Source organism: Passer montanus, unplaced genomic scaffold (assembly GCF_014805655.1).
Source record: "Passer montanus isolate IOZ18808 unplaced genomic scaffold, ASM1480565v1 scaffold33, whole genome shotgun sequence".
NCBI lineage: Eukaryota > Metazoa > Chordata > Aves > Passeriformes > Passeridae > Passer > Passer montanus.
This window is the reverse complement of record NW_024368041.1, coordinates 9201007-9345185: the sequence shown is the minus strand read 5'-3', so window position 1 is coordinate 9345185 and position 144179 is coordinate 9201007. Positions and strand designations below refer to the sequence as shown.

At 42.8% G+C, this 144179-nt stretch overlaps 2 protein-coding genes across 5 annotated transcripts; one reads left to right on the top strand and one right to left on the bottom strand.

Annotated features, from left to right (window-relative positions):
- The first annotated feature begins 50108 nt into the window (after window positions 1-50108).
- On the top strand, window positions 50109-90205 carry NDRG1 (N-myc downstream regulated 1). Of its 2 annotated transcripts, XM_039715417.1 has the most exons (17): window positions 50161-50176; window positions 54801-54906; window positions 64078-64156; window positions 66952-66987; window positions 74114-74219; window positions 75627-75747; window positions 77989-78051; window positions 79619-79679; window positions 80153-80239; window positions 81404-81460; window positions 82397-82500; window positions 82924-82980; window positions 83748-83799; window positions 84569-84616; window positions 86145-86180; window positions 87548-87599; window positions 88356-90205. In XM_039715417.1, the coding sequence occupies exons 2-17, from the start codon at window positions 54863-54865 to the stop codon at window positions 88619-88621; spliced, it is 1269 nt and encodes a 422-aa protein (XP_039571351.1). In that variant the 5' UTR covers window positions 50161-50176; window positions 54801-54862; the 3' UTR covers window positions 88622-90205. The 2 variants fall into 2 exon arrangements, with proteins under 2 accessions (XP_039571352.1, XP_039571351.1); XM_039715418.1 differs by lacking the exon at window positions 54801-54906 and having other exon boundaries at window positions 50109-50176.
- A 9394-nt stretch (window positions 90206-99599) lies between these two features.
- CCN4 (cellular communication network factor 4) lies at window positions 99600-133630 on the bottom strand. Of its 3 annotated transcripts, none has more exons than XM_039715527.1 (5): window positions 133556-133630; window positions 106863-107142; window positions 102948-103205; window positions 100806-100999; window positions 99600-99974 (listed from the first exon to the last, which is right to left on the bottom strand). In XM_039715527.1, exons 2-5 carry the CDS (start codon window positions 107116-107118, stop codon window positions 99675-99677), a joined length of 1008 nt encoding a protein of 335 aa, XP_039571461.1. In that variant the 5' UTR covers window positions 107119-107142; window positions 133556-133630; the 3' UTR covers window positions 99600-99674. The 3 variants fall into 3 exon arrangements, with proteins under 3 accessions (XP_039571461.1, XP_039571460.1, XP_039571458.1); XM_039715526.1 differs by lacking the exon at window positions 133556-133630 and adding an exon at window positions 133346-133500; XM_039715524.1 differs by lacking the exon at window positions 133556-133630 and adding an exon at window positions 133068-133171 and having other exon boundaries at window positions 99604-99974.
- Between the last annotated feature and the right edge of the window lie 10549 nt (window positions 133631-144179).

Sequence of the window (144179 nt, the reverse complement as noted above, 5' to 3'; positions counted from 1 at the left end):
TCTATTTGGAGCTGTAGATATTCTACTCCAGCTTCTCCAAACCTGTTTTTTTTTTCTCATGTAGCAGAACCAGGAGAACACATGAGCACCTTTCTCATGTGCTTCATATGTTCCTGCTATGCAGATGGTTCACCTCTCATGGGACTGCCCTATCCTGAACCACAGACCCATATAAAAGAGGATCAGCTCTCAGGTTGCTGGAAGAAAATCATCTGCATGATCAAGGCTGGTTTCCAAACCTTTATCTTACAGCTAATACTTTTGGCCTTGAAAGGTCACTGGGAATGGCTCTGACATGGCCTGGAGGGCTGGGGCAGGAACTTCCCACCCGCTCTCCTGAAGGAGTGCAACCACTTCTCACTGTTATCTGGAATGAGCATTGCCCAGCCCTTAGCACTGCACATTATCTGACAATATTGGGCAAATCTTGCTTAATTCAAACACTCAGTTTGAGATTTTGAGAGTGGGAGCCCCCCATCAGCACCGAGGTCATTACTGAAGCTATTTAAACACTCCCCACTGCCCTCCCTCCTCCTCCTCCCTCTGCCCACTTCTCCACACTCCAAACCAAACACTTTCCCCTTTCTGTGCTATATTAAGATAATATGCAGAAAATCCAGTAGCCACTTCTCACTGTTATCTGGAATGAGCATTGCCCAGCCCTTAGCACTGCACATTATCTGACAATATTGGGCAAATCTTGCTTAATTCAAACACTCAGTTTGAGATTTTGAGAGTGGGAGCCCCCCATCAGCACCGAGGTCATTACTGAAGCTATTTAAACACTCCCCACTGCCCTCCCTCCTCCTCCTCCCTCTGCCCACTTCTCCACACTCCAAACCAAACACTTTCCCCTTTCTGTGCTATATTAAGATAATATGCAGAAAATCCAGTACATTATCCTCAGGATTAAGCAGCATCAGCAGAGTGTATTCACACGTTGCTGCTGTGCTTATATCAGGGGCACATTTATTCTCAGCAGGCACTGAATGTTCCCAGCTATTCCCTGTGCAGGGAAGGTGGGTAGCATACCAAAGCCATGCATTTAGAGGCTGTGGAACAGTTTAACTACAGATATATTAAGGAATTTGCCTCAGGAATGTAAACAGATCCAGAAGGTTTTGTGTGCCAAGGCAATTAATTTTAAGAGTTCCCTTGCATGCACACACATGAGTATGCACACGTACCTGCTACACCCTTCTGCCTGTACCATACATAAATATGCAACAAAAGCAACATTTCTGAGGCACTAATAATAGTAAATGCTCTTGCAACAGAGATAGTAACCTCATACTTTTTTGGGGTAAAGTTAGAGGTCATTCACTGGTCACACAAGGAGTTGTCCATTCATGATACAACAGTAAAGGATGACTTGGGCTTAGTTGCAGTGCATGGAGGGTGTACATAAAATACATTTTTGAGGAGGTGAATGTGGTTAAATAAATTTACTGGAACAAAGAACAGCTTGACCTCAGGAAAGAAAAATCAAATTTAATCTTGTCAGGCATTTACTGGAGCCTTGGGTCACCTTAATCCTTCATTACAAATTGTTTACTCCCTGTGTTTTTATGCAGCTCTCAGACACCCAAATGAAATTTTTTTACATGCCCTGGTCAGTCAATTCTAGATTTAACCACTGTCATATTCTCCTTTTAGGCATGAAGTGCTTCACTCAAAACACTGCACCTAAAATTTTTCATGTCCCTTTGGCATAAAGGTACCAAGACATTACACAGGACTTCAGCTTGGATGCTCAATAACACTCTGTCACCACCAAATTAATCAGGGTACTGATCAGCTCCTGCACATGGCCTTGGCTGCCCTGTCCCAGAAATCAGGGACCTGCTCCTCGCTTTGACTCAGTTTTGAAACTCTGTTGGCTGCTAGCTCAGTCCCTGAGGGTCCTGTTCTCTTTTTTGTGCTGCTAAGATCATCCTGGAAAGACCAGGCCCCTCTCAAAACAAAGGTGTGGGCATTTCTATTTAAAAGTGAACTAATCACTCTCCACATCTCTCTGGAGAGTTGTAGTGAGATAGGGGTCAGTTTCTTCTCACAGGTAACAAGTGACATTTTCTGACACAAATTATTCCATCATTTTATGCACCTAAACACAAATTTTCTTCAGTCTAAGCATTTGGGATATAAGAGTCCTTCAAACATATTTAGGTGAAGGAATTAAAATTTCAGAATATTTTCTATAAGGTTTCTCTGTTGAAATAAAGGGTCAAAATATTTACAGTTCATGTCCATGATTAATTTTAATATGAACATTTGGATTCTTACCATGCTTGAATTTTCCTGGGTTTTTTTGTTTGCTTGTTTATTTGTCTAGAGCTTTTTTTTGGCCTGTGGACTTGAGAATTCAGTGTTTAATATACTTTAAATGAAACAAAATAAATATTAAAACAAAATGTACTTAAGCAACTAAACTTATTGTCAAAAAAATCTGCTAACAATTGTTTGGAGATTGTTCCCAAAACATTACACATCACAAATTATCAAACTGCCATTCTTTCTTGTTCAAATTTGTTCACCTCATTAAAAGTGTTAAGAAAATTCTTCTTTACAACTTCAGACAAGATTTAGAATTTAGTCTAATATAGGCTATAGGTCTTAGTCTGATTTTATCCAAGTAAAAGCTTACTTTATTTTCTCTTTTTTAATTTATATTGAGTTTGTAGATACAGTTGGGTGATTTTTTAATACAGGCAGCATCTAATAAAACTTTCATCTGAAGCATCCATGCAAATGCCATAGAGTAGGAGTGGGAGGAGAAGGGAATTCTGTGCTCTCTGCAAAAGGGAGGGACATAAAAGTACTTCTGAAGGGTTCTGAGCAGCCTGATACTACTGAACATGACCATGGTAGGAGGTTTCCTTAACAGATCCTTCCATGAGGAGCTGCACCAAGCCCTGGCAGCCTCACACACAGGATCTGTGTGACACTGTCCCCACAGGGCTCAGGAGGACACCTGGGGTGGGAGCTGATGCTCCAGCTCCAGCACCTCCAGGGCATCCAGGTGGGACCCACATCCCCTGCTCAGGACACAGAACTCCCCACTGATTCCTGAGTGCAGGGAACTACACCTACAACTGAAACAAGCTGGGGGTTTTTGAGAGTGAGGTTAAGCTTTATGTAGGACACAAAAAATCCACACACCTCCCTGATGCACGACAAAAACCAGTCCAGCTGCTGGCAGCCTCATTCAAAACCCTCAGATTGTTTTTTCTGGCAGTAGCAACACAGGCACAAACAAATATTGGTGTAATCACTGGGGCTTTTCTTTATTTTTTCTGTTTTATTAAAGAGATGCCTCATTGCTTTACAAGATACTTGGAACTTATGAATAATAGAATCCTGATTTTTAATTAGTTCTGAGGTCATGCCTCGCAGTCCCAGCCACAACCCCATGATCTGGCTTTCCCAGTAGAGACAAAAATGCTGAAGGATGGCACCCTTTGGCTGGCACAGTGCAGTTCTTCCCTGGGACATGCAGAGTGGGATGTGGTGGGCTCCACTCAGTTCTCACCATGTGGGACTTTTGAAGCAAGAGCAGGGAAAGAAAAAGAAAGGAAACCCACAAACCTCTAATAAGCTCTCACAAGCTAGGTGTGAGGTCTCACTGTGATATCTGCTCTCATAAAAGGGGCTCAGATTATCTCTTCCTGTTGTTCTTAGAAGCAGCTTCAAGGATGGGATTGTCCAATTTTGTCCACCTAAACTTGTGATAGGTAATGCAACGTGATCTTGTACTCTCCCTCTGTAACCAGTGGAGAAAATAAACACATGGGAGGACAATCCAGCCCCTCTTAGACACTTCCTTTGAGGATGGGAGGGATGATCTTGCATATGTGCTTCTGCATTGCCTGCAAATCATTGCTGTGCCTTTTAGTAGAGAAGAATTCCACTTTTAAATCACACTGGGGACAAAAAAAGGAGACAATGTGCGGCTACTCTGGCCTTTCCCAACTCTGCATTAAAACTCAGCTGTCTCAGCAGTAAATGGGAAAAACATCTGACTCTCTGTCAATTGTCAACATCACAACTCGCCCACGGCCTAAGCCTTTGTCTGAAATGTTGCTATGTCTATTTGGAACTGTTTTTCATGGAACAGACTCACCTGACCAGAGGGCTGCCACATCACTTCACTCCTGACACTGTTTTAAAGGGAGGATTTATGGCAACCTACAGTAAAAGCCTGTCTTCATCACTGTGCAGTCAAAATTTAGGGTGGCTACTGGTATTTTTTAAAGATTAAAGATCTTTTCCATGTATGGGTGATAAGCATGAGGGGAAGAACAGCCCAAGAGCGAAGAAAAGCATCAAAATAATTTTGTTGCAGCTGAAGTAATGAAGACGTTCTGGCACTTTGAGCTTTTCGTGGATATTACATTTAAATGCTGTCCCATATAAACTGCTCAGAAGCAGATCTGTGCCATTTGAAATCCAAACTTCATCTAGACTTACACTGTGGGCAGCTCCTTGCTTTTCTCAGTGGTGCACAGGAGACACTCAGAAATCAGTTTCATTGAGACCTGCCTGATCAGTGTCCTTGGTGTCTCCACGGTTCATTCTCTTTCTTCACTGCTTTCCTAAAAGGAAAAAAAATAAAAGCAAAAAAAATTCCCCAGACCACCATTAAAAAAAAAAAAAAGGCAGCATGAATCATCACCTCGAAGTTTCTTTCTCCTTTGGCTTGCTTTGACTGGATGCCAACCTGAAATTAATCATTTCCAAGCTGCCTTTGCTCTTTAATCAGAAGCCTGCTGATTACTGTGATCTAGTCTTTGTCCCTGTTTTCTTCAGAGAGGATTTTAATTAGTAGTCTACAGTATATTCCCTTGTACAAGTGCTCCAATTATGTTTAATCATTACCACTGTACACACAATAATTAATTAATGTTAAACCAGAGAGAGCTGGGCATTGTGATTCATTGGTTTGGTAATCTTTGGCCCGTTACTTGGCTGCTTTATCTTCTGTAGCCTGTGGAGCAAATCCCTTGGGAATCTGGTTCAGTGTGTCAGGACTCTCAGATTCTGTCCCAGTGTTACCAACATGTAGTTTAATATCCATGATCTCCATTTCCCAGCACTCCAAGTCTGTTGTGAAGGTCTTTAGTGGTTGCTGAAACCAAATGAGCTCATCTGGGGCAGAAGGTGACATGGTGTGACAATGTCATCATTCCACAAAGGAGAAAGTCAGGGACATCACAGGCTGTGAAAGCACCTATCCTGCTAAGAAAAGCTTTGCCTTGCCAGGGCACAGCAAAACACAGCAAACACCCTCAAGTACAGGCCGGTGACACCGCCTCATCTCAGCTCTGACAAAGGCTGTTTTATTTGTGGGGTGTCCTTGTGGCAGGAAGGAATGAAGAATCTGACTTCATGTTCTCAGAAGGCTAATTTATTATTTTATTATACTATATTATATTAAAGAATACTAAACTATGCTACTAAAGAATACAGAAAGGATACTTACAGAAGGCTAAAAAAAAAAAATGAAAACTTGTGACTCTTTCCAGAGTCCCGACACAGCTTGGCACTGGTTGGCCATTGAGACAAAACAACTCACAGAAGAAACCAATGAAACATTCACCTGTTGGATAAACAATCTCCAAACACATTCCACAGCAGCAAAACACAGGAGAAGCAATGAGATAATGATTGTTTTCCTTTTTCTCTGAGGCTTCTCAGCTTCCCAGGAGAAAAATCCTGGGCAAAGGGATTTTTCAGAAAATGTGAATGCCACAAAAGGCCACTTCTTTCCCTGCAAGTGCTGCTCCTGGACTTAAAATGAACCTGACACTTGACAAGAGGCAAAGCAATGCACTTTGGCTATCCTTGTCTGCTTCAGAAGCCTCCACATCCAAAACCACCGTTTTAGCACAAAAGGTGAATTTCTTTCTGTCAGCAAACTACTCAGTGTGCGGAAACTCATGATGTAAAAGATGAAGTTTTTCAATCTCATGTCCAAAATTCTTTTGTTACCCTGTTTTGAGAAATAGTGTATCAGAGGACAATTTTGTAGTTTGATAGTGGAAAGAGTTTCAAAGCCCTCAAAGTACACTCTCTCCCTGAAATCTGATATGGTGCAACACTACTGCACTGTGAACACTCAGCATGTAATGGGAAGGTAGAACAAAATAATGGGCTTTAGACACTTCCCAAAGAAAAATATAATGTGCAATCAGGTTTCTCTCTTTTTTTTCTTTCATTAAACAGAAAATTTAAACCACATTTTTCCAGCAAAAATAATTTCAAACTTGAAGGGATGACTGAGATAAAAATAAGCATCTCAGATTCCCTGTGGCCTGGCTAAAACAATACTCTGTCCTTAATCTTCATTATAGACAGTGTGAGGAGCAAAATCCAAAAGAAATAGAATTATGTATTGATGGTTCATGGAATAAATAGAGTTGAGTGAGCACTTCCAGGCCTTTTCTTCTGCACAGGTTTTGGTGTTGTGGCCAGTGTTGGGCTGCTGTGGTCCTTCCCCTAGCTATGCTCTCATGACTGAGCTCAATTCAAATATTTATATCTTTAAAAAATGTAAACGTAAAGAGCTTATCATGTCCTGTTCACACATCATTTAGTGGCTGCTTGAGCCTTGAAATTTTTGCTTCTGGTACAGAGAGAAATTGCCTGGAGTTGGCTACTGCTTGGGGCTATTCTTGTTTATTTTCATGGAGACACAAATATGTGATCCTCCAAACAGAAACAAAAACCAGTCCAATCCCTTGCTGAGGCACTCTCTCACCCAACAGCCTCTGTGCAGGAGGAAGCCCACATTTGAGAGCCCTGAGCAACACCTCAGCCTGGGGGTGATCCTGGATCCACAGCCCACAGCAAAATGCCACTGGAAACTCCCAGCACCAATTTACAGAATTCAGTATGTTATCTGAGAGCTACACCCAGCCTCCAAACCCCTGACTTCTGGCCAGTGAAGGGTTCAAGTCCAGGATCAAACATCTAAGCTGGGACCAGACCAGTCAAGGCTTGCATCCAAGCACATCAGGAAGCATCACCACACTCCCCACACTTCCAGCTTAGGGCAGATCTGAAATACAAAGAATTATTGGCATCACTGCATTGATCAGGGTGGGAAAGAATCATAATGTGAACTAAAGAAGCAATATCACAAAACTCTCCACGGAGAGGCGAGATACACACAGAAAAGGAGCCTATTTATACATATTTTTACAGCTGATGCAATCTGAGAGGAAATTTGATAAAATGTTTTTGTCAACATGAGCTGAGTCATCACTGGCTAAATGAACTGAGTCCATGTATATTGTCAAGTCCTCCTGCCTTTCTCCTGGGATTACCAAGGATCTCAAAAGCATGAGCCTTAGAGTTGCAGCTGTATGTCTTCATGGTCACATGTGGCTTTTTAGGTTGAAAATGGTTATTATTTAGTGCAATTTTGTTGTAAGAAAATATTATTGTACTCCCCTAGCTCAGTGATCGAAACTATAGCCATCAGACAATAAACCTGCCATTGACACTTATATTTTTGCCCATGGTCTGTAAACCTCTTTGCCTTGTCTGAAATCTGAGGTGAACATTTGTGTCCTTTGTATTATTATTATTAGTTCTGCATAGACAACATATTCAATACTCATTTATGTCCCCTTCAGACACTGAAGGTTGTAGGAGGGTGGGTAATTGTCTGGGAGCTGTACAGACTCCACCTGCCAGCAGCAGCCAGCCCTGTCCACTCATCTCTGGTTTAGAGATTGATGGGATCCACCACCTCCACTGCATCCATCATGTAAGTCCATACATCTGGGCAAGCCTGAGCAGCTCTGTTAATTGTGTCACATTGCTCTTTATGCATTTCTTCACTCAAATGAAGGGTGGGTAATTGTCTGGGAACTGTACAGACTCCACCAGCAGCAGCCAGCCCTGTCCACTCATCTCTGGTTTAGAGATTGATGGGATCCACCACCTCCACTGCATCCATCATGTAAGTCCATACATCTGGGCAAGCCTGAGCAGCTCTGTTAATTGTGTCACACTGCTCTTTATGCATTTCTTCACTCAAATGAATTTTGTTAGCTCAGACCTTGATATACTGCTTTCAGCAGCCCTGCTGTAATCGTCTGTGAAAGAGCTTAAGTGGACTGCCAGGTCCAATCTTCAGATATCCTCAGGCTGATCATAAATGCACTCTTGTAGGACAGACACAACATAATCCTTACAAGCAGATCCAGGCCCCAAATTTATCTGTATTTTCTATTATATTTCATTTAATAATGCCATGAAAATTGCTGTCCAGAATCCCTGAATTGAAAATTAAGCATTTTGCAATATAAGAAGAAGAAAAAAAAAACCAAAAAAACACTGACAATTTTTAATCAAAGACATGTGAAGAGGGAGGGGGAAAAAAGGAAGGTTTTATGGGAGCTTTCAACTGGAAAAAATGCAGTTAGCTTTACTAATAATAAAAACTGGACACACATGTGATCCCTTTTCAGGAACTACCACTGAGAAAAGAATGGAATAAGACAGCAGGAGCAAACCCAGAGCTCCCCTCCCTCAGAGGGCAGATTTCTGTGTGGTGGCAGGTTTGAAATGTCCCAACAGGGCTTGCCATCCCAGCACCACTTGCCTCCTCCTAGGACACAAACAGTCAGATTTTGACACAGACACAAACAGTGTCACTCTCAGTGACACCTTGGCAAGAAGAGCTTGGTGTAGAACTAGAGAGGCTGAATTGTCCTGCTTGCTTGCAACCTGTTCAGCAGCCTCCTGCCAGCCCTGCTTGAGCTGTTCATTGTGGGGGGATTTTGCCCCTCTGCTCTGCTCTGCTCAGACCCCCCCTGCAGTGCTTCTTCCAGCACTGGGTCCCAGCACAAGAAGAACACTGACTTGTTGGAGTAAATCCAGAGGAGAAAATCAGGAAGATTATAGGGATGGAGCACCTCTCCTATATAGAAAGGCTGGGAGAATTTGGACTTATTCAGCATGGAAAAGAGAAGGCTTTGGGGTGACCTGATTGTGGCCTTGCAGTTCCTGAAGGGAACCTACAAGAAAGGTGGAGAGGGACTTTGTGCAATGGCCTGGAGTGACAGAAAAAGGGGAATTTATTCAATCTGGAAAGGAGCATATTTAGATTAGATATTAGGAAGAAATTCTTTCCTGTGAGAGTGGTGAGGCACTGGTACAGGTTACCCACAGAAGCTGTGGATGCCCCATCCCTGGAAGTGCTCATGGCCAGACTGGATGAGACTCTGAGCAACCTGATCCAGTGGAAGGCATCCCTGCAGATGGCAGCAGGGTTGAAACTGGATGATCTTCAAGGTCCTGTCCAACCCAAACCATTCTGTGATTCTGTGTTAGAGTATGGAATGCTGCAAGGGAGAAGCCCATAACCCTGGCCCAGGATATGAGGTTTGATCATTTTGGTAGAGGATGAGAAAGATATAAGGACCACCAACATACAAGTGCATTTATGGCACAAAGTATCTGCTGACTGAACTCCACGTCCTACTTTTACAATGTGTATTTTGTGGGGACAGGCATTTTCTAACAGAACACCACTAGCTTCTGGACTGGGAGTTACTGTGGTTCTTGAGGAGCCTTTAGCAGGATCTTTTCCCCTCTTGTGGAGAAATTGTGGTAAAAATATGCATTAGTAAGGGAGGCCTAGAGGCACGTTGCCTGTAAATGGAAGCATTTTTTCCAGACTTAGCAGAATCTGCTTTTCTGCTGTGTACATGCATTTATATACACTCAGGAAATGTGATCATAATATACATTCAAGATAAGAAACGAAGCCAGTGATATCCAAATGATTAGCTCTGACTGGTTAATAAGTGCCTACAGTGGCAAACATCAAAGTCCAATGGAAAGGACTGGTATATTTGAAAAACATTGAGGCTATCGTTAGGTACAGGCTGAGAACAATAAGGTGCTGAAAACAACTGTCACACTTTCTGCTTCAGCTTCCCAAGTAAAATTAGTCAGCTCATGTGCTGGGTGATCAGACCCAGGAAATACACAGGTATTTCCATCAAACTCCTTTTGGAACAGTGATGGGTCAATCTGGGACCACTTCTCTTTTTTCAAGTGGACATTTTGTCTCTAAAGCCTTAATTTCAATAACTGGGAATGCTGCTAAATTTCAGAGCACTGGGCTGCAATTTTCCATGTTGTTTCCGTGCTTTAAATTAGTCTGAACCTCAAGGTTTTAATCTTAAGATTTTTGGTTTGCTTTTCTTGTGAGTTCAGGTTTGCTTTGAGTTTCTTGTAGAAGTATTCAGCCACAATTATATGGAAGGAAGGAAGGAAGGAAGGAAGGACAGGTTCTGGGTAAGGATAGGGCTGTGGGACCAGTTTTGTCTCAAGGTCTCTGTTGTTTACATGCTGCTGTTTCACTTTAGTGGCTGTCTCGCTGTCTCGTGTAAAGGCCTTGTTTGCTGTCATTTCCCCAGGCTATTTACCATAACTGGCCTTTATTGGGACCAGATTCCATTAAACTGGACTGTGTGTGAACATCTTAGAGCATTTCAGAACTAGAAGAATTTTAAATCTCTGCCAACCTGAATGCAGAACTCTCTGTTGCCAATAAATCATGAATTTCAAATGATGGTGGTCTGGTTTACAAACACAAGCCCTCAGTCTCTGGAAGTGTGCAGATTCCCTTTTCTACCACCAAACAAACCCTAATTCCCTCAAAATTTTGGGACAGGATCTCCTATGAAGCCGAGTGCAGGAAATCCCAAGTTCAGGTCTCTCAGAATCTCACCTCTTCCTGTAGAAGATTATTTGTGGACCTGAACTTCAGATGAGTGAGATGTCAGCCAGCAAATTCACTAAACTTTTTTTGGCTGGACCACTTCCCAGCTGCCTGCAAGAAACTTGTTATTATATTGTCCCAAACTCAGCCTCAAGAGTCTGGAGTGGAAGTGATTAGACGTGAGCCGTGGTTTGGGAGACATTCTCGGTGCCTGCCAAGGGGCGTGCAGACAATCACGTAGAGCAGAAATGCACACACACTCACCCAGGGCTGCTCCTGCTGAGGAGATGAAACTCCTACTGCAGCAGTCCCTGACTCAGAGCAGCGTTTGCATATCCTTGATCAGGAGAAAAATAAAATTTAAAAAAAAAAAAAAGAGGACCAGGAGCTGAAGAAGTGTGGGATGATTAGCGAACAGCCAAGAGGAAAAGCATATTCACAAGTGGGTGAGGCTTTCCTCACCTGGGACGTGCTGCTTTGCACCTGGGAATGTCTGCCCGGGCACAGCCCCCTCTCCTCCCCATGTGCAGTGTTCCCTGCAGGCTGGTATGGGCAAGGAGGGGCGCTGGGATCTGGCTTCACCTTGTCTGGGCGAGCCTTCTGCAACCTGCATTTCGGCAGGAGGGAATTATGCACATAATGGCAGTTATCTACATGCATATTTTTACACCATTAAACTCAAAGATGGATGTTTAATTTCCCTTTACCCTGGTTCCCAGGAGTTAGGCATTATAAGGCTGTTGACTTTCAAGATTTTCTGTCAAAGGAATAATTGATGAAACCCCATGAGGTTTGAAACAAAATACTGTATTATTTTCACACACCCACATGCACACAAAACAATTTTACTAATTGAAATTAAGACTATTTCCCTTAATTAACAGATCCTGTAAAAAAAGTGTGGCTACTTAAAGTGCAAACTGGGCCAGGGTGAAAACAACCTATTTTGGAGGCACCAATAAATGTTGCAGTGCTTTTAAAGGCAGCTCATTTGTTTAACAATAAGAGCAGGATAAAAGCGAGCACCACACTCTCAGTTTGGTGGAAATTCTTCTCCCTTGCTGTGGTGATAGGCACACATGTCCAGCTACAGAAACATGTAACTGAGGATGCTTATGTTGGAAGAATTCACAAGGTGCAGTGAAGCATGTTCTATTTCTGTTGCTAAACAAAGGGACAGAATCCCACTTTCAGCTGGAAATCCCATCAGCAGCGATGCCTTTGGAAGGAAGGGACAGAATCCCACTTTCAGCTGGAAATCCCATCAGCAGCGATGCCTTTGAAGGAAGGGTGGGCCCTGCTCCAGCAGGGGTGGGAAGGGATGGGCAGCCGCCCCAGGGAGGATTGAACTCCAGCAGGCTTTTGAGGAAGGAAAGGCAAAATGCTGTGCAGAGGGCATCTGAAAGGCTCCTTTGCACCACTGGTGAATTAATGCCATATCTGGGTTGGGGTTGTCCCCCAGCACACCCCACCAGGGAGGGGTTTGCATTCCCAGCATGAAGCACCTGCAGCCTGGCCAAGCTGCAGTGGTGTCTGGGGGGAGCAGGGATTGATGGGGAGATGGAAAGGCTGAAGGACTCCTGTGGAAGATCCAGAGAGGTCCATTTGCCTCTGTGTGTCCTTTGGCTGGGATAGTGGGGCTGCTTGCTGGAGCCTTCCTACCAGGGAAGGCTGGTGAAGTGTCTTGAGCCCATGGCCACTGTCAGAAGCCCCACAGGTCCAACAAAAGAGGCTCCAGAGTTGCTGCAGTTCTCTGTGCTGCTGCATCGTTCATTCCTGCAGAGTAAGCAGCAGCTGGTACATGCTGGCAAGATTTTTTGGGTCAGGGTGGGTTATCAGGGCTGTAATAAAGGGATAATGTGAGGGTTTCTGTGAATCCACCTCACCTTTTTAGATCTCCAGAGATACTAGGATATCACAGCCTTTACCAAAGCACTCCTCTGATAGAAATCAGCATCACAGAGCTGATCTGATGTGAAGTTCATAGGGTCAGGCAGCAGTCTAAGCACCCTTGGAAAAAAAGATATATAGAGCAAAAATGATTGTTTAAGGTATCCTATGGAATTTGACATGGCAGTAACTGAAAACTGGCATCTCTATGGCCTCAGAGTCTTCCGGTGAGATACTGAAACTTTTTGATTATGGTCTTTTTTTTGCAGCTGGTTTTCTCACTATCATGTTACACATTCATGGTAGAGCAGACAACAGAGGTTTTATTATTCCCATGTTCTTCTTTGTGTTGTAGGCCCTGGACATACATTCTTTTGTCTCCTAATGTAAGTAGGTTAGTTAGCTTTATTTCCTAATGTTAATACAATCTTCGCTTAAGGGAATGTTGCAACTGGATGTTGATTTCTTATAAAAGAAATAGGACAGGTCATTTCAATTCTTCATTAACTTCACCTTCCCTACTGCTTTAGCAGAGCTGGAGGATGGAAAACCTGCTCTTGTTTGCTTCACTGGCACTTCCTTCCTCCCTTCCTCCCTTCCTCCCTTCTTCTCTTCCTCCCTTCCTCTCTCCATTTTCTGGTTTCAGGTCCAGCAGAAAGGCAGAATCAGTCCTTTGTCCAAATCTGGCACACTGTCTCCAGGAAGATTTTATTTGAGAAGATAATGCAGGGCTGGGCTCAGGGATGCTCCTTCCCATTTCCAGTCTCCTGCTCCCTGCAGGGCACCTGAAGCAGGGGGTGGCTCAGCTATGACAGGGTGTGTGTCATGACATGATCTGTGACTCTCAGAGCCACCCATCACTGAGTGTTTCGAAGAAGAGGGTGTGAGGCATGACAGACAGACACTTCAGCAATTTTTTACAGAGCCTACAATGAATCTTCCTCTTACTATTCACTATGTCAAGTGTTATTCTATTGCACTCTATAGCGTGCTCTAGAATGCACTTCTCTACTAGCCTTGAAAAAGAAACTCATTAATTCTTTGTGAGTCCTTAGAGCGATACCTTATCACATAAATAACAATTTTAGCCATTTTATAATCTTCCTGTTAAAATGTGGCTCAGTATTGAAGGTTTTTGTTTTTGGCTTGTGTATCTATTTTCTTGGTTTTGTCATTTAAAAATTATTGCTCACTCAGGAAGAGACGTTGTGACTTTTGTTCTCCTGAACCAGGAGAAACAGTCAGACCCTAATTTGGCTCTCTCAGCAGTGAAAGGATGGGGGAGGAAAGATGGAGAGTATTTTTCATTTTACTTTGGCCACATACTGCAAGAGTTTGCAGTACCTGTTTACAGGCAGAACTGGCCAGTTTGCTGGCACAAATGAGTCACATGAGCCAGAGCAGACTCCATTCACAGCTGTTAACCAGTGCTTTACTCTGACAAAGGCAAGGAGGTACAGGGAATGGAAAGTCCTACTGGGATAAACCTGAGGACAAGCAAAAGTATGACAAAACTCAGTGAGAATTGTCTATAACTCACCAAGTAGCCCAACACACAATGCAAAGGCTTGGGCTGGAGCAACAGCAGGTTGGAAGGGGCACTTGCTCCAACTTCTCTTAAATGGAGGCAAATAAACTCCTGTGTAACTATGGGCTTGCTGTTGGTACCCCAGCAGGGATGGTGCAGGTGCAGTCTGACAGTGTAGGAGGGCAGTGCGCTAGCCAGAGCCCACTGAGAAATCAACTAATTCACTAGTCAACCCAATTAAAAGGAGATTAAATAAGTCCAAAGGCTCAGCAAAAGATACTTGAAAACTAGTTTTCCTAGTCAGTTTTTGGTTCTTTGCACCGTGTAGGGCATGACTACCTGTGGAAGTCATTTTGTTTAAAGCATTAGTGGACAGAACATTCAGGGAAGTTTAATTTATAAGATTCTTTAAAAGCATTCTTTAATGACAGAAGTTGGAATGAAGAGAGTGAAAGAGAACTTGGTCTGGGTTACAAACAGATTTTAATGGAAGAAGAACCAATTTTGGTCCATGTCAGCACACAGAGATGTGGGTTTGTGCAAGCATCTTTCTCAAACACCCCTCCATGGGCAGCCCTGTTTTGCTGTTCTGGCACAGATGTCTGTTGTTGAACAGATGTTGTCTTGTAAGCTCCCCTAAGCAGTTCCATTTTCCAATCAGAATTGTAACTGGAATTATGTACAGAAGATAATTGCAGCATTTATAAAAGGGGAGTCCAAAAAACTGGCCTTGCAGCTCAGCGAATTGAGGTCACCCATCAAGCTGCTGCCCTCCCCTCCTGCTTGTTTCAAAAATCCAGATGATTTTATTAGAGTCAGCTGCTGAATAGAGACTGTTGGCATTACAGTCCAGGAAAGGCAGCTAGGATACTCTTGTCACTAACTTATTTCTTGGCCAGAGAACAAACCAATGCTTGCTGTATCGTCAAACAGGTAACGGTCTCTTGTGTAATTAGATCAAATTATTATAACAGTGATTATAATAATTTGTAGCTATTCGTCCCTTAAAGCAGCTCCTTCATCATGTTTTTCACTGTCTGCTCTGTGACTGTCTTGTTGAAATCATGAGCATTTTGGGCAGGGTCTGTCTGTGTCATATGCAGGGCTGGTCGCCCTCCTCGTGCCTCAGGAGCAAGGTTTTGGTAATTCATTGTATCACTGAAATCAGCTGATAGTGACAGGAGGCACCAGTGTAGCATCTGGATCAGTATAAAACAACTGCAAGGAATCACAGTATTATTTTCCCTTCCCTTAATTTAAAGACCTGTGAAAACATGTAAATCCACTAGGACTGGGTTGTTTGTGCAGTTGGCTAATGAAATATTGCCAATTAGTTCAGGCCTCAGCTTGTGAGATGCAGTGACCCTGCTATTCAGCAGGTGTAAATCAGTACAAAATAGTGTTGAAAATCTGACCCACAGATTAGAGAGTTATATGAAGCCAAGGAATGATTTTTGGATATAGCACTGCCTGAATAAAAAAAAAAAATTAAAAAATGTTGGATTAAATCCAGAAAAAAAAGAAAGCATCAACCATGTTAAATAAATATCTCTGTGGCAGAAAGAACAGAACTTTTTAAATAGACAACATATATCTGTGAGCCAAAGAACTCTTAAGAGGCTCTCCAGAGTACTTTTCTTCAAACAACTTAAAAGTTTCTCCATATCTCCTTTTTTTCTTCCATATTCTAATAACAATGATATGATTTTCTAATACCAATCTCAGAGCATGGCAGATAGATGAAATATTCTACTGCAGACAATCTTGTGGTTAGACAAAGTTCCACTGTTTTTGTAAGAGCTTCAGCTTGCTACATAGACTTGATTGCAAAATGTCTGTAGATGCAGAAGTGTGTACACAAAGTCTGATGTTAAGATCTAAATGGGCACTGCAGACCCTTGGATAATGGACCATGAAACTAAAATGTGCATGTTGAGGCTTTGCTTCCGTCTCAGCTACTCACAGACCCTGCAGTGGCAGAAGTTATGTGCACTGGAAGTTCACTGCAATGATCAGCTCAGACTCCACCAATGCAGAGTGACAGCATTGCTTCTTGTTCAAGAAACAGATTTTGTTACTGCACTCTGCACAGTACAAAGCACACATGGATGTATTTATCTGTACTAAATTACACACATACACACCCTGAACAGGCATGTATATACTTATAAATGAAAGGAACAAATATTAATATTTTGAAAAATGAGGTTTTCATTGTCTCCATAAGTTTTCAATTTCTCTCAACAATAATTTCAACATAAATAATTTTCACAATTTTGACCTCATAAACACTCAGGCTAATGGGGTTAAACCAGGTTATTGTTCTTGCCCACTTAATACAAGCTCTTAAAGGACAATGCTGGTTAAGGGATAAGTAGTATTCCATAATACTGGAAGCCACTGGGATGATGGATGAGTTGTGAAAACCCAACATTCCCAGCATGAGCAGGTGGGCTGGCAGGTGAATAAAGCCCTGTCACACAGTTCTTTGTGTGCACTCTTTGCAGTGTTTAAATTGATGCTATGCACCTCCCATTGTGTGGCAGGTATCAGGGACAAACATTCTTAAACATTCTGTGAAATCCTCTAAGATCTACCAGCCACATGAGGGATATTGTTCTCCTAGATTCAGAATGAGCTGGGAGCTGGAATTTCACCCCTGGCTGTGGCCATCACTATGAACAGCAGGTGGTTGAAGCAGTCAGAGTCAAAAATACGAGGTAACAGAAATCACAGCAAAACCAGTCATAACAGAAGGCTGTGATTGTGATGTGCAGGAATTTTAGAACCTCTGGGTATTTCAGTTTTATGTTGATCCCAGCAGTTTCAGAGCTGTAAGATTTCCCCTTGGCCAGCACAGTAGTTGTCTCCCAGATTGACAGAGGAGCCAAAGCAAGAACCATCAACCATCTCCTCCTCCACAGAACCTCCTATGTCCCTGCCCCAGAGTCTGTGCTGGGGCAGCCTGGCTGCCCTTGGCAGGGCTGGTTCCCTTCCCCTGCAGTGTCCTGGGGAACAAATTGACTTTAGGGGATGGAGAAGGGAGGTCAAACCTCCTGCTTGAAACATAAAAAAAACCATCCCTGCCTGTGCAGATGGATTAACCAAGCCATCTTCTAGAGCTGAGGACCAACTTCCATCCCCGAATCAGCAAGGCTGTTGAGGTGGCCATCATTGAACCTGCCCTGTGCTTCACTGCCATTCCCTCCCCACGAGGATGCTTTAGGGGTAAAGGTGAAAACCCCTCGAGGTAGTCATGGTTCTGCCAGATGGCTCTGTAAGATGTGAAGCTCAACAGCCGGTGACAAGCAAGAAATTAAAGAGGAATAAGTCCCTGGCTGGCCATCCATGGTCAAAAGAAAACTCTGCCCTCATGACAGCTTAAAAATATGTCAAAGCTTCTAAAGAGGCCTGGGGGTTATGGCCCAATGGCCAGGAGATTTGTTGCCCTCCCCAGGAAGTCACAATAAACCAGCCTCCCCACCAGAGCAGCCAAGGAGCCTGAGAAGGCAGAGGAAGCACTTCTATGTTTACTTTCTGGATTTTGAGTGCACATCTCTCAGGAGAGGTTGGATTCTTCACAAAAATGCTTGAAACTCCCTAGGAAGGGATTGCTCTGTTTTGTTTTGAACTTAAAGGCCTCCAGTTGACTTGGGACACTGCCACCAACCACGTAAGAAAAGCCTGAGGCCTTCTTATTCAGGGTGGGGTAAAATCTTACTGTGGGTGTACAAAAGGCCTTCAGAGGCACAGCTTTCCCTGGGACACAACCTTCTTGCCGCAATATATTTTGTGGTTAAATATAAACTGTGTGGCTTGGTGTTTTAATGACAAAATTCTACTGAGGTTTCTCTTTTCCCTCCCATCCCCCTGTGACTTTTACTCCAGGTTTTCCCTGGAAATAATTTTTTTATGGCTCTTGCGTGCCTGCTATCACTTTTTCCCCCAATGATTTTTTTAAACAAAAAATGCATAAACAATCCAAGAAGCAAATGGAAAAGTGGTTTCTCTGCTCAGGGATAGGAACCTTCCTTACTGCTTTGAATATCTTGCTCTTTCTTAACCCTCTCTGTTGCTCCTCAAGTCTTTCATTTTAGGCAGTACATCCTCACTCGCAGGGAAGGCAGAGCCTGTTTTACTCACATTCTTTGTTTCTCTTGGTCCCAGCTCTTCCCATGAGCCTGCCCTCCCCACCAGGGACAGTAGAGTCCCCTTGGGCTAGAGGAGCAGGGATGCTCATGGGTCCTTCTGCACACTCTCACACTGGGTTATTGGGCAAAGCATGGACTTGCTCATGTCCAGCTTGGTGCTGCTGCAGGAGCAGTGGGCTGTGATGATTTGGGTGCCTGCTGCCTGCTGCAGACACCCTCAGAGCTGCAGTCCACAGGTTGGAAGGTAATGTCATGGAAGTTCTGGGCTCCTAAGTATCAAAGTTACCTAGTGGTTATTTTGTGGATATCTCCTTGGGTTTAACACCCAATTACTGTCTAAGTTCTCTCTTGGGGACCTAAGTGCTGCTTTGGAATGTTGCTGATAGATTGTTTTTGCCTCAGTTTCTTTAAGCATATAATGGAGGTTACAATATTTTCTGGCCTTACAAGTTTATTGTGATTATGGATATGTTTAAGGGACTCAGTTTAAAATGAGGTGAAATGAATTTTCTACATGTCTGTAACAAATAACCTGAACACTGGTTATTTTAGTGATTTACAAAAAGATGCTTCTGATCAAAACCCTACATCCTGAGCACGACCTGTATGAGTCTGTGGATACATTTTGTAGGAAGTGCAGTAAAACCAAACAGGTACAGTGTTGTGACTGCTAAAACTGTAGTCTAACTACCAGTTTCTAAAGACATCTTCATTAAAGATCAAATCTGTGACTATGTGAAAGATTGCAATATGCTGTGGTGAAAATTTTTCCTTCTCTACAGAAGGAATACCATTGACCCAGAAATACAAAATAAACACATAGTCTATTATTGACTGTAAGTCTCAAAACTTCCAAAGCCATAGCATGAGCTGCCCTTAAATTTGACTAGCACTACAAATTAAAACATGGAGGTAGGCAGAGCCTTCCTTTTTTTGCCTAGTGAGGTGAAAATGGGAAACTGCCTGCAAGATGCACCACAGCAATTCAGCTTGAGAACAGGGCTGGGAGCTTGACCTCTGCGGGTCACAGTGTACAAACTGTGCCCATGTCCTATTTAATTGATGTTCTGCTTACCACTCTGTTAAGCACCAGATTTGGAAAGTCTCCAGCTGGTGTGGATGAAAGAATGGCATCTATTTTCCCCCGTTCATTCCTCCACTGCTGTGCAGAAGAAGGTAGGATTTTCATCTCTGTTGGGATTTTAATCATCACTCTTCAAAATGAGTAGAGATCATTTATTATTTAGTTTCTGCCTGTTAGGACTGAACTGTGAATGAGCAAAGTGGTGGTGCAAAGTGGCTCCGCTTGTGGCCCTGGAGTCAGAAACGAACTTGTTTCTCATTCAGTGGCACTAATCCATTGTAGACATGCAAGTGACACATTTTTAAATAAGATGTCAGTGAAAGGATTTGGTTTGCTTCATGTTAGGCACATCCTCCTTTAAATGATAAATGTCTTTCCTCCCCTGCCCCATCCCATCCCCAGTGTGCCCTAGAGGGATTAGTATTATATTCTTGAACTACAATAAAATGGGGCTAGTGAGCCAAAATCGTTGTCATTATCAGTGTTTTAGTTTTAGATAACAAAGACAGTGCTTGTAAACAGCACATGTCAAGAAATTTATTGACCAGAGGTGATCCACCTACAGAACCAGGCTGCTCATGGACAGGGAAGGAAATGTGAATGGATGGAAAAGCTAAGTTTGTTTAATATGCTGGTGTGCAGATGTTATCTCTGTTTACAGACACACAAACTGAAACTCATAAGGACTGAATTGCTTGCCAAGACAATACAGAAAAAGGCAGCAGCAGGTCTGGAGAAAGACTTTGGATCTGCTGTCTCCAAATCATCAGCTCTACCAAGCAACAATTACTCCCTTTAATTAATAATTCTCTTTTAAGAGTTTGGAAACAGCTGAGCAACAAGCACAACACAATAAAACATGTCTTTTTGGCATCTTTTTGGCCATGAAGGATGTGATTTAATATTCCTTCTTTCTGGCATTGAGAAATCCTATATAGGGCAAAGAGCAGCTGTGTCTGGCCTTCATGAGTGATTAAAGGTGAACAATTGATTTACTATTTTTGCTGCAGATCTTGTTGGCAATCATGCAAAATGTGAATTGCCTAATTGTTTTTCTCCTAGTAAATGTAGTGCCTTTAGCATGATAAATATTTTTACTCAAATATTTATCTCTCTGATGACCTGTTCTTTTGCCTTGGCTCTGTTGTGCTAAACCATCATCTCTCTTTTCAACCTTATCTTCCACAGGGAAAATTTCAGACTCTCTTTTCACTCATAAGAAAGAAATGGGGGCAGCGGAGGGGGGAATCCCTTGATTGTTTTTGATATACAGAGATCTTCACATCACTGAAAAAACCCAGCATCTGGAGTATGTCATTAAGTCCTTTCTGCTATTTAAAACTGTCTCTTGGTATTTGACTTTAGTGTTGTGTTTGGACCTTCCCAGGATGAGTTGTCAGTTGTTTGTGTCCATCTGAGTCTGGCTGCTTCTCAGGGTGTACCAGGTGTAGCAGGGATGCTTTGCAGACATCCAGAGTGCAAATGCAGAAGCACCTCCCCAGCAGGAGTAAGAGAGGATTAGGGTTAGAGACATCTTAACTGGGGTCTTTAAACCCATCCAACTCTTGGGATTATTTTACTCTGTAAATAATAAGAAAAGGATGCTCAGGGGAACCTCCTCACTCTCTACAACTCCCTGAAAGGAGGTTGTAGCCAGGTGAGAGTCAGTTTCTTCTCCCAGATAACAAGTGATAGGAGAAGAGGAAATGGCTTCAAGTTGTACCAGGCAAGCTTTAGACAGGGTATTAGGAAAAAAATCTTCACTGAAAGGGTTGTCAAGCATTGGAACATGCTGACCAGGGAAGCAGCAGAGTCACCATCCCTGGAGATGATGAAGATGTTCAAAAGACATGTAGATGTAACACCTATGGACATGGTTTAGCAATGGACTTGGCAATGCTGGATTAATGGTTGAACTCAATGATCTTGCAGGTCTTTTCCAGTCTAAAAAATTCTATTATTTTAGAAAGCTTAATATGGCTTCAAGCAGCCTCAGTGCTGTTTACTTTGCTGAGGAAGAGGCTCTGCTTGCAGTCTCACAGACAGTGTGATGGTCAGGTGTTTGTGAGGCCTCCATGTGGATTGAGGTTCATTGTGCCCATGCTTACCCTGAAGTTGCTCTCCATGAGAACAAATAGTTCATATCTCACAAACTCCTGCATTCATGTCTAATTTATTCATGGCTGTCTTACACAAACATTGAACAAACTGCACGTGCCCACCAGACCACATGACTTTGTCCTTTTGTCTTCATAGCAGTGTCACTGCTGTGTAAATATTTTGAGCATTTATTTGCTCTAAGTGTTATTTGTGTGCTACATCCACATCCGTACTGAAATCACTGTCCATGAGTCCACTTTCTCTCAGCCCTTCCAAAGTCCAAATATTAACCCTCTTTCTGCCAGGAGACAAAACATGTCCATGTGTTGCCCACCAGTGTGAACTACCAGATTCCCAAACATGTGAAGTACCTCTAGTGGCACACTCCAAGTACACATCCTCCTACAATGCCAATGGACAAAGTCCAAAGGATTCCTTCTTTTTCACTATCCTCCTGCCCATGTGCTCAAAGCTCTAGCTCCAGTTAAGTTCATTGACCTTGCCAAAGCCTTTCCTGCATCTCCACTCTTGTTTAGCTCATGCTTACCTTCTTTTTCTCCCTGTCCCACCCTTTACCTCCTGACACCTGAGTCATACAATCATTGAATCACAGAATCTTTAAGGTTGGGAAAAACCTGAACAATCATTGACTCCAGCCATTAACCAGCACCGCTATGATCACCTTTACACCACATCCCCAAGTGCCACATCTACACATCTTTTTAAATATCTTCAGGGGTGGGGTTCGATTATCATCATAAATCACTCCAGGACAGATGGTGAGTCAACCCCTTCCCTGGACAGCCTGTTTCAAGGCTTGACAACCCCTTAAGCAAAGAAATTGTTCTTAATATTCAATCTAAACCTCCTCTGGTGCAAATTGAGGCCACTTCCTCTTGTCTTATTACTGGCTACTTGGGAGAAGAAGCCAACTCCCACCTCAGCACAATCTCCTTTCAGGGAGTTGTAGCAACTGGTAAGGTCCACCCACCCGAGCCTCCTTTTGTCCAGAATGAAAACCCCCAGCTCCCTGCAGTGCTCCTCATAAGACTTACTCTCCAGATCCTTCCCCAGCCCTGTTTCCCTTCTCTGGAAACACTCCAATGCCTCAATATCTTTTTTGTAGTGAGGAGCCCAAAACTGAGCACAGGATTTGAGGTGTGACCTCATCAGTGTCAAGTACAGGGGGTTGATCACTGCCATGTTCTGATACCTGGTCCTGGTCCTGTTTCTGATACAAAGCACTGCTTTAGGGCCCTTCTGGGAAGCTCCTTCTTGTAGGACACTGATCAGGACCATGTAATGTCAGCACTGCTTTCAGGTTGCCACCAAATCCCCCCTGTTTCCTTCTTTACCAGGCCTTCTTTGCCTAACTGAACTTTTTCACTTAGGTTTCATCCTTGGCAACTGCAGACAGCATTTCGTGCTATTAACCAGCAGTGGCAAAGAGGGTGAAGGTCCTCTCACTGGAGTAAATCAAATAACTAAATCTGGCATGCTGCTGTCCAAGTGGAAAAAACCAGGCCTGTGCACAAAATATTGCAGAGCATGGAAGTTCAGTGTCCTGTGCCACTGTGAAAGCCATGACCTGTGCACCTCATGTGATAGCAGTGCTAACTGAGCTCTGAAAAGAGAGAATTTTTCTAGCAGCCTCTTAAAGGATGTGGGTGGCAAAACAGCAACAGTAATCAGCAATGCTAATTGCAGTCACACATCAGTTCTCATTGGTGTTTTCCAACTTTTCACATAAAAGACATTGTTCCACTAGAAAGTGGAGGTCAAGCTAGCTAATAATTCACAGCATGTTTACTTTCTCCCAGGATTGTTTAGGATGAATTGTATCTTGTGCTTTAAAGCTGTTTCAAGCAAAAAGCCTAGAGAAAAATAGTAAAGATTTGAGTAAAGATTTTTACAGCTGACCTGCCAGTCAAAGGGATTCAGGTAACTAGCTGGTCTTACTGTCTGGTGAATGAGACTACTCTGTTGCACTGATTAATGTGTGGGGTGTAGCTCTGAGCAGTTGATCTGTTTTTCCCTAAAATGTTGATGTCAGTGAAATGGAGCTATTAGACATATCTAAAACTGTCCACTGTGTCTGTTGCTAAAAATCATGGGACTGTGAGTCAGTCATCCTGGATGACTTATGGTTCTCTCACTGATTCACTGAAAATGAATGTCCACACAGCACCCAGCATGAACCAAATGAAAGCTCAGATGCAAAGAGCAAACAAACCAAAGGCCAGAGGATTTGTCACTGGCTAATTAGGGTAAATTGTAAGGCTATAGTTTCATAAGCCTGTTTTATTAGGTTAAGGTGTTACCAGTTAGGAGATGTACTCATTCAGAATGGACTAGTTCCTTTGCAATCATGTGTCCTAGGTTATCTAACCATACCATGGGTGAATAATGCATTTTCCCAGCTGAGAAGTGTGCAGACATGTTAAAGTGTTTTGAAAGGAGTGTTTTAGTCATTGCATTGCAGTGAGGTTTTTTCCTCCAAGCTATGGAATATGACTTTAATAGTTAAATGGGGGAGATCAAGCTTTCAATCACAACATATCTATTTAAAATCTAAATATAGGATGGATTAAAAAATAATTAAGTAACCAAACAAACACTCTGTAGTGAGGACAGTTGGTGATTCAGCTTTGTCAGCAAACTAGACATTTTCCAGCCTCATTAATGACCAGAACCTACTAATAACACCTTATACAGACAAAGGTACTTGCCCCAAATTTTTCAGCTAGTCATTAGCAGTCACTGAAGGCTGGAGAACTCTTGCCTCCAGGACACTTCTGGGAGTTCAGCACCAAGCCTGGCTGCTGCCCCTGTGAAGGGCAAAGCCTTAGGTCAGATCATCGCTGTGGCTTGGCCTCCTATCAGGGTCTGCTCCAGCTGCCCCTTGCTGTCACCCTTTTCCAGATGCCTGATGTTGCCTCCCAGCACACCCCAGCCCCAGCAGAGAGGGGCTGTGCCCTGCAGGAGCTGCTCAGGGCAGCCAGAGGAGCCCTGGGCAGCTGCAGCAGCCACGGTGCTGAGGCAGCTCTGCAGAGCAGTGGGCAGTGAGCCAGCTCCAAGGAGATCCTGCTGCTGCCCCAGCACCTCCTCCGTGTCTGGAGCACTCACTGCTGCCTTTCTGCAGCAAAGTCATGAATATTTATTTTTTTTTTAGATGAACTGGCACAGAGCCCAGCCTCGTATGTCCCACAAAAATTAAACCCTTAACCTCTGCCTTACTTTAACCTCCTTTATAACTTGTCCCTAGGGAAGTGATGGATTAGCCCCCCAAGATGCACACTTCATAGTGCACCACCACAGTTACATGCACACACCCAGAATAGGGACACACCTCCTCCGTGTCTGGGGCACTCACTGCTGCCTTTCTGCAGAAAAGTCATGAATATTTTTTTTTTTTAGATGAACTGGCACAGAGCCCAGCCTCGTATGTCCCACAAAAATTAAACCCTTAAGCTCTGCCTTACTTTAACCTCCTTTATAACTTGTCCCTAGGGAAGTGATGGATTAGCCCCCCAAGATGCACACTTCATAGTGCACCACCACAGTTACATGCACACACCCAGAATAGGGACAGAAATCACACCACATTTTTCAAATTGACATCTTGTCAGGACACTAATAAGGGAAACAATTCTCATCCCTTGGCAAGTTCAGGTCACATGCTGGATCTTTGCTTGCACCCTCGGTGATGAGTGACTGTACTGTTATCTTTGATGTACCTGCTGTATGGACCACCATGTCCTCCCGTGCCACAGAGGAGCAGGAGCTTTTCTGTAGAGTTTTTCTGTACTGAAAGTCCCTGATTCAAAGGGAACCACCTCTTGGTTGGGCTGGGATCCAGGGCAGATTGGAAGGACTGGTTTCAAGACAAGGTGCCAGGCAACTAAACAGGCACAAGTGGAACTTCATGTGCTTTATTACTCAATACTGTGATAAGAGCTTTCCTTGCTTGTTCATGTCCCACCTCCATGGACTGCCAGTGCTGCCCTTGGACAGGGCAAGTGTTGCTGTTGGTACCACGTAGTGCTGGTAGGGAACTGGTTCTTTACAGCCTCTGTGCTTGCCTTTCACAAGGACCAGTCATCACTGAACTAGTTCTGTGGTCAGGCTGATTCAGAAAGCAAAACACTGCTACTACAGGCATCTGTTTGTGTCTGTGTTTAGCACAATCTTGAGGCAACACCACCTCCCTGATCTTCTCTTCCCTGCACCTTTTTTTAAATGCATTTTTCACTTCCTGTCCTGCCCCCTCCCTTAGCAAACCTCAGTTGTTTCATTTCCAGAGAATGCCATCAATCACATCTTGAATTCAAAAACTATTTTTCTAATTCCAGTGTATTCACCTTGCTCATTACCGAAAGTCCTTATAAAAATCATGAAGATGTTGGAGCTCAGTGGGTAAACCAACACACAATGCTGATGTTACAGGAATTCTTTATCATGGGAAGGGGAAAGAAACCTACACTTCTGCCAGCTTGGAGACTGGCAGAAGAGCTGGCATGAGCATTCACCTCTGCTCTCAGCTATTCCCTCCTGCAATGCTCTTAAAGTAAATTATGCAGGACAGTTCCATATGATTGTCCCTTGTGTTCACATGGGGCTGAGAAATGGATTCCAAATTGCAATGGGAGAGGAGCTGGGTACCCTTAATGCCTTGTGGTTCCCTTTCTTGAACCATTTTGGCCTCAAAAATACAAAAGGCTTTGTTTTGCCCAAAAGAGGCAGGGCAAATCTTTGAAAAAGGCAAGTTTAAGCCAACTGTGCTAGTTTTAGTATCCAATGCAGCCCACAATGCAGGGCTTTGTGCAGACTCCAAGGAGAAAAACATATGTGCACATTTCAATGGGAACTGAAAGAAATGTCCTGTCAACTGACCAGGAGCTGGAAAGTTTAGGGATCAGTTTTCCAAGTGAGTGCAATGGCATAAGAGCAGTTAGGAGATTATTCAGACCAACATGCAGAGCAAACCTCTCTGAAAGAGTCTTGCCCTGGACAGATCTCAACTGAAAGAGATCTCTTTCTGAAGTGTGTTTGAGTAACAAATGCATAGGTAGGAAAGGATCTCTGATCTCTTTTAGGTTTTGCTCCTCCTGGAAACACTCTCATTTAGGCAGAGGAGAGGTTGATAGAGACCCAAACAGAAATGTCCATCTAGTTAGACACACTGCTGGAATGCACTTGTGTCAGTGGTTACCCCTCCTAGATGGAGTCTAGTCATCCACTGCCAGTCTACTGGATGATGCACTTGTGGGAGGGACTGTTGTTTCTTTTTCTCATGGAAAACCAGCTCAATCACTTTCATCCTTCACCTTAAGCTGATTTCTATGAGCAGCTCACTGAAGAGTGCTGCCACATACTGCTCTGCCTGTAGGGTAGTTGGCAGTCATTGACAGCCAGGATAGCAGGGGAAGGAAGGTGGGGACAGCAGAGTCCAACAAGATCTCAAAAATATGTAAAACCACCAGTCAGCCTAGAAACCTTTTATTCCCTCAGTTTGCTCAACCACTGCAGCTCCCCAGAGCCTTGTGCACCAAGCTGTGAATGGTGAGCCTTGACAATTGACACAGCAAGGGGAGACTGAGTCCTGTGATCTAGAGATCAGGTGGGTAAAAGAACACTCCAAGTTCCATTTGGGCCATGGTGGAAAGACAGGCAGAATCCTCTCAGACTCTTTCACAGCTCTTCTGCACGACTCTTATTTGCTCCAGAAACACTGCTACATCATGGATAATGACAGACATCCTTTATATGGAACACCTTTTGTGTAGCACATCCTCTGCCTGTCTGTAAAGTACCCTAAAAATACCCTAAAAGAGACATTTCTGAGTGGCACACTGCTCCAGTACTCCTCTGGAGTGTGGGTTAGGATAGAGCCAAGACCAGAAGGCGCCTGCTTTTTCTTTTCCTGCTTTTCCTTTCCTTCCAAAAGAGAGCCCATACAGAGGAGTCATCAGCAGCCATGTGCTCTCTCTCAGGAGAATGTTCTTCATCCTCAACACACAGTGATAGCTTCATTTCTCTTCTGCTTCAGGCATATATATCCAGGGTAGGACAGCAATGCAGCAAACCCATGCACTTCATGTTCCTGTCAAGTGGCAGTGCTTGTGTTGGATGTTCAGATCATGTTTATGCACTGTTTATGGAATCTTATCTCTGGATTTCATGGTGAGGGTTGTGTATGTAAGGCCTGAGCCTTGGCACTCCTGAGGCCAATGCCTGGCCACAGGTGCCCTAAGAGTGGTTTGTTTTCTTGCAGGGTCACCTCTCACTGCATGATGAAATGTGCTTTTGCTGCCTTGTGTTAAACACCAGAGTTAACACAGAATCCCACCATGGAGCATCATGTCTGTGATGGGGAAAACACTGGGATTCAAGTACAAGTAGAGCTTATCTCAGGGTGTGGTTGGTCAGTTACTTTCCACAATATTTTTGCTGTGCATAGAACAGTTCTTGTACCTGTGCACCTGAAATATTACACAGACCAACAAGCTATTCCTGGCCTTTCCTCAAATGTAGGCGTCCCTGCCCACTGCCTCAGGGTGTGTGCACATCAGAAAGAGAGAAGTGAAGCTGGCAGAAACCATCTTTCACAAATTCATACCTCTCCTGAGCAATTCATCTTGCTTGCAGCCATCACCACATCAGTCACACTGTCATTGTGGCATGAACACCACCTCCTTCCCTTTGCTGCCCACCTTGGAATGAGGAATGAGCTTGGCTCCCTTGCATTGCATGGAACAGTGACAGTCCTGGTAGAAGGAAGTGCTGAGACCAATCCACCTGATTGCCAGGGGTGTCCCCCACCTTGACTCTACACCAACAAACGCTGAGACCTCTGGGCCACCCTGCCATGGCACTGCTTACCTGCTCAACAGCAACACCGTGAGCCAAGGTATCCATGGGAAAGGGTTTTCCCAAACTCTCTGCAAGCTGTTCTTCTTTCCCAGGCTAACATGTTGTCAATTAAATGGTCTTGGAAAAATGCTGAGAAAAACATGTGGTTTGCACATGTATCTAGTAAATAGGCACCCCCTGCCCCCCCAAAAAAGTAGTCTGTTCCTTCTTCTTCCCCATGCCTGTGGAAATCTGTTTCTGATTTCCATTAATTTTTTCACAAACATTTGAAAATCAGAAGTTCAATACTCTGAGGTTTTACAGTCACCTGGTTTGAGTAACCTGAGGAGCTAACCCCAGATCTGTACACCTTGTTAACCTAGCACATAAGAATGAGGTTATGAGGTTAGCTCTCAAATTTGTGCTTACATGCCTTTCAGAATTCTGCATTTCTGTTTGAAAGGAAATGTTAGGCTGTGCCTCTTAAAGGTGACTACACACAAAGGCCACACTACCTGGGTGTCTTTGTTTGACTTTTAGATAGTTTTCTTCCTTGCATCACTCCTAGACAACCTTCTGTGTCTGACAGCAGAGGGACAGTTAGAATTTATCTTTGTGTCCCCCAAATGCCACATTTTCACTGAAACGTAGCCCATGCATCAGGCAATCAGCTGTGCTGCCTGTGGGACACTAAAATTTATTTCCTCTAGGAACTGATCCTTGTCTCCTGTCAGTAGGTACACCAGGGTAGTGATTTTAGAATATGAACCTGAGGGTGCATTCCTAGGGGAAAGCACAAGAGCCTGGGGATTCAAAGACAGCAGGGATGGTGATAAAGGCAATATAAGGCATCTGGTTTGGTCTGACCCTCACTGCATGTGGGGAAGGCTCCTTGGGGGAGGTGTACCCACACCAAGCCAAACTTTTGTCTTGGTCCTGGGAAAGAAGAAATGGTTCTGCAGTGTGAGCAGTCAGAATTTGAGTTGCCTCAGTTTCTTACCTGGATAATTTTTATTTGGCAAACATAACCCCAGAGCACAGGTGGGAGATCAAACTGTTCAGAACCCACACTGCAGTCCTCTGTCTCAGGGACAGGAAAGACACAGTCCCTGGTTTTTGTAGGAGGCTTTTCTGCTTAAAGTAATCACCCATCTTCTGAATTTTTAGATTCAGAAATTAAGCACCAGGCATGGGCCTTTTTGGCTACAAAAAAGCCCACCCTTCATGCTGAAGCCCTTCCCTAAAAGATTTTCCTTTCCTCCCTCTTCTGCAGCTGGTTGACAGAAGGCCTTAGAGATTAGCTGCGTTCCTGTGAGCTATTTATACAGAAATATTTTGTGTTGAAAGATGTAAGCCCTTTGTTTCCTCTGTATATACACAGTGATCCCTGCGGGCAAGCAAATCCTGCTTTGTTTTGGATCAGATACTCTGTGAATTGCTGTTGTAAAACAGCCCCAAGTGCACTTTTATGAGTCAGTCTCACCTTTTTGCTTCCACATATCACCAGGCACTCTCAGATGTCTGTGCAGCTTTCCAATTGAAGATTAGCCTACTTAAAACAGGTCTAATCCCCACTTGAGATGATGCTTCCAAAACATTTTCTCTGAAACAATATTTCTTGATAATTTTTCCAGGCAGAGAAAACATTTAGCTCCCTGGTTGAGCAAAATAGGAAAGCCCCTCATCAACATGCTTGGCCAATTTGGCTGGCTGCTGTGCTGGATTAGGCAATCCTCATATGTAATGGAATCCTCAAATCCTAAAATAAAGTCTATGGGATCTTACAGTATTCTCTGCTTTTGTAATGGAGAGGAACTGTGCTTCCACACACCTCAGGTGAGAGGATCTCAGAAAGGAAATGGAGATGAGAATAGCACAAAAATGCAGGTGGACAAACATAGGGAGAGATTTCACCTCAGACATCCCTCCCCTTCCTCCCTTCCCGTAGCAGAATAGCTCATCTGCTGGAGGAGACAGTCAGGCTCTTCTGGAATGAGAAACTCAGGGATGAGACCCTGCAGAACTGCCCAGGTGGAGATTTTTCTATATGTCTCTGCATTGTGGAGAGCACCAGAAATTTGGGAATCTGAAAAATCAGTGAGCTCCACACTGAGCCAGCTTGATGGGTCTTGAGACCCTCTAACCAAAACTCCCACAGGCTTTTAGGCCCCATAAGCAAGGACTCTGTCACAGGGAAAAACCCAGAAGAATGAAGCCTGAATACTGAATTTGGAGGAGAAGTGAGCTGGCAATTCAACAGAGCCTTTCTAGTCTCCAAGCCTCCTTCTTCTCACTTCTCTCCTCAGTTCTGACAGGAGCAGAGGTAATTGGCACAAAGTGAAAGACAGGATAATTCCACTGGACATCAGGAAACACTTCCTTACCATCCAGGTGACTGGGCTCTTGCAGAGGTTGCCCAGGGCCCTGGTGGAGTCTCTCCTTAGAGGTAACAAAAAGCCAACCAGATATGATCCTGGGCCACCAGCTCTGGGTGCTCCTGCCTGAGCAGGGGGGTGGACCAGGTGACCTCTGGAAATTCCTTCCTGCCTCCATCATTACCTGTGGTTCTATGAATGCACAGGGAAGATCCCTTCCCCTGAATCCTCTCACGTTCTCTGTGGCAGCAGGGAAGCTCAGCATTGGCAGCAGCTCTCTGTTACAGCTCTAACTGGGAAACAGTTTTATGTGACCCAGGATGAGTCACTGGACTTGCAGGTCAATGGCCAAATACTTCATTTTGTTACACCCATTTAGTCCTGTGGGCTTCAGAGAGTGGGAGGGTAATGGAGCTGCTCCAGCTACATTTTATTAGAGCAAAACTGCATTTTGGCCCAAGCTGTTTCAAAAACACTCAATAAACAAAGCACACTTTAATATAATGTCCTGAAAAGGTCACAAAGTCTTATTCCTTTGGGAAGAGAATTAATTTAAATAAGACTTGGTTGAGCAACAATAGCATTCTAAAGGGAATTTTGCTTTTTCTTGGACAGTATAGGTTGCCATCGCTGCTGATTCCTTCCTCAGTTGCTCAATTTAGTGATACAAACATAAACTGCTGCTATTTACTAGGCACTATTTACAGTTCTAGTTCCTCTGAAATGAGGTTTTATGCTAATGGCTTCCACACTTCACTGGCATTTGGATTGTAAGAATTTATGTTGGAAGATTTTTTACCTCAGCTTTGATTCAAGGATTTTATTTTTGTTACTTGCAAGTTATCTGTACCACACTTATTCGCCATGCTGCAGCTTTAAAGGGCTCCTTCAGGTCAGCTCAAAGCACTCTGAACACTTTTCCACATTTTTATGATATCTTTGGAGAGTCAATGATGATTATTTTCCATATTGAGACAGCAATATGTTCCAAATGTCCCCATCCCTCCCAAATAAATATCCCAACCAAACAAAAACCATGTCTATAAATCAAGTTTCATTATATGGTTTTTATGAAACTTTTTAAGGCCAACACAGATGAAGAAGGATGGCAGATGACTCTAGCCTGCAGTGGAATTTTATTCTGTTCTGCAAAGCAGAAGTGCTGTAGGAAAAAATGTCACTGTTGCTGCCAATGTTGCCTTCCAATAACAAAAGTTAAATTTGAACCAATTAGTTTGTTATAATTGATTCTTTTTACATGGAACCATTCTAGGGTATGGCTGATTGTTTTGAATCAAGCATATTTATGGAGAGTAAAACAAAATATATTTGTGATTTGCAGTTTCTCTTTTACTAAGTGGAATATTCATACTCATTAGATTTCTTATTTCTATCAAATAGGGAAAATCTTCCACTTTTAAAGATAATAAAGCCTCCAGCTATATTTATACAGAACCCAGACATCAACTCCACATTTTGTCTCTTGAGTTTTTTTTCCTCTGTCTTCTTCTTACCTCATATATTTCATAGTCTTCTAACTCTACCAGGCCTGATTGCTGGGATCATGCCTGGCATTAAACATTTAACAGAGACCTTTTGTTGCTCAGTGAATGGTAACGACAAATGGCAGACTGTTACAGCAGGAGCTGTGTTATCAAAAATCAATCAAGAGCGTGCCAAAAACTCTGACTCCTGTTGCAGAATTCCAGCATGGAACAGGCATTGTCTAGGTTGGAGAAAACTCATAAACTCCAGCCAAATAAAAACCTTAGGAGGAATGAGGAACACAGAGATGTCCAGCAAGTGTGCCACCAACTATGTTCTTTTTTACTTGTTTTTGCATGAAAAATCCCTAAAAGAGGGAGCCTTTAAAGCTGACTGCAGTAAGGACTGGTGAGGGTGAGTGTCCTATCTGCATTTAAGGAGGTGGAAGGAAGGAAGAGGAACAAATCCAAGGAATTCAGTTGAATGTGGAAAGCTCTTGGAACAAATTATGCAATGGCCTGTGAGCAGCTGGAAGAAAATACAGTGCTCAGAAATGGCCAGCATGGTTTTGTCAGGAGTAAAGCATGTCAGTGGAATTTAATTTCTTCTCTGACGTGGTAACTCACTGTGCAGGGCTCACGTGGTCAGGTTTTGGTAGTGCAGGGTTTACAGGGGAGGATTCTGTGAGGAGGTGCCAGAATCTTCCCACATGTCTGACAGAGCCAATGCCAGCCAGCTCCAAGAGAGACTCAGCACTGGCCAGGATGAGCCCAGCAACAGTGGCAGCACCTCTAGGGTAATGAACTAAAAAAGGGGGAAAGAACTTCTGTGCAACAGCAGCCAGGGGAAAGAGGAGTGAGAACATGTGAAAAAAGAGTTCTGCAGAAATCCAGGTGAAAAAAATAGTCCTGCAGAATCCAGTCCTGTGAAATCCAGTCCTGCAAAATCATCCAGGTTGATGAAGAAGGATGGGGAGGAGGTGCTCCAGTCACTGGAGCAGGGAGTCACTAGAAGCTCAGACTTGGTGAGGCAGCTCTGCCCCTGCAGCCTGTGGAGGTCCATGGGGCAGCACAGATCCACCTGCATCCCGGGGAGGTCAGTGATGGAGCACAGATCCACCTGCAGCCGTGGAGGATCCCCTGCCAGAGCAAAGGGATGTGTCTTGATGGAAGCTGAAGCCCGTGAGGAGCCCAGGCTGGAGCAGGCTTCCAGCAGGACTTGTGGCCCGGGGAAAGGAGCCCACACTAGAATAGTCTGACCCTGAAGGACTGCAGGCTGCAGAAAGGAGCCATGCAGGAGCAGTTAATGAAGGATAATTGTGTAGTTGGACTCCATGCTGGAACTGGAGAAGAGCATAAGGAGGAATGGGTGGTGAATTGACTACAACCTCCATTCCCCACCCCCTGTGCTTCTGGAGGAGCATGAGGTAGAGGAGTGAAGCTGAGCTGGGGAAGGAGGATGGAGGGAAAGTGCTTTTAGTTTTCCTTTCATTTCTCACTGTTGCTAATTAACAATAAACTAAATTAATTTTCACCAAGTCAGGTGTGTTTCACCCTTGGCAGTAACTGGTGAGTGAGCTCCCTGCTCTTATCCCAACCCACATAATTTTCACCTCATTTCCTCCCCTCATCCTGCTAAGAAGGAGTGAAAGAGCATCTTGATGGGCACTTGCTGGCCAGCCAAGGTCAGTCCACCACACGTGCTCTGCTGATGGCAGGGAAGCATCTGATGTAATTAATGGCATTAGTAATAAAGCTTTGGGATAGATGGTCTACAAAAAAATACTATCATGTAGCCACAAAATTCAGTGATACAACTCATAGCAGGGTGCCATAATTGCTACCCAACAGAGACGGAACATAAAAAAGCTCCTTTCAGATTGTGATTTATATCACTAAAATAGAAATCCAATTTACACCAGCAACTGGCATCAACATGTGCAGGCAAGTTCAACACTCAAACTGATCTCATTATGCAGAAGAAATGGCCTAAATTAGTGAATTTATTAAAAACACAGAAATCAGAAATCATGGACTAATTAGGAGAAAAGAGAACCTCTCAAGGCAGCAGTAACAGAGAACAGGCTCTATGAACTGAATATGAAAGAGGATGATATTTGGGAAACAAAGCAAACATCACCCTGGGCTATATTAGCAGGACTATTGCAAGTCAGATACAGGAGGTAAATTTGCCCTCCATTTATCTGCTTTGAGTAACAAATCCAGAGGACTCTTCAGCACCTCTGACTTCCAGATTTCAGTGCCAGCTTTGGATACCAGAAGTTAAAAAAGATGTAAAGAAAACAGAGAGTAAAAAATTGTGATGCTGGCAAGCCCTTGAAGCAACAGGACATATGAGGAAAGGTTTTAAAAATAAAGTTTGTTGTGCTTTTCTATACTAAAAGGGCAAAAGAACCAGTAGAAACACACACAGAAGGAAAGCCTGAAAACTTTTGGCCTTCCTGTACTTGGAAATGTTATCAAGAATGTTACATATTACAAGGAAAGCTTGTTCTCTAAGTGCCTTTAGCCTATGATAAGAAAGAACTAACAGGAAGAAAAAATGAAAAATAATTTCTTAAATTAATATATCTCAGAAGAACCTAGAGAACTCCCAAATTCTATTTCTGGAGGATTTTAAAAGAGGTTTAAAAAGTGTTGATAAGCAATGGTTATATTTAATTGACCCTTGTTCCAAGGAGGCACAGATTCCCATTCTGAGTTCTCTTCAACTCTAGTTTTCTATAATATGATATGAAAATAAATGTTCTTTCCACTAAGAGCTGCTGGCAGCATTCTCACTTTAAGGGGGAAAAAAAAGAGTAATATTTGGAACTGCTGTGAATTTCTTTCCAACTCTGGTTTCCTTGATTTTTACTCAAAGCCTCAAGGCTAGTAGCCTGGTCTTTTTTCAAATGTTTACAGCAAGTCAGTACTTCCAGTAGCGTTTCCATCTAGTCTCTTTTTTAAATCCCTTTTTTATTCAGCACTACATTGCTTTTGGTACTTTTTTTCTGAAGTCTTTTACTGTCTAAATGGTTACAAAAACAAGAAACCACTTGAGCTTCCCTAATCCTCTTTCTATAGGAAGCTGGATGAAAACCTTCTTTCAGTCCTTTGCAGGGTCACATCCCATTTTCCAGGATGTCTGAGCCTCCCTTCTCCACATGCTCTGGTGATGTTTATGCTGCTTTCCTTCTTGAAACACACCATTAATAAACCGGGCACAATGCAATAATTAAATATTTGCACTATGAGGAGGTTGAGCACAAAGGAATAAGCAAGAAAAATCATATTCAGATTCCAGAGTTATTTGTGTTTTTTCGACTCAGAATGGTGATGTAGGCCTGTGTGGCCCAGGCTGGGCCACCCACTTCCCCTAGACTTGAAATCATCTTCCTAGACTTAAAATCATCTTAAATGCAGTTCAAGTTCCTAAAACCCAGCAGCTATGCCATGTGTTTATCCTTTAAGTGAGAAACAGTCTAAAGAAGATGAAGTTGACTTTTACCTCAGCTACCAGATCCCTCCCACCCCTTTTTTATTCATGCTTTCTGCTACTACGTCCCTCCCTCTATGACCAGAAAAACAGGAATCTGTTCCCATTCAAAAAAGGGTTCAACAAAGAACATGCCCAGGTTTTCCTCTTAACTGAAAGCACCTCAAATCTTTGGTCAATCAGTCAGACTGGGATAGATACGCTGTTCCTTTTCCACTTTTATAAACAAACCTCCTATATTAAGGAACTGATTAAAGCATTTAAACAGAAGCACACATCAATGGCAACAATGAATCATTATTGTTATTTAAGTGCAGGAAGGACTTCGGGTGTCACAACATAAGCGAATGTTTATGAGAAAGAGGTGTTTTAAAATAGTGGTTAATCCGAACCTTAAATATTTACCAGGCCTGCAGGCTTGGTATCTCACTCCGTGCCCTGGCTCAGCCTTTCTGCAGTACCAGGGAACATGGGAACTGAGGCCCCTTCAGATTATTCCAGGGAGGTTTGACACTTGGCCAGGAAAAGTTCTGAGTACATAACATAACTGCTGGATGTTGGAGTGGGCACACATACAATGTGGCTCTAAAAATGTCTAGTTCAGTACACTGCAGCTGCTGGGGAAAAAAAAAAAAAAAGGACACTTCCCCTTTTGGTGAAGAACGTTCTGCTTTGGCAAACTTTTAACAAGAGGCACTGGCAGCTGCAGAACCAGGGCACTTCTGGTACCAGCAGTTATCATGAGACACACTGTTTGGGCTTTTTCCTGCTTGGGCTTTTAGTGTGCTGCTGGTTCTGTGTGCTGACCCAGGCAAAGGACACAAGCTACCCTGCAGCACTGACAGTGGCTGGTCCCCAAGAGCTGGACACTTCTTTGAAGCCACTTTGGATATAGGTGAGGATCCATTTCCCACAGCACCTTCCCAGAAATTCTGATAATCTACTCTTGCAAATTTGCCTGAAGGAGGGTCCAAACCAAAGATGCTTTGTCCCATCTAGAAAAAGCCCTGAAGGACTTTATCCTGAGGCAGATAGGATTACAAGTCTTGTTCTTTGGGGATAAAACCCACCAGATTCCTCCATCACCTGAGTGTTCATCACTGAAGCTTGTGAGTGATAAACCTGGGCTCTTGCCTGAGGTTATGGAGAGGTGGTAGATCAGACCTGGGTGGGCTTCCTGCAGGTATCCCAGGAATTCTTTGGGACCTTTCCTGGAAAACTGTCATACACACAGGGAAGGAACAGATGTGGTCTGGCTTTCATGTCTGCATCTGGAGCTTTCAGCATGGCCAAGACCAGGATTAAGCTAAAACCTGATGAAAGCCAATCAATAACGGGTCTTGGGCAGCTCAAGTCTGCTTTCAGCCTTTGTCTTGAGTTTCTAATAGTGGCAAACAGAAAGGTCTAGAAAATCTCCTTTCACCATTGAGAACAAACTGCTGTAAAGCAGCTTCACAGCTGCCCAGGGATGTGGGGCAAGAGCTGTTCCTTCCCCCAGCCTGCATCAAATGCCACAGAAAGAACACAAGATTAAATTTGGCTTCTGTGGGCTTTTCTGTTCTGGAAGTAATGACAGTGATAACCCAGCAGGAAGAGTCAGATATGGCATATCTGATTTTGAACTCAAAAAATCTAGGTACAGGGTTTTGATTATTTCCATGCTACCTTAAAAGAACATGTTCCAAATTTCACTGTAATTCCCAGTTTAAAATACTGCTGCAGATAGATCATTATGATTTTCAAAATGTGTTAACTCGTTATGGTCAAGGCTTCCTTTCTCAGTTATGAATTGTTTTCAGGACTTATTTAAGTTTCTAACAAGATGGGTTTGAAATTCTGCCCAAATATAGCTTGAGATATCATGTTTGAAATTTGACAGTAAAAACTGCAACAGATTTTTGCCCTCTTTGATAATTTTTAAAGAGCTTCTTCTGAGATAGAAATAACCTATGATGTGTGGGACAAACAAAGCCATAAATTAATTCCATCAGGGAAAGCACACTAACAGGAAATCTTACATTCAGTAACAAATATTCTTAATTATTCCCTTATCAGTTTGCTCAGGATCTTTCAGAGCTGAAAGGACACCAAGTGTGGTACAGGCAGACTTTTCAGCTACAGGGCCTTTAAGCATGAACTGTTTTGTTTCAGTATGCTCACATTACTCTCCCAGGGTGATGTTGTATTAATCATCCTGCTCAGATGTGTCCAAGCTCTGTGATGCATGGTGCTGTTTGCTGGGATGGATTCTCCCTTTCTGCAAGGCTGCCCAGTCCCACAGACCACGTGTGGGTGGATTACAACCCTCAGGCCTTTACACAAAGTGTGCCTACGTGCACTCAGGATCTGCTCATCCCACAACACCAGCATTTGTGCTAGCTCCAATACTTGTAATTACCAACAACCTCAAAGTGTTCCAGTCTCATATTCTGGCCTTGGTTCTCAAGAAAAAGGATAGGGAATTTCCTTCACCACTTCCATAGTAATTTTTGTCACAAAAAGTCTCTCATGATTAATTTTTAGTAAAATAACCTTAACTTAGTAAATTAACCTTAGCTTACTATATTAACCTTAATTGAAGAAATTAGCCTCAACTTAGTAAACCAACCTTAAGCTAACCTTAGCTCTACCAAGCAGTGTAATATCAAAATTAATGAATAATAATTTGCCATGTTTGTAAAGCTTTGCTACACACTATTAAACACCTGTGGCCTTGCATCCATTTATGTTATGGCTCAGCTCTGGGTGATGAAAAGCTAAATTTAATCCTCAATCCTCAGCCATGCTGGCAGACACCTGGAGAGTTCAGTGAGGTAACAGGGATCAACAGAAACTTCCTGAAAAGCTGTTTTTCCCATTTAGCACCACTGGTGATCAGCCCACTGCAGTGAGGACCCAGGAAGCAGCAGGAGGTGTAACTCACTGCAGACTGTGGGAGCTCCTGCCCCCCAGGCTCTGATCACTGCTGGGCATCACCTGCTGTGAAATGAGCTGTGAATTAAAGAGAAATGACATGTCTGAGTACTGGATCTTCCACCAGGGCCATTTAGGATACAAGCTATAAGGACTCTGCTTCACAGAAGATAAATACAAGTAGCCCTTTAAGATGCATTTTTTCCAGCTGCTGTTAACACTGCCTTTGGTTGTTCCTTCTTATTCTGCTTGGCCTGGACTTTTTTTAAGTAAGGCAGGCCTTAGGATTTTTCTGTCTCTGTTCATTGGATACCCTCCAACACAGCCCTGAAAGTTCCCAGTTTGTGTGACATCCTTGTCCTCAGCATTTTCACCAAAATTTCTTCCTGCTCCAGCTGGTGCTCTGCAGTTTGATGCCTCTGAATCAAGTTTTATTTACAGTGAGTTCTTACCCTTCCAGTGACAAAGGAAAAAGGCAGTGCAGCTGCCTCCTAACAATAAACTTTAACCAATGTTTTCTCATCTAAAGCCCATCCTTAGCAGTAGTTCTGCCAATGTGGACCACCTACTTGTTTAAAAAAGGAATATTATGTTTACAGGTTTTAAATGATGCTGACGTGCTCACATTGACCCTCAGATGTTTGCTCTATTAGATGCTTGTTCTGAACATTAAGAAGTGGGTCAGAAATAACCATATTTCTTCCAAAATTAACAGAGACCTTATGCCTCTTATTTTTGCCTTGGGTTTTTAAACTCTAAGTCTTCCTCCCATATCCAGAGGACATGCTGTACAGTAGAATTTCTGTCTAGAAACTGCTTATTTTTCCAAGTAGGTGGAGCCTCCAGAGTTCACCTTTTTAAGCACTCTTGGCACCCTTCACTGTTGACTCTGCTTTACAGTGGAGATCCCAGCACTGCTGTGACCTACTCTATGCACTCCTTTGCTTTGGGCCTGCTCCTTCCACTGAGCAGAACTTATTTAGGTTTCTTTTAGCTTTTTGTTACTGTCTTAAACATCAGATTTATCTCAGCCTTCCAAGCCTTGATTTGTGTCTGTTTCTCCATTATATTCTCTGCCACTTCCAAAAAGGCTTTGTCTTCATCATCCCTGCAGTTTCCTCTCACAGATGCAGGCTGCTGTTAGACCATCTCTGTGTCTCCTCTTGTAGGACAAACAGGCTCAGCTCCCCAACCTTCTCCTTGAAGATCATCTGCCCTGCCATAACTATCTTTGCAGCCCTTTGCTGAGCTTTTAAGGTTCTTGACATCCTGGTGGGTCCCAAACTGGTCTCACTAGGGATGAATAAAGGAGGTAACAATTTCCCTGAATCTCCTTCTCCTGATACAACTCCTTGTGCTGTTTGCACCACCTGTAATGAGAGCAGACTATTTCCTCCTTACATATTTTGGCATCCAGATTCCCTTTTATAAAGGCTCAGCCATTCAGTTCCCAGCCTGTGCTGATGTGTGGGGTTATTCCACCCCAGCACAGAACCTGACACTTCTCCCTGCTGAATTTCAGGAAGTTCTTTGTACAGTTTTCATATTTCTCAAAGTCTTTCTGGGATAAAGCTTTGTCACTTGGGATCAATAATTTTCCCTTAGTAAGCATCATCTGGAATTTGCTGCAGGGTGCACACCCCTTGTCTCATCATCCAAATCACTGATGAAGACATTGAAAAATCCTGGATGTCCTTGCTACTCCATTTGTTACTGGCCTTCAGCTGGATGTTAAGCCACTGATTTTGATACACTTTAGGCCTGGCATCACAACCATTTTTCAAGCACACTCATGCATCCTCCAATACTTTCTCAACTTGAAAATAAGGATGCTGTGGGTGAGTGTCAAAAATGTTACCTGAGCCAGGATATATTCTCCATTGTCTCTTTATTCACATAGCCAGTCTTTCCAACAGCTGTCCTTTTTCCAAAAACAAATGTCAGGAACCTCCCCTAAATAACATGATGCTTTGCAGATGGCAGACATCAACCTGGCAATCACTCATCTTTGATGGTTGCACTAGCTGGATGGTCCCTACAGCAAGGAACCTCTCTCCTTCTTTTGGCCTTAGGCTGAGGAAAGCTTTCCTAGAGGTATAATTTGGATTGCAAATTTCTCTATTCTGTGGTATCTTGAGGAATTCTTCATTTTTCTTTTACATTTGTTTTCTGATAAAAATACAACAGTTATGTTTTATTTATGGGAGTGTCTGTATTCTGTTAAAAAAACTTATCAGAGTTGTTCTTGTGTTAACTGAAAGCTGTTAAACATATCAAACATTTCAGTTGCTATGAGAAATAAGACTACTGCCTTCCTTTTGGCACCCAATTTCAGGCAGATGGAAGCTGAATTACTGCTGAAATTTCCCAGTGTTTTCCACCTATCCAGAGGCTGTCAGCAGAGGTGTTGCTTCCCTGCTGCAATTCTTCATTAGTGAGAAGTTTTTGAGGAGCAGTGAGGGCTTGAGAGGTTTGCAGGGGCTGCTCAGTGTTTAACTCCAGGTGGATGCATGTGATAATAAAACCCACAGAGGAGCCTGCTCAGTTCCTCTGGATGTGTGTAGGCTAAAAGAGACAGGGTGTGATCTCAATACCCAGACCCTTTCCTTCCCACATGCTGAATTTCTGTTTTGCTCCTTGTTTTGGGCTGCCCCTTCCCAGGAGCTGCCAGCAGTATGTAGATGACCACACTCCAACCTCCCAAGGCTGTCTCATCCTGCAGAGCCTCATGCATACCCTGGGGGATGCAACACACCCCTTCAGCTTCAGGCCATAAAAACATCACTCTTCTGGGTTGCAACACCGCCCTTAGCTTTTTTTCAGAACCTTTGTACTCAAAAACACAGCACAGAAATAAAGATAAATCTTAGGACCTAAAGGGACACCACTTGCAGCACAGAAGGGAGCCAGGGCCAAAAGCCACACAACTTGTGGGGTCAGTCTGACACAGAGGGCTTGCCCAAAGACTGAAGTCAGGCCACATCACTTGGGGTCAGGGCCAGACACTGGGCTTGGCCATTTTATATTTAGCAGAATGGACACAGCATCTGTTTGAGATGCAGCTTGTACAGGCCAAAACTTAACACCAAAGTGGGATTTTTTTTGTGACTCTTTTGCTCTGCTAATCTGAAACAGATTTACCATGCCTTGTTTAATAGGGAACAGCCTGTAAAGCTGTTAAGTGAATGAATTGCTGGTTTAGAGCTGGCTGTTTGATTCTGAGCAACTGTTTTGAAATGGCTGGCAAAAAGAGCATGTCCAGTGTTGCTGCAAGGGCTGCAATCAGCTTACCTACTGCTCTCTTCTCCTGTCCCTATTCCTTCCATTACTTTGTCTTAAGGCTACACCCAGTATTTGTCAAAAGAAGCTCTTTTAAACAGACTGCAGTCACAAACTGCTGCTTGTGTCCTATCCATGTCCTCTCTGGCATCTTCCTCCTTGAAACTTTTACATTAAGCCATTCAACCCTTGTCTCCTCTACCTGGACAGTCAGGGAAGAAACCTGAAGTATCTGTTTCATAGGTGTTTGTGTTTTATGCCCAGGAGTCCAAGAATAGGAACGTGGTCCCAGTCCTGCTGGTGTAGTCAGCTCTGAGTATACAATGCCAACCAACAATATCACTTTGTGTCTCCTTGATTCTGTGTTCAAAGTTCTAAGACCAGCATTTATGACCAACAACTTCAGAAAAAAGCAGCAGCCATCCAACTAATCACAAGTGACAAATGTCATTTAGAGTCTTGAAGGACCAGACTTTCTTTTATTGAATTGCTCAGCTCTGTACTGCTCTGCTTTGCCTGTGGGCAAAAGGACACACACTTTTCAGTGCACTTTCAAGCAGAGGGCACATGATATTTCTATGTGAGGAAGATTAGACAATGATCAGGTCTTTTACCAGCTCTTCCTTATCAGACATCAGTGAGGACAGAATTATGACTTGCACTTGCTTAGCTACTCCTCAAACTGATAGGCACCCTTCAGCCTGTTCTGCTCGATTTTGAGCTATCTCAACCTTGGTGAGTTCAAAAGTTCAGCTGAGATGTGAGCTGGATGTTCCCTCAGTGAGGCTGTGAAAAATGGAATGGGAAGGATTCTGGTACACACAGATGAACCCTGGCTACGTGTTTGTGTGTATAGCAATGCCTCAGCCAGACTGAGTGGGAGGAAGAGGTGAGGGGGGAGGGAAGTATTTCCAGATTTCTAGCCAGTAGAGGAACTTCTTTAAAAATATAGCTGTTGCTAAAGATGGGAGCAAAAGGGAGAGAGGAGGGCGATCGCACTTCACTTTTGGAGCAATTTTGCCCAAACCACAGAGAATCAAAAAGATGCCAAATTGCATTTGGTGCCTTCTGCCCTGGTCAGTATAGGAATTGCAGGCATCTCAGCTAAAGTGACCTGCAGCAAAGTGTTTGAAATCAGATTTCCTAGTGGCCTCCAAGTTCTGTGTTTTGTTGTTTCTAACAGCCTAATATCAGAGCACAGATTCATATACAACACCTCTTTGGCCACACTCTCCTGCTAAAGAACAAGTTGCTGCAAAGTCTATTTTACACAAATGGCATTAAAAGTCCTCTTCAAGTTGCTTGTGCAGCCCCCAAGTGAGCTCTGTTAGAACATCCCTGACACTTCAGGGAGGATGTGAGCAGGGCTCATGATGGTCAGGTACACAGAATCCCCCCCTTTCTAGTGTGTGAAAGCAGCTTTTAAGAAAGAACAAGTGCCTTCAGAGAGGATGTGAGCAGGGCTCACAATGGTCAGGTACACAGAATCCCCCCTTTCTAGTGTGTGAAAGCAGCTTTTGAGAAAAAACAAGTAAAACTTCCAGATACTTATTTTAAATTTACTGTTGAATTTGCAGCACTAGACAGTATTTGCAGTGAATATCTCAGATTCTCACTAAGTAAATCACAGAACCACAGGATATACTAACTTGAAAGAACCCACAAGAGCCATCGAGTGAATGGGGATGGAGTCCTGGCACCCCAAGGTTTTGGCCAGGCAGACTGAGGGAGGATTACAGATGCAAGAAGTTGTGGATGACCAATTGTGAGCATTAGCTGGGCTCTGTTAAAATCTCTGCTCACTCAATCCCTCAGAAGTTTCATTAGTGGTCTGTGCAGCTTGTCTTCTTGTAGGTCATTTTGGAAAGAAAAGTTCAAGGGGAAGAATTGTCAAAGGCTAGATGTTAATGCTGAAAGCAGTGCTTTCTAATTAGATTTCTTTAGGCAGAGGAAACTCTGTCTGACAAACACAAATTTTCTCATTGGGGATGGGATAGAGAAGGCCACCCATCTCTGAGAGAGCTGAGAAAAATCCACTTGTATTTAAAGCCTTTCAAATTTCCATTTCTAACTGCTGTGTAGGACTAAAGCACTGCCTTTAGCTCACAGTTAAAATCGGTTTCTGTACTTCCTTGCCTGCACATAACTGACCACAAAAAAAAAAATCAACATGAATTAAAAAAAAAATATATATAATGCCAGCTTGGTAAAGCTACATCTGTAAGGAACTTATTGGGTATGTTTAGTGTAGATCACTAAAGCAACAAGCTCTGTGCAATTGTCCACAAGGTGTGCACATGTGTGTTTAACAGGTGGACAGGTCTGAAGAGTATGACATTCCTCCAGCAGCAAACAAACTCATGCAAACCCAATTCTCTAATCCCCCAGCAGCCCCAAACAGCTTTCTTTTAGACCACTGGACAAACAAGAGGGTAGGAGAGTAGCTGGTCACCACACACATCCTGCTGGACGCCCAGGGACCTTCATGGGCCACAGTGCATGGCACTGTTCAAACTTCTGCACAGTGGCAAGCAGGTGACAAAGAAAGATACACAAAGAACCCATCTGAGACTAAATCAGTGTGTTACACTTTGATTGTGGTGAATTCACCTGAACCTCACAGAATCACAGACTGGGTAAGGGTGGAAGGGACCACAGTGAGTCATTTGATCCAACCTCTCTGCTCAAGCAGGGTCATCTCAGAGCACATGGCACAGGATCTTGTCCTGACAGTTCTTGGATATCTCCAGTGAGGAGGCTCCACATCCTCTCTGGGCAATCTGTGCCAGTGTTTGGTCACTGGACAGTAAAGAAGTTCTTCCTCATTTTCTGGTGGAACTTCCTGGGCATCAGTTTCTGCCCATTGCCTCTTGTCCTATTGCTGGGCACCACCGAGCAGAGCCTGGTTTGTTCTCTGACACCTCCACAGACACTGACAGACACTGATGAGGTCCCCTCTCAGCTGTCTCTTCCCAAGGCTGAACAGGCCCCGCTCCCTCAGCCTTTCCTTGGAAGAGAAAAGCTCCACTCCCTTTATCACCTTTGTTATCCACCACTGGACCCACTGCAGGAGCTCCATGTCTCCCTTGTACAGAGGACTCCTGAAATGCACACAGCACTCCAGGTTTGGCTGCACAGGGCTGAGCAGAGGGGCAGGATCACCTCTCTGACCTGCTGGCTTTGCTCTTCCTGATGCACCCCAGGATACCTTTGCCGTTCTTGGTCCCAAGAACACTGTTGGCTCATGTACAGCTCGTTGTCACCAGGACCCCCTGGTCCTTCTCCACAGAGCAGACTTCCATCAGGTCAGCCCCTAACCTGTACTGATGTCCAGGGTTATTCCTCCACAGGTTCAGGACCTTGCATTTGCTCCTTTAGTCTGAAGCACAGGTGCCACTGAGACCTCTAAAACCCCAGCTGGGCTGCCACCAAACCAGGATGTGTGTGAAACCACTGCCACCCTGGGAAAAGGAGTTGCTCTAGATCCTAACTGAAACCCCAGCTGGGATTTCTTTCCTTTTGTCTTATCCTGTACAACAGTGAATCCCTGCTGGCTTAAGCTTTGCACAACAGATAGATCCAAAAATGAAGGTTCTCTCTGTGAGCTCTTGGTGTGAGAGACAGGTTTTCATCTAGATATTGCAATTGGAGCCATTTCTGTTTAGAGGAGGAGTGAAAGTATGCAGCAAATCCCAATTCCCCTTCCAACTGTAGCAGGGATATAGAGCTATCTCTCTGCCTTCACAATGACATCTGTGAGCGGCAGAGCCAAATTCTTCCTTTTTCCTGTTTGGCTTGAAGAACTTTCATTATTTTTACAAAATGCATTAACTCCTTCAGGAAGAATTGCAAGCAAAGCATTGTGCAATGGACATACCCCCACCCTGTAGGCTGTGGCTGAGACTTTTTCCTGGTTAGCAGAAGAGCTGTGCTCACACACAGCTGAGTGTGGTACCTGACACCAAGTCCCTGGTTGCCTGCATCCTCTATGGGTTACAGATTGTGAGGCAGTACAGAGAAAACTCTCAGTGACCATAGGTATTCATCTCAGAGGGAGCTCACAGTCAAAAACCTTATGTGGAAATAAACATAAAATCTATTTTAGACCTTGTCTCTCTTGGCTTTTTCTCTTGGCTAGCCTTAATATTTACCAGTCATCATGTTGGCTTCTCATAAACCCCGTTCTTAGGCACTTATTTGTCCATGTCATGGGACCAAAAGCCTGAGTGGGGAACGTGGGGCTGCGTCTCCCGCAGCCGAGTCCCGCTGCCAACGTCACTCACAGATTCCACACCAGCCAACAGAGCTTCCTACAGAAATGCTCCCCTTGGTAAAACACTCCACCAAAACCTCCTGAAGGCACAAACCTGTTCAAAGCAAAACAGATCAACCCCCCACCCCATCCATTCTTTACAGATAAATGCAATCTTCTGAAATATAATTTAAAAAAATCCACTTCCTTTGCAAATGGCAGGAAGTTCCTAATGTAAGACCAAATAAATGACTCACCCCCCATCTATGTTTTTGCTGAAGCAGCTAAACCTGCCAAGAGTAGTTTCCAAACTGGAAATAAGTACTTAAGTGGGGATATGAATAATACCAGGCAAATCTCTGACAAAGGCATGTGAATCTTCAGTCTGTGATGTTATTTATTTATATTTTTAATTAAGGTCAATGCCCTTGGTTCAAAGCTGCATTGAATAATTTTTGGAAGGACAACAGATCTGGATGGCTACATGTCAGCATCATCCAGGGATCCAAAGACAACAACAAAAGACTATAGTAGAATAAAATTCCCAGTGGAGAGGGTGTGATATTTGATGGGTCACACAGGGAATGCTTTTAACATGAACCAGCAAACATCAAGTATATTTTTCATAAAACATGTAGCTTAATCCAAAATTATCCCTCCTGTATTGTTAGCGAGAACAAGGGAACACCCAGTTTCTTTTGCAATGACTAATAATATTACCACTGCTTAAATGTAAACAGTGTGCAGAGATCTTTCTAAACAAATGCATAATATCTTTTGCAAAATATAATGCTGTACTCCAACTTTATTTAACTCTTTTTTTGCTGCTGCAACACAACCACTGAAATTTCCTGGATTAATGCTGACATGGCAAGAAATATAATGTCAAGGGAAAGAGGAATAGTCTCATAATTAACATCTGTTTCCATAGCATTGAAATGGATGGAATTGACACCCTTTGGTGGACTTTGGATCAGGTCTCTACTCTGGTGGTTCTTCATTTGCACCATGCTCTTTTTCCCTGAAGCCTTGTTAGCATTGATTAGTTAATGGCTTTAAAGTGCTATTTAAATGCTGAAATATTGTTGCTGCCAATACTGGAACACAGAGGCAGGTTTCTGCTCAGCACATGTGATTAGTCTTTCATTAGCATGGAATTATGCCCTTTCGTTCTTTGCTTGTATGGATACCTATAATAATCCAATTCAGTAACATAAAATACAACAGCAAATCCAAGACTTGTTTACTTTACCCTTAAATATCTTGAAGACCTATGCTGTGATCTCAAGTGAAAGCACCAGCAGCACAGGAGAAGTTTCAGGTTCATTTGCACAGCCTGTTTGCTGGCATGGGAATGGAGATCTGGTCAGGGCAGCCACCCCTCCAGAGATGCTCTTCTTGAAAGGACAAGTGCATGCCAGCTGCACAGAGCTGGTTTATCAAGTGAAATAATATTTACAGTAGAAGTAGCCATTAGGATTTCTGAGGGCCCACATGGGTGGCAGCTTGTATTGCCTCCCCAGCACAGTGGTTCCTAAAGTACACACGTCTGTACACGTACAGCTGCTGCTACAGGAGCCATTCAGCTGCTGTGGGAATGCAGTGAGAGCAGTCCTGCAGCCCAGCACGGCCTGAAAACTCACTGAGGCTGTGTTGTTGCATTGTCAGCAGTGACACTGGCAAATTAAGCCTGGAAATTCCTGTTTTTCCAACCTGTCTTCTATGCAGACTTTTTTAGGAAAAGGGGAGTGATATTCCCTGAGCTTTCAGTTGTGCTCCTTTCTGGCACAGGTCAGAATTTGGATCTCTGAGTACTTTATCAATTGCATCTTTACACAGTAAAATACTTCCTAACTTGAATTTTTAGAATGACTTCATTTTCTTTCGCAATCCACCAATCTCTCAAAAGGGACTATAAATCACCATGTTATCCTCAGCCACAACTAGCAAAACAGCTGGGAGGAGTGCACGAACTACTGAAGGCTCTGTTTGGATGCACAGATTACCAGGCTTTCCAAGCAACTACTCTTTGGGACTTCCACCTACCTGCCTTCAGCATTTTTAAAGGTCCAACACTGCATGTTGGTTAAAGGTCCACTGCATGGACATGCATCTAAATAACAAACTGCAAGGCAAAAGCAAAAGAAAACACTTGATTTCAGTTTTCCAGTCCATTCCAGACTCAGCACTTGTTTTTTGACTGCAAAAGTCTGCATCTAGTGAACAGAGAATAGTTCATTTCATGTGAATCTCTGAAGCTTTCAGCCCCTTCCCCAAAAAGCAGCCAAACACAGCACACTGTAAAACTGCTTGAGGATGGGCCAAATCATACAATTCAGACACTGCCCCAGATCTGTTTTCTGAAGGACTGAATGTTTTTGAGTGAGGATATTGTTTCATGACCAGATGAAGGAAGGATTAATCTGTTGGAAAATTAGTCAAGCCCACATTCTCATTCTAGCATTTGCAGTTGTTCCATAACCTGGTACATCGAGCTAGACAGATCTTCCATAACAAACACAGCATGCCAGTGACCTGATGATGTAATTTTGAACACATGACTTCAAAATCGGCTCAGTTGCAAATTAAATTATTTGTGATGGTTTCATTGGTTTCCTGACATCACAGTTTAAAACAATTATGAAAAAGATTAGGCCTTCTATAATTCAAAAAAACAAAGAAATCACATAGAGAACAGTGCTGTCTTGGGATGACAAATGCTCTCTTGCATTGTTCAGAAATACGTTTCATCCTTGCAGACATTAATTAATCAGAGGGAAGAAAACAAAACATTTTCTTTATTTCACACTTGGTAATACTTCAGTAATAGCTGCACAACATGATCTCCTATAATTTTGTGATGAAAAAGGGAGCAGACTTCCAGGGTTCTACTTCCAAAGGCAGCAGTTTCTGACTCAGGTGCAGAAGCTGACTTGGGAGGATAAAAGCTAATATGCATTTAAACAGAAGCAAGCTTTGGTTGACTCCAGTTAATAACCTTATTATATAGCTGAGAAAACAGAGGCTGAGAGTTTAACAGAGTTTCAGAGTTTGAGGAATTTCTGATTTCCTCTTCAGGCCACCTCACAAGGGGCAATGACAACAGGCTGTGGATTTCATGTGTTTGGGTCACAGTAACATGCCATAAAAGTGAAGTCTGTTAAGTGAAATCACACACTTGAGGGAAGAGTGTTTTACAGTAAAGTCAGAAAAAGCAGCTCAGGCAGTGACAGTTTAACCCGCCTCTTGGCGGATGGCTCCACACAGAGCTGTGTATACAGAGATACTCTTTGCTCAGCAGGCCAGGGCCTCTTTTTTGGAATAAACGATTAGCTGCACTTCTTGCCAAAGGGCTGTTCACTAGGAAACTCACCCAGCACTTACAGCACCAGCTGCACCCTCTGAACTTCACCAGAAATGTGCAAAGGCATTATTTCCCTCCTGCAATTACAGTTCCTTCCTAGAGGTCATTTTAATGCGCGAGCATAAGATTTTGCAACTCTGGTAAACAGACTTTATATCACACAGAAGCATGTCCGCAGGACTTTGCCAAGACCACCTGTGGCAGGACCCCATCCTCGGCTCAGCCTTTCCCAAGGCGGCTGCTGGATCCTTGGACAAGCCATTCCACACATTCCCATCTCCTCGCCAAAGTGTCCCGGCTAATGCGGGAAGGGGGACGCGGGTCCCCGCCGCTGGCTGCTCCCCAGCCTGCGCGGGAGCTCCTCCGCCTGGGCTGCGCGGCCAGGGGGAGGCGGCCGGGGCTTGGGGGCGGGTGTCGGGGCTCCCTGGCGATACCGGGTTCCCTGCTGGTACCGGGGCTCCCTGCTGGCACCCGGGCTCCCTGTCGGGCCGGGCACGGGGCCGCAGCGGCCGGCGGGCCGAGCCCAGCGGCGGGCGGGCGGAGCCGGTGGCGGGCGGGCGGCGGCACCGCCCGGCGGGCGGGGCAGGGGCTATAAAGGCACCCGCGGGCGGCGGCCGGAGCGCGGGGCGGCAGCGGCGGCGCAGGGACAGCGGCAGCGCGGCAGGTAAGGGAGCGCCATCCGTCTTTCCATCCGTCTTTCCATCCGTCTTTCCATCCGTCTTTCCATCCACCCCCGCGGACCCCGCAGACCCCTCCAGCGTGCATCCTTGCATCACCCTCCTCCTTTTTCTCCGAGCTCCGAGCGGGGCTGTGCCGGGGGAGCGGGGGGCTCTCCTCTTTTGGAGGGGGCAGCGCACGGCCCCGAGCCGGACCCCGGCCCCTCCCGCGGGTGGGATGCTGCTGCCAAGGTCCGGATCCCGGGTGGCAGCGGGATGGGATGGGACGGGCTGCGTAGGACAACAGCTGTGCAGCCAAGGCACATACTTTCTCTAAGGAAGTTGACCGCTGGTGGTGATTGCCCGTGCTCCTCTGCTCTCGCAGCTCTGCGCTGGGGTTGGGGCAGCGGGCAGCACGGCCCCGTGTCCGCTCTGTGTCTCAGCGGGGCTGTTGTCGTCGTGTGGCGACAGGCACGGTTCCACCCGTGCTCCAGGCACTGCTCGGCTCGGAGCCCTTGAGGGGAGTGCGTGCGGTGGAGGCGCAGCCACGCACTGGAAATAAGGGATTTCACTTTTGGTGAAATAAGGGATTTCACTTCTGCCAAGGAGGAGGTTTTGGTTGACGCTTTTCATCATGGTTCAGTTTTCCTATGAAACACTTGCAAGTTGGCATTGCTCACACCATAACCTGCTATTTCACAAAGATCACAGTGCCCTGCTTAGCACCCCATCCCCAAACAGGACTTCAGAGAGAAATATTTCTCATCCATGTTATTTTGATGTTTTTCTTGCTCTGGTTTAAATAGGAACTGTATTTTGAACCTAGGAGCTGTATTTTGCACAAATGCAGTTTAGTGACGTAGAAGAGGTCAAAGACAACCTGCAGCTTTCTGTCCAGGTTCTCTTCATGATGTTTTGATTGTTTTGCTTTCTTCTGGCTTTTTAGCAACTTTTTTTTTGTGTGTGTATCGAAGTGTGTCAAAGATACACAACTGCTGCAAAACTCACTGCTGAGGGCAAGCAATGGAAATAACCTGTAAAGAGGAGCTATCAAGTGCTTCAGGCAAACATCTGACAAGCTTGCCTTGCTGTTTCTAGCCTTGGCTGTTACAGGTATAATTTACCTCAAAACTTCAGCCAGTGGCATTGAGCAGTGCACTTTGAACTTGGCTCTGGGAACGTATTTGGTGGTTGGTTTTTGTGTTTTGATTTTTTGGTTGGTTTTTTTTTTTTTTTTGGGGGGGGGGGTTTTTTTTTTTTGGTTTTTTTTTTGTTTTTTTTTTTGGGTTTTTTTTTTTTTGTGTGTGTATCGAAGTGTGTCAAAGATAGACAACTGCTGCAAAACTCACTGCTGAGGGCAAGCAATGGAAATAACCTGTAAAGAGGAGCTATCAAGTGCTTCAGGCAAACATCTGACAAGCTTGCCTTGCTGTTTCTAGCCTTGGCTGTTACAGGTATAATTTACCTCAAAACTTCAGCCAGTGGCATTGAGCAGTGCACTTTGAACTTGGCTCTGGGAACGTATTTGGTGGTTGGTTCTTGTGTTTTGATTTTTTGGTTGGTTGTTTTTTTTTTTTTTTTTTTTGGGGGGGGGGCTTTTTCTGTTTTGGTTTGTTTTTGGTATTTTCATTAGGATTTTATTTTTTGTGTGTGGACTTTTCTTTCCCGTTGTTTATTTTAATTTTGTGGTCTTTTAAGCAGAGTCTAATGTAGTTTGACATAGAATGACTGTGTTTTTATCACAGGTAGTTGAGTAAACAGCAGGCAGCTAATGCTGTATGATGTTCTGTGCACAGCAAGAATTTAATGACTTTGGATGAAATGCTAAAGCTTGGAGTAGGTGCAGCACAAATAGTGATTCTTAAAGGCCTGTACAGCTCCCAGAGTACTAATGAGTCCCAGGCCCTCAAAGAAGAGTAACTCATGAATGTGTTCAGGAGGAACTGGTGTGTGTTTTGATATGGAAAACACAGGTGCAATGAAAGCAGGTTTTAATGCAGTAATGACGGACTCCTTAGGGTTTGGCTTTTACACCTAATATTTTTCAGTAAAAGCTAAACAGATGCCACAGCATAATGGTTCAGGGACCTGGAGGCCTCAGCTTCTGAGTCCTTTGCACAGCAGAAAACTGAATGGGTTTGATTTCAACTTTGAAAACTTTGAACAGGAATTTCTACAAGTACTGAACTGCGAGATCACAGAATGGTTTTGTTTGAAAGAATATCTGTTTCAACTCCCCTGCCATGGACAAGAATGCCTTCAACTAGACCAGGTTGCTCAAGGCCCCATCCAGCCTGGCCTCGAACACTTTCAGGGATAAAGCATCCACAGCTTCTCTGGGCAGCCCGTGCCAGTGCCTCAGAATGAAGGCACAATGAAGAATTTCTTCCCAATATCTAGCTAAAATGGACTTTCTTTCACTTTAAAGCCATTCCCCCTTGTCCTGTCATTACACAGCCTTGTAAAAAGATGAGTTCTTCCCCTGAGAATGGGCACTGCAAAGTGAGTGACCTTGAACCAGACTGGGGAAGAAGGGTCTAGACAAACTAGGGTTTGCATTTGTTTCCCTTAGAAAGAAGGGTTTGTGTTCTTATTTCCTGCATTCATTTGTCTCTTTACCAAGATGACAGCAAGATAGAGATGTCAAAGTGTCAGGTGTCCACAGAATTAGTCAACAGCCAAAGAAGTGTCACCCTCTGCTGAGGGAGGGCTGCCACATGCACTGCCTGTGTTTGGGAACCAGCACCTGGGCTACCAGAAAACAAGCTCTTAAGGTTTTCAGTTTTGTGCCTTCCACAATGGCTTTTTTTTATTCACGCCAAAAGAAAAAGAACACTAAAACTCTGGCAGACCATCTGGGTAGATTGTATGAATGCTCAGTAAAACCAGCAGGATTCCCCTATTGTCTTTCCTCCAGTGGGAAGTACTCTGCTCTTTGGATATTCTTTTTTGGACTATGACAATTACATGGGGAGATTACAGGGCACCTTTTGGAACACTTTGGCAAGGGAACCTGATCCTTAGAGGTAGTTATAGGGCAATTAAGTAATTTGCACTTGTAGTTCAGGTGAGATTAGCAGTGAAGCATTGGGAGAAAAATTCTTTGATTCATGTTTTTAAGCCTAAGTGATTAATTTCTTTGACTGAAGTGCAACATAAATCTTCTCATGACCAGCTTAAGAGATTTTGACAAACTTCTAACTTCCCACAGAAAATACTGTTTTTTTCACTTACCTCATTAGAGCACAAAACATAGAGCATATATGTAATGAGACATTTCCTGCTTTTATTGTCTCAAAATAGACAAAGAGTAAGAGAAAAGATACAGAAAGGGTGAAGCTGGCTTGAAGCTCTTCAGAATGAACATGAGCAGAAACTGCGAAACTCTCAGAAATAATCCAAATTCTAATTGCGGTGGATCAGCAATGTTTACATCATGTGCACAGCTGGAAGCTTAAGGCAGCAAAAGCCTGTTTGCTGTCAGGGAGGGCAGAGCCTGGGGAAGCAATGGCCTGGATCAGTTCAGTCACAGCAATGTGCAACATCAGTGACTGTCTCTGACTGCCATGGTTTCATCACTTGCAAGGAAAACCTTCCAATATACAGGAAATGCAACTGCTTATCATTAACCAGGATGAAATACTGGTTCTGGAGATGAAGTAAGACCTCCAGGTGACTTTTTAGGTCTAACTTTCAAGTTCAGTCACAGCACCTAGAAATACAGAAGTATGGAGGACCCCAATTTTTCCTGTCAGTGTGTTGTTAAAAGATGGCACTGCACTTACAGACTGCCCCTGGCTTCAGCTTTTGGTGTGAATTTGAATGTTTACCTAAAGCAGGATGGTGCTGTCCCTGAAGCTGCCTCTGTGGAGAATTTCCCTGGGCAGTTAGGTGGGGACTGATCTCCAGTTTCAGTATCTCATAATAAAATCATAAAGGGTTGGAAGGGACCTTAAAAACCCCCTAGTTCCACCCCCTCTGCCATGGGCAGGGATGCCACCCACTAGATCAGGTCCAGGAACATCAGTTACTCCTCTGCCTTCTGTCCAAAGCTTTATCCCATGAGTTCCAAGTAAATTACTTGTTACTACTGGAAAGTTAGGGGAAATACTCTGCAACTGTTTCAAAGACTAAGAGTAAGCCAAACCCATTTTCAGGTTCAGTGGTGTGTGTTCCTATGGATTACTAAAATCTGGGTTAGACATCTTGGAAATCAATGGCTGTGAATATATAATGGCTATTGAACTTGGTGTTTCTGTCAAATAGTGACAGCTTTTTTCACCATCTGTGCCACTTCTAGAGCCCTGGGTGACTTGAGTGAGGGACAGCTAGTGGGAGGTAATCCCTACTGTCAATCTCCTTTGGCTGTGGTTTTTAAGCAGCAGTAAGGAGCCATTTAGAGCTTTTCCTGAATATGTGTTCACATATCATTGAAGTGTTATTATGACATAATTAATCCCAGTACTGAGTCCATGTGGATCAGTACCATTATTTGACATTTAAACCAGAACAGCAAGTGTGGAGTATAGAAAAAAGTAAAGCCTGAAATTGTCCAAGTGTCAGACTTGAATGTGCAAGCTCCTATGTTGGATGATGAGGGCGATGAGTTTGGTTTTGCTTTTGTCTCTGCAGGGCTGCTGCAGGTTCAGGCCTATTTTGTTTCCCAGCTGGCCAGAGAGTGTTGCCTTTGGATAATGCCCAGGAGTTTGTCGTCAGAGGGGGTGTTCTCCATGCAGAGGTGTGCTTGCTGATGCACAGCTGGACTGCCTGTGCTGAGGAAATTTTCCACAGCTGTATCTCTTTGTACTAAGCAGGATGTGTGTCAGTTTTGCTGCTCTTATTTTGTGTGGCTGATCACGTTTCCTATGTTTCTTTTGGGTTTGGGGCTGCTTCCTTTCAGTTAGTTGTCAAAATTTTAATATATCTTTTTCATCTGTCAAGGTTTTTCTTTTGGCAGCTGGAAGTTAGTCAATATAGATCTTCCTTTTCAAGACCTGTTTTTAGAACTGGGTATTCACTACTTTTTGAAGCCATCAACTGGTTGCTTCCTGCCTGACCTAAGTATAGCTTTTTTAGCTTATTTTCTGCCGTGGATGTGTAGGGCTGGTCTGCTAGACCTGTACATATGAAGTAGAAATTAGTGAAAACACCAAACATAAGGACTTAGTGCAGCATGAAAACCCAACTCACTGCAAAACAAATCTTTCCACTTGCATTCAACCATTCCTTGGGTGTTTTGTGTGTATGTGTTGTTTTTCTGTCCTTGCCATTTCATCACTTTTACAACCTGACTTTTCTTATAACCTGCCTTTAGAAAATTCTGAATTTTAGGAAGCGCAAACTAAATAATAAGGATCTTGAACTCTAATGCCCTCATAAAGACTCTGTAGGTGGAGGCAATGTGACAAAAAAGGGGTAACATCTGGTAGTGTGTTTACTGGTAGGCATAATCTGTAATGGAAAAGTAATCAGCGAAGTAGGATGCAACTTTCAAAGGAACTTTTATTTGTGAACACAATAAACAGACATGGGAAATGCACTGTTCAAGAAAGGAAGGATTGCTCTTGCCGTGGGTTTTTGGGTTGCTTCCTTCAGGAAGCTCATGTGCACCTTGTCAAACTCATGATGTCACTTTCCTGCTGCCATAGTCTAGAGTGCTCTAAACATGCTTTGCATGTACTGTAACATATCCCTGCTAAATTTTAAGATGTATTTTTATCCTCTGACAAAGTTGTGGCTTTCTGGGCTATGGGACTAATTAGAAGCACTGCAGAATTTTGTGATGACCTTTTATATTTTCTTTCCTAGATGATTCAGTTTAAGAGCATCACATTTTTTCCTATCTGAAACTATGAGTTTTATGAAGTTTTACATAAAATCCCAGTGCTATATAAAAGCTTGGACATGTATAACTCCAACCCTTCTTGTAAACACAGCCTGGAAAGTGATAAAGTTCTCTGCCTGTGATAGGCACTAACCTGGAGTGTAGATGGGTAAGGCTTTGAAATAAGTCAGCAGAAGATGGTGAATTACCTTTTGCCTACTTTGAAGGATTTAGAAAGGGCTTGTTTTGGGAAACAAGGAAAATTCAAAATTCTGGTACTCTGGTACTGGATGTTGCTGATTTAGACACTTCATCACCAGTGCCACCTGTTGTGGTACAGGCTGTGTGCTCAGCCCTTGGGAAGATCATATTGTATATTTGGGTGCTGATGCTTGCAGGCAGTGGAAAATGCCCAGATGTAGTCCCACGTAATTCAGCATGAGAAAATGCTTACATTTGGGTAACTTTATAAAGGGACTTGCTTGGGAAGAATGAAAGATATGTCTTAACACAATGGCCATTTGTGCAAATTTGAGTTCAAATTATGCTGTAGAAGGCTAAAGTTCATCCTAGAAAAGGGAACTGGCCACGCATGGGAACAGAATAATATCCATAAATTATACTTTTCTCCTCAACAAACAAGCAAAAACCCTCATGCACTCATCATGGAAAACTTCAGCCCAGACATTTTGGCAGGGGTTAGAAAGAACTTGTAATAGCAATGACCAAGCAATTTTACTAGGTGGTAGAACAAGTCATCTATGTACTCAGAAGCTGCAACCTGTATAGTACAACCTCATGAATAAATATAAATTAAGAAATGTCATCAACCTTAGTTGTGATGCTTTTGTAACTTAAGTCCTCATCATTGCAACATCAATGTGAAAATGCAAAACATATAAAAAGAATCCACTATAATCTTGTGAGGGTGCAACATAGAGAGGCAGACAACATTCCTCATCTCTGAGTATACTGTGAGCCTCTCCCTTCTGGAATAATCTCAGGGTGTTTTTGCCTCTAACTTTGACAGTGCCACCCACTTGTTGAAGCGGCTGCAGCTGGGCAGCAGCTCTGAGCTGTTAAAGCATGGCAGATCGAGAATGGGAGGGGGCAGGGAGCATGTCCTGACACTGGTGAGCTGCAGGAACAATAGCTTTTTTCTTGTCTGTTGAGGCTGTAATCTTTGTGGCAGAAGCTGTGTCTTCCATGTTATGAAATACCTAATCCATCTCTGCCCCCTCATAACATCTCTGCTATTTCCTCTGCCCCCAAAGCCCAGCCCAACACCCCAGTGCAGAGCAGGTGTCAGGTCCTGTACCAGTGCATCACCTTTGATCTTTGTTCCAGACCCTTGTGTGTGGTCAGGGGAAGGAGCACTGGGATGGATGCAGAGGAGGGTGCTGGGGCAGTGGAAGGAGACGGGTTGGCTGGTGGGGTGGGTGTAAGGAAACAAAGCCTGGGAAAGCAGCTGATTGCTCTTCATCCCTTCCACCTCCAGTGCTGCTACCCATGGCCTGCAGCCCTTTAAAGCTAAAGCACAACACTGGCACCAGTGTGAATGGGCAAATCTCTCTTTTTTTAAAGATCTGGTTCCAACCCTTCTTCTGCTAGGCCAGGTTGCTCAAATCCCCATCCAGCCTGGCCTTGAACACTTCTCTGCATTACCAGACAGAACCACTTGTCACAGAGGTGTGACCCGAGCCAGTTTCAGGTGAACATGAACTTTTTGAGAACTTCATTAGGGTTTGTAATCTGTCCCCCATGGAGCTCTGATGTTATAGTGTAGGTAGCATTAAGGATTGCTACAATAGGAAAGCCCTAAAGCATTGAAATCTTTCTATTTCCTTGCAGCTAGGAAGAGAGAGCTGCTCATTATATTGGGAGGGGTACAGTGATGGGGACAGCAGGAGTGTCCTTTGGACCCTTCCCATAGCCAGCTTTTACTCCTGTGGAACACGGGAGGACCTCAAGCTTTCTAAGGAACATTGTTCATGGCATCCCACGGAGAGAGGGTTGTGCAAGATGCATTGCAACAGTTTCTTGCTCAACATCTGTGGGGTGGGCAGAAGGGCTGCTGCCAGCTCCCTGTGTTCTGGTGCTGCTCTCCATGTGCAGCTGCCAGCGTGGTTTGTGTGTGGATGCTGACCAGCCCTTGGTGTGAGGGTCTGGCAGCTTCAGGGCTGTGTCTGATCCCGGGGTGACCACTGAGCTCTGTCCCTCAGGCACTGGGGCCAGCGGCACGAGTGGAGACGAGCCAGGGGAGGTGGGCTGGAGCTGAGCCTGCAGATCTCCTCCCTCACTGCAGGAGAGTGTCCCAGCTGCTGGCAAGGGGTCTGGGGGAGATGCTGTGGCCCCCAGCTGTGCCCTTGTGCTGGCTCAGCTGCTGGCTCTGTCCCTGCAGCTGTCTGTCTCCCTGTGGCTTCACCCGGCTGCTCCTTGGCACGGGGCTCGAGTTCTTGGCTGGAAGGTCTTGGTTTCCTAATCAGATTGATTAGCACACAGCATAAGTGTGAAGTTAAAAATGGTTAAAACTTAAGGTTCTTGTTTTTTTGGCTTGAAAAAAATCGCTGTTATGCTACATTATCTTCCTAACAACTCACATTTGGGTTTGTTTTTTTTTTTTTTCCTTTGGCTGCCAGCTCTCATTTTCAAATAAAGCCTTCATAAAAACCTGCTGATAGAGTAACTCACAAAGAGGGTTGAAACAAAATAAAAGTTAAATGGTTAGAAAAAAGTAATTTAGTATCAGCAGTGTATTGTGCTTGAGGAGGGCTAGGTGACAGCAGCTCCCAGGACACCTATGAACTGGAGACCACCAGGCAGCACAACTGTTTCAGTTCCCTGATAATATTTGGTTTAATGCTTTGATTCCTGACCTTTTCGCATTTGAAACTTCAGGCTATTTAAGCGTTCTGCTTTCAAACTTCCTTTGTCTCAGGTTATTAACTTTTAGTTACAAATTGAGATAATGTGTAACTGGAGGCTAAGGAAGCCTGGAGACTCCCAGGTAGTTGAGCGTCTTCAACTTTTGACACTTCCTGCTCGAAATGTTTGTTCAGATCCTATTTAAATGTCAAAGTAATTTGCCTTTTTTAAAGGGGAGGAACTGCTGTAAAACCGCTTTCATAATTTATTGTGTGGAATGATGACAGAGAAAAGCAGTAACTGAACACAAAGGACCTCGTGATAGCAACGCCTGTAACAAAGAGTAGTTTAAACAGGGCAGAGTGGGGGCAGATGCTTATGCATGAACTGTTTGGATGCTTGCAAATGAATAATTTGGTTCACAAACAGGAAGATTTAATTTATGAACTTTGTTATAAAATATCTGAGATGTAAACTGCACTTAGAGATGCATTCTGCCCCAAAACCACACATGGGTGCTATGAACCGTCTTGTCTTGCTGTCCACTTATCTCTGTTTAGTCTCTGATTAGTGGAGACTAGTGTTTTTGGGGTTGTTTTTTTTTTTTTTTTTTTTTTTCAAGATTGAAGTGAGTTTGCAGTAACCATGTTTATGTTAGGCCAGTCAGACAAGTTTACAGCATTTACTGTTAATGACTGGAAGAGTCTAACTGACCGTGGAAGGTTCAAAGGCTGTTTGAGCATTGCAGTAACCTTTCTTCATTGTCAGATGCCTGAGAATGGTTATTTTTTTTTTTTAAAGTGGATATTTGCCAATCGAGTTTTTCAGAGCTTTGGAGACATTTTGGCTCTCTCCATTCTTCTCTCATTCTTGCATAACTGCTCTGGGAGCTGCTACAGGGGCACAAAACCTCCACCACCCCTGTCCTTCCTACCTTCGTTAGTGACAGTGCAGAAGACACCCATAGTTTTCAAGGGATAAAATGCAGAGTGATGGGACTGCCTTGGAAACACTTTTCATCTGTGGTCCTGGAGCACAAGTATCACGTGGTCCCTCTCTCTCCAAAGAGAACAACACCAGTTCTTGGGAGCTGGGACCCTCAGTACTCACAACTGTTTCCCTCTTTACCATTAGATGCTCATCAGTATTTAATCCCACATGCAAAGTGATTGCTGTCCCTCCTGCTTGCTCAGCCTCCAGGGAGGAGAATGCCATCAAGATGCTTTGGTTACCCTTCTACACACCAGTACTCAAATGGAGAATAATCTCTGCTACCAGTGTTTAAACAAGCAAATTTGAGGAAATTGCCTTCTTTATGAAACTCAGGCAGGAGCCTTTTGTTGCTCTTTCTTTTGTATGATAGTATATAAATAAGAAATGGTTGGATGTGAGGGCAGAAAAATGCTGTAGAGCTGTTAGCAGTGACACCAATCCCTTCATGGGTGTGAGGCCATTGTGTTTGATTTTGCACTCCATGGCACAAGCTTGGACAACCCTGTATGTGCCTTCAGAAATAGGAAGTTTGAAATGGGAGATCTTGGAATTTGTTTTGCTTTTGTGCTTGAAAGGAATTTGTTCACACTGATGTTTGGTATTTATGATCGCAGTGTTTCTGGGGTCTGAGGATGGCCTGATGTGTGCCTTCTTAGCCTCTTTGCTGGGATCTCTGCTATCAAAGCCAGGCTGCACATTTATCCTGTACCTTCTGCTACCAAAACAAGGCTGCAGCAATGATTGTCCCTCCAGCAATGATGCAGAGGGAGAGGGGATGTGTTCTGAACTTTTGATATCAAAATAATCAGGCTCCTGACAGAAATTCATGAGCTACTAGCCAGTTGCTGTAGTGGATTTGGAACAGTGGGATTGAGCTGGAAGGGATGTATAGAAAAACCTCTGAATGAAATTAGCCAACACAGATGACTTCACCCTACCCCACACTTTGCTTGCTTCCTAAAGTCTGATGCCTTTCCTACTTCTTGGCAAAGGTCGATATGCCATCACTTTTAAAGCATTTTGCCACCTCAGAAGTGTTTTAAACATTTAGTTTTCTCTTAAAGTATAATTATTTTAAGACAGGTACCTGGATACCTGTTGGGTTGGGTGGTCACTTGGTGGAAGTGGCTTATTCTGGGGAGGAGAACCTGGGACCTCTCAGCAGACTGAATTGGCCAAGCAGAGTGAAAAAAAGCTGTTTTTCTCCAAGTTGGCAACTTTTCACTATTGCTTCCAGATATAAATGAACTTTGTCTTTGGAAGGCATCTGTGAGGGAAGTGCTTTGAAATGTGTATAAAGGGATGCTTGTATGGTTATCTATTTAGGAGAGTTGTGCAGATACATTGGCTTTGAGCTGCCCTGTCACATAACAGAGGGCAGCACAAAGCACCTATTTAGAAAGTAAAAAATTTGTGCTGAACAAGGGTGGTACAAAGCCACTTCCCCATCTTTCTCCTTAGAAAATAAGATGTTTTTTGCAGTGCTGTCAGATAGCAGGGCTTTGTTTGCCAGCTCTTGTGAACAAACAGTGTGTTGTTATCGCGCCTTGATGCAAGGTTGCCGCTGGGTAGGAATGTTTCAGGTATTCCTGATGCACAGAAGGAAAACCCACAGCTTGGAAAAGTCTGATCTGAAAACACTGTGGCTCCAAGATATGGTATCTTTCCAGTAGTGAGAACTTGGTGAAGGTAGAGCTTTGTTCAGCAGACTTGGTGGCAGTCGTGCAATCTGCTGGTCAGCACTTCCTAATGCCGGCTCTTTCGGAAACACAGAGCAACAACTTTGAACTCTTGTGAAAACAGGATTGTTTTTAAGGCTATAAAAAGCATCCATCGTGTTCTTTTTTGGCACAGTTTTTTCACTCATTTGTAGTCAATGCTCTGAGTCCCTGAAAATGCAAAACTACCCCATGTAAACAGCTCTATTCCACAAGCAGTGGCTGCAGCTTTGTCCCCTGAGCCACTTCTTGCTGGGAAACTTCAGGGACCTGCCTTCTTACTCTCCTCACCTTTGGCAAGCCATAGAAAAATCTCTTACACTTCTAAGCCCTACTGCAGAATTAGGCGTAATATTAAGGTATTTGTCTTAACAGAACTTGCTGAATTAAAAAAAAAAAAAAAGCTCTTGGGTGCAATTGCATATGGATATTTCAACCTCCAAATATTACAACATTTGTTTTTCCTCTCTGCTGAGTCCAGTGGCCCACTATGTAGAATGGCAGACTACATAGAAGGCTGTAATAAGAAAAAACATGTAACATTTGCTAAAATGTCACTTGCATTTTTTCAAAATTTTCCAATTTTTTTTTTCTGGTTATTCTTTATGATTAAAATTTGTAATGGACAAAACACAATGGAAAACCTGGAGAAAAGGGTGAATCAGAGTCACCAAAAAAACCATGTAACATTTGCTAAAATGTTACTTGCATTTTTTCAAAATTTTGCGATTTTTTTTTTTCTGGTTATTCTTTATGATTAAAATTTGTAATGGACAAAACACAATGGAAAACCTGGAGAAAAGGGTGAATCAGAGTCACTTGATTCTCCTGACTATTAAAGTACCTCTGATGTCCTCTTGTAAATTTGAACTACGAAGCACTGACAGTGGGGTTAGTTTTGGCTCTGTCTTCATGCCTCAGCTGGTGGTGTAAAATATTAATGAAAAATTTCTGTAAACTTAAAATCTTAAAATCTCCCCAGTTGCATAGCTAGCAAGAAGAGCTCCTAAATTCCAAAGCTATTTGAACATGAATGGACACCCACCTTTTTCCAGCATTAAAACACTCTTTTAGTCTTGAGTGTGTCCCTTTGTAGCTTTCTGCAGCATCCAGCTGTCCTGCAAACTGTCACTAAAACATCTTTGCCCAGGGACAAGTACATTGAGTTAACCCATGGGGCACAGTGAAAAATAATGCTGCTGCCACTGTCTGGGTGCTCCTGCAGGCTTCACAGCCCTTCCTGAGCCATCAGGTCATTTATGTAGACAGCATGATGGGCTTAAATCAGATTTAAGTCAGGAGATGGAGAATCATGCTTTAAAGAATCGATATAAATTGTGTTCTGTACTTCTATGCTTATTTTCAGAAAATAATTAAAATGTGTTCAGTTACATTTAATCAATAATTCCTAAATATGTTTCAGAATTTTGGCTTGCTTTGAATACACCTACTCATATGCTTTACTTGAGACCATCCTAAAATTTTCTTTTAAAGTAGATATTTAATTTGTTTTATAATTGTGTAGATGGAAAAAATTGGAAATTTATTAAAGATGCCCAAACCCCATATGATATGCATTTCTCCAGCAGACTAAAGGATATGTAATAAAATGACTTTGACTTCTGTATTTGCTGCTGCAGCAGTTCCAGGATTTTGAGAACTGTTCCTAGTCATTCATTAGAGCTTCACAGGGAACAGCCCTCTGACTGTGGTGCCTTATCTTTGTCAAAGGATGAGAAGATGACTCCCAGTCTGGACAAACTCTGCACCTGAGCCATGACCTGTGACTCTGTTTGCCTTGGCAATCACCTCTGCTGGGGTTTGCTGTGTCTGTGTTCCCATCTGAGCTTCCTGCAGCTGGGGGCTGGACATCACAATTCCAGTCCAAGAGCAGGATACAGCAGTCTTGTCCTTTGATAGTTTTGGGGGAAAAAAAAAAAAAGCATTATTGCATGAACCTTGTTGGTGTCCACTTAAAGGAGTATCTGATTTTTATCTGTCCTGAAGAATGGACCACATCAATCTGACAATAAAATGATGCTAATGTGTGTCCATTTTGGTTTTCTCCCTGTAAAAATCTGGGGAATAGTGAGGAAGCCTTGCATACACTGAAAAAAAAAGGGTTTTCAGAAACAACTATTCAAGCACATTTCAATGGGTAGTCATGCAGATTTGGCTATGTCTTCTTTCACTCTTGCAATGACAGTTTCCATGGTTCTCTCTGCTGTCCCTACCCTGTTTTCTTCAGCATTCCTTGCTTTGAAGCTGCCAAACTTCTGTTTGATCTTGCAGCCTTAGTATTTCTTTAATCTCATATTGTGCAGGAGTGTGTATATAAATAAACCAGGGAGGCATTTTACAAGAGATTTATAATCTTCTTGCAGAGGTCTTTTAAACTATAACCTGAAAGAGTGGGTCATTGTGGGGGCTGGGTGGAGCAGGATCTTTACTTGTTCCTGTATTTAATCTTTGATGCAAGCTGAGAACAAATCTCTTTTCCTCTTTGCAGATATCAGCTACTGACCATGTCAACAGAGTTCCAGGATGCTCACCTTGCAGAGGTGAAACCTCTGGTGGAGAAGGAGGAGGTAATTAATCTGGAGCTTTTTAGAGCTTATGTGCTTTCTGTCAGGACTGCTTTTGGAACTGCATGTGTGTGCTTAAATTATTTTGAACGTATTGTGTGGAAGAAGAAAAGAAAAACTGGAGATGGAATAGGAATAGTTCATTGAGTTGTTTTGTTGGTATTGTTTTAATAATGCAAAACTGACCCTAATTATTTGTTCTTACTTGATTTTGTTCTTTTAATATGATGGTGACATTTTTTCTTCTCTGTGTAATGACAGCTCTGGGTGTCTTTAGCTGTATCAAAAGATGCCAGTTGGGCAGCCTCTTGTACATGCCTCTACAGCTACACATTTCTCAGTGTGAAGGCAGACTTTGCTCTGTCAGCTGCCTCTCAGAGAGAGCCTTTACATTTCCTTTGGGCACAGCTGAGTCCAGAGGTAGGGCTGAGCCCCTTCTTGTCCTGAGTGCACTGAGCCATGAGTTACAGCTGGGTGTGTACAACCCACAGCCTGTTGCAGCTACTGGAGTTGCAGCACAGAAACATCCCAGTTCTTTGGGGTTGTTTTGGGTTGTGGGTTTTTTTTTGGGTTTTTTTTTGTTTTATTTTGTTTTGGTTTTTTTGTTGTTGTTTTTTTTTTTTTTGTTTTGTTTTCCTTAACCTTGTCATACTACTTTCCACTCTTTATTGGCCTTAAAAAAAAAACAAACCAACAAAACCAAAACAAAAAAACCCCAACCTATCAACATCTGGATTCAGTGGCTATCTGACGCCTTAGTGGTAGCCATACTCTGTGCTTTGGTATGTTCATGGCACAAAATTCACTGTAAAATGTGAAGAAACATATCAACATTTTCTTGAAACAAAACTAAGATTTTTTTTCTTGTTTCCAATGACATTTTTCTTGACAATCATGTATATAAATATGTTGGATTTTTTCTGTTCTTATACACTAGAATTCATTGCTCTATCTGCTGCTTTCTGTTTTATTCCCTCCCTCTTTTATGTAAACACTTCAGAAAATAATTTCCACTTGTGACTGCAGTGAAATGGCTAGAGAAACTTTAAACACAGCTCCTTTGCCAAGGACATTGCATGAAAGCAGAGCTTGTTTGGATACCACTGAATGCAGTGCTCAAACTTTTCAGAAACTAAGACCCCTTTTTAATGCCCATATTATTGAGAACTACCAATGCAAAGGAGATTCTAAGCAGAAGTCCTGTTGGTACTGGAATATTTTTGTTTCAAAGTTCAGAAATATCTTAAAATACTGATTAACTTCCTGGGTTTTGGTACCTCATGGCCCAAAAGTTGGAATCTTGACAAGGAGCCCTATATGCTTTTGTTAATGATGTTACCTTAATTTTGTCTGCATGGGGGAAATTAGGACAGAGTTTGATTTCCTCTGTGGCCATTTTAACATCGATGGAGGATGTTTGTGTTTTGAGAAAGTGGAAGAGGTTGCCCTGAAGGATGCTTAGCATGTATTGAGATGAACAGGGGAGCTGGTCTTGAGTGGGTTATTGGGTGAGTCTGTCTGGAGTTGTGTCCTGGCTGATTGTGCTTGGGTTTCTGCTACAGCCAAGTCTTTGTTCCTGAGCAGTGATCACCCTTATTTCATATGCTGTTGGTACAGGTGCCAAATATACTTATTCCTTTCAGCCCTGGGTCCCACGGGAGCAACAGTGGCTGAGATCTTTTGTTTAAAAGATCATGAGACCAACAATGCAGTAAGAGTGAAACACAGCATATTGTCTAAAGCTAAGGCTGTGCAAAGTTATTTCTGTTCAGTCAGATCTTAGGTAGTTGTTTACCTGTCCAAGGCTGTGCCTAATTGCCTAAAAGTCACAGCTGTGAGAACTACAGATTGTACTGCAGTGCTTGAGGGTCCCTAAGAAAGCAGCTATGGTGCTTCTGACATCTGTTCTTAATTTACCTGGGCTTCTAAGGCTGAGTGGCCTCCTTGCCAGGATTCTTAGCTTTCCTTTTTATCTCAATATTATTTTTCAAGCTTTGGCCTTTTGCCCTTTGCAGCATAAAGTGTTTGCTTGGCTGCTCTTCCCTCTGTTTTCTTTCCCTCCAGTGGAAATAAGAGTTTAACTTCTTTCTTCTCCCTTAAAAAAGGAGGTAGCTATAAGACATTTCCTCCTTTGAAGCTGTAAGCCTTGTAGGCTATTTGAGGTGGGGAGGTTGTCACCTATCTCCTTTCCTGGTGGAGACCCTTGACAGGTGCAGGAGATTGTCACTAGCAGCTATGGCAGGTGACGGGGTGGAATGGACCTCTCTATGTCCAACCAGCTTCCCAAACACTGCAAAGAATAATTTTGGCCAGAATAAGACCCTTCCCACCTTCCACATCACGTAACCAAGTCCCAGTAATGACTGCTTAACTGAGTTCCAAGTGTTCAGTGCATTCTTGAACTGACTTCCCATCCTAGGCAGGACTGAGGCTGTTGGCTGTCCCATGGCTACAATAAGTGATGCAGAAAAGTTCAGTTTTACTGCTCCTCGTGAGTGCATTGATCAGAGATTTAACAATAACTGAGGATGCACCAGCTTTTGGCCCTCATTTTGCTGGTCTGCAATCTAGTATTTTACTAGATTTCATTTTTATTGCTCCATTTTACTGCTTTCATTTCTCCATGAAGATTTGTGGGTCTAAAAGCTCTTGGGTGAATTTTGGTGCTTGTCAGAAGAGCTTTCATTGAATGGACATAGAGCTCTCAGCTGCAGAACTGGGGGGCTTGAACACATATCCAAGCATAGATTTCCAGAGCTGCAAGTTACTTCCATTAATGCTTTCAAATCTCTTCACAGGCCATCACTCGCCTCCTTCCAGACTTCGATGTTCAGGCAAGTAAAGCTATTATTCTTTCTTTATTTTTTTTTCCTTTTCTCTTTCTCTTTTTGCACAAGGGGAGATTGAATTGACATTTGAGAAAAACAGCAAGATGTGACCAGAAGGGACTGTTTGCTTGCCAGGAATGCTGTTACTGTGGGAGAGGGGTCTGAATGGGGCTGTAGCGATGTGAAGGGGACCACAGGGGGCCTTTTGAGACTGGAGCTGAGAAAGTTTCAGTCAAAGGGGGTGGCTGGTTTGCAAGCAGTTCTACTCTTGCTAAGAGAATGAGAATCTTCAGCAGTGATGGTGAAAACAATATATTCCCCTCCCACATGGACACACACTTCCCCCAGTTAATTTGCTTTCGTTAGCAGTGTGCGTGCATTTCCTCAGAGGAAACATTCCTCTGGATGCATCCCATTATGCTGTTGAAATTTTCCAAAATATTCCTGAAGCCTGTGGGGTGGTGGAAGGTGCTAAACAATCACTATTGTGAGTAAAAGGAGTGATGGTATTTCTATATTTTTATTTAGAGACAGAGCATACAAGTTCATAGTGCAGCACTAGGTCACATGGAGGCCCTTCACTTTCCCCGTCATGCTTTTGGCAGATGACTTTGTCACTCTCCTGGCTCCCCTTTATTGCCACTTGGGCTTTTGACTGAGAAGTTTGTCCTTCTTGATCCTTTTGTCAAGGTGTGTAGAAATGGAAGCAGACTGTACAGAACTAGGGAAAGCTATTACATTTTCTAGTCTCTGTTCAGATCCGTGAAGGAAAACACCCTTCTCTACTTTATTGCATGTTGTGTTTTTTTAGCACCTGTCTATATATATTTTTTTTTCAATGTTGTGCCAGTTGCTTTAAAAATACAGCCCAAATTTGAGACTTTTCCTTGGAAACCAAGTGAGACAGCTATCTTGGACTTTCTTCATCTTTCAATGGTTCTTACTTCTACAGCAAAGCTGTACTTTACACTAATCCCACATCTTGCCCCTCATCTTTTTCTGATGAAATCTGCTGCCCGAAGTCTTGATAAATGTAAGTTAAGATTGTCACCACACAGCTTCTTGCAGGACTGTGCACAGCATGGGAGAAGCTTTCTTTTTGGTTCCAGATTGATCATTTGGTCTAAATAAATTGAGTCCCAGATTAAGTCTGCTAACAGGAATACTACAGTCTTTTGATTAAGAATCCAGAAGTGACCCATATTTCATGTCTATTCTTGGAATAAATTGCTTGGTTTGTAAACCATGTGTATATATAGATTTTTTTTTTTTTTAACTTGCAAGATCAAATTCTCTAAGCCATTTTGCTTTTTTTTCCCCTCCATGTTTTGGATTAACTATCACTAATCCAGAGCAGTGGTTCTTGTCATTTAGCTCTGTTCTGCCAGCTCTTACTTTTTTTAATGATCTATCTTTGTTAAGAGTTTAATCTTTAGTTGTTCTAGTTCAGGAAAAATGTGGAATAAGTCTCAATGCATTTGGTTAAAAGTTGTGACTGCAAAGGAGACTTAGCTTTGGTCCTTAAAGCCACAAGTACCCTCCCTGTGTTTCTTTAAGTTCTTTTGTGGTTGATTTGTGGAAAAAGTGGTTAGGAACTGTTATGAGAGATTTGATTGCTTAGTTCATTAGTGAAATTCCTGTGTGGCCCTAGAGGACCCAGGTCATTCAGGACTGAGGCTGAAGCATGCTCTTAGGGAGCAACCTCTCCTATGAACTACTTGGCAAGAGGATGGACCGGCCAGGGAAGGAAGTTTTTGGTGCTTGGCAGGATGGAGCTTCTTATTTAATGCCTGTGTATGGACTTGGGTGTCCACCATATCCACTGCAAGATCCTCCATCCTTCTGGGAGCAGGTTAAGCAGTGTTCAGTTAATGACTTTGTTTCTGCCACTACTGAAAATAACTATCTATGACATGTTTTCCTTCCAAGAGTAAATTTTACCAAGTTACTCAGATCTGGAAAAAAATAGATTTTTACTTCACACGCAGTTTGAGACAGACTAGAGTCAAACACAGCTTTCCATTTTTAGAGTAAGCCACTGTATAGTGGTATGTTGCCCTTCTGAAAGAACATGTTGCAAGACATGTGCATGGTTATTCTCTGGGAAAAAATCTTTGGAGTTACTGAGGATGGCCAAGACAAGAGATGAAAGAACTGGCAGCTCTGAGCTGCCTCCAGTCAGCAATTTGTCTGTTATGGTGTCTGTGGCACCCACCTGAAAATTGAAGTAAAGGTCTCCTGTGTCTCAAGCAGGTGAGTGTTCCTGGGCAAACCTGTTTTAGGATAATTGATGATAAACGGTGCAGGGCACTGTGCCCTGGTTGCCTTTGTTGTCTTCATGCCAAGCACATTTTAATTGCATTTCCAGTTTAATGTGTGTGTGTGTAGTCTCTAGCTCAGTAGCTTTGGAGCCAATGGAGCCCTGGCTCCTCCTCACTGTGCATATTCCTCCTCCCAGCTCTGTTTCATTCCATCAGCACTCTGCTTTCTCAGTCGCTCAGCAGGACTTGGAGCAGTGTGGCAGCTGCAGAGATGAGTTTGTCCCCTGCACTCGTGGCCAGCTGTATCCATAGGCAGGAAAGATCCGCTTCTGCTTGACTTCCTCCTCCTCCTGCCTGTTCAGGGAGAAGGGAAGAGCTGCAAGGGGAGATGGATCAGCTGGAGCAGTCGGCAGGAGGGCTGGGATTCCCAGGTTTGGGGCAGTGTGCTGTGTGGATTTCCTCATCCTTTGGGGTGCTGAAGGAAAGGGATGGGGGATGGCTAGGTTTGCATCAGCAGAGTGAGAGCAGAGCAGGGTGACCCAGCGCTAATCGGACTAGGAAGGATCCCTGGGCAGAGCTCTCACAATAACCTGCGTCAGTTCCTGCTGCAAAGTTTTTGTTCTTGGCTTCCAACTTAGCAGGGTCGCTTACATTTACATCTGAAGTCATCATCCTCATTAATGTACCTGACTCCCAGCCTGATTTGGGGGAATCTTTTTCTTAATATTGCTAATTCAAAATAGATATGTTAACAATTTTTTTAAAAAAATTGGAAATGTGGGATTGGGGTTTTAGGAAGCATGAGATGAATTGAAATTCTATTTTAGAGTAAAAAAAATCTATTGAGAAAATGCTAAAGAACTTCAGGGCAAAGGGGGTTTGAAATTCAACATTGAAATGGCACATTAAAATCTCAAATAATTTTAATCTCCAAGAAATTGAAAAAGAAAAGTGGAAAAATATCTTATGCAGGTATTACTATAATGAAGTTCTTAAATAATATGAATTTAAAATATACTCTCTCCTAGAAATTTAAAAGCTATTTAAATCTTCCTTGAAAGCTCCGAAGCCTTTCCCTCAGTTCTAAGGCAAGAGAAGGGAGGTGTATTTAACAGTCATAATATCATGAATTAAAATAAAAGCATGAGATTGTAATTGGGGATTAAGTATATTTGAAAGCTTTAAAATAATCTTGATGGAATGCAGTATTTTACTTAAAATATAAAACATGACGTATTTAGCAAAATGTGTTCATGTGCAGTTTTCCTTTTTACATATCTGAGATAATTTGGTTGTGTATTCTGTACTTCAGAAAACAACTTGTTCATAAACACCTTTCTCAAAATCCGTCTTGCTTACCCAGGGTGGAGGGGAAGGAATAACGAGCCCTCCTGTGTGATAACAAATTGTCTTTCCCTTCAAACCTCATGAAAAAAATAAAAAGGTCACTTGAAGCAAAAATAAAATCTATTTTAGGATCTACAATCTCATCCAAACTGAGACAGCCTCCCTAAAATTGCATGTATTGAAAGTCTTTTTATGTGTGTGTTTAGTGCCCCGAGATAAGATTGCACCTCTGTTAAAGTGAGAGATGTGAACAGATGGTGTGTTTGTCTTTATCCTTCTATCGGATTAGTGTACCTTGGATTTTTTTTTCCAAGATAGTGTTTTAATACAAATCAGTTGGTGAAGAGCCTCTTACTATAATGTTGATGTTGATTGGGATGTGCTGCCATCTGTTTTCAGTGCTCTGCATTTTGAAAACATCCATCCCTACATCACGTAGACAAATCTCTTGATCTTTAATAGGATCAATAGGGATGTGAAGTTGTTGATGTCACCAAACAAACTGGTTTGAATTGATTGTGTTTTAGAACCTTGTGTGCATTTCCCATTAAGAATTTGTGCTACAGGAAAATGGCACAACCCTATTGAATCAGGGGAGTCTCACTGTGACAATAATGAGGAATTGAGCCAATTGTTGAACTGTGTTGTGCCACTTATTGGGAGCATGGTCACCTGTTGTCTCTGAACTATTTTTAGTTGACACTGAGTTTGAACTACATTCAGGTTTCCAGTTCCAGAAGAGTTCTCTGTGGCAGTCAGTGGAATACGCAGGTTCAAGGATTTGGTTTAGCTACCACAATCAGACTTTCATGCATGAAGGAGGGATGATCCTCAATCTTGAAGGTGCTCCCTGCAAAGAAAACAGGTTCTGGATTTTCACTGTTGTTACTGGAAAGCTCTAGCAATACAGTCTGATTATATGAAATGCCTATTAGTCTCTAACTGAGGAGGAAATAATTTCAATATTCCACACTCAGCAGGAGGTGTGTTACACAATAATGCTTACTCTCATTACAGTGTTGAGGTTGCCAAATTATTATTTTTTTAACTAGCTAAGCATGAGAGAGTAGGATGTGGAAAACATTAATTGCCGTCATTATTAATTTAATATATTATTAATTGCTATATACTGGCATTGCAAATCCCTTTAAGAGTATGGTACAATGACAGTACCCAAATATATATTAATGATATAGAATGTTATTGGGGCCCTGAGCAATCTGATTTAGTGGGTAACATCCCTGCCCACAGCAGGGGGTTTGAATTAAATGATGTTTAACATCTCCTCTGACCCAAGCCTTTCTCTAATTATATTTTAATAGTATATATTAATGACCTACCCAATGTATAATGTACAATACCATATTTACCACGAAAAGCTGAACTTCATTACTTTAGTGTGGTGATGTAGGAATCCTTTAACCTAAATGTTGCTTATCTACTTTGGAAATACTAGATATCAAACGTTTAAAAGGCCTTGGTTTTTTTGTTCAGAATCATTATGACTTACGCTAATTTTTCATTCTTTTGTGTTCACTGGAGACTTTAATCCTGGCTTTTGGGAAGGAACTCAATTCTGATTTAATTTAGCATAAATTTAGGGTGTTTCAGCATTTCAGGTAACAAAACATTAAATTAAGCTAAACTTATCAAAATCTGATGGAAACAGCAACAGGAAAGACTGTGCTAAATCCCAGGTTAGAAATTTGGCACTTTGTACATTGTGTGGCAAGGACTTAGTTCATCTTTGGTGTCTGACCTCTGAATACATTCTTCCCCTGGTCAAACCTGGCTCAAATCCTATTTAAGAGTGACATCCTCGTGATTTAGTCTGTTTTGGTTTGCCCGGCTGGGCATTATGGGAGTCATAAGCCTATGTAGGAGAGCAGCTTGTCTATATAACCCAGTTTCCTGCTGGGGCAAAATAAAAACCTGCCACCCGTCCTCTGTTTGACTCGCTGGATCTGTCACCCTGTTTTGCCTAAGGATGGTCCTAGATGTGGAGGATACAGCTTACCTCATAAGTAATGCAGTGAGTATGCAGAGGAATGAGTCTCTAAGGAGATGGGGAATCTGAAAATTAGAGTTTTGGAGTATAGTTCAGAGAGCAGCGATGCTTAACTTGTCCTGTGTGCAAGGGGGGGATAGACCTTGACTTACTGCCTCAATTGTAACTTAAAACTGATGTAATTGTGTAATTAAAAGGAAAATAGATGAAATGTAGAATGGTCTTGCCTAGAATCCTTGTTTGCAACAAAATGTGCAGTGCGTTCCTTGTAGCAAATTAAGGAGCTGAGATTTAGATTGAATTATTACTTCAGATATTGGAAGGTAATCAAATATTTTAAAAAGATTTTTGCAGAGGCTGGACACCTCTGATTGCTACAGTATAATTTTTTGATAGACTTGAATTTAACTTGGACTTTTCCATGCACTAACACTCAGAGGCACAAGTCAAGCAAGCCCTGCAACAGCAGGCAGTGCACTGCACTGAATGCCATGGATCATATCCGTGTCCTCTGCTGTGAATAAAGGATTCTAGGGAGATGCAAAGGCTGGCTACTGCCTATATAATTCCCTGATTGTTATGTGGGTGTAACCATACTGTAAATAAGTGTCAGAAATAACTGTTGGTTTGTGATTTCCTTGATATGTGTTGGCAAAATACCAAATTGTTTATACCCATCTGAAGTTCAAGTGGAAAAGAAACAAAAAACTGTTCCAGCTTTTGTGTAACTCACATCTAACTTAGAGGTCCAAAAGGTGGTGTTCATGGGAACATTGGTTTGTTAATTAAGGTGTCCTTGGCTTTAAGATCAGTAAGCAGTATAAACCCCTGTTATGCCCAATAATAGCAGTTTACTTCTTAATGTTGTTTTTTCTGCTAAACACCAGAATAATGTTGTGGCTATTTTGTTCTAATTGCAAACTTTAGACAGTTGGGTTTATGCTCAGGTCTGTACATCACAAGCTATAAAACAAACACATGTAGCTGCTGATTTTATTGGAGAAGACTACTGCAATCACAAGGCTTCACAGTGTAATAAATCCTTATGGCAGATAAGCATGTACAAGCTGCTTAATGCTTTCTTTGGGGAATAGAGGTCATTTTCTCAGCTAGAGTTCTTTTCCTAGAAATCAGAAATATTTTATCATGGTGACTTGTACTCTTGCAAATGTTGAGGGTCGTAGTTATAAGCTCTTGGTATTCTAGGTGTCATTACAGCAAAACTGCTTTCTTTGCTTTCTTATCCTGCCTTTTAATGTGGTTAAAACTGTTAAACTGTTCCCTCAGCATCTGGTTAGAGCTAGCAGTTTGAGTGCTTCTGTATTGTCTGTGGACTGGAGGAGGTGACAGTCAAATGTCAGCACAGAGCCCCCACCATGGGGGAGAGCAGGGTGGGATTGCAGGGCAGACCCTGGGATGGGGCAGGACCAGTGCTCGTGGTCCATCAGGGTCTGCTGCAGCAGCTGTGCAGGAGCCCTTGGACAACCACTGACAGGTTGTTGCTGTCCTCTGGCAGGAGCAGGATGTGGAGACTGTGCACGGCTCCGTGCGGGTCACCATGTGCGGCACTCCCCGCGGGAACCGCCCGGCCATCCTCACCTACCACGACATCGGCCTCAACCGTAAGTGGCTCTGCTTTTGGTGTGAAAGCAGCAGTGCTAAGAAACCCTGCCCAGGTCCTGGCTTGTTTGTGTGCCATGGAAGATGTTAGATGGCACCTAACTCTTATAGCAAGTGTAATTCTCAGATTAATTTTTTTATCCTTGCTCAGTAAATAATTGGAGTCCTTCAGTTAGAGGGGTGAAAGATCCCTGGTAGTTCACAGTGACTGTGTATGAATGCTGTAAAAAACCTCAGGGGGAGGCTGATGGTGTATTGCCAGCAGGACTGAAAAAAGAACTCTGTTGGGGCTTTGGGTCCTGTCTGATAAGCAGCCTTGTGCTGCTTGGGTTTTTATGAATCACATGTCAAGTCAGTATGAAATGAGTGCTGGCTTTGTGTCCCTAGCCAGCATTAGGAAAAAAAAAACTTCAAGTGCCTTTTATCTTATCTGTCATATGATAAGTTAATGGCCGGACCTGCCCTAGTTTGTTCTTTTGTCAGTGCCATTTGTTGCACACATTTCACGGTTTCTTAATCAGTTATCAAACTTTAAAAACACCTGCTGATCTTTATGGGCTGGCTATTACAAGGGTGAATATTACTATTAAGATCAAAAAAAAAAAGCTTCCTTGCCTGTGTTTTGTGGAAGTGTCATTAATTTTGATTTTCAGTGAATCAGCACAGAGAAAATCTGGAACTTTAAATTGCATCTTTTTCTTTCCAGAGTTACAAAGTTGTTAAAGAATTGCATATTCTTCTAAAGTTGATTTGAGCTAAAAGTATTTTATATTCTGCCAAGATTTTGCCAAGTATTTTATATTTTGCCAAGAGGACATTCAGAAACACAAAGTATTGAACCATTTTCTAGGCATCTCAAAGATGGTGCTTTCCACACCAGAAGGAAAACATGCTAATCCTCTCCCTGTATTAATATTGCTTAAAAATCAGAAATCAGATCACCTCAAGCCTTGGAGCCTATGGCACTGAGTATCCCAAAAAGATGCTTTTGTTTTCAGCCACAGCAGTTGATCACATAATGTTTAACTTGTAATATTTGGGCAAAAGCACAAGTCACAATCTTAGCCTTGAATAGTTTTTTCCCTCCATTTGTCCTGACGCAATTAAAGAAAAAAAAGAAAACGGGCAAGGACATGGATAATTTAATGTATGATCAAACCTGAGATGTATATCCTTGGCTAAATTTTTGTCAGTATTTTAACTTTGCATAAAGAATATTTTTTTGAGGAATTAGGTGTATACCAAGTAAATACTTCTAGTTGGTACAAAAATATGATGGACAACCTTAGCTGACCTGATTGATTCAACTTTCCATTTACCTGCAGGATAGATTAATAAATTATTTTTGTAGCTGCAAACTTAGTATTCCTTTCAGCATAATTATTTTATATTTTCTTTTCCTTCCCAAGATAAAACTTGTTTCAATCCTCTCTTCAACTTCGAGGACATGCAGGAAATCACCCAGCACTTTGCAGTCTGCCATGTGGATGCACCTGGTCAGCAGGATGGAGCACCATCTTTCCAGGCTGGGTGAGTTGTCAGGGAAACAGCCCATGCTTTCACAGTTACCCTCTTTTTTGGAAAAAAAGAGTCTTGAGCTGCAGTTTCATTAAAAAGTACTTGCACCAAGCACAGTAGTTGGCTTTTGAACCTAAATCCTGTCACTATTTCTAAAGTACTGGAGTTTTGGGAGCTCTGTTTTGTTGTGCCATTTCACAGCAGATTTTGTGGCTGCAGTTTTGCATTTTAGCTTTGTTAACTAGGCTACATGTAAAGCAGTTCCTTGACAGATATCTACATCTTGTCAATTTAAATATTGACTTAGCTTGTTTTGTAATGACATCCTGAATATAAATACCGAATGAAAATTAAATGATTGCTGTAAACAAGACAGGCATTAACCTCTACATCACCTCCCTCATAAATCTGTGGTCTTCATGAAGTGGCAGCATGACAGATGTGAAGTTGATAACCTTCCTGGAAAATGCAGGTGGTTGGGCAGTAACAGGGTGATGACCCCCACAGAAGGCTGTAGGTAGCTCTGTGCTCCTGGCTGTGCCATGTATGATGCTGTAACTCTTGGAAACCCTGTGGGCCATGAGCACTGCCACTGCCAAAATGCTTTAGCTGTTTAGGGCAAGGGAGACAGGTTCACCTTGAGATGCCCCTTGGGCAAGGATCAGCTTGGCTGAGGAAGGGAGCAGCCAGCATGCCAAGGGGAGGATACAAGGCAAGGAGCAGTTGTTCTGTAAGAACTGCTATTAAGGAGCTTATAAGTACCCTTGTTGCATGAGCCAGTCTATTTCCCTGCTTAATATTTAAGCTGGTCTGATGCTGCTGTTAGCTGCAATGGCCCAGTTGTCTGTCAGAGCAGCCTGCAAAGCTATTTCAGTCACCCTGTCTTTGCATTTGTTTAAATCATGAGCTTTTAAGTGCCTTAGCCTCATGTCCTGAAGAAGTGTTAACACTTCTGAGTTGTCAGCTGCAGAGGGCAACCACCATGGTCTGTGGCTGGCAAAGACTTGATGTAGTCATGATGGTCACTTAAGAAACTGTATTATCTCTACCGGCCCTTCAGCTGGGAGACCAGCATTCCCAAATTAAGTCATAGAATCATGGTTTGGTTGAGAAGGGAAACTTGCAGGTTACCTAGTGAGCAGGGACAACTTGATCAGATTGCTCAGAGCCCTCTCCAACCTGATCTTGAATGTTTGCAGGGATGGGGCACCCACCACCTCTCTGGGCAACCTGTTTCAGGGTTTACCACCCTCATTGTAAAAAAACTTCTTCCTTAGATCCAATTTACATCTACCCTCTTTTAGTTTAAAACTATTACCCCTTTTCCTATCACAACTGGCCCTGCTGAAATGTTTTTCCTCCTCTTTCTTATAGGTTCCCTTTAAGTACTGAAAGGCTGCAATAAAGTCTCCCAGACCAAAGCTGTTGCAGTGACATCAGCTTTTGTCATGTTAAGGTTTAATTTCCCAAAAATAAAATCTAAAAAATGTTTTGCAGTGCTTGGTGGTTTTTGTTTGGTTATATTTTGGAGACTAAACTAGAGAATAATTAGGTATAACAGAGATTTAAATACATCCTAGGGAGATGTTTTCCAGCTCTTCTCTGAATAGATTTTTTTTCCACTTGCTACTCAGTTGAGATTTTGCTCAATCTCCTTCTCTCAAAGTTTTATTTCTGCTTTTAAGAAGACCAAGATCATTAACAAACAGATGTTTTTATTGAGCCTTCTTCATCAGCTTCATAGCCTTTCTTATGCCTTCACTTTCTTCATCAATATTAAGGGAAAGCTGTTCTCATTTATCCTATGGTAATGTTTGTGTCCCTAAAAACATGCATGTAAGTTTTTGCCAAATATCTAGAAGTCATCTCTGTAGTCTCTGATTATGCAATACTGGGAAATTTTTTTGTGGTGGACTAGAAATACAAACATAGTGAATGTGGTTGGAAACTCATCTCTCTTGTTCAAACTTTCTCATAAGTTCTAAGTGTTAACTTTCCTTGTGAAGGATTCATTGCAGTCTGTTTTGTTCTTAGACATCTATTGCCTTGTAACATGTAGAATACATATATAGATTATGCTCTTATTTCTGCAAAATTACTTGTGCTTGCTTCTGATTTAAATTCAGCTCATACACTCACTGATCTCATGATGACCACATTTGGTACTAGCTCTGCAGTGATCATTGTGTCTCTAAATATACCACTGTGCACTGGACATGGGGTAGTAACTCCTCAAAAACATGCTTGTTTTAGGTATGTGTATCCCTCCATGGACCAGCTGGCTGAAATGATTCCTGGAATCCTGAAACAGTTTGGGTGAGTGCAGAATTGTTTACTTATTTCTCTCATTCTCTCTGTGGCTCACTGAAAGAGCAGGCATTTGTTTTAATTTGGCTGTCTGGCATTTTGTTTGCTAGAAATACACTTGTGGTTCTTTTGGATTCCTCTCTTATAGATGGATTGCTTTTGCCTTGGTTTCTGAAAGAGCTTATTTTTTGGCCCTTTTTGAAATGCCTGGTTATTTTTAAACAGGAAGCAACTTAGGAGAGATCCCATGTGCCTAATTTAGAGGCTTCCTCCAGTATTCTCTGTGCATAGCCCTCACAGGGGCAGGGCACAGACAATCTGTTCTTCCCACTGCAACAACCCACGTTTTCCTGTGTGATTAAGCAGGAAAAAAACCCAAAAACAAACATAGTCCCATCTGAAGACATTTACTGTTTTGCTGCTGTGGCTTGAGTGTTCTAGGGGGTCAGTCTGACCTTCCTGAGCCTCTTTACTACCAAGTGCAGATGCCAGGCTACTAGTGTTGAAAGACCTAGTGGCAGTGTTCCTGGGTTATCTACCTGCGTCATATTTGGGATTTGTCCTGCCTTAAAGCTCAGCTTTAGCAGTAGCTGTAGCTGAGAAAAGTTCATTTTCTGTGGAGCTCGTGCTCCTGGTACACAGTGGAGAGGGCAGGTAGACACCTCTAAGGGGTTTTTAGAACAAGCAGAGAAAACTTTGCGTTCAGGCACCTTTGGAAAACACATGCTGGACCCAGTTTAGACATTGCACAGTTATAACCAGCTCTTACAGTACTGTGGGCCAGGTTACCTTGCTACCTCCTTATGGGTTTTTTTTGAACTGCCTAATGTCAGGCACAGGGTCGTCAGTTCTGTTGAACTGCTCAAAAAAATGTGACCAATAACATCAGTACTTTGAAAATCAGTGAAACTGGAATGTGTTTACCAAGTCTTGGTTTAATATTGCTAATGAGGAGAATTAAAACTATCCTCAGGTATTTTCCTAAAAGCATTGAATAACCTGTTTTTCTCAGTGGTTTTGTCTAGCCTTCCCTTCCATGTATTTTCTACGACCTTGAAGGTGATGCTTTAAATCTGATTTCAGTTAATGCAAATATTTGGTTTGTCTCTGCCCTGTTTGGTTATGAAATTTAAACTTCATCACCCCAGTGACTGGATAGCAGGAGATGTTTCCCTGCCAGCCTCCTGTTAAAGAGGAACCAGTGCCCCAGTTGGATAGCTGTGATGGGGAAGGCAGGGGGAGCCTGGGGAGGGAGAGCTTTGTATTTAGGCTGCAGATTTCAGGTCTCTATCTTATAAGTTTTTCTGGCAGAGACTAAAAATTTCCTCCCAGGATCAGAACAATGCTGTGGTTGCTCAGTATATTTACTTATAGATAAGTGAGGATAGCTGCTACCCTGCAATGAAGGAGGAGCAGGGTCCTGCAAATGTCCCTGGGGCCACTGACATTGCTGAGGGTGCACAGCTTGCCCAAGCTGAGCCCTGCCTCCCTTGGCATGTGAAAGAGGAAGGCTACTGGTGTACTTTTATTTTCAGCACCCTTCCTCATTTGTCTCTTCTGTTTTATTGCTGTGCAGGCTGAAGACCATCATAGGAATGGGAACTGGAGCTGGTGCCTACATTTTAACCAGATTTGCTGTAAGTTTTGTGGAACTTCCCTAAAGCCTCAAGCCTGATTTCCCTTACACATTGTTGTCCCCATGGCGTGCATGGAGAATTCCTGTTCTGCCGTGCCCAGTTAAGTATGCAAGCCAAGCTTTCAAGTGAAATACCACAATCTGCAGGATAGCTAATCCAGAAGACCTAGATTTTCCATTTTAAGGCCTGGGCTCTACCCAGTTAATTTGCAGAAGGTTTTTATAATGGGAGTTCTCTATTTAAACTGAGGGTGGAGAAAAAGTTAAATCCTGATGTTCTCCAGCTGCTCAGTTGAATTGCTTTAATGATTTTTTTTTCCCCCATACATGTGCTTCTTTTCTGCAAGATAAAACTAGGCCTACCACTTTCATCCCCATGACATAATTTGCTAATTTAATTTTTTTGCTGACTGTCGAGCTGCAAAGGATATCTGATAAATCTTAGAATGAATCTTAGAATCTTCTCTTTTGCAGTTAAACCATGCAGAGATGGTGGAGGGATTAGTTCTCATTAATGTAAACCCTTGTGCTGAAGGTTGGATGGACTGGGCAGCAACTAAGGTAAACCTCTTTAAGTTAGAAAAATAAATCTTACTGCAAGCCTGTGGGACAGGAGGAGTTTGGCAGTCTTGTATGTCAAGGCATGGCTGCAGATACTAAACATCCTGGGCTAATTCCTTTTGGGTTTATTCTTCCATTTGCAAAAAAATTTTCATACAGGGCTAGTGATAAAAATAAATACTTTGAGAAGACAGATACATGTGGCACAATGGAGCTACTGGGACAATTCTTAACAGCTCATTACTGCAGGGGAGAACAGTTTAGCTGGACATGATAGTTTTGGAAACAACTTTCAAGAAAACTTCAAGTGTAGTGTAGCATTCAGTGCTTTCTTATTCATGGTTTTGTTTACCAACACAGTCCAAAATATGAAGCAGAGCATAGAAAAATGTCCAGAGCAGCATCCTCAATGTTTCAATCATCTGCGAGTCTTAGATGCCAAAAGGACTCGGAAAAGAGTATTGGCCACAGATGGTTTATATGACCAGAAGTTGCTGACATAAAAGAAACTCCTAGGAGAAACTTGCAGAGCCAGGATGTAACATTCTTTCAAGGCTTAGTTACTATATATATTCCCATATCAAACTTATCAAAATAAACTGATTGACAAACTTATTTAAATGAAATGTAGTAACTTTTCTATGCTGAAATGAACCTCCTGACCCATTTTGATACTCACCAATGCCACCCATTTCTTCTATATCTGTGCCTCTGCCTTTCACCTCTCAAGGTGAGTACTGCTCACCTCCAGAGCACAGCAGGTGCCTTATTTTATTGTGTTCTTCCACAGCAGGAGCATTTACTGCGGGTTGTGAGCTTCTGGTACCAGCTCCATTGCATTGTCAGAGAGGAGAGTGGGCAGTGGGGTTCAATGGCAGCCCCAGGCTGGTTTGCGTGGTATTCCTGCAGGGAGTGACTCCCTATACACCTCTGCCCCTAGCAGTGTGTTCCCTGTATAACTGCATTACTGAAGACATCTGATGAGAATGACTCAAACCCCTAATGGTGTTCTAGTTGGATTGATGGGGGAAAATATCAGTTTAGGATACTGAACATGTAGAGAGAGCAGAGAAACATCCATTGGTCTCTTTATGGGTAATTGGAAGGTATAGTTTGTTCAGGGGCTGTGTTAATAGCAGATACTTAGGTATTCTTGCTGTTCAGATTTCAGGTTGGACGAATGCTTTGCCAGACATGGTCATTTCACATCTATTTGGAAAGGTAATATTAAAAAATTCCTCTGATGTATTCAGTCATCTGTATTTACCTCCTGGGGCTGGGAGGAGTGCAGAAGCTTTCAGTTAAACAACAAAAGATGAAGTTAAACTGAGATAGGATTCATACTTGTGTCCCCAGCATTTTGGGCAGTATTCTGCCATGGGATTTTCTGTGTCCTGAGTGCTCGAGTGCATCTCAGTTGTGACATCTCTAATAGGGGCAGCTCCCTGCCTAGCCAGCCAACACTTAAACATGGGTATAAGAGTTGTATATGCTTATGTTCTGTGCTGAAAAACCCCACATATTTTTTTAATATAATATTCCTGTAGCTCTGTGACAGCTGGTTATTGGCATTAACAGTGCTCTCCAGCACTGGAGCCTAATGGAAAGTGCTGGACTGTTTCTGAGGCTACTTCATTGTGCCTGAAATTGCAATGGAAAACTCCATTCCAGCAGAACAAGGAACTAATCTATAAAGACTTTAGAACCCAACTGTTTGAAAATGTTACTGATTGAAGTCCTCAAAGCTTAGTTACATACTATTGTGAAATTGAGTTCCACATTACATGTTTGTAAGCTTTCAACATCTGCTTTACCCTGGAAACATTTATTAGGCTTCTTACCCTGAATCTGCTTTTGTTTGTTTTAAAACCTCACACTTGTCTGACTGTAACCATCTGCCCTACAACATGTTTTGCAATTGTGAGATTTAAACATTACAACATATTTGAGTTTTCAAGTGAAAATTGTGGTTCTGCAATCAGAAGCCAGTATTAATTCTGGGTGACTTCACTGGGTGCTGAAAGCTGTCCCTTCCCTCAAGGAAACACTCCTGTTGTGCATCTCATATCTATGAGTCTGATACACAACTACTGTGCCATGTCTTCAGATCCTTCCAGAAAATAGCCCCTGTTCTGAACAATTCTGTCTCCACTTTAGGAAGAGATTCACAGCAACCATGACCTGATCCATACTTACCGTCAGCATATCATTAATGATATGAATCAAACCAACCTTCATCTCTTTGTCAACTCTTACAACAGGTAAATACATTTACCTGATTTCTAATTGGAAACTTTTAAGAGGCTCTCCAGCTCTTTAGAGACAGTATTTCTTGCGTGATGGGATTACATGTGTTCCCCCAGTATGAAGTTCTGCTTAATGGTGCCTTTAGGGATCTCAGGTGGTTTGCTTATTGGAGAAGGACCTTGTGTACTTCTGGGGTGAAAGGTTATAGACTGGGACTGAACTACAACATTGATCCTTCAGACTAAGTGTGGTTCTATGTCAGTTCTGGAGGCCACAACATACTAAGTTGTGATTAAATTAACATTAAGTCAGATTAAATTAACATGTGAGTGTCTGTGCTTTCTCCAAACTAGAAGAATATAGATGTATCTATAAAATTCCAGTGTTTCAAAAGCCTTTGTCCTCTCTATTTTTTTTTTTTTTTATTTTTATTTTAGTCGGCGAGACCTAGAAATTGAGCGCCCTGTTCCTGGAGTGAATGTTGTCACCCTTCAGTAAGTATTTTATTTGAGAGCTTACTGCAGGTCAGGGACTGCCATTAGGAAGAACCCCTCTGTCTTCAGACCTGTCAAACATATTAAAATTGAAAGTTAAGTAGTTCCTGTCACTGTGCATCTAAAAATTTGGGTTTACAAACATGTTACAGTTAATGGAAACTATAGCTCTGAAGGCACTTGAGCTGTGCTAATACAAGAAATATGTGCAATACAAGAAAGCCCAGCCTAAAACCATTTAGAAAACCAACCAAACAACAAAAACTTCCAGGAAGATAGTGCAGGAATGAGAATGACTGACTATGGATCATCTGGCTTTTGCTTATGCCCCAACTTGTGCAACATAAGTTGTCAGGTCCTTCCTAGCTCAGCTGCTGATGGTTATACACAGGACACTCTGCTCCTCTGACAATTTGTTTGGAATTGGATGGACAGAACCAAAAGTTGGAGCTCAGGGGTCTGGGGAGTGGTAGGCATGAGACTTTGATGCTGATACTCACATTCCATTTTTTGTAAAGCAAGGAAGGAATAAGAGCACTGATTTGCTGTCAGCTGGGGAAAAGAACAGGTTCTCAGGCAAGGAATCAGAGCATGTCACTAGATCTGCAGCTAATGCAGAATTTGATGTATCTTTAAGGTGTCTGGAATACAAACCAAATCAATTCACATGCTTGACTATCTCACCCTTCCAGAGACACCAAATGCACCTCAGGGCAAGTCTGGGCTGGGTGGCAGAGATAACACCACTGGTGTGTGCTTCTTTGCAGGTGTCCTGTCCTCCTGGTGGTCGGTGACAGCTCTCCAGCAGTGGATGCTGTGGTGGGTACCTCGAGCCATCTTTGCCACCCTGTGAGGGTGGGTGGGCGAGCCAAGGGGCTGCAAGAGGCCAGCAGAGCCCTTGCCACACAGCAGCCCTGCTAGCTAGCAGTCCAGCCCAGTGGCTCTCCTCTTCCAGACCACAGGAGAGCTGCCATTAATTCCATGCTGCTTGTCCCTTCTGCCCGTGCACTGTTATTTAATAGCTACCACGTTAGGAACAATCACCACAGCAGTTCCAGTGAACCGCAAATATTTTCCTTTAGAGAGGAATCTGCTGCTGGTATTTTAACTTGCTGTGTGGTGCTGGAGCTGTGCCCTGGGTCACTCTGGAAGTGAAGAGCTTCTTTTTGACCATTATAACTCTCCCCAGATGACTGGATGACTTCAAATGTTGTGCCTTAATGGGCATGCCCAGTCTGCTGGCCCGTGGCCACATGGCTACTCAACACTTGGGACGCTACCAGATGACCCCAAATCACAAGATAAACAACACTTGTTGCCATTGAAGTCCCAGAAACAGATGGGAAAAAAAAGTCTCCAGTTCCCAAGTATGAGTTTATAACATGGAGAAAATGCAGTTAAAAATCTGAGCTGACTTACTTGGGTTTAAAGATATGTATGTGTATACATAGAGTCTTCACACAGAATCATAAGACACTCAGTTTAGTCTGAATTAAGCCACAAAACAAGGTATTGGATCTGTTTTGATCCAAGAGTTCATACTAAAAATCTTGTGTGCCATGCCTTATCCTGCTATTCTTTTCTATAGGTTGAATGCAACTCAAAACTGGACCCAACAAGGACCACGCTTCTGAAGGTAATAACAAAAACTGTGCTTCTCAAAATAAACATTCCTCTCACATAAAACCAGTTGGATTAGCTAAAAAAGCAGAACTAGAGTGACATGTTGCAATACTGATAATACAGTGAGAATCCAGTTCTGATTTAGAAAGACAGTTCCTTCAGGGTGAGAGTATTTTAGTGAGATAAACAAGACTAGGGGCTTTGTGTCAGAATTAACAGCAGGGAATTTCTCAGCTCCTGCATTTTAGAAAAGTAGGGATGAGACTTGAAATGTTCGGTATTTCACATACCCATAATGAATTTGACTAGAGCTGGCAAAGCTGATCTTGAGATATTTTGAAAGGTTTGAAAATCTGTGAGCAGAGTAGGAGTGCAAACCAGTTCGTTCTGTTCCTGTGCTTGCCTCTCAGCAGTAGTGTCAGGTGAATCAACAGCTAATCTATCAGCCACAGTTTGGTCAACCTACCTTTTATGAGGGTGCAGTCTAGGACATCTTACTGCTATTTTCCAGAACATTTGCTAAAATGCACTTAAAAACAGCAGAACATCATGCAAAGGCTTTGGCTGATATTTGGCATTCAGAGTATGACTGCACTCTTCAGCTTGTAATGAAGTAATGATGAAGTAATAGCATGCAAACAGTGAAACAACTTAGGTCATGCTTTGCCAAGAGCTTCTACTGCATATCTCTTTAGTCAACTAGTCAGTGAAAATTATAATAAATAAAAATATTGATTTTTTTTTTTTCCTCCTAACATTGAGGAGTTACACTGCTATATAATGTGGGTGTGGCAGACACCCTAAAAAAGTTTCTGACACTGTCTCAGACCTTGTATCAGTGGCCAGCCTTTGCTCAGTCCAGGGATATGGCTGATGCCAGATCCTGCTGCAGGCCTGTTTTTCTGCTAACTAATCCTAGATAGGATTTGGGGTTTCCTGTAATTTACAACTCTACTGTTTTCAGCTTGTAGTGTTCCTTGGAACAGGACTGTTTTTGTTGGGTTGACTTTGAGGGGTGGAGTGGCAGGAAAAATGAAATGCTCCAAAAATATTTCATGCACTCATGATAGCTTTTCTCATTTGGCTTTCCCTGCTTCCCTTGGCAAGTCAGGCTGATGCTTGCCATCAGCAATCTCAGCAAATCATTTTTCCCCTTTTTTCCTCTCACCTCTGAGCTTTAGGTGTTTGTTTTCTCTAGCCCTTTTGTCATCCAGGTCAATACAGAGTCATATTATTGGAATTCAGAGCAGAACTTGCAAGCAGGACTAATAGGCTGGTTTCTAAGAAACTGGTAATGGCTGCACAGCAAAAAGCATTTGTAGCTCCAGCTGATGCTTTCCCTGTGGTTTTCTGGGGTGCAGTCATAGCTTTCCTGAACATTTAACAGCTTGCTTTGATGTGTTTGTCCACGTGTATATTACTCACACAACAAAAGGAAGTGGTTTTTCTGCCAGATAGCTGAAAAGGTCATTTCAATATATCCTGAGCACAAGTGAGTTCCTCTGGCATTACTCTAACTGGCTGTTCTCATCCCTTTTCAGATGGCTGACTGTGGTGGGCTCCCCCAAGTTTCCCAGGTAGGATTTGGCTGGAGGAAATCCTACTAATCATGCTCTGCAGAGTGTCAGACTACAACAAATGGGTGTTTTCCTGTAGGGTACTTGCTGTTCCTAAATATCAGCCAAAAGGATGGTTATGATTTCATGAATAATGATGTCAGTTGGTCATCTGAGCTTTCTTTTTTCTTTAAAGAGCAATGAAGCACAAAATTAAGATTGGGACGGGATATTATTTTCACTGATAGTCTTAACCAAGTAAAGAACTCAGGTGGGAATGCAGAGGTATTATTTTATGCCTATTTACTAAGCTAATGTGGATTAAGGCTTGAGCCACTGACATTTTAACATTCTTACTTGGACTATTTATAGTATACCTCAGGAAAGTGGAAGAAAGGAAATAACAATGCTAGGTTATTGCATACACTGGCTCAGCTTGACTGTGGAGGAACTGCAGTTTCTAGGACACATTTAGGCATGAGTTCCAAGCTGCTAATAAAGCCAGGCTGGCAAAGTTAAAATTTACCTATGCCCTTTTGTTGCTTCACTTAAAGAGCTGATTTGTAAATCAGCTTTGGAATGTGATCTAACATTTAAACAGATTTCTAAGAAATATAAAGTGGTGTTTGTGAACTTCAGAAAAAGCTAAATTTGTAATTGCCTGAAGCTGAAGTCCCTATATAGGCAGTGTGTGCTCCAACAGTTGGATTTGGGAAAAAATTTTTTTAAAGCCACACAGTATGTGTGCATTGCTTCTGTTATAGAGAGTCCATTCTTTGCAGGGGTTCTGAGAATTACACAAAAAATATTTTCATGTGAAATAATTGAGATTGTAAAGCTTATGTGGCCACTGTTAGCAGAGGAGAATAACAAGGAGTGCCTCGTTGCAAGAATGTTGGTTGTAGGCAGTTGTGCTGGTCTATTCCTGGTGAGCTTTCTTGCCCTATACACGTAACTATCAGCTCTGAATGGCTGAATTTTTTCTCTGCTGATTAGGAATTACTCAATTACCAGTCTTGTATGTACATTTTGTGAGGACAGTTGTTTTACTTTGGTTCACCTGCCTCAGAAACTGCTCAAGTCAACTGCCCTGTACATTTTGTGAGGACAGTTGGTTTTACTTTGGTTCACCTGCCTCAGAAACTGCTCAAGTCAAGTCTTGAGACATTTGTATTCCCTAGATCTGAAATGCATGTATCCATTTTGTAAAATAATGGAGGATGACTAGGGAGGGAAATGATGGAATTTTCTATACATTAAGTTTTCAAACAGTCAGTAGAAGCAAGAGAATGTTTAATATGTCCCTGTTAAGATAGCACATCTGTTGAATCTGCAGCATTGTAGGTTTACTGAGCACTGCCTACAAGAACTCTGACTCTCTTTTGCAGCCTGCCAAACTTGCTGAAGCTTTCAAATACTTTGTTCAGGGAATGGGATACAGTAAGTATTGGTTTTATTGAATGGCTAATCTTGCTACTGAAGTTAATTGGGCATCTAAGTATACAGAGAGTCTCTGATTCCAGATGTGTCACCTTTTCCTTTTTGGATGTGCATTTGCAAGGGGAAAAAAACCCATGTTGTATCTGGGCAAAGGGTTTTCAGACCAAGTGATGTTATTAAATAGTAGAGAGATTTGTAAACAGCTTATAGCCACAAATACCTCTTTTACTTCATCTCCGTGTTTTTAAGGTTGGCTGTTTCTAATAGTGTCCCCTTGTGGCATCAAAAGATATGGTTCATCTACTGCACACAGCATTTAAAACCTCATTGATTTTAAATGAGGTTTAAAACCTCATTTGAACTTCTTTGAGTTGTAGCTGTTTGTTTTTCATATATTTGCTTCTGACAGCTGCTGTGAGGATGCACTATGAGCCTGGGCTGCCAGCAGAGTCTGAATATTGGAAAGTAATGGGAGGGCTGATGGTCTCTTCAGTTTCCCTCTGGATTCTTGCAGCCACAGCAGTGTGCCCTAAAGTTTCTTGAATCCGTCAGCCCTGGCCACTAATTCCAGTGTTGTAATTTGGTCTCCTTAACCACATGCCTGGAGCAGGGGAGGTACTTCTGCATGTGAAGGTACCCTGAAAAGTATCTATTGAACTATTGAGGCTCCTCCAAGGATGGTTAAGGCCGAGGGGAAGGCCAGGGCTTCCTTCCAGATCTGTGCAGCGAGGCATTAATGAGAGGCTCTTCTTCCAGTGCCCTCTGCCAGCATGACCCGGCTGATGAGGTCCCGCACTGCCTCTGGCTCCAGTGTCACCTCTTTGGAAGGACAGAGGAGCCGCTCCCACACCGGGGAAGGCACCAGGAGCCGCTCCCACACCGGGGAGGGAACGAGGAGCCGCTCCCACACCGGGGATGGCTCCAGGAACCGCTCCCACACAGACACACGGATCGAGCTGACGCCCAACTCGGCGAGTAACGCTGAACAATCAAGCCCCAAGTCCATGGAAGTGTCCTGTTAGATGGCTGTGGGAGGTTTAAAACTGGTCACAGTGTGAAAAAGTAATGGATGCCCCCTGTGTATCACAAAAAAGCATAACTGGTATTAATCTCTAGCTATTCTGTAGGATGAACTCTGTTCACCAGGGTCTGAGAGGGACCAAAGAAAAGAAGCATCTCATTTGCTCTATCATTATTCTTGTATCTCAGACAGCTGCTGCTATTGTGCCCTCCTTCAGTGGATGCCAAATTCTAAAGGATACTTGCCAAAAGCTGATGTGGTTGTAAACACTTCAGAGTCAAACCAGAATTGCTCAATACCCTCCTTTAAAATCAAAGCTGTTACAGGCCCCTTTATCTCTTCTTCTCTTGAAGTAAACTGGCACAATTTGAGATGAGTTTCAAAGCGGGGGAGAAAAAAATAACTGTTAAGGATGACTTTAAGAAAAGGAAATGAAACAAATGTGTTATGGCCTCATGTTGAAGCTGGAGTTGAATTCATTGTATATAGCTTGACTTCAAATGATAGAGAAGTTAACGTATCGTGCATTTATAGGCCTTCTAATTCATTAGTATTCAAGCCTGTTTTCCTATGTACAATAATATACTACTAAAATAGGCATTTTAATGTGACTTTGAGATGAACTAAATCTTTAAGGTTTTTCATTTCACTTTTTTGAGATTTAGTTCAAGTCTTCCTTTCCTTCCCCCCTCCTAGACCCTAAAACCTGCTTAGCCAAATGAGGACAGGATTTAAATTTGGTAAGCAAGGTAGGATTTCCTGTTTGGGAACTTGGGCCAAAGGGTTTACCAAACTGCAGAAGTTGGTGTAGTTGTAACAAGTAGGGTAGCTGTACATGCCAGCTAAGCAGAAACAGCTTGATATTTCCTTCAGAAAGCTTCTTATCTTTGCAGCTCAAGTTTTTTTGTGTCCAGCACAATTGTCATAAATTTGGAATTCTGTAAGCAAAGACAGATCCAGCTGTTCTTTGTCAGGGGAGATGAATAACTGTGGGATGGGCATGTAATTAGATACTGTACATTCAACTGCCACTAATTACTAGATTTGAAACTGATGAGATTTCACTGGTGCTGAAAAGTGTATTCCATGAAGTGGTGGAGCAGCAACACTGTATCTCTGGAATACAGTGTCTAATGACTTTGTAAATGTCATGATCTGCTGGTTCTGCATCTTTGCATAGCCTCCTTGAGTTGCTTTCTTTGAAGCTAGTGGCTTGATACCTTTCTGCCACTCAGAATGTCACAGATGGGTGTTCTTAAGTTTGTCCTTCCATAGCTAGTGGGACAGGATTTCCACAGCTCCAGTGCATACCTGCTGAATTGCAGTCCTCACACAGACAAAAAGCTCAAATGCTGAGCAGTTAAATAGCAAACTTTAATACTTTGGGATTGCTTGTTCAGAAGAACACCATCTAGGTTACTTTATATTGACTAACTTCAGCTCTTGTGTAGAATATCATAACATTTTGTGGGAAGAACAGACAATTTCCAGAAAGAATAAAGCTATTGTGTAAAGTCTATCAAGAAAAGTTTCTTAATGAAGTATTTGTATTTATTTCAAAACAAATAAATTTGTAACTTTGCAATGTCTGGTGTCATCATATTTTACCAGGAGTACAATAACCTTTCTCAGTCCAAATATATTCTTGTCATCCCTTTGTATCAATGAAGTCTTTCTGATTTTACTCAGATCTGTATTCCCTGATTTTGTGCTCAGAGCTTTCCCTCCTCCAGCCTACTATTCTAAGAAAACACCACACACTTCTTCAGCATTGCTGCTGACTGTTTTAGTACTAAAGGATGTAGAAATCCAGAAAAATACTGAGCCATGATACAGAGTACTATTTGCTGTTTGAACTTTTTTTCCGTTTCACTGGCTAAAGTACTGTCTAGTAAAAAGATCTGGGGTCTGACATCCTCACTGGAGCTGGTGCCACACTCATTGCATCCTTTCTGATCTCTAAATCCATTGATGTGATGAGCTCCCCATGAATATCTGGAGTTATTCAGGCCTCCTGACTGAAATTGCAGATGCCACTTGTATTTTCTAAAGGTGGTTCTTTTTGGAGCTCTTACAAGAATGTAACTTCAGGAAAGTAAAGATTAACCTAGTGACTTACTTAACATACTGGAGTTTTCAGGGACAGGTGCTTTGATGACTGTGCTGGGACTATTTTGGGCTGCTCATTCCTCCTGTAGCTCAAAAAATCCTGTGATAGGAAGATGCAAAAGCAAATATTTGTCATGTCTGAGCCAAGGCTCTACTGGATGTGATGATTCAGCAGTCAGGACTGGACTGATACCAGCAAAGGGTTTGACAGCCAGTGCCAGTGAAAACAGAAGCAACCTGTGCCAGCTCATCTTACAAAAGAAGGGCAAAGTTAGGTTCTTTGCTGAGCTTTTCTGGGAATGGCTAATCATTCCTTCCACAAGGACACCATGGTGTGCCTGTCAAGCCTAGGCAGTTTATTTTGGTTTAATAGGGAGGAATGCATCCAAGCCCTATTGCAGCACAAAGGGATCTGCGAGCACTTCTGAGCTGCAAGGAGTTGCTAGGATCACTACAAATGTCAGCTTTGCAATCAGAAGTGTTCATTTGGCAGAGAACGCTGTGTTCCTGTGCATAAAAGCTGGAGGGCAGCACAGAGGAGTGGTGCCTTACCTTTTACAAGGAGTTATGACTCCTCTTTCCCTGCGGTACTGGTCTCCTGGCATCTTTAGCTTGTGTTGTAATTGAAGAGATGCAAGTGGCTTGCAGATTTATTAGAAATTTTTATAAAAACCCTTCCCAGACCTGCAAAAGCTGACTTAGTGTTGGAGACAAAAATAGCCTGGATAGTGTAGAGTCATTAACCTGGAAAACAGGAGCTGGGGTCTCACTTTTTTCCAAGTGTGAATGGCCACTAGGGAACAAGGAGCTACTGTGGCATAGAGGAAATTCTGACTGAGTAACAAGAGGTGGCCAGAAAATATCCAGTTTGCCCCTCACAGTGCTTTTGGGGCTATAAAGAAAGAAAACAGGGTAGGCTCCCAGGGACCATGAGGCCTCCTGATTGCATTAATGTATCTCAATGCCAAATCTTTGCTGCAGGGGTACTCTTCAAAACCACTAACAGAAAGGATGTCATTGCTGAAATCCAAGTTATTTCCACCTCTGCCTAGGCCTTGACATCTACTGTATAAAAATCTGGCTCAACTTCATGCTATCCTCCCCCCTCCCTGTCCTTGCAGAGGGGGATTGGGAGAGGATGTGCCAATTCCATGTGGTGGCAGCAGGACTTTTGTGCTGAAGGATGCTGCTGCTTTCCTCTTTAAAGGTCTCTATTGACTGAGCAGCTGGAAACTTTAACCTAGATGTGTTTTCGAGGTTTATGATTAATGTCATGTGTTGTGAGTGATGGACTGAGCTGGAGTGAAAACTGTTTACAGCAAAGCTGCTTATTTTTTGTCCCCAGTGCTGGAATCCTCTCCCTGTCTGCTTTTGCATCTTGGGTAGAATATCTACTGCAATCTTCCATGTGCCTGTAATGGGGTCTGCTGCATCCACAATGCAACACACTGAGCAGTGTTGGTTGCAGCTTGGCCCTCCCTCTTCCCACATGCTGTCTGCTTATTTTTTTTCTTTGCACTGTTTTGCACTGTTTTACATTCACATGCACAGAAAGCCTCTCCCTGCCTGTCTATATGAACAGCTGTTTTGATGTGTGGATTTAGCATTTCCACTGAGCCAAATATAGACTTTATGATGGTAGCTGATCACTGCTATGCCTAATGTTTAAATAAGTGACAGAAAGGATGTCAGGGTATTTTAAGAGCTCAACCCTTCCCCCTCAGCCCTTTGTAACAGACAGACACAGCCTCTCACTGTTTCTATCTATTGCTTCATTAAGGGCTCCATTCATTTTATAAACAACACAGCTGCTGACCAGTGTTAGGGGGGAAGAAAAAGGAAAAAAAAGGCTTCTGATTGCAACTGCCAGACAGTTCAATGTCTGTTCTCTGCAGCTCAGCGTGGGGATCATTCGCTTACCCAGCACTCCTATGGGCTGGAGCAGAGTTATTGTTTTGATGTCATTAAAGAGGCAGCCCCACATCCCATAGAGCCTTACCTACTTTGGCACTGGTGCATGTGCATCAAACACTGGATGCAGACATCACTGGGCATGTTCAGAACAGCCCAAGGGCTGGAAAAGGGGATGGCAGGCAGTTTTCCTTCACAAGCAGCTGCACCATAGTGGGCTGTGACCTGCAGCAGAGCTGCAAAAACTATCCCTGGGTGACCTGCCACTCTCTGCAATTGCTTGTGGCTGGAGTGGATTATGGTATTCAGGTCAAGGTCAGTGTGTGGAGGGGGCTGGGGGAGGGCAGGGTTGTTTGCTGGGCAGCAGCACTGGAGAAGGGCTGGGGCAGCTCCAGTCAAAGCCTGCATCAGCCAGGGCATTTGGAAAAGAGCTGGACGTGCCACCAGCCTGGGATTTTCATGCCCTGGCTCTGTGTGTGGACCTGGCATTGGCACATAGCCAATCTGCTTGTAGGATTTGGCAAACCCACCCCAAGCAAAGGTGCTACCCAGCCCCACAGACAGGGGTGAGATGCACACTGTCCCACAAACCTGCTGGGCCTGAGACCCACACAGATCTCTCCAGCTAGGAAATTGTCATTTAGCGAATGACTGCAATATGTTTTCGTTTATTTTTAATGATAATATGACCAAATAAAAAAATCTTAGTTCTTTATCACCAGCTGCAAATGTTAAACATTGATCTGATCCTGTGGAGATTCCCTCTCTGCTGCTCATGTGTGTTTGGGGCAGAGGAGATCCTACAGAAGTAGAGCCTCACAAAGGATCAGCGCTTCATTTGGAAAGTGCAAAGTATTGAGGAGATTATGATATTCCCAGGAAGCCCTTCATGCAGGATTGTGTGCTGGGTAGCTGCCACATGGGTGAGCAGAGGTTGCAGAGGCCAGATGGGACTTCTGGTGCCTGTAGAGACAGCATGGTACCTTTGTTGAAAGCTATTGCCTAGAAAATGCTTAACAGAGCCTCACAAAGGGTCAGCACTTCATTTGGAAAGTGCAAAGTACTGAGGAGATGATGATATTCCCAGAGTAGTGAAAGCAGCCAGGAAGCCCTTCATGCAGGATTGTGTGCTGGGCAGCTGCCACATGGGTGAGCAGAGGTTGCAGAGGCCAGATGGGACTTCTGGTGCCTGTAGAGACAGCAGGGAAATATGGTACCTTTGTTGAAAGCTATTGCCTAGAAAATGCTTAAAAATGTAGAGGACTGCCCTTCATGGGGAAAAAAAAAAAAAGAGAGAAAGAGTAAAAAAAAAAGGCACACTGGAGGAGAAGGTTGGGGAGAATGAGGAGAAGGTGCTTTCTTGCCATAAACAAGCCCACTTGACCAATCTCAGTTAGGAAAAAAAAGGCACACTGGAGGAGAAGGCTGGGGAGAATGAGGAGAAGGTGCTTTCTTGCCATAAACAAGCCCACTTGACCAATCTCAGTCCAGGACAGGAGACCACTCAAAGTGTTTATGTTCCTATAAAGGTAAGTAACATACTTCAGGCTGGAAGGCAAGTTTGATTTGTTGGAAAATACTACAGGTATCTTTTTCTAGAATTAAAAGGTAGAATCCTTACTGGGGTTAGCCCTGGAGGTATCTAAATGAAGGGATACAAAACAATGATTCTTTAATTTAAATGCTTTTCCCCATGTCTTTAATAACCTTGTTTGAACAATTTCAGTGTGTATGACTTTTGCAAACAGGTTGCTCCTGCAACTTCTCAAGAGAACCAATAATGAAGACATGCTTAGGTGGCTTGGGTAATACACTCCACTTTGCTCAAATACTCTAGACCTCTGTTCCAAATCGAATAAGAGTATTGCAGAAAAAAACCCCCAAATGTTGAGCCAGAAACAGACCAGCAAAGAAATACAAGTTGGGAAACAATTGGCTTTACAATCTGCCAAAATATTAAAAATTAAGGAAATGTTCTCAGACTATCCTTTTTTATCACTTTGCAGTACAAGCTCTTTACTTTTATGTGTCCTCCAGTTCTTGATTTGTCACAGATTGCAAATGCCAACTTGGACATTGGCCAGGCAAGAAGATGGGAAAAGGAAATGTCACTCACAGATATATTTCACCTCCATTTGCTTGCCTAAACTTCTAAGCAAGGTGTCAGTCACAGATTCATTAGCCATTTGCCACTTATTTAATAACTTTAAACCACAGCAACAATGTTAAAAAACCTCACCATGATGCTTTACAAACAAGTAATGTGTTATATAGCTGGAGTAACTCAGGCTGCCAAACCAATCTGGTTTTCCCATTAATTTTTCATATATTTCAGTATATGAAGCTTATAGAAATAAGTCTATAATTGGAAACTCTATAAATGGAAAGTCACAATTTGAGAAGGTAAATGTATGGAGATGTGCCTCTACATAGTGAGAACACTGTCTCTATCAGTTTAATAAACTGTTTCACATTTCGTTCAAGAAAACTGGGACAAAAAAAAATCCCAGGGTTTCATTTACAAGATGACACAGTCTTTCTAAATGTTGTGATTTTCCTGGAATATTACACATACACAGCACAACCCTAGTGAACACATCAGAAACATGGCAACTGCACTACACCATGTTTCCAGTTGCATGAACACCAAAATGGTGGTTTAAATTCCAGTCAACACTTCATGGAAATACATTTTAATAAGCTTCATGCCTGCTTTCATACCAGCATGACCAGACCTTCAAAATCCCACCCTTCATCCTTGACGCAGCCTACAGGACCAGCAGGATGCTTGTCATGAGCTGAATGTGTGTCAAACTGTCTTGGCTTAGGTGGATTGCAAAATTGTCACTCTCATTCTTTCTCTAGCCTTTCACTTTGCAGCAGAGGGGTCTGATCCTGATATCTCCTCAATGCTATATTTGTTCTTCCTTGGATGGTGGCATCTCTTTCAGGTCCCAGCAGAGACCTGGGCCCATTGCACAAATGTACAGAGAGCATCAGTTCCTGCTGGAGGAGTTTTCACTCTCAACAGAGGAAATGAACAGTAGGGCCTTGTTCTGGCTCTGAAATCCTGAGGAAAAGTGAAGCAAAGGGCTGGATCCATAAAAGCCTTTGGGGATCTAGATCTTCAATGAATTAAAACAGTAACCACAAAAGTACTTTTGTAAAGCATACATGATTTCCTCAGGCACAGAGGGAGCCAGGGAACTGAATCTAAAGCTGGACTGTTGCCTTAGTCCTAGGGCTAATCTGCTTGTAAACACCCATTGAAACAAAGGATCTCAAATGCACCACAGAGTGCAGATCAAGGTGATTGGCTACAAGTGATGCTTTTCCCCATTCAGACCCCCTGGACAGACAGCCAGTGGCACAAGCAGAGTAGTAGAGCTTACAGTGCTCAGTTTCATACAGATTTGTGACCAATGTCCCCACAAAACTCCTTTACAGCACTGCAATAACCACTATTGCCCATCTGTGATTCCTTCAGCTCTGCCTCCTCCATGGCCACTCGTTTCCAGCTGGCAAATCTGTTGAAAAGCCCTTTGTGCTGCTGCTGGGGTGGTTGGGCCACACTGCAGACGCGTTGGGTGTGTTGGGTGCCGTGGCAGGTGTGCACGGGCTTGGCAGGGACAATGTGGTCAGCCTCTTCCCTGCCCTGCTCTTTGATTCCATGTTTTATTGCAGGAATTGCAATGCTTCTGAGATCTTTACACTTCTGCCTGCTTTGTTTGACATTTCCCATAAAGGCACTGCCTGACAGACAAACAAATGAACAGTATGGCTGCATACACTCAGTTTCCTTAGGAAACCAGGCTGGAGACAGAAACATCTTGGGTGCGTTGGGCAAGATCTGTGGTTTCCAGGCATTCACTTCACTAAAAACTGACACGCACTGGAGCTGCTGGTCATGCATTAGCTCTCAATAGCTTCTTTTATCTCTCAGTGAAAGCCTTGTGTTACAGCCACTGCAGCATTTGATTGCTGTGGTTACAGAATTAACTAATTGCAAAGCAGAGCAAGCCAGTTAAGGGACAGAGATTTTCATACATGATCTGGTCCTGTTTTCTTGCTTCCTTTTGTGTACATGTAAGACAGAGAAAGACTGAAGGTACTTATAAACACAAACTATACATGCACTGCTTTTATGCACCATAGGAATATATATAAAAATATACACATATATATTCATGGACATGTTTCCATAAGGTTTTATAAATAATATTATATACAATATTTATATAGATGACTGCAAGTGATATTTTATAGGTGTGTATACATCTACATATAAATGTATATATGTGTATTTATTTTTATTGTTTATTTATTATTTAATTATTTTTATGTGTATACACACATGTATATATATGGCATATTAAGATGGGCAATATTAGAACACAGGGTTCCAAGTCATATTTGGGAACCTGGTTAAGAAAATGGTCCTGGTAAGTCTTCCCTATAACTTTTTAATACAAACCATTTTCCCTTTTGGAAAACATTGTCAAATTCTTGGCCATGGCCTCTTTTTTGTATGTTCACATCAAACTTTTTTTAACAAAAGGATGGAGTTTGCAATGTAACATTCTCATTCTTGCAAGTGCTGAGGTCATGTTTGGCTGGAGGCAAATAGGTCAGGTATGAATTCTGCTGTCACATCATCCAGGCCAAGGCAGTCATGATGCTGAATCTTGCAAAACGTGGTGGCCTCAGGTTCCTTATCACCAGAGAAACAAAGAGAGGCTTTGCACCTGCATACGAAAATGTGGGCAAGGATCACCCTTCCTTTCTGCCATGAGAGATTTCATGAAAGTTTCAAAAAAGAAATAAAACTTTAAATTCAGGAATGGTCTGCGTCTATCAAGAATCTATGGGCCAAATCCTTGTATACATATTAGGATACTATTGGTGTTAACAGCTTTTGAAGATATACAGCATTTTTCCTAATTGTTTTTATATAAGCATGGTATTATTTTCAGGCCATTCACATGAACTTTTAATTCATCATCACCAGAAAAATTTATGTCTCCAGAAACTAATCAAGCTTCTGCTGGATTATCAAGATGAAGACAGAAACTTTGTCAGCTGAAGGTAAAGCGAAATAACTGCATTACCACAAGTTCAGCCCTGTACTGGTCAGATCTCCAGATCATGTGTCACTCAGCAGTTCTACTGTGCCACCAGGGATTTTTGAAGTGGGTACTACAGTTCTCTTGTTCATGCAGAAACACAATTCTGCTCTCCCAACTGAAGTAACAGCAAATGTGCCATAGGACATGGCTGCTGTACTAAAAATTTATTGGAGAAAAAACTGGCTACAACATCCTTCAGTGATGATAAATTTCTTACCTGGAAAGGTAATGACAGGGTTGGGGTTTTTTTTTCTTTAGGTGGTATTTGCATGTGAAACCACTTCTGTAGAAAATGTTTACATTGGTGTTTACTCTAAGCATTAGCCCAGCTGGAATGAATGCACCAGAAACTATGTCAAGCTTTGCCTCTCCTTCTGCATCCACACATTCTCAGAGCTGATGTGAAGCCTAACACCTGTCTTCTCATTTAATACATCTCCTTTCCTCCACCCCAGTCATGCAAAACAAAGATTTGTGTTACTGGCAAGGTGGCAGTGGGAAGAGGCACCTGTGTGCTGGTAACACTGTGGGGAGCACGAGATGGTGGTGGTCCACAAGCACAGGGGACACAATTTCTATTTCCATCAGAATAAATGGATGCAAGAGGTCTTGTCCTTCATTTCTTATCTGGCTCTGTACATTTCATCTGCAGAGATATCCTAGGAGCAATATATCATCTGTGTGGATACTGAAAACATGAGCTCTGGGGTGGCTGTTTTGGATTCAGTCAGGCTATTCAAACTCAGAGAATGCAGAGAACTATGAAAATGTTCTTGGCACAAGATATTTCAAGAGTTTGAGGTGAGTCCAAGGAGAGCAGGACACAGAAGTTCTTGGACCCAGCCTATTAGAGTGAGAGACAGAAACATCACACAGAGATTTCAGGAGAAACATTCTTCCCCGTAGCCTTTTCCCATGAAATTCACCATGCAGTAGAATCTGACTCCGAATAACAGAGGGGTGATTCTAGGACTGATCTCAGTGTGACAGATGTTAGACTTAGCTGCAAGACCATCAAATCCTGGTGTCTAATGTTGAATATAAAACATATATGTCAGTTTTCCAGCTTAGATAATAACATTCAATGACAAAGAACTGACAATAAGGATGTCTGAATTTCATGTCTAAGCTAATGACAGCCATACTTTTGCTGTCATACTAGTGTACTGTTCTTTCCTATGGGCAATTAAACTGCTGGCTTAGTAAATGACAGTGCCAACAGAACTGTCATTTAAGTCCCAGCATCAGTGCATAAAGGAATTTCTGGCTGCTGTTAATGGATGAAGATCTATTAGAGTTTAAAATCTTGTTTGTTCAAGGCCTCTTCAAAAACAGTGTGACAAAACAGAGATTTAACATTGATGCCTTAGGTTTTTGCTTTCATATATTACAGATTCTGTACTGCATTAGTTTATAACTCTGAACTTCATGTAAAGTACTAGCAAGTTATCTTCACAGCTTAGACAAAACAATCCTTTTACAGCCCAAGAACCAAGGACACCACTGCAGCTTCAGGCCCAAAAAGTATAAACAACATCAAATTGAGGAGAGCAAACTTAGAGAATGGGACTTCATAACCTGAAGCTGTAATTGGACAATTAACCCAATATGTAAATGGACCCAAAACTTATGAAAATGTGAAAACTCATGACCAGTCATCCCATCTTGGGTGTAGCCTTGGCTGGGCTCTTGTACTGCTCAGGGTGTATCCTTTGAAGGCCTTTTTAATAAATATCTACTTTATTCCTTTAACACTGTCTAACCTCTCTTCTAGATAGCTTCTCAAGCCATCAACATCCTAACTCAGTAAAAAAACAAATTGCACATTGGCAATGGATGAAGATTCTCCTTTTATTTTAAAACCTCTGTAAAATCAGAGCAAAGGGTCAATTCCAGCATTCAGCCAATTTAATTAGCGATTTCAGAGTAATCATAGTAATGAGCCAAGTCAGCAAAGATGTCATTGGGGTTCCTGCAGTTCAGGTTGCAAAAACAAGCATTGATCCACATAATTTTCCAGGAAAACTCAGTTCCATCTGGGCACTGAAACCTCACTTCAATAGTCTTGGACTTGTAGGGTGTGCAGCACCTGTTGTCTGTGCAGACGCCGCAGTATTTGGGCCTGTATGGACTTTTGCTCACACATCCAGAGATGGTGTAGTTCATGGGTTCATTCGCCCTGTAGACAGCCAAGCACTTCTTCCCAGGCTAAATCAGAGAAGAAAATAAAAACAAAGAGGTTCATATTCAGTGCTGATATGTGTAGGACATAAAACCCACCTTGCTCTTTACGACTACCTGGAAGGAAGCTGAGGCAAGGAAGGGGACTCAGCCTCTTCTACCAGGTAAACAGTGTTAGGACAAAGAGAAATGGCCTCAAATTGTGCCATGAGGGCTTCAGGCTGGATATCAGGAAAAATTTCTTCACTGAAAGACTGATAAAGCATTTGAAAAAGCTGCCCAGGGAAGTGATGGAGTCACCATCTCTGAAAGTATTCAAAAAACAAATAAACGTGGCACTTTGCAGAGTGGTTTATCAAGCATGGTGGTATTCAGTCAAAGGCTGGGCTTACTGATCTTGGACATCCTTTCCAACTTCTGTTATTCTACTCTGTGATTCCTATGTTTAAAGGGATTTGTAGATTAGGAAGACTTTTACAGCCCTGACCTAGGTGGTATGAAAGATTTACATGTTTAGACACAGGAACCCAAAAGCTGCACGTAGGATACTTGCACAATAGAGTTCATAGCCATGACCAGGCATGCAGCACTGCTTTTCTGCCAGCTGAGTACAGGGCTGTCCAAGCCAGCATCAAGCACAGCAGGCTTGCCTTGGCTTTCTTTACAAGGACCTTTTGGCTGGAGCTGAAACTCTCAGGGAAAGGTTTTCATACCAACACAGGCAGGACATATTTTGGAACTCTGTGCAGCACAGTAAGTCCATGTACAAGTGCAGCCTCATGAGGCCTGAATGCTGCCAAACAAAGGCTGGCTCAGTGTCCATGCAGCTCGAGGGGTGCACAAAGAAGCAGTCCCCACCTTGATGTGCTGGGTTATATCCACCTCACAGGGCCTCATGTTGCACAGGCGGCTTTCCTTCAGGAGCCGGCACTGGTCGTTGTCATTGGAAATCCTGGTGGAGATGCCCAGCCCACAGGTCTTTGAGCAGGGACTCCAGGGTGAGGTGTGCACAATGCAGTTCTTCTGCCAGGCTTCATCCTCTCCCTCGTATGCTGCGGACACAGATTAAACCCACATTATTCAGCCTGGGCAGCTTTACATATTAAACACCCTCTCCCCAGCTCATTGCACATTCAGGCCACTAACCCAAATAACTAAACCACAGCGAAGTGGCTCAGCATTCCTGTGAACTCCCTCATCCCACCCCCTTTGTGCTGACCTACTTGTGTCAGACTCTCCATCGCTGCGAGCTCGGGGCCAGGGCTCATTCCTTTATTCCCCTTCACAGCCTCACACAAGGGGGTCCTTGTCTGGGACCCCCAGGTGCTGCCACAATATAAACAATTACAGAAGCCTGAGCCAGCGGGTGGAGAAAGGGGATGAGATCTGATCTCACCATGAAGGTTTATTTCTGAGCCCATTCAATTGGTTCCCCATAGCAGAAAGTGGTCAACAGTCTCTGCTGGATGGCAGAGGGCTTGGGAAGCAGCCACAGCCTTTCACTGGGAGGAAGAACAGCTTCAATAGCTCTCAGAGAGCTCAGCAGCCATTTCAAGAAAGGGTGGGCTCTGTTTTGAAAATAGCCAACAACCCAGTTAGGGTTCTGTCCCAGCCTCACCCACTGCTTTACAGCTCACAGGACAGTCACAGGCAAAAGTCTGATAGAAACTGCTGTGTTGAGCTTGCTTGCTGTTATATTTATTATTATATTAATTATTATATTAAATGTAATAAATCCTACTCTGATTTCTATAAGACTTCTCCTTACAGGAGAAAAGTCAGGAAAGCAAAGCTATGTTTTGCCCAGTTTGGGACACAGGCCATAGGGACATAAGGCCAGTTTCAGTAGTAGATATTCTGAATTTGGACCCACCCCATATTTCAGAGCTCTTGGGGACAGAGAAGCGAGGGCTAAACCCTGGTGGTTTTAACTCACAAATGAAGACCAATGCTTTTTTTTTTGTGCAACAAAAGACTAAGGTTTGGGAAGGTCTTCCCACCAAGGAGTCAAAATCTTTGTTTACAACAATCCTATCTCTCCTTGAGCTTTTGTGAGATGGTCTAAAACAGGAGCTAATGTGGCTAATGTCACTACAGTGTGTCACAGGTCATTTTGACAATAAATTTAAGACATATGGCAAGTTGAATCCATCTTAAGCATTTGGGACCATGTTTGAGGCAAATGATACCAGCTCTGTGCAGTGGGTTATGTGATCATTACTATAAATGTGAGTGTGAGGACAGAATGTTTAATGATGGCATCAGTTCAGAACTGATGAAGTTGTAATACCATGAAAATTGCTTAGCCCAACTCACAGTGAAATTTCCACACAATAACTGCCATCAAGGTGTTGTGTAAGTTTGAGACTCCTAAGTCCTATGCTAATATACAGGGGCTTTAAAATTGCACTACAATAGCAATATAACCTGGACGGAAAGCCTTGGTCCCAAATTAAACTGAGTCAATTCTCTTTCCAGAGGGCTCAGACTGAGGGGGAAAAAAATTAAAATGAAGAATTAAAAAGGACTTTTGAAATCTTCAGAGTTCCAGCAGACATGCCCTTCAAAGGGGGCTTTGGAACACAGAATTCCAGAATGGTTGTACAAGAATGTTTGATGAATATCATACTCACGGAATCGTGAAATGGTTTGTGCTGGAAAGGACCTTAAAGATCATCTCAGTGAACTCCCCTGCCATGGCCAGGGGTAGCACCCAACTAGAGCAATAGATAAATTAGGTTGTTTAGGGCCCCATCCAGCAGGGCCTTGAACACCACCAGGGATGGGGCATCCAAATCCATATTGCTACTAACGAGTTCCACTGGTGTTTGCCTGTCCTGTCCTTCAGAACGTGCTGTGTGGGAGGCTCTGTCTCCCTCACAAAGGTTAGACACCTGCCAGGTCTGGCAGTACAAACTGGTACTTTGCTTGTAGACTCTGCCAGATGGAAAGGAGCGATCTGCCTTGGCAAAGGAGAGATCTGCCTCATTCCCACCGTACCTGCAGAGGAGATGTGGCGCGGAGATGTCTTCCTGATTTTCCTGGAGTCATCACAAACCCACTGCTCGCAGCACTTCCCTGCCATCTTAATCAGCTTTGGGTTTGGGCACCAGACAAGTGGAGGACGTGAGTTTGTGCACATGGGCACACAGCCCACAGCCCCATTAATGCACGTGCAGTTGTATTTGCAGTTGGGCTGAAATGTCTCCCCGTTCTTGTACCTGACTCCATTGAGGACACATCCTACACCAACAATCTCTGAAAAGAAAGAAAAAGAGAGAAAAACACACAGAGCACCATTAAAAGAATGCTGGCACCAAACAGCTCCGATGTGTTCCTTTACCAAGCTGATCCCTGGGCTGGCAGTGCTGTGGAGCCACGTGTTCAGCCTGATGCTGCACCATGTGTAGTCACACCATCTAGGAAATTGTTTCCATTCTAAATCATAGCAAAAAAAGAGAACCTTTTAATGCTTCAATGAAAAAATAAGTTAGAAAATAAAACAAGTTTTATCCACAAATTTTTACTTTAAAAAACCAAAATAATTTCATAGCATGGTGGTAGGAATTACTCACAGGGGGAGAAATCAAAGTAATTAAAAACAATATTTAGCGCAATTTGAGGCTTTCAGAGACATATGAGAGGACTTCATGGAACTGCACATATGACATAGCTGTTTACAATACCTGTGTATATGTGAAGAAAAAGGGAAGGACAAACAAGGGTGCAAGTAAATGGCACTGGATTCCTATATTTCGGAAACTGGATTTTACCCAGTTTATCACAGAGCAGTTTTCTTGGAAAATGAAGTACACATTATAACGTCATGAAAATAAATATTTGATGTATGATTTTTTTTATATATAAAATCACTTTAAAAAGTCAAGCTTTGTGATTGTTCATTAGCAGGAATTACAGAGCAGCATTTTTGTTTTTGTTTATTTCAAATTATAGACAGTTATTTGGAAGCAGTGGCTCTCAATGGAAAATTCAAACTTTAGTCTCTTGTTTAGTCACATGGAGGCACTGCTCACGCACTGGTTGGGTTGCTTCTGTTTTGCGTCTGGCCAGAAATGAAGCTGCTTCAAGAAAACACAAATTGAAATGCTGGATTAAAAATCTGCAAAGGCTTCCTATTTTTAGAATGAGCTGAATGAAAACATCAAGCACAAATCCCTTCTTCTGCACAAAAAATGAGAGCTATTGGAATTTCAAGTACAGATCTAGATATCCAGTTCACACTCAGCTCCAATTTTTGTAATGCTTAAGCCTTTATACTGAAAAGGAAATCGCTCAGTGCTGGAGCTGAGCCTGAGAATTCAGAGAGACTTCTAGGTGTGCGCACAGATGATGACAGTTCAAAAAATGCTGTGTCTCCTGGTGTTTCCTCCTGGGTTATGCTAATTTAGTGTCCTGCAGGTCTCATAAACCAAGAGGTTCACCATGATGAGAACATCCCCAAACACAGACAAAGGGGCTGTTGAATGCCTTCATGAAGAACTTCACTGAGTCTGCACAAAAACAAAGCAATTTGGAGGCATGTCCCTATTCTCAGTCCCACATGCACAACACCTGCCTCACCCCCTGGGCCTGTGCTCAGCACCTGCTGCCTCTGCTCTGCTGCAGGGAAAAGCCAACAACAAAAGGAGAGCTGCAGTGACTCCCAGCAGGTTCCTATTTGATGTCTGTGTGGTTAAATTCTGGGGCACACTTCAGCACGGCAGTCCAGATACAGCCTGAATTTCCCCCAGTTTGATCCCACTCCCTTTCCCAACACATATTCCTGACTCTTTCAGGGTCTTTAGTTTCCATAAATGATATTGTTTCTGTAGCCTTTCATGCCCTGGATTCTCTAGATCTAGCCAAAAGCATCCATATGCAAAGCTAATTCCTCACAGCAGTTAGTCCCCAACACCCAGCACAGGATCCCCACTCCCAGGAACTGTCAGTCACCAGGTCAGGACAGAAGCTGGAGGGCTCAGAGCAGGGTGATGCAGCCTCTGGGTACAAAAAGAACACATCAGCAGACCCTGTCCTGTACCTCTGCCTGGGTGCTGAAAACAAAGGAAAGGCCACAGGTTTCTCAGGCAGTCAGAGACAGTCTGCCTCACATCCTAACCATGGGAACACCTTCCTCTTGCTCCCTTCAGCTGTGCACACTGTAATGCACCATAAATGTCACATAACCATAAGTGTCACATGTTGCCATGATGGTAGGGAAGTGAAAGCACAGACTGGGAATCCCTCCAGAGCTCACTGGAGAAGCTGGGATCAGTCTTCCTTCAGCACAGTGCTGCTGCCACAGGCGCACCGAGCGCCTGTGATGTGTGGGAGGACTGCAAAGACCAAAAGATATCCAACTAAGAAAACAACCATTTAAATAAATAAACAAATGCAAAGCAACATGAGGGCCTTTAAAGAGCCCTAGGAAGCCTGATAGCTTTGAGACAACATCCAGCCTGTTTTCCTCTCCCAGCACAGGGCCAGCTGTAACGATGTCATTCTTGACAATGTTTGTCTAACCTGCTCTTGCAGACCTCTCATGAATGTTCTACACACACTTCAGACAATACATTTAAATGATCTCATATCCTCCTTTCTTAACCTTAATCTTTTCTAATCTTGAAAATCACTGTTTCAGCTTACAGCTCCTAGCACGTAACTTCTCTTGTTGTTATTTTGCTTGTATCCTTTGCATGCTTGCTTTCTTTTCTTTTTTTATTTTTTTTTATTTTGTGCCTGAGCCAGTGCAAAGCCAAGGTCATTTCTTACTAGACTTCCCACTCTTCTCCTGAGGAAGAGCAATGCCTAGTATCACTTCTGTGAGAATCTGCCAGTTTACCCTGAACTTCTTAACTCTTCAAACCTGTCCCTTGTGTAACCTCTGCTCATATTCTAAGTTTATTGAAGCCCACACTTTGTGAGCTTTTTCCTCTTTTGTGATTAGTTTTTCCATCAGTCCATCTCACACTCAGCTCTCCTCCAGATTTCCTTTCACCTTTACATTTTCTCTTAATTAATTTGTTTTTATGTTCCAGTCCAGAAGCCCCTTGATTTGAATGGCTTTTTTCCTGTTTATGAACCTAAAGCCATGACTATATGTTCTAATAACTTACTAAATGCAACCTTTCTGATCAGCAATGTGTGTGGTTGTGCTGATGATACTTTCACTTTAAATCATTCCCAGAGTAATAATTTTCAATAATTTCTGATTTTATGAGAGGATCAGAGTCCCCTCATGTTCTGGAACTTAGAACAAGTGAATATACTCTTAATACACAAAACACCACCCAATTTCTTTTTGCGCTTTTTCTTGAAAAGCATTCCAGTGTCACAGAACCAAGAGTTTGCTGTCAGAGGCAGGAAGAAATCCTTCTGCCTCATAACAGCTAATGTGACTGTAACCATTGTAAAATTAAGGCTTAAGCCTCAATTTGTAGCTGACAAGCTCTGATAGGAGATAATTCATTCCTGACCATCTTGACAGGGTATTCTACAGTGCTATCCTTCTAAGGTATCTGCTATAGGGAATTAGCCAAAAGTGTCCCCTTAATGTCGTGGTTTTCATGTAGGGGCCCATATTGCCTATCCTTCCTTCATTCCCAACCTACTACAGCACCTCCTCCTGTTACAGGGACTACAGAATAATCTATTTACACATATGAAGGCTTTCAGATGCTGGTTGGTCTTTGCTCTTGGCTGCAGCCAAATCAAATGGCAGGAATTCAGATGTCATTTCTCATCCAGACAACTGCCCTGAGAACAAAGACAGCGACAAGGGAATGGAAGATGATGCACAGAGGAGCTGATAAGTGTGAAGCCAGGTATCTAAAACGAGATAAATCTCAACCCCTGCTCAGCCTGACGGGAGCTGCCAGCGTATATCTAAGTCAAAAATATATGTACATCACTTACGTGCACATACTCCTATTTCGTACCTAGGTCTGTCTCCACTGTAGTCACAGTACAAGCCCCTGTGGAAGTCACAGGTGTCAGCCTCTGTGCAGCTCTCCCCTCGCTGCCTGGCACACGTCTTGCAGCAGTCACAGCCGTCCGTGACCAGGCTGACGCCGAGCGCGCACCGCGGAGGGGACTTGGGGCACTCGCAGGGCCACCTGCAGTACTGAGTCCGTGTGTAGGTCTCTGTCGTGGCTGGGACACTGCTGGTCATAGTGAGGGAGGTCTGGCCAGTGGCCTGCAAACAAAGAAACACAGCTTGCAGAGCGTTACAGAGAAACGGGGGGTGCAAACCCTGCGCTGCTTAGTGCTCAGTGAAAATCCCCTCTGGTCTCATGAGTAAAAAAACTTCAAGAAACCAAGCCTGCAAGTCAATTCAAAACTTGATAATCAGATAAAAAACCTGGTTAAGGTTAATGAAGGTAGGAAAGGGATTTCATGTAACACAGTGATGCGATACCAGGTCACTGTTACTGAGCTCATGGAGTACTGGGATGCCATAGTTCATATCAAAACCCACAGAAGATAGAAGCTCATTGGATTCTGAGCTCTCAAATCCCTAGACAACAAACTCTGGATGACATTTAACAGCATCAGCCATGCTTGTGGTGCAGGAAGGGTGTAAATCAGGCGAGTGACAAAGGAAAGATTTCATTTTTCTAAGAGGATCACTGCAAAGAAAACCTGTGCTGTACATGGGCATCAAGCAGGGAACAGTATCTCAGGCACAGAAACAAATAGAGTTATTCACATGATGTCAACAGCAGAAGGAACATGGCACTACATGGGCACATGTGGTCTAGAAGCCCTTTCTAGTGCTGCAAAAAATAAATAGGTAACCCTAAAAACTTCAAAGAAGGAAAGTCAGACTCTAGAAATTGCTAAGGCAATTCCCTCCCTTGCTGCTTTCCCTGTACTGTACTTTATATCCCCAGTGTTTTTTCCTCTTTGCAGTTTGAGATGTCTCAAACAAAAGGCTTTCCAAAAACTCTCCATGAAGAAAATGCATCACCCAAGAGTTTGTGGGAAAATACCCCACAGCTGGTGAGCTATCCATCAGGATATCTCTGCCAAGTGTATTTATTCTCTTTTACAGTTTCTTTGTTAACAAGCTCAGAGATTTTATTAAAGTACATTTCTAAGTCTGCTGCTGTATCTGAAGGTGTATTTAAACATCTTGGAAAGTTGTTATCCTATATTTAGAACACTAAATTGTGAACACATTGCTAATCACTGCCAAACAGACAATGTGTTTGCTCTGGGCATAATTCCCAATTCCATTAAGGCCCCCTTTACAAACAGTTGGCTCTAAAGTAGGCTTATAAACACCTTTAAACTCTTGTTTAAACTAAAACATACCAATATAATTTACTCCCACTTTAAGGCTCCTTGATGCTGTCAGAGTTGTTAAAAGAGGAACATTCAGATCGATGAAAAGCCCTGGCCTTTTAATCGTAGGATTTTTCATTCCACTCACAATCATTTGAGTAGGTGCCATAATCTGCCACTTGAGAAGAGAGGCCTCCTCGAGTGCCATAAACCTATTTACTTGGTTGGTGATCATTAAAAATAAAAGTGCTTAATAATCAGGTCCAGATACACAGACAAAAGTCACACAGCTATTTAAAGAGCTCATTGCCACAGCCCAGCCCTGTAAGTAAATCCCTTCACCATCTCTTGTTTCTATTGTCAACATGAGCAAGCAGCTTCTCCCTGTGCAGATAGGAACGTGTCTGTGAGCCAACACACGTAGCAAAGAGGAGCCCTTGTGCTCCTGTGGGTTTAGTTAATATGTGAAGGGCTGAGGCTGAATTCTTGTAAAGCACAGAATAGCTGGGAGACTTTTGGTGGCTTGTGAAAAACAGGAGTTTAGAGTGAATTATTCAACAGCCCTTCCTCTAGGTCTGACACCTGAGCTGGCCAGGGAAGCCTTTTCAGTGCCCTTACAGTGAGGTACTGTCGTGGATCTTAGATGTGCTGGCTGAATTGTGTAGAGGTGTGGCTGAGTCCATTGGATGGAGAGTGCACATGAGCATTCTCAGATAATCAGTGTGGACAGGCATCAAAGTACCATCACTCCTGGGTTTTACAAACGGGGAAGGCATGGACTGATGAGGTTCATGTCATCATGCCCTAGGCTCCATCACCACCTAAGCAAAACCCAGCCTTTGGAAACAGTTGTCCATTGTAGCCTTTAAAAGTGCACAACCTGTACAGCGTTGCAGGCTCTCCTCCTCTCCCCTCCTAAGTCCCTCAGACCTTCACCGTAAGAAAAACCATTCTGTACATTTATAGAAATATTGGTTTTCCCATTTCCATGGTCAGCTGTCATCACTGGAATACCTAAGTTGCTTTGGAAAAGTCATTCAGCCCTACTACTTCAATGTCCCAAAACATTTTAGAAAATAGACCCTTCAATTTTAATGAGTATGTTGGTTAAATCATCATGACCAATGATGTCACAAGTGCTATCAACAGGAAATCACACTGTAAGAACCCTCCCCAATGCCCATCCTTCATTAGAAAAAAACACCAAACAAACAAAAAAATCCACCCATGTAATTAAGATTCCAGGATCATCTATTTAGGGTCAGTATAATGCAGAGGAGGACAATGATTTTGTAAGAAATCTGCAATAAGATTTCAGATTAAGAAAGAGATAAGAGCAAAGAGAAAATGAACACCAAAAGTCACAGTAGTGGGGATTTGACAAGCTTATTTTAAAATATCAGAAAGACGAAAGAATATGCCTGTTAGGTAATTAATTTTCTGAAGTACTGGTAATTAACCTGTTTAATTTATTTATTCTTTAATCTTGGAGTCTGCAGATTTGTTATCTTGGATTCCAAGGAGAAAATATTCCACCAAAATTAATCATGAGTTCTAATTTTTCTGCTTCTGGGGAAACAAGCCTATCCTCATTAAAACAAGATGAAGCCTTTCCCACCCTGCTATGCCTGATAATTCTCTATTAAAGTCACTCCTGATTTATGCTTGGCAAGCTCCAAAATTACTTTCTTTTTGCATCTGCAGAGCAGATTGCTAGCAACAATTCCCAGCTAATTTCTGTCTTCACATTCAAGAGAAAAGAAGGAGAAAAAAAAAATTACCCACTATCTGCCATAACCACAAACTCAGTATTTTTAATACTCAGGAGTTTTAAGATATAAAAGTTTCAAGATATAAAATGGATAGCAGCATTTTAACAGCACATTCTTCCTACTGGCAACATATATTTTCAATCTGTTGAAAAATACTGCAATTGTAAGCATGTTTTAGTTTTGAAAACTGGAAGAACCAAGCTATGGTGGTGAAACCAGTGTATATAGCCCAAACTGCAAGCCAGGCAGACTTATTGCAGCACTTTTACATAATACATGAGAAGCCTCTACCTTTGATTTAAAGCAGCAAAGCATCACAATAAACCCCTTTGCTTCCAGCTTTTACACATGTTTAAAAATATATTCACGTGTATTGATTTTACTGTTTCAGTGCTGCAAGATCTTATTCTTAAAACCTTTTTCTTTCAAGTATTTTACTAGCCAGCTGGGTGAAGGCAGGGAGAAGCTATCCCTGTTCTTCCCTTCCAGTTTATTGATGGGAAATGTTCAGACAGGATGGTGACTTCTAAATTGGATTCCTTTGGCTGCCAAGAGAGCTGGAGAAGTGGTTCCATAGCAGCAAAAACATTAGTACTTTATCAGCTTCCACTGTTTTCTCCTTGGTGGTAATTTAGTCTCAAAGGACAACTTTTTATTTCAGTCAGAGCTGCCAAAGCTGTGTTTTGCAGGATGCATATTGTTGCGTGAACTACATTTAATTTCTCACAGTAGAACACATTAAAGAAGTAGTTTTAACCTACATTTCTGATACTGCCTTTCTGAGCAAATGACAGATGTTGTTGATGGAGGGATATGATGTGATCTGGATTATCCTGTTCTCTATCTCTGACATACTCACAAGTGAAAATGATTAGTGAGGAAATTTTATTAAAACATTCTCTCTACTACAAGGTCTGACAACATCATCCTGTCACTGTTTAGAAGTAAGTCCAGATTTGGAGTTTGACTGTTCTAAACAAGAACACTGAAGTTAAAAACGCAGATTTATGCAGACACTTTGGGATGCATCTCCTAGGATAGGGCAGAGCACTTGTGCATAACACACATCTGCTTTCCCCTGGTTCCACCTACTGGCTGAACTATTGAGACAGCACAAGCAGAAATGCCTGTAGAGTCAATTCCAGTTCCAAGAACCACCCTAAGTATTCCATTATCCAAAATTATATTAAAGACACCCCAGGAGACTCATGAACTTTCCCAAAGTTTCTAACACTAACCTGGTATAGCACATTCCCAGGGAACACAGCATCTGGAGCTCAATAAATAAGTAAAAAAAAATAAAAAATTAAAAGACAAAATAAAATATAAACCATCCATTATATAAAGCCACGTACCTTTCCATCCCTCAGTTGTATTTCTGGGCAGGCATAGAGAATGTTTAGTTTCATTCCAGAACTGACAGAAGTTAAAAACTCATAATGCTTGTCAGAGAGATGGCAATGTAAAACAGGACCTGGCTTACATCACTGGGCTTAAATCAGACCCTCAGGGTAGACATTTGTTCTTGATTTTGCTCAGCTGAAACTTCTGTGCTGAATATTTCTGAAAATTTGCATTATTATTATACCCAAAACAGATGGGTTAACAGAGAGCCAGTTCTTACAGGGAGATCAGCAGTAATCACAGTACCATCAGGACTTCCTCACTGTTAAACTCTTGCAACAAATCCCTAAGTCCCCCTGAATGCTCATAAATTGTCACAAGCTAATGCTAGGGACAAGTAGCATCAGGACAGAGACATAAATCTGTTTCTGCAGGACACATAATTTAATGGTCAGAGGAAAATATGATTATGCAGGGCTCAGCTTCTCCATGCATGAGGGTCTAGATACCTCATTAAAATTGATCCCAGACATGAAATCTCCTGGACATATTGTGAAATAACAGACTCTGAGCTCAGAAAATATAAGACAGTTTTAAAGATGTCAGGTGCCAGCTGGATTTATTCTTGCTCTGCATGGTAGGTTGAGCAGAAAAGAACATTCTGCATGAAGCAAAACACCCAATAATAGCCTAAGAAAATAAAATATCCCCAGTGAGCCAATCATTATATGTCTGTGGATCCATGAATGATGAGCAATCAGCTTCCCATAACTTTATTTTTGGAAATGTATCTGTGGGAAGAATGTAGACAGATGTTTGGAATAGTCTTTTCTAACTCAGTTTAGACAATTACAGAGTAAAGATTACATACATTCATCTCTTTGCCAAAAAATTGCATATACTGGCAAACTCAGTGTGACCTCCCCTTTTTTCATATTTTTCCATGAAGTATTCAGAGAGAAAAAACTTCCCTTTTAGAAAGCAGCCTGATGTTTTATGACTGTTGCCCCAGTAGAAGCACTTCTTAGAATAGGGTGACCTAAATATGTTTGGGCATGATTAACAAATTGACATTGCCACCACTGGCTCCACAAATAGAGATATTGAACAGCACAAATTCTCTGCTCTAAGAGCATTCTGTGCTCTAAGATCATTGTGCTGCAATGGGAAATGTTGAATAGCACAAATTTCTGCTCTAAGAGCATTCTGTGCTCTAAGATCATTGTGCTGCAATGAGCTCATCCCATGAAAGAAACTTGAACTGGAGTTTGAAAAGTAACAGGGAACACCTGGAGGAGCAATGAGAAAAGTCTCCAGAAGGTACAAGCAGACAGACTTCAGTTTTAGGAAAGGAAAAATGTGTGTGGATCATCCAAGATCACAGAGTTTGAAACCATCCTCAAACTACACAGTATAAGATGTGGCTCTATCAGCCAAAAGCTGGGTAGCAAAACCAGCATCAGTTCCAGCAGCCAGGCAGGAGCAGACTGCTTTGGCAGAGGTTTTAATTCACAAGTGGCCTTGTTCTGCATTTGCTCATCTCCTTTTCAGTCATGGCTGTGAAATCAAAAGGAAGATTCTTTTCATCTTTTTACCCTCTTTGGGACATTCTTCCATGCTGTGCATAAAAAGTAAAGAAAAATTTAAAAACTCCATTTATTTGTTTGTTTGGTTGTGGCGTCTTTCCCCATGGCAAGAATAGTCCAGATTTCATTTCATTATCTTGGTTTTCATGATTTTTTAAAATAAAAATATAAATCTGCATTTTCAAGTATCCTGAATTTTCTGTTTCTGTTCCAATGCAGAGAATTTTGACTTAAAACAACTTTTAATATTTAAATTTCAATGTTATTTAAATTCTGTAATCTGAAACAATTTGCTTGACCTAATACCTGCTCCTCCCTGGAGTTGCTAATTAAAGTCATGCATGTTGCTAATGAAGTCATGCATCCCTATTTCCCTTAAATAGCAGTTTTCCCTCCATATCAAGTTTTCACAACTATTTCTCTCTAGCTCTGAATTTCTGAGTTGGTCACTTCTTTCCAACTATCAAAGTTTCTTCCTCCTTGAAATCCATATTATGTGCTCTTGTTTTGCAATTGTTATGTTAATAAATTTATTTAGATGCAATATGGAAAAAAAATTTGGTTTTGGTGAGATATCAATAGAAAAATTAATTTCCTGGACTACAGTCCTGAACCCTCAATTCAAATGGTTTATCTGGGAATTTGCAGTTTAGAGCATGGAAACCAAGATGGTCAGAGACCAAAAGGAGACACTGAGGGAGCTGGGCTGCTCTCAGTCCATGCTTCCCAGTGGTAGCAGAGGTTGAAACAATGAGCAGAAGCCACAAAATGTATTTGGGGAGGTTCTGAACACAACTTATTTACCAAGAGAGCAATGCACACCAGGACAGGTCATCCAGGAAGGCTCTGGATTCTCCATCCTCATGTGTTGCACTCAGAGTGCAAGGACAGCAAGCATTCCTGGCAGCCTGTGCAGGCACACCTTACCATATTCACACGTGAAAATGCCCCCAAACCCAAACAGGGCATCTTCCCCTGTTTAATTCTGCATTGTGCCACCTAAAGTCTGCTTCTGGCTCGTAAATGGAATAAAAACTGATCTATTTGTTTAATGGTGCATATAATGCAGATAAAAGAACTCTATTTTTCGGGACCATCCCATCTCCTATCATAAGCCCAGCCAAACAAAAGCTATTTGACAGATTATAATTTTATTTGATAACAGGAAACATACCATAAATCTGGTTTTGTAGCTGGAAGGAAAAAGAAACTGCTGCTACTGCTACTTTAATGGCCCCTTTGGAACACATGGTACGCCTGGCTTCATCCAAAAAAACATAGCTGCCATTTAATACAGTGTTATATCATTATATCAAAGCCACCTCAAGACTCTTAATGAAAGATGAGCAGTCTTTGCACTGCTACATCCCTGTGGTTAAGTAACAAAGAGATGGAGCCTACAACTTGTCTGAATAAACAGCAGCATTTCCAGATACGGAGTCCCATCACAAAAGGATATTTTGTGCCAAGTGTGGCATATTTTGGTAACTGTGGTTCATAGTATGTTATGAGATCTGCTAGACAGAGAATGCAGCTGGAAGACAGAGGTCAGCAACACCCTTAGGGCCAATAGAAGAAGCCAGACTTCTGCATATTTGAGGGGGACTTGAAACTAGTCCGGAGTCTGAATGCAGAGCATTATAATCCAGCTTGAAGTGATGTGTGTTATCTCACCATTTGCCAGGCAAAATCATGGCAAAAGTCCCTTGTAGCATCTGAAGTGACCTGGTTCTGTGTGTGCAAAAGGATCAGTAGAGCAGCATTTGTACATTTGAAGCAAAGGCATCCCCAGCACAGTGGATGGTTGCCTGATCTGGGTGTGGTCTGGCCATGCTTCTGTGAGGAAAGCAGCTTCTCTTCACAGAATCATGGAGTCCAGATATTAAACCAGACTTTAACTAGAGCCCTTCTAGAAAACCAAATCAGGAAAGCAGTGATACGCAGAGTGGGAGAGGAGTATACTCAGATTATATCTTACACCAAGCAGGGGGAAATAATAATGGCAAGAGTGCAGTTCTAAGTACCAGCAATGACAAACCCCATCCACGTGATTGCTGTGTTGTGCTTGCAAGGACAAGTTTTGCACCGTGGTCTCCACCACAGCTCAGCTCAACTTGTGATACTTTCACATCTGTATTGTGAAAAACTCAGTTGATATCCCCCACCATGAGGTCCTCTGAGAAAAAAACCAGATCAAATGCCAAAGATCAAATGGAACATTATCTAAATTAAAGAAGGGAAACATGACTTGAAAATGCATCCAGACAGCAAGAGGTCTTGACTGATGTTCTGAACAAGCAGCAGGCATCTGAAAATCCCTGAAAACAGGATCATGGCAGTGCTAAGGCATCTGGGAAGTGAATGAGTGTTATCACACTGAGGGTGCAGAGGAAAGAGAGACTCACACAGAAGACAAACCACAAAACCTCCCTGTGAGTTAAAGTCATATGACATGGTTAAGGCAGGCTGAGGGACAAACCATGAACATGAGGTAACTGGAGTGCCCAGGTTGTCACAAAGAGGAAAAGGGGAATTGAACACCTTCTCCTTTTCCCCCCATCTCCCTCTGGGTGCATCTGATCACACTGACAGCAGGACAGAAACCACACCATGGCCTATGCTACTTCCAAGGGTTAGGTTTTCTGCCCTCACTGTCATGTAAGTCATGGAATCACAGAAGAGAAGGGGTTAATGTGGATGTCTCAAACAGCTGTGCAGCCAACCAAGGGTATTGGCAACAACACACTGTGAGAAAGAGCAGGATGTGGCTGGAGAAGGGATCATAGGCAGTTGGAGGCAGTACATTTCTGGGATAAATGTCCTTGCTCTGGCTCCTGGAGATTAATACAATGCAATACAGCACCAGGTCAGGGATGAAGCTGAAGAACAGGCTCAAGACCACTAAATACCCCCAAAACCCTCCAATACATTTCCAGAAAAGTCAAGAAGAACAGACTGTCTGTGCATGCTAAATAATTTCCATAGAAAATGAAAACTTATTTCCAGGGCAGGGAAGATTTATCAATAAAATATCATCCTCATAAAGCCCTGGTGTGTGTGCCCCCCAGTAACCTGGACACCTTATCAGATGGATCACCAGGACTGGCGATGTCTCTCTTCCCTCTCCTCCGTCCCCTTCTTTAATCCAATCCATCTCTCTCTCTTTTCTCTATCACCCTATACTTTTACCCAAACACCACTGCTGTGTGCTTACACTAGGAGAACAGGGTTGAACTTACACCAATTTCCATGAAAAGTCAGTAATTTGTCAACTTTGTCAACTTTCATGAACTTTTGTCATTGTTTACCAGCATGAATCTTGGGTTCTTCCTCTTCTTATAAGGGTGGGACAGCATGTAAAGTCCCTTCTGCCTCTTTCAAAATCCCAGACAAAATTCCCATGACATTTCTCTATACTACAGTGTAAAATTATTCTCTCAGACACACATCTAAACAATCTCCAGTTCAGGGATCTGAGGAAAGTATAAAACAATACATAGCACAGAGCAGATGCTGCTTTAAATCACATCCTAGAGGAACTGAAGCAGAGAATTCCCTAGGGAGACATTATCTTCCTAATCTGTTTACTTCCTAAATCTGGTATCAAGCTTTTAGCCATATCACAAGGTACCAATGTCAAACAACTGCCTCTTAAAATCCCCCCGACAGATTTAATTATGTATTTTGTCACTGTGCTTTAGAACATGGGAAAAAGGTTCTCCAAAGGAAATCTGAAGTCCTTTGCAGTGATGCCTGAAAAGAGGAGCAAGCAGCAGAATGCTAACACAAGCCTTCTGAGTATTTTTTTTTTCTGACTTGAAAAGCAGAAATCTACAAAACAACAACACACACATGCAAAAATAGACTTCAGGCTTTTAAATAAAAGCAGTAAATTCAGTATAAATGTAGCTGCAAGCACTGCATGAGATCAAAAGTACAGAAGACCATGGCTGGAAGGGAGTCTGAGCCCATGCACAGGAGGTAGGCAGCAAGCCAGACACGGGGTGGTCCATGAGCTAGAGAAATGATGAATTGCTGTAAGCTCATATTAGAAGCTAAACTGAGATCAGCACAAACAGCCTTGCCAATTTTATGGTGAGATCATTTAGCAGAAGCACAGTGACTAGCTAGAGGCCTGCTTTTCCCAAGCTTTGCTGAACTTATCTGCCTAAATCCCTGGAACAAGCCCAGCCTATCTGAAGAAATTTACTAGCTCAACATGTGGAGCAGAGACATTATGTGCCAAACATGTACACGACGACCCTTCCCAATGATGATATCAAAGAGCATTAGACCTAAAGCCATGGGGATGGAACGGAACAATAAAAAAAATCTGTAATTTGTTAACTTTTCTAGATGGTGGTTGAGACACTGAAGGAGATTGGAGTACAGGTTTTGTAAGCAGAAAGGAAGAGACTGTAAATTTCAGATACTCAATGTACTCATCCTCAGATGTACCAGATCCAGGACAACCCTGTGCTCAGTTTTTTATGATCTGTTACAAGTGACAACCCTGCACAGGTAGTTTGTACTCTACCAAAACAGATAATGTTGGAAAGAAGCATCCTCCTTCTTTGAAATCTAGGAAAACAGACCAAGTGATATTCTTACCCAGCTGCTCAACTCAGTCTCAGTGGTGGTCAGGTGTGAGATGCTGTACAGTACCTGAACTAAGAGATGTGCAAAAGGACATTAGAAGCCCACAGACTGAATGCCAACTATAATGAAAATTACCCCTTAAACCTGCACCAATCTGAGACAAATGAGTCTTTCATGACAGACTTTAACCTATCTGGGGATCATGCTAGAAATCAACATCAGTGCTGCATTTCCAAGACAGCATCTAATAAGACATGCAAAAACATTAATTGTTTTTACATATTATTGATTTTCTTTATGTTGTCATAAATTTCATGTAAACTACAAGCCTAATCACAAGCAAACCAACCTCCACTTTTTCTTTAAGAAAGGAAAAGAAAATCTTGCTTTCAAGACAAGCCCATCAGGAGGGAAATATTTTGGGGCACACAGTCATTTGAGTGTCAACTTATCCCATTAAAAGTATAAAATAAACATTTTTCTTCTCTGTGAATGTAGAAGCTACCAATTTCTTACACATCCAAGAGGATATCTGACCAGATTTCCCCCAGAAAAGGCAAGAATCCAGTAGAGCAGGTTGCTCAGAGCCCCATCCAGCCTGGCCTTGAACATTTCCAGAGACTGTGTGTCCAAAACTTCTCTGGGCAACTGTGTCAATGCCTTCCACCTTCACAGTAAAGGATTTCTTCCTCATATCTAACACAAATGTCTTATGTTCTGATTTAAAACTGTTCCTCCTTGTTCTGTCACTATCTGCCCATGTAAAAGTCTCTGTCTCTCTTTTTTTTATAAGCTGCCTTTCTAAGTAATGGAAAGCTACAATGAGTCTACCCTGAAGCTTTCTCTTTTCCAGGCTGAACAACCCAAAATCTTTCAGCTGGAGAGAGGAGAAGAAATGGAGGCAATCAATTTTGATTAGGACCTGGAGATGCCTATGCAGTAAGACATAGTTACAAATAAGACTACAAAAGAGAAGTTCCTTTTCTATGTAGACCACAAAGCCACATGGTAATTGCACATGGATGCATCTTGTTCACTTCTCAAAGTCACTGCAAAGGATAAATGACAGCTGAACAGCATGACTAAAATATCAATGCCTTAAAAGAATATTTATGCTAATAAAAGTCAAATAATTTGCACCAACAAACTAATTTGATCTAGTCCACAAAATAAATCCCCCTGGCAGTCAAATGTATGAGCATTTCTGATTCAAAAATGTGCTGGAGCAAGTCACCAGCTCTGTGCAGTGCTGTAGAAGACTTCAGATTTGCTTATAAGCAGTAACCACACTTGTGAGACACTCAGTAGATCACTAGGCTCTTTGACACTGGTGAAATTGTGTGTAAAAACCCACCCACTGTCCTCAGCTTCTCTGAGCAAGGAGCTGCCTTCACAGCTGCTGGGTGCAAACCCTGGGCCCCTCTCTGCTGAATGCAGAGGGGATCACTGCATTGACCTCACAGGAGCCTTGGCAGCTCTACAGAAAATGCCTGATTTTAATGCAGCCAAAGGTAGAGAACATAAACTCTACACTGGAAGAGTAGGGCATGAGTTTGCTGTTTGAAGTCATCTTTAACCTCTCTGTGTCTGCAGAACAGGAGTGGTAACAATTCTTTTGCTAGAAGGAGCAAACTCTGAAGATTGTGAGCTGCCCAGACCAAGGACATGCAACTGCCAGGGAGAAGGGAATAAATGCAGGTGAGGGAGATCCCAGAGCTCTCTATAAAGACATCAGTAAGGACAGGGAGAGGTGGCAAATCCAGAGCTGCTACAAGGGCTATAACCCCAGGGCTTTGCTGGTGCTGCACCTGAGAATAACAAATTTCTGCCCACTCATCCACAAAAATATCCTTATTCAGCTTTTAGCATATGATTTTATCTGAATATGACTTTCAGATGTGTCTGGAAGAGTTCAAATATGGTGGAACACCACAGTTGAGCACCTTCAAGAAATCTACTTTAGAAAAAAAGGGTTTCTCCTTTTTCTTCACATAAGGGGAACAATGACCTGGCAGCCAGCACAATCCTCAGGCTGGATATGCCTGTAGCTCCAGCAGCAGAGAGGTTTCACTCAGGATGGCAGAGTCAGATGCAACCAGGTCCTCACCAATGGGTATGATGTCATAGATGCCATCAATTAAACAGGTATCCCCAATGCCATCTATTAAATAGTGTGCAGACCCAGAATGAAAACAGACACAGGTGAAGATTTTGTTCTGGTATGAAGGGCTGAAATACCCCTGGAATGTAATTTATCCCAAGCTGAGGTCTATTAGACACTTTCTCATCTCATGAACTAAAAATTCTCTTTATAGAATTCTGCTACATTGGTTTTCTGCTGGTGCTCTTGCCAGGGAATCTAATGATTTCAATTACTGTGGATTAAACTTAGAAGATTCAATTATTTATCCTCTACAAAAACAACATGACAAAATGGGGATTGTGAAGGACAGAAGTGTTTTCACCAACAGCAAGAGGAAATTCTGTTCCTTTTGAATGAAGTGTTGAGCTACAGCAGGATATGTAACGTGTGGGGATGTGCAAAAAGAAGAAGGAGGGAAGAAAAGGATGCTCTGGACAGAGAAGTTAGAAATTTCCTTTAAGGAGAGAAACTGGTGATGCTGAAGCAACACAACTGCACGATCTGAAGGGTTAAACTCAGTGTTTACAGAGCCATCCAGTAGGAAACACAGCTGTATCAACAGGAAGTGGAATCTGGAGGCAGAAATTCATTTTTAAACTTGTCCTTTTCTTTCTCAAACCTACCAAGGAGATTAACAGTGGAGATTTAACACAGAAAATAAAGGCCTCAAGTGTGCACACTCTGTAGCAACAAAGGACGGAGAGGGGAGAGGGCAGGTCCAGTGTGCTGGTACTGCACTTATCAGCAGTAGCATCCACTTTCCAGCCCACCATGAAGACATAAAGCCTATTCAAGGCTCAAGGAAGTCTCACATGATGGGAATTTGCTGACATGGGGATGTCTGACAGGCCCTTGGGTCGAGCTGAGCCAGAAGCAGCCAAAGTGCTGTGGACCAGACCTCCATGGCTGTCCATCTCAGCACACAGCCCCACATCTTGCCTGGCCTCCAGGCCACTTTTCTCCTCTCTCCCCTACTTTCCATGGTTGAATACCCTTAAGAAGTTATAATTTCAATTTTGTATTTCTCAATTCCTTCAGCCAAGCTCCCAGTTCCAGAAGAGTGTCCAACCCTAATGGGTTTCAACACAAAACTCAGATACAAAGTAGAGAAAAATAAAGGGATTTTAGAATATTGGTGTGGATCAGGTTCCTGACCCTACCCAGAGCTCCCATTAGCTTTCCAAGTAAACAGTGGAATTCAGTATTTTAACTGTAATACAGAAGGGCTTTTCTTCCTGTTCACCTTCTTCCTCCACCCCCCATTTCTGATAAAGTTCATCACAACTCTACAAAAATGGCAGGAAGTGCATTTGCATTTTTATCAGAAGGTGAGTAAAAAACCTGCAAATTTTGTTACAGGGCACTTAGAGTGTCCTTCCTACTCAGTCTCTTTTGTTAGAAAAAACAAACAACAGACACACAAGCAAGCCAACCTGTTACAGAGACTGATGCAAAATGAGAAGGAACAACATTTTATTTTTCCAAATACACTCATTTTGCAAGCCAAGAACTAATGATTTCAAGTCTGCTACAAACTGCATGGTGGCTGGGGGGAGTTTAAGGCTGACGTTTAGGGACCAGAGTCTCACCCCCCCATGTTCAGAGAGCCCACAACCATTAAACCCCCAGGTCAGAAGAGAAAACAGATACTGCCTGCTTGGTAGTGGCTGTGGAGAGAGGATGCCTGGGTTTCACAGTCACTCTGCCACATTTTTACCTTATTTTCAATCATTAAGAGGGATTTAGATCCATATCCTGTTTGTTTGGGGGTTTTATTTCAGGTAATTACTCAGCTCAGGGGAAATGGTGATGTATAATTTCATGCCATAGATTTTAATAGCATCAAATAATCCACAAAGATTGACCCAAAAGACCCCAAAAAACATTTAAAAAAACCAAAAAACAACCAAAAAGTAAAAACAAACACTATCTTACACTTTAATAGCATCAAAGGGAAATACGATGATCACAAAATATTATGAGATTTAAAAAATACCAAAAAGCACCAGGCAGAAGCTGAAAATCCAAGACAATTGCCAGGAGGCAGCAGGTATGTCCATAACATTAAGATCATTTAGAATGTCTGCTATTCAAACATCTCAGAAAGATTTATTCAACATTCATGAAAGGGAATAAAAGAATGTTTTTGTTTCAAAACAGTGTTTCCTCAGCACTGAACTGGTGTTCATGAGGAAGTTCCCACCAACAGATGTTCTGAGATGGTCTCTGCATCTCAGGTTTAAGGGAAATCTCTTTTTAATAGTTTGGCTACTTGGTAACATTCTTTAAAGAAAACCTTGAATTCAGATTCAAAATTTTCACCTTGATGTTCTCTTAGATTTGTAAAGTTTCCTTACTTTGTCATGGGCAATTTCACCACATGTGGTCTGTGTTGGTCTGGATTTCCATAGAGCTCACATTTAAAATTCAACAGACCTGGCACCAAGTTCCAGACCAAGTTCCTTCTCTTGGCCGCTAGCTCATGGCTAGGAAAAGAATTCTTTCCCTTTCTGAAAATCAGCAGCACTTGGCTGAGAACATTTGGCATGCAAGGCTTGGATAAAGCTGGTTATAAAGGTGGTTATAGAGGTGGGTATAAAGGTGGGTATAGAGGTGGGTGTAAAGGTGGGTATAGAGGTGGGTATAAAGGTGGGTATAGAGGTGGTTATAGAGGTGGGTATAAAGGTGGGTATAAAGGTGGGTATAAAGGTGGGTGTAAAGGTGATTATAAAGGTGGGTATAAAGGTGGTCAGCTCCCAGTGCAGTGTCAGCTCTTCAGGCATTTGCTCCTACCCTGGAGCCCACATCAAGGGGAGGCCACTGGGGCTGGGGGTGCCCAGGCCCTGAGGTCACTGTCTGGGGTTCATCTCCCTTGGCAGCCCCACACTGTGGCCCTGGGAGACAAAGAGTCCCTGCTGCTGACAGGAGAACACCACGGGGTTCTCAGCCACGTTTTGGCTGCCAGAGCAGCAGCTGAGCACAGCATCCAGGGTGAGCAGCCAGCAGGGAGACAGAGCCAAAGGGAGCTTGGAGAGAAGATCACCTGGGGAACACCACGGGGTTCTCTCAGCCACGTTTTGGCTGCCCAGAGCAGCAGCTGAGCACAGCATCAAGGGTGAGCAGCCAGCAGGGAGACAGAGCCAAAGGGAGCTTGGAGAGAAGATCACCTGGATAACTCTCCCGTGTGAGGCCTGGGACATGGGCTGATCCAAACAACTTTCCTAAGGGATATTGTTTTTCTTTTCAGTGAGAACTGCTCTGGAGGAGCAGTCAGCAGAGTGATGGCTTTGGGCAGCATCTTGTCCCATGTGCCACGAAAGAGAAGGCAGCAGGGGTGATGAGTCCCTGAACAAGGAGAACAGGCTGTTCCTGAAGATCTATCCCAGAAACAGCATAAAAAGCAAATTTGTGCCATGGGAATGAGGGGGCTTAGAAGAAGTCAGAGCCAACTTTTGAGCCAGCCTGGGCTTTGCACTACAGCCTTAAAACAGATGTGCCTGAAGATCAGATCTTCTTTTAATACACAACAGAAAGCCCCAAAAAACAGCTGTACCTTCCCTACCACCCCTAACAAAAAGTGACACATTGCAAATGTGGAAGAAAGAAAGAAAATAGAGAGGCCTTGAATTTTACAAGACTTTGGGGGCAAAACCATAGCTTTTGAATGAAATACAGTGGAAACTACAAGTAAGGAAAAGAGAACACTTCCTGGCACAAATTCACTAAGAAAAAAAGAAAAGGAGTGAAATTATAAATATAGAAAAAGGATGAATTGAGCTGGAGAATTAATCCCTTGGATACCAAGGTCAGTGGAAACAGAACTGAAATTCAAAGCTTTGGTAAAAAGAGACACCAGAGAAAAAACTGATGCAAGAATTAAATATGAAGGCTGATATACTTAAAGGTATCACCTCTCCAGCTTGGAATGAACATACATCACATGCACAAGCAAGAAGAACGTGTCACATTCTGTTTCTAGGAGGGATTACTCATGGTGGAAAGAAGCAACTTTCATGAGGGTGATATTATTAAATGATCCTGATTTAATCTGGGGGCCCCAGAAGTGAAGTGACTGTCCCACAGGCAGACAGGATATCTGTGGCAGAGTCAGAAATAGCAGTTAGAGTTCTTGTTCCTACACTGTAACCATACCACCATCCCTCCTCCTACACACAGCTAATAGAGCAAGTCACTGAGTTCTTCCTGGATGCAAAAAAGAAATTTGCTGCCTCTCAGGTGCTATCAGCTCAGCAAAGCCAGTTTCTTAGTGTTTGGATTTCAACCCTCACGTGCACCTGATGCCTGCAAAAGGGCAGAACTCTTTCACCTCTCCAGCACCTTCAAATCCCACACATCACTGGTGACCAGAAGTTTACAGCTTGATGGATCTGTGCAGAGTGATGAAATGGGTCTTGCACAGGTGATTCCCTCTTCCTTGCAGGCAGCTCTGATACTGCTGAGACTAAACAATGCAGGTGACAAAATTCCTGCTTGTGATCCAGAGACCTGCTGACACTATGAATGCCATAACATACAACAAAAAATAAAAAGCAAAGCAAAACAGAACTTTGCTAAGGCCAGGGTATTGCTGCCACTTCCCCATCCCAAACCATGCCAGCCTGGAAAGTGGCAACACCTCAGCCTTTAAAGAGTTAACGCTGCTGCTGCCAGCCATGGGGGAGGACACCAGCTGGGTCTGTCTCTGGAGGATGAAGATGAATTGCTGATGATGTGGTTACTGACATTGTGGTCTCCCACAGCCCCGACACGCGAGGGCAGTGTTGGTGCACAAATGATGCTCCCGGCAGAGCTCTGCTTCTCCCGAGCATCCCCCGGGCCCAGGATGCTCCACGGACACCGTTTGTACCAGAAAAACCACACTGGGGAAGCGGATGGGCAGGGGCGGGAGGTGCTAAGCCAGGATATTTCTATCCTGCCAGCTCCCACTGCAGAGGCAGTTTTTCTAAGGAGGTTTCCCTTGTATGTTAGAGGGTGAACAATGAAACCATCATCAACCCCTTTATAGTCATGTAATCACATGGGAATGAAACAAATTCAATTTTTTAATAATTGCTCTATAAAATGTTACAGTTACCAAGCATGCAGAGGTTTTAAAGGATTCTCAACTTTGCTGCTCTAGTATCTATTTACTCCTCTAATCAAATACTCCAGACTCCCAGATGATACTCTGGCAAGCATTTTAATGTAGCTGGGACAGGGAGAAACAGTGAAAAATACAGCACAAACATCTCCTCAAGTGCAAGCAGACTCTCTGTGTGATATGTATGGAAAAACTGACACAAACCAAAAAATGCAAAGGGAGTGGGGGGGGTCTGTGCATATATGCATATATATATATGCATATATATATATATATATATACACACACACATGTAAACCACACAGAATTAAACGTATCATCTTTAGCAAACCAAAAAAATGCAAAGGGAGTGGGGGGGTGCATATATGCATATATGTACTCTATATATTTATATATATACACACACACATGTAAACCACACAGAATTAAGCATATCATCTTTAAAAAGTGGAAACATCTTATTTGAGCCTGAAACTAGGCATTGTTCCACCACAAACCCAGGAGCTCACCCACACCCAGGCAGCTTTGGTGGGTAAGGAATTCACCAGCCTTCATAAGCAGGATCACACCACCTCTGTGGGGAACCCCAGTGCACTGAGCAACAACAGCACAGGTTTTTATGCAAAATCTGGAAATATTAGTCAAGCAACTTTCCAAATTCCACTACCTATGACCCTTTTGTCAGGCTCAAGGACTGCTGTGCCTCATAGAAGAAATGTAATTTTAAAAATGTGCCCTTGGGACACCACTAGAACAGTGAAAATTAATAGTGAACAGTCTCCATAAGTGAACTGCAGTGTTAAATAGCAGAGATGTCATTTTATATTTAACTACTAAGGTCAAATGTGGAAATAAAACTCTCAGAAAGGAGCCAAATGAATTTGCCCTCATTCTCTTACTTCAGTGTTTATCAGCCCACACACAGATGCTGTGGGTATGATCCAGTCCTGTAAGTCCAAGATATTGCAGGAAATATTGCCAGCAGTACTTATCAATAAATCGCCTGCTGAATGGCCAAACTAGTTAATGAAATCTGGCTGTTTTCTTAATTATTATTTTCCAGCCTTTCTTTCCCCCCTCATTAAAATGTAACCGAAGAGTTTGATCGCGTAATCCATTTGCAGATTCTCAGGACTGGCTGCAGTTTTTGTGGTTTGGTCCTTCCTTACTAAACAACTAAAATGACCCAGCTGTTAGTCTCAACCCCAGGAACTGGTAGCCTGGGGGCAGCCAGGAACATGTGCCAGCCATTCCGAGGAGAACTTAATTCTGCCCGTATGGATTTCAATGTCTCTGCCTCCTTATCAGCCCCGACACAGGGTTCCCTTTGTCACAGCTGATACAAGCTGGTGATCACAAATGTGAGCTACAGCCTGCTTGATCATCACATACACCCAGGAATATGCTGGTAGACTTGAAAAAAAAAAAAAACAAAAAAAACCAGAAAGGAGGATTTTCAAGTCCAAAACCTCAGCTACACAGTGACCTCATGTGCCCACAGCTATGAGGACACATCAGGCATGGCAGTGATGACGGCACAGGGGTGTAGAGCACAGCCAGGAGATGCTATGGGACAGTCATGGCACTTTCTGGGGAAGTTCCCAGTCTCTCTGCAGAGCCCTGGTATATTGTTGTTCACCCAGTGCAAGAAGGCTGGTCCCTACATGGATAAAACAAACTCAACAGAGTTATTGCTTTGGGTGGTTAGTGTTGTCCCCAAAAGACATCAAACTGTGAAGCCATGCTCCATTTTTTACTCTATATTGTTTTTTTCACAGGCCAAGGATATCTGTGTGGAGAAGAGGAATCTTCAGCAAGAGAATAAAACCACTCCCCTACCCATCCTGCCATCACTTGTAACTCAAAATCTTCAGTAAGAAAACAACAAAAAGAAAAGCCTGATTGTAGTGTGGAAAACTACTGTGGTAGAGCATGGAAAGAAGCAAAACCTTTAAGCCATGCAGAAATTAAAATGTGAGTTCATTTACAAGTTCTAGAAGAGGAAAAGTGCAACAGTTCATGCAGCTACAAATGATTGCTACCTTCTAATGAAAATAAAATCACATGTTTAATAATGGTACTCAGTGAGTCATTCAGAGCAGTTTTGGTCAAAGCTGTGAAGCCTGTGTGGGCTGCACTGTTCCTGGTGGCATACAGCTAATTTTCTGTCAGGCATTGTACAGAATTACAAAGTTGATTACGACTCCTGACTTTACTGTGTTCTTTTCCTTGTACACAGATACTGCAAGGGTGCAGGGGGTAATGGGTTTAAAATGAAGGAAAGGCAATTTGGATTAGACATAAGGAAGATTTTTGGAAGGGTGGTTGAACACTGGCACTGGTTGCCCAGAAAAGTGGTGGATGCTCCATCCCTGAAAACACTGATGGTCAGCTTGGAGGGCTCTGAGCAGCCTGGTTGAGTTGAAGATGCCCCTGCTCATTGCAGCAGGGCTGGACAGTTTGACCTTAAAAGTCCTGTCTAACCCAAAACATTCTATAATTCTATGACTACATATGATATTTACATATTTCTGAATCTAATGTAAATATTAACTGAGTCAAGACACACAGTTGCATGTTAGAGATAATAATAAAACCATCCAATAATAAAACCATCCAATAAAACAATCCATCATATCTACTTGGAAGCCTTCCACTGGAGATTATTTCAATATGTTTGGAAGGGAAAGGGCAAATTTACTTTAAGATGAGTAGGAGGAGATTGTTTCATGCTGGACCAAGAGATCTTGCTGCACCTTCCCATCAGCAAGCATGAGACATTTTTTCCTAGGAAATCCTGTGAATTTGCAATGCATCTCATAGGATAAGGTCCTTTGGCAGTGCTGGAATTGCTCTGTGACAGCAAAGGCTTAACTGTGCAGCTGTCCAACATCAGGATCCAGGTGACTCACAACTCTCTGTGGATGAGCCCACAATTATTTCTGCAAATACCTCTCAGGTTTCCTTTTGGGCTCATTGCTCACCATCCTGGATTTCATGAAACTTGGCCTTCCAACTTGCTCATCTCTTGTTTGCTTTATAGGTTAAGTGGAATGACAGACCCAGACTAATAAAACAGAAGAACAACGTGGGAGCTATTGAGAAAGAGAAGAGGAACTGAGATGACCACAGAATCCTGGAATGCATTACCAACCCAAGTATTAGAAATTCATTATCTGAGTTGTGCCACAAAGTTCAGCTTAAGTGCTATCTTCTTCCACAGCTATTTCAGCCCAAAGGCTCTCCTTTCCTTCCCCAACCACAAGAATATTTCCTTGTGGGACAGAGTCAGTGGTTGGCAGCCACAGAGGTAAAAATGCCTTTTCCCCCTTTTACTTCCCCACACCTTGCCCAGATGCAAGGATTACAAAGCCCAGCAGTAGTCTACAAGAAAATAAAGGGGATTAAAAAGACTCCAGAAGCTTCACCCAGGATGCCAGAACACACATAATGTTTCAGTTTGGATGCAAATAAAGAACAAAGCACCAGCAGAGGTACATCCCAAGGCTGGGAGACCACCAGGCTGTAGAAGAACCTGTGATCCTCACCCATAGCTAGGAAACTCAGAGCAGCACTGGAGAATACCTGCACTGAGCTCCTAAAGCAGCAGTCAGAGTCCCTTGACCCTACAACACATCTGTAAAAATCAGATCTGTGATCTCCTGCAGCAATGGGGAGCTAAGGAAAACTCACCTCAGGGTGCAGCAAACCCTGGGTGGCACAACCCAGGAGGGAATGATGGGGAAATTCCATGGATGGAAGACCAGTGCAGCTTGGTGGACATCAGAACACAGAAAGGAAACAAATGGGTAGCATTTCTTTGGGCCTATCAACTACCAGTCAATGTTGACTACTCAACACAAAGGGGAAATTGTGCTTTTAAAATAAGTGCCATAAGAATGAGGATGCTTGAACTATATCATATGAAAGCAAAGAGGGAAGCAGGAGGAAAAAATTAATCCAGGATACCTACCCAAACCTCCTACTGACAAATCTGAAAGACTGAGTAGTCTCTCCCTGCTTTCTGGCCCACACCATGAGACGCTGTCAGGTTCAATATTCAAATGTATCTTCAGCTGAAGCTGTGGGAGTCCAGCTTTTGCCAGGCCACAGCTGCCAAGGTTCACATACATTTCTTGGGTTTACAAACAGCTTCAATTCCACTCAGGCATGAGAGCCAGGCTGTCCAGACAGGAATGCTCAAGACCCCTCTGGGACACTGAGACATCCAAAAGGAGCAGTTCTCAGTAAGCTGAGCCCTGGCAAGAAGTTAAAGCAACTCTTAATATCCTAACATGGGACCCCAGAGCTTCTGAAGAACAAAGACAAATGTCTTATATGGGTATAGAGGACTTCAATAGCAAAACTTTCTGACTTCTGAAATTTTTGACCTTCCTGAGGAAGGAAGGAGAAACAAAACATGCATGAGTCCTTGAAAGGACAGACACACAGAATCATCAAATAAATCTCACACTTTTGCTAAAATCCATAGCTATCACTTTTAACTAATGCTTTCTCCTGGAGAAGCCTCCCCTGAGGACAGGACTGCTGCAGTGTGGAAGGGGGACAGGACCTGTCCCAGGGGACATTAACAGGCACAGCTGTGAGGAGGGTGAGGAAACCCTGTCCACAGCTCTGTTGTGGTCCATGCTAGAAAAGATATTGTTTCGCACTACCAAAGCAAATTCAGACATTTACAGGAGAAATTATGACAGAAAATGCATCAGGTCCTACTTCTTTCAGCAGAAACTCTGTGTGCGTGTCTGCGTGTGTGTGTGTGTACTTAGGAAGCATCTTCATCAGAAACAGACTTGGGTGTGGGCCTCTGGTCCACGTGAAGAACATTCAGTGCTACCTTCAGGATGCTGCCTTAGCAATGATTTCACCCTGCAAGTGGATGTGTGAGGGGGGTCTGCCAAGTGGAAGATCAGCTTTGGGAAGGCCCTGTGCACAGCGCAGCCATAGCCATGGGAGCTGTGCCTGCCAGCTTCAGGCCTCAAGATGTTCATTTCCATAGCTGAATCTTCAGCTGCTATACCCAGGGCAATTTAATTGTTGTCTACAATTTATGAAGTGTAGGATAAGAGCCCATCTAGAGAAGTGTATCCAGTCTACCTCTGGTAACCAGATGTTGTCGAGTGAGAGGGAATAGTGGGAAGTTAGAAGGAAAAGGCACAGCAATCCTGAACCTGTGCTGCCTGAGATTATCTGTGCATCATTAGCCATGGTGCAAACCAGGAGCATTCTGTTAAGAAGCATTTAACAGGTAAAGTTCAGCTCACCCTCTCTGGAGAGCCATAGGATTTTTGCAGGGAAGAATAAATGTGTCAATTTTTCTTTTCTTTGTGTTTTTGTTTTGCTTTGTTTTGGCTTTTTGTTTATGTTTGGTGAAAATATGGTTTTTCCTGGAAGAGCCAAAAAAATTTTTAAATTTTTTCCCTGCTACCAAATCCAAATATTTTAAAGATTAAATTCTTGGCTTTATATCTGTAAGGTAAATCTCATAAAAGAAGGAAAAAGAACATGTTGTGGTTCTTAACACGTAGCCTGAGGCAGCCCTGAGCCTGGGTCATTATCAGTTACTATGTAGTGAAATAGGTGTCCAAAAATGAGATGGTGCCAAATAAAACCATTTTTGAGCATCTATTTCCTCCTTCCCACCCATCAAAGCCAAAAGCTTTACATTTGTGTACCATGACTGCCATCACATCAGATAAATCAATACCTGCCTACTAACAGATGTGATGAAGAACAACTTGATTCTTTGCTTTCTTTTTCTGTTTGAGAAGTCTGCAGGTTTGCATTCACCATATTATTTTTTATTTTAGATTGTCAGATGCACACACCACCCATTCTTCCACTTCAAATATTTCAGAAACCTCCAATGCTGTTCTTCCTACATAAACTCCTTTACTAATTTTCTATAAAGTGCAGAATAGTTTCTTTAATCATCACCCTGGTTTAGGACATTTTGTCCTTTCTGCACAAGTGGTCTCACACTTCTGAGTCATCAGGGCTAGAGACTGAAGATGCTGGCTCTGACTCCTCCATGTACAACACTGAAAGGACCCAACACATCCAGTTTAAAATTCCTTGCTGCAAAAATGACTCAGGCACTGAGGAATCTCAGCCTGGGTGAAGGCACTTAGGCTCCCATGGTCTCTGTCCTTATTACTATATTAAAAAAAAAAAAAAAGTATTTCAAGAAAATTTTCAAAACTTATGCCTAAAATTCCAGCAATGTTCAGGGGGTTTTTTTTCTTCACAAACCCATCACCTGTGCTGTTTTGCCCTAATAAAAACCCCTGTTGATACAATTCTTTACAAACTGAATAACTGTTTGTAGTTTGCAACAGTACCAGGAGATGCAGAACCTGAGAGCTGCCTTCTGAGATGCCTGTGAGACCTGCCTGACCCTCCTATGTTATCTCCTCTGCATTTCTCCCTGGAAAAGGAGGGTCAGCCCTCTTCTTTCCCAGTGGAACATCTTTTTCTGTCCATAGTTCCTCCTATATGTGAAGAGTGACAATTCTCCAGGGAGACCACAGGGCTTTGCACAATGTGCACAGTAACCTGCCTGGTGCTACCACTCCATGGATGTCTCTGCAGAGTTAGAAAGATCTTCATTACTGTTGTGATTATGCCAGGAAAGATAGAAACTATGGACTATGAGGTGGGGCAGTGTTGGAGCTTTACCAGGACTCATCTGTTATGACACTCATGACTTAACTGAAATATCTCATGAGCAGGATGGCCATGCTACCTAAATATTCACAATATCCCAAAATAATTGCAATATTCCTTGTTTCTTCATGCAGTGCCCTTAATCAGACCAAACTAAGAATTCCATGCTCCCAAAAGTCACACAAATATAAACCTGCTTTTCCTCAGCCTTCCCATCACATTCCAGTTCAGGCATGGAGAGGGTCCAGAGAAAGCCAGTTCATTACTGGGGAGAAATTATCCCCACTCAGTGGTTTCTAAGCACAGACTTCCAAGTTTCCAACCCCATGCGTGTGTTTAGGAGGTGACAGTGTCCCCAAATGCTCCAAAGGAGCAGCTCCACTGGCTCTGTTCAATGGGGAGCCTGAGCTGGAACTACTGAGACCCAGAAGACTTTTGAGGCTATTTTTAAAACTGTTTTGAACTCTTTTTAGATACTCTTTAGACCAAACATGCTGCTGGGAGTATCTGGATTGCACTCGCTTGCCTAGCCCCTCAGCAAGTGCATGTGCCTGCATGTATTGACACACTCACAGAGCTTTTCATGCCACAGCAGGTTTTTCACAAAAATCTTTGATACTGAGGGAACCCAGGACAACCACTGCACAATTTACAAGGCTTGCAGAGATCTCTTCTAGTGACAGTGCTTGGGGGGTGGGGGGCACCTCCCTCCTTTGATTTTTTCCTTGGTGAACAAAAATGAGCCGCGGTAAGAACCAACTTCCCGCAGGAGCGCAAGAGGCGCAGTTTGCTTGCTGTCGGTTTTGTGGCGTGTTTTATTTTACGGAAGACGCCCTGTTATCAGCATCCACGCAGGACTTATCTCTGTGCCATCTGCTGTCACCCAGGTGCGCTGCTTTCCTGGCTTAGAGTCTCTCACAAAACACGAGCCAGCCCCTGATGCCAGCAGCCCTGCCACGCAGAATCCCCCGCGCAGGGCCGCTGGTGCCAGCACAGGGATGCTGTGACATCCCGCTGACACGGGTCTGGCTCGGGAACACGCCACCCCGAGCTGGGCAGCCCAAGCGGGTCTCCAATCCCAGTCGCTCCCGGGTCCCCAAGGCTCCCCGAGCTGCGGGGATGGGGACAGCGCTTGTCCCGCACGCTGCCCACGGCCGCTCCCAGCCCAGCCCCGCCCGGGGATCTGCCCGAGCTGCGGCGAGCACCGGGAACGGCAGAGCAGGGCTCCAGCCCCTTTGGGAAACAAGCGGCTTCCCGGACCGGTTTTCCAAAGAGGAGGGGGAGGAAAGCGGCTGCTGCTGCAGGAGCAGCAGCTCCAAGAGATCGGGAGGGGATCGAACCCTCCTCCCCTGCCCGAGGCAGCGGCTCCACCTGCGGGAGCGGCGGCGGCGCCTCCGGGACCCGGTTTCGGTCACGGCTTCGCCCCGGCACCGGCACCGGCACCGGCACTCCTGGGCACCGCCGCCCGTCGGGAACCTGCCCTTTCCCCTCCCTGACAGCCTCAGCCCTGCTGCTTCGGTGAGCAGTGGGGGTCTCCCTCATCCTTCTTTGCTCCATGGCACAAATAGTAATAATAAAAAGAAGAAATAAAACCACCAAACCTACAGTTTTCTGTGCTGATCCACCTGGATGCTGTGAAGAGCTTGACTCTGAGACACTTCTGCATCCCATCCTTTTCCTTTCCTTTCCTTTCCTTTCCTTTCCTTTCCTTTCCTTTCCTTTCCTTTCCCCCAGCTCACCTTTCCCTTCCTGCTCTCCCACTTCTCCTAATTTTCCCAGTGCCCACCTTCCCACACGCAGCACACTCTGCTCTCCCAGCCCACCCTGCATTAAACCCCAGAGTGTTTGCAGAGACAGCTCTCCCCGGCAGTTTCCAAACTCACCTGCAAAATGCTGCTTGCTGCTAGAATCCAGGGCAAAAGCCACCTCATCCCTGGAAGCCGGGATTAAATACATTTGATTGAACCCAGATTTAGAGCCGTTTTGAACAAAAACACCACTTTGGGGAATGCAGAGCAATCCTGAACTGGCAACCCAGCCTAGGCACTCTGCCTTTTTCTCTTGGCTCTTTGGGGATTTTATTAAAGACAGACCTGACGTCACGGTGAAGGACAAGCCCTGCATTTTTCCTCTGGAGAAACTTTTCCTGCCTTCACTTCTTCATTTTTGTGTGTGGTGTTGTCCCACCTCCTGCATTTCAGTGCATCGCCGTGAGCCAAAGGCTCTTAAAGGGAAAGCTGCGGCGCCGGGGTCCAGCACGCTGCGATTTTAGCTCAGCTCCGAGAGGCTCAGAGCTCATCCCTCATGTTGCTGAAGGCGTTCAGACTCTGGCAATGTACTTAGAGTGCAGCAAGAAACGTTTGATCTGGCTTTACTGGTTACAATCAATGACATGACACGTATACAATTATTCACAGATGTATTTGATTTTTAAAAAGAGTGACTTCATTTGAAGAGCAAAAGGACATTTGTCCTGCACACCCTGTGGGAAGCAGTCTGACAACTCCTTTGGGACTCCTCTCTTCACAGAGCAACCCTAGATCACACGATCCCCTGCCATGCCTCACATCCCTTCCCTGATTTCAGTGTTTAGGAGTGTGCATCAGCCCTATTACACTTCTATCCTGTGCCAGCAGTGGGCATGACAAATATTGTCCATGTACATGGGAGTGCAAACCCCACCCTGAGCTCAAACCTCACCCCAAACTCCGATCACCTGTATCCCTGCTAATGTATGCCCTGATTTTAGCTGAGAAATGTCTGATGTATTTTTCTCCTTTTACTTAGGCATAGGTTTTTCCCCCAACCATTCTAAATCTGAATTTGAAATAATTTAAAGTCTCTTTCATCCTCAGACTAAAATAGACTATTATAAGGATCATGTGTGCTAGCAAAGGGAAAGAAAACCCTGTTAAACAGCTTCAAAGGTCTTAAATGCAAGAGTTTATTCATGGGCTAAAATAAGTGTCAAGATAAATTAAAAGTAGGCAAACCTTTCTTCTTGATGTGACAGTCTGGGCAGTCATGGGTGGGTGAATCACTGATGGCCAAACTACAACTGAGGTGTTTCCTTAACTTCTGCTCAGCTTTGGTTACCACCTGGAACTCAGGCGTGCCAGGCTGGGTTGGGATGAGCCACTCTAAGCTCCTCATCCTAAGCAGCCATCCAACTATAAGAAGGGTGTGGAGCTGTTGGATGAGTCCAGAGGAGGCCACTGCAACGATCAGAGGGATGGGATACCTCTTCTGTGAGGAAGGGCTAAGAGAGCTGGGGTTGTTCAATCTGGAGAATGCACCAAGAAGACCTCATAGCACCTCATACTGATGTAAAGGGGCTCCAAGAGAGCAGGGGAGGGCCCTTTGGCTTTCATGTAATGATGGGACAAGGAGAAATATTTTTATGCTGAAAGAGGCTAGATTTAGATTAGATATTAGGAAGAAATCCTTCCCTGTAAGAATTGTAAGAGACTGGAACAATTCTCCTGAGAAACTCTGAGTTCCCTGTCCCTAGAAGCGTTGAAGACTAGGGGCTCTGGTCTTAGGTGGGGCTCTGAGTAACCTGGTCTAGTGGAAGAGGTCCCTGCCTGCAGAAGGGGGGTTGGAACTGGCTGATCTTTAAATTCCCTTCCTACCCAAACTATTCTGTGGCTCTGTCCCAGCCCTGCTGGCTGTCTGGTGCTGTGTGGGGTTTGCTCTGCAGATTTGGCACAACTGGATGCTCAAGGCTGGGGCTGACAGGGGGTGGGGAGGGTGAGAAATCTGCTCCAGTGACTTCTGGTCACACAGCAACTTCTACCCCTTCATGCTGTGTGAGGTGGCATGGGCAGAGTAATGGTTTCACACCAGATGGACCAGGGAGCTCTAAAAGATCCGTTTGTTTGTCTGGACAGACAGCTGCTCGGGGAGATTATTCAAACAGAATTAAATCAAACTGAAGGAAGTTCCACAAGCCGTGTTCCTCCTCCAGCACCTTCACCCCTAACACAGCCCCTTCCCAGGACTCACAACCCTGAAGATCAGGCTCAGGATTACATTTTCTGTCAGGTTCCTCCAGAACTATGTCTATTCTCCCTCCTCTATATCCTCCCCATTTTTCCTCACTTCCTCCTTTGTTTGTTCATTCCAGCTTTTCTATTTCAATATTTATCTCACCCTGCTGTCACCAGCACATCCTTCCTTGTACACTCTTGATATTCTGCTGGGGAATGTAGCACAAACCCTGTGATCTTGGTGTCACCCAGGTGGTGTTCACTGCATGTGGACACTACTGAGTGCCAGACTTTGGGGTCCAAGCCTCTAACACATTGTGAAGTAAAGGTAGCATTTAGGCAGTTCAAATCCTCTGACCCAGGTGAAATGGCCTTAAAAAAAAAAAAATAAACTATTTGGGTTAGCATAGGGTAAAAGGCTCAGATAGCTAAATCTGTAAATCTGATAGCTAATATTTCATACAAATTGAGATTGCTGGCTTGGAGATAAAGGAGCCACGATAGCAGGCCTAGCAAAAATAACTTTCCAAATGAAGGAGGAACAAAAGTTCAAAGCTCATGTGGTATCAGACTGCAACATCAAGGGAAAGAGTACTTTAGAAATGACATAAATATGGCATTGTGTTGGTTTGGGTTTTTTCCCAAAAAACATTTGGTTATCTCCCACTCTTTGACTATTTCCCCAGCATATTTCATTGCCTCAGTGAATTCTTTAGCAAATGCTGTGGTCAAGTGTGTCAGCAAGGATGAAGTCACTGAGATGTGGACATCTGGCTGTTTGAAGCTCCACAGCCCACCTCAGCTGGCTTGTGAGAGTTTGTCTTGTGATCACAAACCAGACACTCTGGCTTAGCTTGGATGAGACAGGGCTCAAGGACTAACCCTGCAGCCCCAGACTGGGGTGCTGGGACACCCAGGTGCCTGAGCAGCCTTCTGATAGTGATTCCTGTGTGGGTATGGCACACTGGGGCACTTACAGGTGTGTCTGGGTGCAATGTTATTTCATTAAAAACAAAATGACAGGGACATTTCAGCTGTTGTTGAGTTCTTTGATAGCAGCAGCTCAAACCTGGGCTTCTGTGAGCTCTCAGGTCCCTCGAAGGATGACAATGGTAAAAGAGATCACTTCAGTCCTGTGTCACCCTGGCTTGATCCTTGTACTGACTGACTAAATGAAAAAGACACTTCTCTGTCTAATTCAAAGACTTCAATTCAAGATCTTCAAATGATGGAAAAACCACTTCATGTTTTGATGAGTTCAGTTACATTCACTATTAAACATTTGTGCCATATTTCAGTCTGAGTTTGCTGGTTTCATCTTTCTGCCAATGTCTGCTTGGCTGATGAGAATTCAGCACTTTCTTCCAGCATATAAATATGCAAAGGTTCCATAAATCACTGCTGACTCTTTAATAAAACAAGGAAGCCACATTGCTTTTAATTCTCAGTGTCAAATTGTTTTTTGGGAACTTGAATGTAATCGTTTTATGGCTTTTACCTCTTTACCTTTCCATGGACATTATATATGCAAATGCCACTATCCATCACTCTACAGCCATCCACAGTGAACTGGAAACAGGCAGCATGCCCCAGTTCAAGCTAGCTCTGGTTCTGTCAGGCTAATGCTTTAATATCACTTCTTCTTCAATACATCCCTTATGCCTCTCAGCCACATAAACAGATTTCTCAATTTGACTTCATTTTTCAGTCTTAGAACAAATAAACAGGGAAATAGATTGATTTATTTTATGTGGTTTGATTTGTCTGACACTTTTACTGAAGGCTGTAGCCAGCCAAAGAATACAGGGACTACTAAGAGCAGAAAGAGAGCTCAGGGAGGCTGGGTGCTGTTTCCTCTTGCAGATGCATGGCAGGAATAGCTCCTTGTCTGTAGCTGACTTCCTTTGTAAATAGGCGAGATCAGAGTCTACCTACAAGTCCAAGGGTAAAAAGAACACCTTGGATTTTCCTGACTCACCAAAGGTAAAGGCTGAGTTATGAGCCAAACCACTAGCTGAGTTGGTTTCCTATCAGGATGCTTTTTCTTCTTCTTTGCTCCATGATGAAGGTGACATCCCTTCCAATCAGCAGAAGGACTGGGATTCAGGAAGCACGTACTGGAATGGAGAGGGAGGTGGAGAAATCAAACTGCACCATCAATTTTTGTTGTTGTTATTGACACTACTTGGGAGACAGGCAGGAGAGTTACATCAGCTTGGACCTTTAAAATATGAAAGCTTTACAAACCAGAGCATGTAAACATCTGTTTTAGCTGACTCTCAATAACACAGAGCACCTGAACACTCAGCAGCCCCACTTCAGCACAGGTGAGTATCTCATTTTCAGAGATGCTGGCCTCTGCAGATGACACCTGACACCTGAGTGAAAGAAGCTGGAATACTACAGGAAGACTCACTCTTTTGCTGTCTAAAGAGTCTTTCCAAAGAAGAAAATGGACAGGAATCATACTATGGATACAGAGCCAAGTGCTCCTTTGCTGCTGTTCAGCCTCATGTCCCCCTGATGCAGTGATGCAGAAGGTACCAGGAGCTAAGGGGGTAAATCCAGCACTGAATTCCCTCAGTCCTTTAGAAAATGCCAGATGAAGGGATTTACCTTGGAATGTTACTCAGCCCAGATTTCCATTACTGAGTATGTATCCACCATGCTGTGTGGCTTGAACTCCTTGTGCCAGAGTATTTGTGAGGCTGATCACACACCCAGCTGCTAAACAGAAAATCAGCTGGCCCAGGTAAACCAGCCTGACTGTCAGCACTCCAGGACCAACTGGTCATTTCTCCAAAGAGCTGGTGTAAATCAGCTCCACTGATTTAGGTGAGGCAGCAGCCAAGTCCGAAAAATGGAACATTCAATATTTAATTCATTCATGCAGCCAAAATAATTTATTCCCGTCATTTGAGCAGGACTGTTGCCTTTGAGGAGACATGACTGTGGTTTCATTCCCCATAAATAAAGTCAGATTTATTAGGACAGGTCTTCAGCTGGTGTCAATCTGTGTGACTCCTTTGATTTCAGCAGTACTAATCTGGCTGACAGCATCTAAGCTGTTCCACTGTAAACAAAAAATGTACAGGCACCAATGACAGCAGCTAAGAAACAAGCCATTAAATTACTGTAGTTTCCCATATAAAAGATTATGGAACTTTATATCAATTTTCAAATCTGTGTTATATTAAATTTTCAGTTACTGATGACAGCAACATTGTATTTTCTTCATCGCCCTCAATAGCAATGGCCTCACTACTGTGTTCATCCATTCATAAATTCTCATAATTTCATGATGGACATTTATGTGGGCAAAACACATACTCTGATGGTTTTGAACCACTACCAGGCATTTGTAACAACAACAACAGTACCCTAGGGTATCCAGTGTTTTTCCTGAGTAATTGTCTGTCTTAATATCTGCACTCAAACCCCCATCAACTGCATAATTAAAGCTTTCAAATGGAACTTTGAATAAAAATTAATAACAATAATTAAAAAAAATCAAACACAAAACCATCACATATGTAAGATACCAAGCGCTAAAAACAATTAATGACCAAAATGAACAGGCCATAAAGAATGGGGAAACTGCCAGAAACACAAACAAAATCTTAATAATTTCTTGCTGTAGAAAAGTAGTCTTCTGGAAATAAATGTTTACATAATGTTTACTAACCATTAAAATAAGCTGGCTTAATAATACATATGGAGTCTGAGACTCAGCTGGTTTAAGTATGAAGTGCTTGGAGTTGCATTGATTTGTGGCATTCATGGGTGCAATGCATTATTCATAAATATTAGTTCAACTATTTGAACAAATGCAGGAAGTGCAGGGCAGGAATTAATCTTTGGGCTTGCCACTGCAGACGCTTTTCTTGATGCCCATTAAAAGAGAGGAAAATATGTAGGCTAAAAAGCTATGAAAGCATGAAGAATCCTAACAAATATTTTTGTTAGGACACACATTCCTGCAATTCAGGAATATTGTGCCATTCCTGAAATGGCACAGCTTGCTCCCTTTGTAGGTTTGTCAGCTTCATTATCATGGTCTCCTGGACAAGCAATTTTATGCCATGTTCCAAAAAAGTGATGTCACCCACTGCAGATAATGTCCACATGCTGACAATTCTATTCTCTAGATCAGTGACCACAGTACTGCAAAATTGTACATTAATCTGGCCCTTTTTTTTTTATTATTTCTACTAGTGCTGCAATATTCTGCAGTCTCTGGGATGGAGTTAGTTACATGAGGAGGGAAATCTCCTCTGTTCTTCTGGAAATTGCATTCTAGGAAAGAACAGATTTTGAACTTTTCAGTCACACACTGAGGGTTCCCAGCTCTGTAGATATGTCTGTGAATTTCCAAGATTGGGTTAGATTAAACTTAAATGTACAAGAAGTAAATGAAGTCTATAAAACAGAACCATCTCCTGTCTGAGATGGCCTTGTTTTTTTGTTGGGAAGCAGGTCTGCTCTTCCAGCCCAAGTCTTGTTTTTAAAATATTTTTGAATAAATGCAGGGAAATCATACTGTTTTCTTATTAAAGGACATAATAATGAAACCCTGTGAGATGTTTAGAAAAGTTATGAATAAATTCCCAAGAGATCAAACCTTTTGAAACATGAAATATTTGAGAATCAAATATTTTCCTTCCATAGCCCAAGTATCCAAATTCTGCATTCTAACTCTGGTAACATTTTATTCAAAGTTTCCTGTGGCATTTCGTTAGTAAATGTTTTCCTTTCAACAGAGCTGCTTTCAGTCTGTGTTTCCTGGGGAAATGGAGCTTATGCAATCACTTTGTGAGTGTTCATGTCTGTCTGTCTGTCTGTGTGCCTTTGCAGTCACTTGTGAGCCTTTTGGGCAAAACCAAGCCAGATGATGTCAGAAAGATGGGTATCTCACTGGTGATGGCATCCCTGCACTTTGTGAAAGGAGGCGCCGAGGGAGATAAGAGAGGCCACTGGACTATCACACTTCTGGGAAAAGTGAGGTGTTTATTCACACACTATTAGAGCCAGAGAAGCCACACAGCTGAGACCTGTCAGTCTGCAGGAAAACACCTTCAGCTGGAGTTTGCAGTCATCCACCAGACATAAATCTGTGGGGGGAGTGGCTTTTATTGATGTATTGCTCACAAAATACTGCCACTTCAGGCATACATAGCCCACATGCTCCCAAGTTCTCATATATTCTTTTTAATTTCTTGCAACGAGAAGTCTACACTTCCTCTTCTCCCATCCCATGCCAATATTTGTTCTTAATTTGGTCTTGGTTATCAAAACAAAAGAGTTGAAAACAAAGGTATTAATTTTCATACTACCACCTTAGGAAGTAACATATTAAGTCCATACAAATTCCTGCCTGGATGCTTTCAAAGTGCAAAGATACAGTCCTGTTCTAGTAGATATAGACTCAAGAAGATGAATAAATGGAGTGTCTGATGATATGAGCTCTTTTAGATCTCAGCAGAAGGAGGTCTAAAATGAGAGCATTCAGAATATACACATGTTTATTACCATTGATAGTTGTATTTGAAGTGATTAAAAAATATGACAGTGAAGATAATAAACTACTTTTCCATGCCCTGGAAGGTGTTCACCACAATGTCTGCTAGCATTCAATGTCAGTTTTACAAAATTAGAAGCATTATGACTTTGTCTCCTAATTTCTTTTGGACACTGTTGCCAACACAACAAACTCAATGCAAAGAAAGGAACCAGGGCACAGGGGCTGATGTATCACACCTGGAGTGCCTGAGCAGAATCACTGACGAGCTCTGATCTTTGTGATCAGTTCTACTTTTTTTCCATCCCTGCCTAGTGTGATAAAACTTTCCACCTTCTCCTGGTCTGATGGCACCACACACAGTGATCACTGTTTCCCTCTGGACTTATTTTTCCTTCACCTTCTCCTGTCACTCTTTTGGAGCAGAAGACATGATATAGACTTGTACTCAACCTGAGGGAAAAGGAGATGATCAGGCTGCATCAAAGCACTGATCCCACATGCTCAAGGAAAAGGTTGGTGCAGTTATGTCTGCCTTGATCCAGCAAATGTTTTTATTCTTCATCAAGAGAAAAATGGATCTCCTGGGTCCTGGCAGTACTTCTTTCCCTTTAATATGGCTTTGGTCCATCTCCCTTTAATCTCACCTGAAGATGTGAGTCCCTGAGGAATGCCTGGACTGCACATATTCAGCCAGGACAGGCTTCCAAAAAGAAATTTGGGCAAGAAAGATGTATTTTGGGACACTATGTGAGACCTCACAGGGGTTACACAACAATGTGCTTCTTAGGCTGCATTAGTTATCCCTGGGTTTAAGCACCAGAAAAATATCCAGAGAGAAAAGCCTGTAGTTCTCATAATGAGCAAAAATTGTGGCCAGCATGGTGTCTGGTGTTTTTTTGTTTGGTTGGTTTGTTTTGTTTTGTTTTTCCCCAGGAAAACAACCCTTTTCTTTGCATGGTGGGGACTGTTGTCTTCACCTTCTGTCACCTCCCAAAGGAAACTCAGAAAGAAAAATATCTGAGCAATCTGAGGCTTAAAGAAGTTGCTGAGATTACAAGTAAGGTGGCCAAGTTAGGAGAGTTTTCATGTGTTAAAAACCTCTGGCATTATTTGTTCACCATGTGATGGGTCAGAGTTCTTGAAATGTGCCCAGGGAAAGTGTCCACATAGGGGATGGAGAGGCCTGGCTTCCATCAGGGTACCAGTGATGGAGCACAGCCCTTGGCAAGGAACCTCCTCACAACCTCTCTCCTGCCTCTGGACTCCAGATTTTTCAGAGCAGGGAAGGATATGGGCTGAGAGCAGAGCCAAGGTCCTGAGCCTTGAGTGATCTGACTCCAGACATGAAGAGGAAAAATGGGAGGGAGAGAGAAGCAAGGGAACACATCTGAGTACACAGTCAGAGGGCTGGAAGAGACTGAAGGGCTCCTCTCACATCTCCCCTGCCCCAAGGCACAGCCTGCATCAACTAAACTCTTACTGACAGATGCTTGTCTATCCTTGTCTGCGGGGAGCACAGCCCCTTCCCTCTAATTTCTCTGCAGTGACCTGTTCCAAGTCCTTCCTCTCCTCAGAGAGTTAAGCCCAAGCTCTATCTGAAATCTCTCTTGATGCAGTGTAGGTCCACTGCTTCTTGGGCACACTGGAAAAAAAAAACACCTTTTCTTTGATCTTCGTTGCAGGAATGAATGAATTTAAAGACAACATACATAAATCCCCTGCAGCCTTCTGTCTTTTCCTTTGAGGTGCCCCAAGCAGGGCTAGCACTGGGACTGTATCAGGTTCTTGAGGCTGGGATTGAAGGCACTTGAGATGGTAGTTCATGTTCAGACTCAGGTGTTTATTATTGCCGTGAGTTCTGCAGCCTTTCATTAGCAAGGCACAAAATGGCTAACTACCTCATTACAATGGAGAATGTAAGAAATGACGCCTAGATTATTTTCACTTTTAACCCAATAACTGATCCCTCTGAAACCCACAGTGCGGAGTTTCCAGACCCATGAAGAAGAAGGAAGAAGAAGGTGAAGAAGAAGGAAAAAGAAGGTAAAGAAGAACAGCCTGCCTCTGCCCTAAAGCCTCCATCTTGGTTCATATTTATTTCTGTATTCTAAAGCCCTAAACTCCAAGTTTTCTTCCCTGTGATATTACACACTTCTAACCAACTCCACACCCGTAATCCCATGCTATCAATCAATTTTGGAATCCTGTTCCATGGTCTCAGGTCAATTGCAGTGTTCTCTTGTGGGTCTGTGCCTTTAAGCACAGAAAGTTTAAAATTCTCAGCATCCAGGGTTCCAACAGGACTAGGCAGAGACCACTCTTTAACTTTTCTAGAGTTCCCTTCCCACTTCCTTCTTCATGACCTAAACTATTTCTGCAGGAAGGCAGCTATTCCCACTGTGGTGGTTGCTCCCTCTGGGATCAATGACTACCAAGCCAAAACAGGCCTCACCTGTACAGCCACAACCCTGCTGTTCACATCTGGGAGAGCCAGTCTGGTCACCACTGCAGTGGAAAATGGAGGATATCTGCAACACCACTTAAATTATAAGGAAATTATAAGGAAACTGCTGGGATAAAATGGTTGACAAAATCAACAAAATCTCAGCATCAGCACCCATCCTCAGATATGCCCTAGCAGGACAAGTAACCTGCAGATCTTTACTTCTTCCCATCTCTCTACTTCCCCTGTGCTAGATTCCATGTAATAAATATGAATCCTGTTAGTACACCCTTAGAGAAAATATCCATCAGTGTGGTTGATACAGCTGAGGAGCCTGAGGCAATTCCATGCCTCCTGTTGTCCTCAATGCCTTTGTGAAATAATTACTTCATAGGATCTCCATGGGATCTTTTATTTTCAAACCTAGATTTGCATCATCAGCAGATGTAGCCTTTATGTGCTGCTGTTCAAGTCAGAAAGATTTTGAAAGACCTCAGCCAAAATTCTAAAGCTCCACTCCAGCCTTTCCTCCAGGACAAAAGGGCAGCACAGATAACCCCTGAGGAGGATAACTCTCCTGCCAGATAGCCATCCACACTACAGGATGGAATCTGGGTTGGATTTCCACTTCACCTGAGCAAATTTCATGTGGCAAAAGCCTTCCTACAGTCAAGGTGAAATCACACCACAGCAACTTCACCCTCTTCTACAGTACATACTCTCCCTCCCATACCTTCAAGATTTGTCATATCTAGTGATCTTCT

Excerpts from the sequence above, each read along its gene's own strand:
- NDRG1 (XM_039715417.1), top strand. The coding sequence starts at position 54,863 with ATGCCCAGGAGTTTGTCGTCAGAGGGGGTGTTCTCCATGCAGAG. Across the intron at positions 64,157-66,951 it reads CTCTGGTGGAGAAGGAGGAG|GCCATCACTCGCCTCCTTCC; the intron begins GTAATTAATCTG and ends ATCTCTTCACAG. Across the intron at positions 79,680-80,152 it reads ACATTTTAACCAGATTTGCT|TTAAACCATGCAGAGATGGT; the intron begins GTAAGTTTTGTG and ends TCTCTTTTGCAG.
- CCN4 (XM_039715524.1), bottom strand. The coding sequence starts at position 133,133 with ATGGGATGCAGAAGTGTCTCAGAGTCAAGCTCTTCACAGCATCCAGGT. Across the intron at positions 107,143-133,067 it reads GTGGATCAGCACAGAAAACT|GCCACTGGCCAGACCTCCCT; the intron begins GTAGGTTTGGTG and ends CTTTGTTTGCAG. Across the intron at positions 101,000-102,947 it reads GCGCCACATCTCCTCTGCAG|CATACGAGGGAGAGGATGAA; the intron begins GTACGGTGGGAA and ends CTGTGTCCGCAG.